The following is a 144,179-nucleotide window of genomic DNA, read 5'->3' on the forward strand; positions in this document are numbered from 1 at the left end:
AATTCTTGTCACACATCAGTTCAGAGTGATGGAAGGTTTGTTTTGCAAACCACTCCAATAGAAACGGGTCATAGGGTAAGAATTAAAATCCACCGCATGATGGCCCTTTGTCCAATAAAGTAAAGAATAATTTTCTTAACCCGCTGAGGAAATAAAGGGTGGATACTAATACAAGCTACTGTTACAACATTGGGCCCTTGTCTCCAGGCATACCAATACAGGTTAGGGGTACCAGCTTGACACCAAATGAACTAGCCCCACCTTATAACATCTCCAGTGGACCTTATTTATTTGGCCCTCCACTGATAGTTCAACATGATAACACAAAGGGGAAGTCAACGAGGAAGTGTTCTATGTAGCCCCACTAGTCTAAATATGGCATTCTGGTTAATATTGCGTTAGTGGAATATGAGTTAAGCAGCAAAATCCAGCCGTTTAAAAAAAAATCTATTTCAGGGAGCTGCCATTTTGCCACTTGCTGTCAACTAAAAATGACGTCAATGATGCTCAGGTCTCAGGTAGCAACTAGTCACAGCTCAGCTTCAGAAAACAGGTGAGCTGTGATTGATGTCATCTTCAGTCGACAGCATATTCCACAAATTTAATATTAGTCAGAATGTCATGTTTAGACTAGTGAGGTCACATATAACATATTATTGTCAAGAAATGTTTAAGGTTGATTTATCCTTTAAAAACGGACCCAAGATCACTGAGAGCACATAAATCATGTTGTTTTATATATAATCATATAGCCTAAGTGTTTTTGTTAATTTTAACTTGCTATAGGAGTTGCTCTCAGATAAAGCTCAATTCAGAGGTGAGCTGATAAGTGTAAGTTGTGTTCTCTCTTGAGTGGTCAATCCTTGTGTCATCCAAAAGAGGGCGCTGTGTCGTTTTCCAAGTCAGACCAAGAAGCGCGGCCTGCAATCAGAATGCAAACAGTGCTCGCTCGCTCTGCTTGGGAATGTTGTGACATTCAGTAGGCCTCCAAATAAGCTCCCTTGAAAAGACTGAAAAAGCACAAACAAGACATCATGCTCTCTTTCAGCTCCATCCGCGGGATGAACCCGGACTCTCGCACCCGTGGCTTCAAAGCATGCGTCCTGTGAATGAAGGGGAGTTGACAAATATTTTCTTCACTTTCCAAATCCCATTCAGAAGGTTGCCTTCTGTGAGTCCTAATCCTTTTTGCAAAACGCCGGCAACACGTTCCACTCCAGAATACAGCACTGATAGTCTTGATAGTTTCAAAAATATCATCCAAAAATGAGACTGCAACACTCACTTCAGTGGTGGCATGCTCAGCAAGCTCTAACCTCAGGTGGCCGCGGTACGAATTTCTACTTCTCTGCCATAGTGTCATCATTACTGGGAAGAGACAGCAAGTGGAAGACTGCTTTGATTCCAATATTTATGTCAGTGCCAATTATTTCCCCCTCCAGTTTGGCCTTATGCATTACACATCAAATATGCTCAGTTAGAGGATTTCAAAGCTGTTGCACATTATGTGGTGATGATTCTGACTGGGAATAAAATGTTTGCTGCAAAGCTGTTCAACTGTGAAAAATGTGAAGGAATACAGAATACAAGTACCTTTAGTATCACATAATTTATCCATTAGTTTTTTTACCATTTAAAACAGGGTTTTGATGATTTTGCCATCCCACCACAAAGCATTACAACCCAAAAGGTTAGTTGCTCAGGGCTGAGGTAATGACCAATCACGGCTCTGCTTGTGAATGTGAATGAGCTGTGATTGGTCGTTACTCCTTAAGCAACTTTGATGTAATTTCATTCGACAGCAAGTGACAAAATGGCCTCCCCATGAGACGGATGAAAATGGGTGGATTTTGCTGCTTCATTCATAGTCTGTGTCCAAATTCACAAGACTGGGTCACTCCCGGCGCGACTCGACAGCACGCACGGATTTATGACTGATTTACACATAAATGGATTGTCAGTCAATGTGCTACTAACAAGCAGTATTGACAATCCATTCATTTATAAGTCCGTGCCTAAGGGCTCAGGGTGATGGAGTGGTACTGTCACTTTCCTCCAATGCAGATTGGCGTGGGTTCGCCTCCTTGCCTGGGAGACCATGTTTGTATGTGTGCGTGTTTGTGTGACTTAATGCAAAAAAAAGAAAGAAAAAAAGGTCCGTCCGTACTGTCGAGTCGCGTCGGGAGTGACGTCATGCATCCGAGAAATTCGGCCTTCCGAGGACCCAGCCTTTTGAATTTGGACACAGGCATAGTCTATTTCACAAACACAATATTAAGGAAAAATTTTTGTTTACACTAGTGGAGGTGCATAGAACATATTATTGACCTTTAATTTTTATTCATTTAAAAAAAGTAACATAAGTCAACATTGTCATGATAAAGACAAACTGTAACAAGCTAGCACACAATTTCTGTTTTGCAGACACATTAATCACTTCAAATTTGTATGAGTGCCAAATGTAGAGTAGTTATAGCTTAATTATATATTAAATTATCAACATGAAATATAACCATTGGTCAGGTTGTAATGTTTACCACACACTAATGAATTACAATTATTCATTTTACTCAACATGATGCAAGTGCTGGACCCTCCGCCTCCCCCCAACCACTCAGTGTAATGGCACTGAAGGGCCTTGTTTACAGCAGCCTGATGCTTTTAGAGGCCATTAGGAAGGATATGATCTGGTCTTTGCACTGCGTTGTAAAAAGTGTGAACGTGAGACTAATAAAGGTGCAATTACCCCAACTGAGTGCGCGTGTGTTCATATTGCTGAATGTTGAGTGGCTTTATGATGATCTTAATGGATTGTTTGGCCACACCACAGAGGAACACAGAAAATGTGGCTCTGTCGGAGCTGCTATTTACTGTTAATCAGGCAAAAGGCCAAAATACAGTATCTCCGATCATATAAAAAAAAAACGTAAAATACATACCTGCTGTAGCGTTATGTTTTTAATACAACGCAATATCAATAAAACAAGCCCATTGAAAATACATTTCAATTCCCAAATGTGCCCTGAATCCTCTTAACGTAATTGTGAAGTCGACTGGTGGTCATCTTTGGCGACTTTTGATTTCACAACAAACACTCATGTAAGGATAAAAAATAACAATGAAATGCAGCACCAATATGCATTGATTAACAATTGCGCTCGTTTATTTTAGATAGCAATGAATGAATGACGTTTTCCTTAGTCATGCTACACATCTGCTTACTCTCCCTTTGGACCAAATGCAATAGTGGTTTATCGAGTAGTTTGTGTTCATTAATCAAAAACAGCAGTGTGCCAAGCTTCTCCCCTTTTGTAAAATGTACTGGATTGATGAGGTGCCTTCAATCTCTTTGGTGAAATAGCATCCCAGTCAGCAGCAGCAGATTATCCAGCTTCTTATCTGGTAATGGATGAGTCGGCTGCAATGCAGACAGTTCTCACGCTGACTTTTAAAGAGATTGTCAAACAGGAGTTCATATAAATGTTCCTGTTCCACAAATAATACAGAAATATTTTTTTTTTGTAAATTTAGTTCTTTACTTCTGACATCTGTCATCAGTCCTCATCATCTTTCTGTCCTAATGAGATAATTTCTTTATTATTATTATTATTATTTTTATTTTTTATTATTATTTTTATTTTTATTTTTTTATTTTATTTAATTGTATTTATTTTTTTAATTTAATTATATTTTTTAAGAGAGAACTTTAACATCTCTGCCATCTCCAACTCTGCCTCCATTTAGCTGAGTTGTACATCAAACCCTTTCCAGCAGAATCGCTTCTGTCAGTTCCATCTGAACTTCTGCTGGCTATTTTGTCTTTAACCCTCTCTAACGCCAAACGTATCATATTAGATACATGACATTTTGAGCCCTCTATATCATGAATATATTTTTTTCCCCATTAAAACCCTGACGTATATTATCTGACAAATGCATTGCACGGATAATCTATTAGAGGGCAGTATCACCCATCTGATGGCTTTTCCAGCGACCTTGCAAGATCGCCCCGATGGGAGATAGGTAGTGATGGCAAAATGAAGCTTCATGAAGCATTTGCGATATTTTTTGACTCCTCTAGATGGCACTCATGATTCAAAGATGCAATGCAAATGTAATCCATTTTCATTGCACTTGACTTTATCTTTAAACCAAGAGCACCATCTAGAGGAGTCAAAAAATACCGCAAATGCTTCATGAAGGAGAGACACCTATACTATGCTTATTATTAGTGGGAAATGGTCTTTCAGATTTTTGGACATGCTAATATGTTTGATATGTCAGTTTTTTTATTAGATTTATGACATTTATAAATATAAACATTTAAAGCATTGTGACCTGATGTATCAAATATGACACGTCATATGGGGAAGTTTATTTCCCCCCTCCAAAAAAACTTGTGTTTGTTTGTTCAGAAGGACCAATAAATACTCTATTTACAAATAATCCGATTTTTTTCTCATGGTTCAGTCTTTAATGCTCTACTAGGAATGACCAGACTGTGATTCAAAGTCTAAGATTTTTAACGCAAGATAGATACCAGAAGGATACCAGAAAGATCGCCACATGGCCCTTATTAACCACGCAGATGCGGAGAGAAGATGAATGGATCAAAAGAGACGGCATTGTACACGCTACTCTGTAAAAAGCCAGAGGGTGTACTACACGAGTATATTGTGAGTGAAAAAGATAGCAGTATGCATTGTTCACATTTTTATATCCCGTCTCTGTAAAGAGCTTCCCGGTTGCCTTTTTCTAAAAGTGACAAGAAACTTCCACTGCCGAAGGTACTTAATAGTCGGCGTCGGTGTCTGTTTGCTGCGGTGTGTATTTCTGTTGGCCGATTTTGGATTGGTGTATAGAGGCCATTAGTCACGCCCACTTTAGATTAAGTCATCTACTGAAAGCCTTGACAAATTCTACACAACAGAAGGCTGTGACAGTACTGTAATACAAAATTCAGGAAATTTTGAAAATTCGAACTAACTCGTATACAGTAGCCTATATAAAGTATGTTCTTTGTGAATAATTAGACATTACAAGTCAATTATTATTACTCACGAGTAATAGGTAATTCAAGGTGGCGTCTCACTCTAAGCTACACGTTTCACAGCCAGCAATTTAGCAAAATTGTTAAATATTGATGAGGTTGTATTAAAAATTGCAGTCTAACTACATGACAAAAGCTTTGAACACTCATTAATTTGGTTGTTTGAAGGGAAATGAAGTAACCAATGTCATTGTTGTCAGTAAAGAGGCACGGCGCTGCTAATTAAAGACTCCGTGGGATTGAGGGTCAAAGGTCCTTCACACTGATGGGATTCAGATAAAGAAGCCATTAGCTATTAATCATTAGGCAATGCAATAAAGTGTAAAATAAGATTTCAAATTATAGTACGTATAGTACTGTATAAATGAATTCTAGTCTTACTCTTCTCATATATACTGTATATATTAGCGATAGACCGATATGGTTTTCTTAAGGCCGATAAAAGAGAAAATCTTCGTGTAAAAAACAAACAAACCTGTGTTGATATGCCATTAAACATGATTGTTAAATTTTTTTTTAATTTTTTTACATTTTGAAGGTTTGTCTTTTAATTTAAAACATGTAAGGAATAGACAGTTTTGTTTAAAACTTCCAAGGTCATCACCATGTGTTAAGCTAAATCAAATTAAAAACTAATCAAGTAAATAGCTCCGTAAAGTTTTCTACTGTGAATAGCATTTTCCAAAGTTTAAACATAATTTCTTAATTTTATTATTATTATTATTATTATATATATTTTTAAAAATAAAAAGTGTAGGGAGTTCCTAGTGTTAGCATCATCTATTCTAAAGTGGAAATTAAAATAAATACATAAATGAAAAGTTACCTTGAGCGACAAATACATGCGAATGTAGCTAATTTGGGATTTTCATCAGGGATCATAAAATGTTTCAAAAGATCTTTGCAGAGGGTGAAAAGTCGTCTGAACATGTTCAAAATTTATTTTCAACAAGTAAAAACTGTCTGTGAACATCTTACAAATCCTGATGAAAACTTGAAATTCGTGACGTTCGCAAGCACTCAGTGAGAGATCAGCTCAGATACGTAAAAAGGCTAATGGCAATATTTGGCATTTTGACAAATATCAACACCGATAATCGGCCGGGGGTCTATCCCTGTACATATTTATATATTAAGTCCATTGTGTTTTATTTTTGTTCTTACCAGACATACCCCACACTTCTAACAAACAATTCCAACCAAGTGTGCTCATCACATATAAAACAATAATTTATTTCTGTCATTTTACAGGATGTCAAATTTTGCGTCTAACTAAGGATTTATGATGCTGTTATTGACTTCAGTATATAAAAGCCTAAGAAAGCAAAAGTGACTATAAATTGTGCTTAAACACAAACACAAAGTCAATAATGATATGAAATACCTTTTTTTTCTTCTAAACATAGGCACATAAATGTTATGATGATCTACAGTATGTTGCTGATGGTAATAACTTTTGGAAATCAACACCATTATAGGAAAATGACTTTTTTTTTTACATTCAAACATTTTTATTTTATTTACCAAAGACCTTGTAAAAAGGATTATGAGTTATACTTTGTGGGAAAAACAAACATTTGTTTCCATAAAAGAAGAGTATGCAAAGCAGAAGAATACTGACAAAAGATATACAATATAGTAAGAACAAAATATCGTAAAATAGTGTTAATGCTGGCTGTTTATGTATGGCACATTTCATACATCCAATAAAAAGTACGCTTCCAAGATTATTCAAAAGAGCAAGCACAAAGGTAGAAAAAGTATGTGTATTAATTTGCAAAAAAGTTTCCTACAGTCCAGCCCGTAACCAAATGTAGTCCAATTAAGCAACCATTGAATCAAATTCGTGGAAACTGTCCATAAAAGTGTTTTTTTTCCTTCCTATGTACAACAATTTAGCAGAAATCTGTGTCCTATTTACAGTTCACCACCCTCCAATCTGGTGAAATCCAGAGCACTTAGAACTTAGACCGTAGTCACAGACAGGAGTGAGGTGTAAACTTTAGTGCCATCTGGTGACTTGGTACCATGAGTCAGCAGTTCCTGGATGGTCATCCAGTTGTCAAATATTTTCTTATTTCTCTTTTTCATCATCTTTTTGTTGCTGAGTTCAATGATATTGGGCTCCTTTTTGTCCTCCGGGCTGACCTGCTCCTTCAGGCAATCGGCTCGGCTCTGCTTCATGAACTGGCGCCGTTGCCTCTGCTCCTTGGAACGGACGGCGTGCTGCTTCCTCTCTTCCTTGCTCCAGTAGCGGCCCATCTTCAGCTCGCTGATGGCGTCGTCGTCCGTGGTCATGCCGCTGCGCTCCTCGTGGATGCGCAGGGCGCGCTCCCTCAGCAACTTGTCCCGAATCGGCCGCTTGGTGATATATCGGGTACCGTCGCTGCGGACTTTCACCTTCCACTCCATCTTGTGGCCCGGCTCGCTTGGATCCCGACACATGCTGACCAGGCTCATTTGACTTTGGGCGTACTCCACAGCGGATTTCTGCTGGATCAGCTGCATGTAGCTCTGGTAGTGCTGCGCATGGGCAGGGATGTGCGCGTGTTTATAAAGCGAGCGTGGCTGAGCAAAGCTTCTCCCGGCTTGGCTGGACTCTCCTAGTTTCCCCTCCTTGCTTTCTACTTGCTCCGGATCCTTTGAAAGGGTTTTGCTCAGACTGGAACCTTCTTGAAGAGATTTGAGCATCTTCCCGTCAGCTTGGTTCTCTGGCCCACGACGCAGAGAGTTGTCTGGAGACAGCTCCAACGTAAGAGGTGTGCTGCGGCAGCTCTCGCCAGTATTGTAAGCGCTGGAGCTGTCTTTGTCAGATTTCTCCGGCGTCTCTGTAATGTCTGATAGCTCATGGCGACGCGCATCTATGCTCGTATTGTAGTTGCGGAAGCCGCTGTTGTGGAGCATCCAGGATTCACGACATTGCTCCCGAAGCTGCTGCATCTTGTGGGCGCGGACGATGTGAAGGCACTCCAGCTCGATGTTGCGCAGCTCCTCGTTGAGCAGCTCCAGCTCTTTGTCCACAACTTCCTGGTCTTGGCCTTCCGCGCCAGCACCGTGGCTATACAAGCCGTGAATTCCTCCGTTCCTCATTTGGCACTTGAGCTCCAGGAGTTCTCGGAAGCGCTCGCATTCATCGGCGGGGATGCCAAGAAAGTCGGTGTCGACGTAGTCGGCGGAGATGAACGACTCGCTGCTGAAAGGCAGGTCAGCACTCCCGAGGGTGTCCTGGCTGTAGGTGAGTTTTCTGCAGCTGCTCAGTGTGTTGGATGCGGTTGTGTGGTCGTCAGCGATGTTCTCCTGTTCGGAACTCTCATCGTTTCGTGTGCTCTCGTCGGTACGGCCAACTCCGCTGTCTTTTTCGTGGTGATTGGAGAGAAGTGTGGCCGTGTCAGTGGTGCCGCCATCTTCCTCATGCTTCTTCTGCCCAAAAAAAGACAACTCAGATGAGATGAACTCAAAGATGTAAAACTTCTTCCACATACACAATGTCACAATTTCTCTCAAATATTTTTCACAAACCAGTCTAAATCTGTGATGGTGAGCATTTCTCCTTTGCCAAGATAATCCATCACACCTTAAAAGGTGTTCCATATCAAGATACTGATTTGACTTAGGCTGCCCACAATAAAAGGCCACTGAAAGGTGCAGTTTTGTTTTATTGTGGGTAGGGGGGGTTCTTGGGACTCGGAAAACCAGTCAGTACTAATTAGCTTTCTGTTGGGGAGTGGTGTCTAATCAGCATCTTGATATGGCACACCTGTGAGGTGGGATGGATTATCTCGACAAAGGAGAAGTGCTCACTATCACACATTTATGGTGCATTTCCACCGGACCGGTTCCACACCGAAGTGGCATTTTTTGTCCCCGGTTGTTTGCGTCTCCATGGGACTTTTTCGGGGCAGAGCGGTTCCGTTGCAACCGCTGTTTAGAACCATCTCGGAGGTGGTTCTGCAGCGGCGGTCGTCTCGGGCCGAGTGGGGTCGTGTCGTCACCTGTTATCTGATTGGCTGATAGCAATGCAGCAATGCCGTGGCAAACGGCCATTTTCTGGTTTTACGCGAGAAAGGCAGAGGCACTCGCCAGTCTTCTCTAAAGTCACAAAAGTACAGTATATAGAATAAATATATATAACTATATTTACAATTTACAAAGTACTTGTGGATGGATTTGTAATGATTGTGGTTTAAAAAAAAATTGCGAGTGCACAACGCTCCCCTGTGTTCCCATTTACTTGAATGAGAGCTTGAGCCACAGTTAAATGAATGAGTTTTCCCATTCAGAAATAGCGCAGGCAGCAAGCTTCGCGAGCCGGTCGTGAAATCAAGATCGCAATATTTCATCCATGGTGGTCCATATAAAATTGTGAATACGGTTCAATGTTGGCGCAACTTGTCACTCATGAAATGTTATGGCAAAGCCGCACGCACTGCGAGAGTGCAAGCTTGGCTTGGACAGTTCAAATGATCCCGCCCCCTTCCCGCCGCGCGCCTGTTGTAATGGAAATGCAATGGCGGCCGTGTAGTGTCGTTCCGTGAGGTGTGGTGTGGAGTGTTAGCGTGCTGTGCGGGGCTAATGAAAAAGCGACATTAGTTTGTAGGGCTGTAACGAGAACGGCAATATTGTGATATTGCAATATTAAAACTGCCACAATATATCATCGTCGTCATGTCGCAATATTAAAAGCAGCACATCTGTTATAAAGGTTGGGTTGATTTCCATTTGTATAGTTTTAGTACCCACTTGTGGTTAGTTTTTTTTAGTGCAGTTTAATTTTCACAAGGCATGTTTTGGCCCTTCTATGTTTAAAATCCACGCTAATCGTCAGATGAAGGGGAATGTAATATGCTTTTGAATCGAGTCAATACGTGTAGGAACTCAATGTGTGCTTGCATTAGCAAGTAAGTGCTGTGTAAGGGACTGTGTCAGAGTTAATGCCATCTAGTGGTGAACTAATAGATTGCAACAATTTTGAAGCACGCACACAACTGTGCCTTGGAGAGACCACACTTCGCAAGTCTACCACCACTTACCTCCAAATATTATTTGAAGTGAGTGAGCAACCCGGTAAGCAGGAGCTAGGTCGAGCGGCGAGCAAGAGTGGCTAGCAAGAACTAGCTGGATTGGCTAACAAGAGCGGCTAGCGGGAGAAGCTAGCAAAAGCTAACGAGAGCAAAGCGGCGGGAGACCAAACCACAGGACTCAACGACGACCACCTGCTAACTACGTTCGCAAAGTTGTTCGCCTTCGGATATCCGTAGCAGAAAGATTGAGGCGAAATATGTCAGCCTCTTGTAAGGCGTGGCGCGACCTATCTAATAAAATTAACGACTACTAGACCTATGATTATTTTGAAAAAATTACATTGATATGATAGAACATATTCTTTTGAATATTATTGAAATTAATAATAAGTAGTTCACCACTAGATGGCATTAAAGTCTACACACTGTCACTTTAAGATAAGCACATTTTTCTTTGCTTGTCACATCCATGTCTTTGTCTGTAGTGTGTGTGCGTCAAAAGTACCTGCTGCAGCATGCTGGCAGTGAACTGCATCGCTTGATGATGCTGCTGCTCCAACATGTCCATGTGAAGGTCATCGAGGAAGTCATTCCTGTCGTCATCCATCCAGCCCTCATCCAGCTGAGTCACGGTAAAGAGAAGGAATCGGAGTCACAACATTGTGATGAAGTTGTCGTCAAACACAAAAAAGTGACTTATGCTTTACTGAATTAGCTTCTGTAATGACCCTGGTTACCTGCATTTGTGGTCTGGCAACCAATAGAGAGATATTCGGATTCCCTTCACTGGTCAGCAGCACAACTGCATCTTCACGGTTTTGGATCTCGATGCCATTGATCTTCATGGACATGAAGAAAATACTTATTTAAAAGCATCTGCTAGGTGGTCATAACAAACAGACATGTATAAGCCAAGAATATCAGCTCTCACCTGGACAATTTTGTCACCTTCGCGAATTCTGCCATCTTTAGCGGCAATGCTGTTTGGATCAACCTAAAGAGAGATTAAAACAGTTAGTGACAAGATGGAATCATTTTGATTTACCAGTCTGTTTTGATGGAGGACTACAAAAAAAAAAGAAAAAAAGTAGCAGCAACTAGTGATGGCAAAATGAAGCTTCATGAAGCATTTGCGATATTTTTTGACTCCTCTAGATGGCACTCATGATTCAAAGATGCAATGCAAATGTAATCCATTTTCATTGCACTTGCCTTTATCTTTAAACCAAGAGCACCATCTAGAGGAGTCAAAAAATATCGCAAATGCTTCATGAAGCTTCATTTTGCCATCACTAGCAGCAACCACCACGGCACCATCCATCCATTCTCTCAATGAAGCGTACCTCACTAATGTAGATCCCAGCTTCATCCTCATCATCAGTCCTGTAACAGATCGTCAAGCCGAGCTTGTCTTGGATGTTGGCCCTGTACAGATCTACTTCCTGTTGAGATACATACATCGCATATTTGTGTCAAATATCTACATAACAATGTTTTTTTTGTGAAAACATACAAATAAAAACGTTGCATTGGAATAGTGGTCGAATCTGAAATTAAATCACTGAGGACGAATGATGTATCAATCACTCATTAATCTTGCAGCCACATGCTGGGTAGCTATTGGCCTTTCTAAGAGGCCATGACAGAATGAGAAACGATGCCGTGAACAGCAGGCAAACGCGGCCTCGCCTGTCAACACCTGCAATCTCACACTTAATTGTAGTTTCGTTATCCGGGACAGGCCACACATCTGTGAAGGTTCAACCCCCAAAAGTGGGTTGAAGGTATAAGATGTCCTCGCTTCAAGACACAGATTTGGAAAATGCTACATATGTATTTATTTACAAGAAAATAATTGTCTAAATGTTTTGGTAAACTATGAAAAAAAGGAGTGAGGGCCCTGACTGGTGAATTAAGTTGTGCGTCCCAAGAAGACTTTAGGGTGGGTCCGCTTGCAGAAAAGTCCCAACAATTTAAGATTACGGGAGGACCAGTTTCAGTTTCAGGCTCGGACATTTCTGTAATTAGAAAGATGCAAACGGATGACTGAATGACTGAATTGAGTGACATCCTACAATTATGGGACTGATCCTGACATAACTGAGGCTAATTAATTCAGATTTTTTGGTCAAATCCGATTTTTTACGTTTTGTGTAAATGTACATTTAATTGCAACCTCAGTCTGTTTATTGTGTGAACCAAAGCGACCCACATGTGAAGAAGAAGAGACGACGTCACTCACAACGTATTGTTTAAGGAAGTAAACACAGTATAACAAGTATACGGTATTTTTATCATCTCACATCTATGGAGGAGCGATGCAGGAGGATGGAGAAATATTTTGCGTAAATAAGGCAAGGCATTTTGATCATCTAATTTATTTCACATCATTGCCGCGCACGTAATAAATGAACCGCCTGCGGAGCTAAATTACTAATATCACTACAAATGTCCACTTTATACTTCATGTCTCAAGTGGGGGTAAATTCAAGTCCAATATAAAGTCAACACTGTTACTCAAAGCAACTTTGCAGATTCATGAATGATTGTCAGTAGTCTCCCTCGCAAATACTCACCGCCGCCCGTGTGGTGAACATATTGGGCTTTTGATAACGTATAGGTCGGATACATGCGACCTGTCCGTTCAGAGTGAGGTCGCATTGAAAAAAATCTGAAAGTAATCCGATCTAGAGGACCACATATGAAAGTGACCCAAGTCGGATATGCAAAAATCGGAATTGAGCCGTTCATACTACCATGAATTTGGATCACATTTGACTGGAGAGTGAACGTAACCTACAGGAGGGCTCCATTATTGCTGGTGACCTTTCTATGATGGAGCCTAAACAAAAGACGCTCCGGTTTTGACCGGGTGGCAGCGTGACGGGGAACGGGGTGGATAGAGGTCAAGATGTCTCGGAGTCCGTGACCTTGCAGCTACATCATGGCCTCATCCTGGGATTGTTAACGGACATCAACAGATTCATCACGACTGATCTATTAGCTGTTCTATCTAATTATCTGACATCCACTCATCTCTACGACACGGGGCTTAGGAAAGACTTATTAAGCCTTATCGCAAGTGAGTAATGACCCCTGTCTGGCTTTCACATCAGTGTCTGTATGTAGCGAGAGAGCTAATCAATATCAACTCGGATATATTAGTACTGTGCACACTTGAAAGGGCATTGACTGGAGACACAAAGGCGAGGCCAAGTCAGCTTATTGAACAAATAACGCATTTGTTCATGTTATGCGCAGTTAAGATGAAAATTATTCAGAAGATGGAGTTTAATTTGTACATTTTGAGCGAATATTTTCCATCAGAGATTTCAATTATTAGATTACATCATCATCAGACATGCCTCTAAAGCGAAATTCTATTTTTGTACACTGAACATTTTACATAAAAATGTAAAATAATAATGGAAACAGTGATTGTTTCAATCGATATATTTTACCATCGCCGACCACTTTGTAATTGCATTCAAAGGATACACATTCAATAAAAATAAAAGGCACTTTAACTAACAAATTGGCCAGTTTCAGAATAATTTAATAATTAAACTGTTGATCAACATTCAAAACAGAAGAAAACGCTTACTTCATATTCTAGCTCTTCACGTTCGATGTCCTGATTAATCCCATCCAGGAAATCATTGGGGTCAAAATATTCATGTCCAGGAGGATGCCTGAAAAAGACAGAATGCAGGACAAACTCAAAAAGGGGATACTAGGCTGGTAAAATGAACTTCAAGTAGATACCCCACTACAGTTATTAACAGCAGAGCTACCCAGAGGCCCATCCCAAATTAACACAGTATGCTCTGTGATTTGATGAGGATATCAATTAAAGAAATGAAAATTATTCATTTTAGCTGATGGTTTCTGCTCAGGAGAGCAAAATGCAGCCACACTCTCCAATCTTTAACGCCTGCCACAGAAAGAAACAAAGAGAATATGCAAATCTCCACTAACACGACTCTCTGTTTAATTTGCCCGTGTGCCCCGTGGGAAGTTGTCGGATCCTGTGACAGGTACGTGTTCCCATCTGTGATCACAGCATTGCGATAAGGTGCCATGCTCCCAATTAATTGCCGGCGTGAAAGGTCTGTCTGTATTTGAGTGATTTTGAATCTACCCAGTACGCACAGTTGTTTTACCAAAATAGAGAAACAATGTGGATGATCAAGTAAAATACCACTGATTACTTAAAACGGGGTTGGGAGAGCACTTAGATCATGCTTGCAGTAGTTTTAGTTTGGTTATTTAACATTACATACAGTACATAGATTAAGGTATGTGTACGTACTTATTTGGTAGCAGGTACTCTTCAAGCACTGGGGGTGACGGTGGTGGCAACTTGGCAAGGGGCATAATGTGTTGGAGGGTGATTTCCGTCTGGGTGCTGCTATCTGACAGTTGGGTGTCAGCGCTGGGGGAGACCAGTTTGGGCAGAGGGGCCCGACGCAAAACCTGGACCATGATGGGATCCTTGGCAGTACGGAAAGCCTCCACTGCTTGGTCATGGGTCGCTTTTGAGAGGTCTTTGCCATTAACCTGAAGACAGAGAGGCGAGGACAAAATACTTCACTAATAGATGAGAGTTGAACAACAAGAAACCATCCATCAATAAATCCATTCATTCATCTAATAACACATATCTTGCTCATGTTCACAGGCCTATCCGAGTTGACTTTGGGTAAGACGCATGGTATACGATGGACTCATTAACAGAAGCGGATATTTTATAAAATTTGACATACCCGCCCAAAAGAAGTGATAGCCAGACTGGAGTGACAGCGTCCGTCTCTGATTTATCACAATAATTCTTCTAAATACTAGGGATAGACCGCCGATTATAGAGGTCTATCCCTAATATTGGGCATTATGACGAATATCGGCATCTGCCTTTTTTTAAATCTGACGGCCGATATAGGTAAATCTAAAACAATTTTAATCTCAGTGAGCTATTTATTTAAAATTGCAGTTAACTTTACAAGAGATGCTACTGACCCTGGGAACCTTCTGAATCATGTGTTTTTGTTTGACATTCAAACAAAGAAATGTGAAAGTTTAAGATTTCAGGTATTTTTTTATTTTGGGGAAAAACTATTTACTGTAGAAAACTATAGAGAGCTAAGGCATTTACCTGTTTACGTTTCCAATTAACTTTTTAAGACGTATCAATAACTTCTACATTTTGAAAAGTCAGAAAAAGTGTTCAATAAACAGGCTTTAAAACATTACAACAGAGACAAGATTGGCATTTGCATTTAAAAAAATGTTGATGCTAATATCCTCCCCCCCGTTTTTTTTTAATACTGAAAATGAATATTGGCTTCAAATATCGGTTATCAGCCTCCTTGACTACTAATCATCGGCGTCGGTATCTGCCCTGAAAAAAATACATCGATTGATCTCTACTTAATACTGAGACAACATTCCTGCCTTAAATAGGATGGGTAATCTCTCCTATGGTCCCTCCTCCTGCCACATAACTGAACATACTAAAAGCTTCCTTAGAAATAAGTTACTTTTGAGCGAAGCATATGCTTCTGCGTGTCATTCGGTATACCATAAATCTTTAATCTTTTGTTTTTGAAGACTAAGCATTTCTGAAATAATATCAGAATTTCTTTCTGTGAAGCAGGGCAAATACAAACCAGAGGCAAGTGTGCTTTTGAGGATGTCTAAGCCTGAAGAGGAATGATGAATATAACGGGGAAAATACGTAACCCTCATGCAGCAATCAGGGAGAGGATATGTGCCAACTAACAAGCAGCACGGATTAATGTTAATCCTGAGCTTCAAGGATAATTGGATCATCTCAGCAGACTTAAACCTTAACATCAAAACAATGCCAACATTTTGTTAGTAACGTGTGCATCGAGTGAGTTTTCACACCACTGAACACAAATCTAACAAAAAATAAATCTCATCATTGGTGAACCACAACCATCACATTATCATAAATGTAAAAAAAAATAAACCGAACAGTTGCTGTTTTGCAATAAATCGGTAATAAACCATCCCCAAATCAGACAACTTTTCTGATATTCATTTATGCCCCACAGCGAGCACCGATGTTGCACATCATCTGAGAAATACAAGCTCCTTTGTGTTTCCTTCATGCTGCATGTCGTCTCCAGCAGGCAACCTGGTTGCCAGGAATCCCGGGGCTACTTGAAGGCAGTGAACCAGAGACAAAGCCTTTAGCCCCCTTCTTCTGTTGAGCCTAGCACATTCTGCTCCAGTGCTCCCAATGGGAGGAGCCTCCTCCCAGCTGTGGAGGGGGTCCCACAGCCTCTATTTACTACTCTCACCTCTGACACTGAATGGCCCGTTGCGGAACACTGGGGAGAAAAACACACAACACTTTCCTGACACAATAACGTTGCTTCATCACTCAGAAGATCTCAGACTATGCTATCATAACCTTGTACTTTAACAGTTTGAAAAAATATAGTTGCAACTAAAACATGCTGGAATGATGCAAAGTAAAATGTTTTGTGTCACAGATTGCCCTCTGTTAATCTAGGGTCACATTTGCCTTTGCAGATGAACTTGAGTCATTGTCCATGTTGACATAACGAACCGTGACTGTCATGCAGAAGTGACTCTGACAACCCCCGGTGAATCCTCTGAGAAAGGTCTCTGTTAAATCCATTTAATGACAAGAGAAAAGCAGCACTTAAAGGAATACTAATTAGTTCTAAATCACGTCTGTTTTGTTAGTGGTCGGTGAGGAATTCACACAGCTGTGGTTTCTGGAATTCACTGCTGAAGCACTGTGTAACAGACCTCAACGCTTTTTCATCAGACTGGTAATCCATGTAACACACTTGTGTAACCAGATAAAATAACTTTAATCATCTACAACATTCCTGTTCTCTTACACAAGCTCGTTTATCGTCGGTTGAGTAGAAGCACCTGTGGCTAACGCCAAACTGTGGCAGGGTTTTTACTTTCTGGTAGTGTTGCCGTCCTCGAGATCGCCTAGGTCTCGAGACTGCTCTCAAGTTTAAGATCACTTTTTGAGGGTCTCGGTTTCGTCTCGGAATTCAAGGAACTGTATTTTTACTTGGACTTGTCTCAGTCTTGGGCAGGGCTATATATATATTGGTCTTGTCTTGGTCTCGATACTCTCTAGTCTCAATAACGTCTTGGTCTCAGTTGGTGTGGTCTTCACTACAGAAAAAAAATGGCAAGAGATTTTCTGAGTTGCACTGAGTAAATTTGACTCAGATATTGATTACAAGCAGATGTAGATACAGTGACTTGGCAACCTAAATTTATATCACTATACACTCCAGGATCTTCCGGATCTTTGCTTAAAAAAAGCGTCTTTTTCTGTGCCTTTTTCAATTTTAGCTGAATACTCCTGACCTAAACAACCAAAAAAGAACAACAACTTCATCAAGTCTTCTCATACAAATAAAGTGACAAGCTGTTGTACCTGAGCATCTGAACCTGGAGAGACAAACTCAACTGTAAAGAAATACCATTCGCTGTGCTCTGATAGAGGAGGTAAACAACAGAGTGAAAGGTGGTGTTTACAGAGTATTGTAATATCAACCAGCAGCTACGCGACCTAGAGACATGTCACGTTTCATTAGCACCGTTATCCTTTACTGCTGCCCAGGCCCTCTCAGCTCCACATACATGATGCTAACTAGCTTACTAAGGTAGCTACTGGGCTCATTCAGTGAAGTCACTGCTCAAACTGTGTCTTAATATGTACAGTGTGCAAATTGTAGTTATCTATTTACTACAGGTTTGTTAGATTTTTTTCTGATTTATAGATAATTGTATGTCTCTGTTGGGACTGTAATTCTTTATTCCATTTGCGTTGGACTACCAGAGTATATGCAGTTCCATGAGCACTCCCCAGTGGCAACAGCCACCTGCTCCAGTGTCGAACAGATGTGAGAGCACAACGGGGATGATCCGAGCTGTTATTAAGAACCTTCCGTGTCAGGCTTCAGTAGCACAGTGGTTTGTGGGGCTTGCGATCCCTTCTTTGTCACTCGACACCGTTGGTGTCAAGCCTCATTATAGAGTCGTGTGTGTTTTGGTAACCACTTTGATGGCGGTGGTGTTTGATGGTGGGGAAGGGCAGATGGCTGACTGTGACTTAAACAAATGTCTCCATCTCAGTTTGCCAAGCTCGCTGTTCAGCAGAAGTCACACTGAGATCATCTGGCAAAGTGACTACTTGGTTTCTTGAGCTGAGTAAGATATATTTGCAAACTTCACTCAGAAGTATGGATAATTAACCCCTGGCAACTGGGAAGCCGCAAAGATCAGGCTTATTTTGCTAGGCAGATTAATTGTTTCTGGTCAAAACGATGTTCCTAGGCGGGGAAGTGGGGTGGTGGGAGTCGGCTGAGTAGATTTGAGAAAAAAGCAAAGGACTTAGCAGACAAACAATAGTCTGACTCAGTTCAGTGTGGATCACAGCCTCAATAGCCATCTTGTACTGAGGGCTCTAATTAAGCTCTGGGTCCTCAGCATGGCGCCTCGGCCAATATAAGGCGCTTTTGGATAAATTAAGCGCACTTGGACTGTCAGACTGAGTTTTCAAGACCTGTACCGCAAAGTCCCTGACAAAGCAGCTATACTTACATCGCCGCATGGCACTTACCTTGTGCTTTGAAGAGAGGACAGAAGGCTACCCCACTGCCAGAAGGGTCAAGTTTAAAAAGGAACCCCGCGGCACAATAAGGCTCAGGTTTTGTATGGTCATCATTATGAAAAGGGAAAACAATTCTGTTGAACACTGTCAACACTGTTTAATAGAGCTTGATAATATTTCGACTGTAGACGGTCTACATAAAAATCAAAAGAAGTTGTATTCACAAAAATAAAATGTTTGCTTGTTTGTAGCTTTAAAGAGACAAAGAGGTCTTATTAACTAATAAGAGAGTCAAGAGTTGTTCAGAGAATATTAAACAGACTTCATAATTCGTTCAACATCAAACATACTTTGTGTGTCAAGTCTGTAATTTCAGTGGATTTTGATCCCAAAATCGATGCAATCCAAATCTTGTTGTGATTTGATCACAATTTACCATCAACAACTCTAAGAGGGGATGATTTGAGCTGATCACCACTATTGTTGCAACACTGCGACAAAATCTAAAGGAATGTTTACACAAGAATGCTTTTATAAAAACGGGAGAATTTCTTCCTGTACATTTTTGCATTTTGGAAAAAAATGTTCATACAGAAGATGACAAGATTGTCAATATGAGACGTTGAAGACACTGTATTTCTTTTACTATACTTTTTCTCGCATGCACTTATCTTCCTGGTGTTATCCACCAGTGTATATTTGATACTACAATGTGTGCGTGTTTGTGTTGAGAATTTCACTTACAGGAGTATTGTGCCTCTGCTCGATGCAGTACATTTATACGTCCCTGGAGACGTGTTTTCAATCTCATTATCTTGAGTGGCACGTGTAACAACAGCCCTGTGTTCTGCCATTAATGAATTAATTTGACAAACGGGTATTTACATAATATGTTTACCGTTTATATAACATGTGTTTCAGTGTTTAGACAAGAGGATAGCACGGCTGCTTTCAGGAATGTCCATTTTGTGACCATCAATTCATTTTTCATACCGCTTACTCTGTCACCAGTAAGCTGGAGCCTAACAGACTGACTTTGGGTGAAAAACGAACTACATGGTCACCGATAGAAAAGGACACTCACTCACTGTTACTGAGGTTGGAACAGAGTCTCTGCTAGATCCATTGAAGCCAACCGAGTGAACTAGTACGCTATCAGAGCCTCACTTAAGACCTGATTTCAAAATAAAGTAGCCTATTTTCTGTCCTCCATCAAATGAACAAACTGTCTAAACATTTTTGTCAACTTACAACCTACATTTTAAATCAAGCTGCAATCAAAAATCAATGAAAGTAAGAAGGTAAAAATACTCACACAGTACATATACAGGTGCCAAGAGACAAAGGCTGAGCTGATTAAAACCAATGAATGCCAATGGTCTTTTTTATGGCGGGTCACTTAGCTTTTCCATAGCGCAAGGATGTCTTCCTCGATCATTTTTGGTGTTGTTGGCTATTGGCTCTTTCTAAAGGTCAACGTAGATTGCCCATTCATTGAGTCACACTCAACAATTACATATTGACACTGTTGGGTGAAAACCTATGTCCAAATTTGGTTCATTAAATTTTTTTTTCTCGCAAATCAATATTATTGGTTAGTTATTTTTACAATATGTTGACCAATCTAAAGTGTTGAAAATGGCTATTTGATTGCAATGTTAATAGTTCAACAAACATGCAACCTCCCAGCCCCTCCCTGTTTCCTGAAAAGTGATGGTTTTAAAGATGCGAGGATTCAGCAATATTCTATCTGTTGCCTGGGCAACAAGGTCAACACTAATAAACATTTTCAGGACACATCTTTGGACAGCCAAGTCAAACCTCAGTGGATTTTGAGTCAGGTCACAAATATGTATGTTGCTTAGGCCATATTCAAGTCAAACCTACAATTGCTAGCATTGTCCCTTATTTAAACGTTGTTGCCCTTAACTCATTGTATTAAAACAACAACATACAACAACACCAAACTGCACATCTAGGACAATACAGTGCACCAGGTGGAATATTTAAGCAGGATTTTTAATGTATATAAAACCTCTTACATACAGTGCCTGTAAACTATGAGATAATTAATACAGACTGCTCTAAGACATGAACAGTGATCCAATCCAGGGTTGTTGGCAAGGAAGATGAAACCAACCCAACCCTATATGAGGCACAGCTAAGTAAATGACAGTCATGATCCACACATCTGCAGGAATTAGCACTCAATTGTGTGTGGAGGATTATGGGCCTCTAATATTATTGCCCATAATCCTTGGTGGCATGGCGCAGGTGCTAGAGTGGGTGTCTCCCTTGCTGAACATTCTGGGATTGATCCTTGTGACCATGTTGAAGTGTCATTGAGCAAGATAGTAAACCTCAATTTGATGACTGAGCAGACTGGGTGAAAGCGCTACACAAGTGAAATCCCCAAACCCATTTGTTATACATAGGGTCTCCATATTTCTATTTCCAAAAATTGAGGACACTCGGCTCGGCCTTGAGATATTTAAATGATATTCAAAGTTTACTCAAAGATGCCATATACAATAACTATACGTATGCCTCCTCTCTGTATGGGTAGAACATTAAACAAAAAAACAAATTCTCTTTTGAAGTCTTTCTTGACAAATTAATAAATAATGACACAATGTTATAAGGCCAACTTTTTTTGCTCCATCAATCTATTTATTATCCCCCCCATTGGGGCAAATGGGGATCGTACCTGTGTCCACTAGTTTGGCAGGGCATATCTTCACCATTGTGCTAAAGTTCTAAACTAAAATACTGTAGGTAAAATCTGAATTAAAATATTGATATTTTCACTGGGGACTGATTTTATTCTGGATGTCTTAGTTTCGGAAGAAAAGAGTAGTGGACTAAAATCCTGTGATTCCTTCAAGGTAGTCGAGGAAAGGTTGAAGCAAAGTCAGTTCCAGGTATTTTAATGACTAGCTACAAAGAAAGGACTGAATCGACAGAATTCTCCATAGGATGTAATTTTCAAAAAGATAATAAAACAACAAATTAGTAGTTGTCTTAATATTACAAATAAATACACTGAGAATGAAGTGTTTGAGGGACCTTATGTTAAAGATGCAACAACAAGATCCCCGCTTCATTTTAGTTTCAGGCAACAACAAAAAAGTGCAAAACAAGCAGCCCAGTGTTAAATATAAACTTTGGTAAAGTCAAACCGGGGTTAAAGGCAGAACGCACAGAGTCAGCATTGGAGTGACAATGAGGAGGTGGGCACAGGTCGGCACACACTAGCAGGCACATTGAGAGAGCTGTCACCTCTTCATCATCCTCTCCCTTTAAGCCAAGCGCGCCACCTCACAATGACCCCTGTGGCCAGAGTTCAGGCTGCTCAGCTGCGGTCGGGAACAACTCTCGCTTCAGTTTTACTCCCACGTCGCAAGTGAGACATTTAACAAGCACCAGCGTTAGCTAAAACTAAAACTAAAACTAAACAAACAAAAAACAACTCTTGAGACCTCTCAGGCCCATACTGAAGACGCTTGGTTACAGTACCTGGCAGACTTCATAGAGCAGTTTATAATGTTCCTCAGGCTTCTGCAGGGTACAGAGACTGCATCCCATAGTGGAGGAGGTCACACCATGCAGGCTCCCCCTGCGGCCACTTAGGCAGCAAGAGACGCGAAGCAGATATCTTCCTCTTTGGAATGATTCCCTCTGTTTTTTCTGTCTTTGACTGACAAGATTGTACTCCCCCAGCTTGTGGCTGTCTCACCCCCTTCTGTCTCTCACACACTGCCCCCTTCGCTCCTCACCTCACATGCTCCCTCTCTGCTCAACTCCCTGCAACCCCTCTGCTCAACTACTGGTGGCCAGAGCCAGCGTTGGGTTATATACACCCCCTCATGTTTATTAAACAGATGCTCATTGTAAATTCATGACGAAGGTTAACTCATGAATTGTATTACCGTGGGGCAAATATCCAATCATTCAAGCGGATGGCTGCCCAATTAATGCAGAGCATAAAACAAGCAAGTGACGGGGAGTTTATGGATATTATGACATGACCATTTTGCCCTTTTGCAACTGAAGCTATTTGTTATAGGCAGGGCAACTTTATTTATGAAGCGCATTTCATACACAAGGCAACTCAATGTTCTTCACCCAACCAAAAGCATAATACCTAAAAGCATTTAAAAGTAGAACAGAGCAAAGGGAACAAACATAGATGATTGAAAGAGCATGTATTGGCGAGCTGGATGGATGGATTTAAAGAAAGAAAATAAAAAGCAAAGGAAATAAATAAATGATCAAATAGTGAAATTGATTTTATGCAGGCTTAAAAGGTGTGTGAAAAAAATGTTTTAACCTGGATTTTAAAACATTTATGGATCGTGACTTTACTTGTCAACTTATTGCATTGGCATGCAGCATAACAGCTAAACGCTGCTTCACCATGTTTGCCTTTAACTCTGGGCTCCACGAATTAACCCAAGTCTGCAAACCTCAGAGCCCTACAGGGTTTGTATTCAATTAGAATTTCCTTAATGGATTCAGGACACAGACCATTCAGTGATTTATAGACCAAAGATTTATGGCTACACTTACGTTTAACCTCATGTTTGACTTAGGAAAAACTGAAAAGCTTCTAAATGTGTGTGTGTGTGTGTGTGTGTGTGTGTATATATATATATATATATACACACACACACTTTATTTTATTTGCACAACTTCACTGAATTAAACTGACAGTTTGTTTCTAATATAATAAGCTATATGGGAGGAATAAAATGTTCTACAACAACAAAAAATACAATTCTAAAATTCTACAACACTGCAGTGTTGTTTTATTGAGACCTCTCAGTATTAGGCAAAATGTGACCTTATAAGTACAGCCACATTTTGGTATTGAACCCCTTGGTTTGTTAGCGTACACTTCATAACTCTGCCAATGGGGTGGAAAACATGCAGGGACCACTTTGCCTTTGGTGGTTCTCTGTCTGTGGGTACTTGGAAAGTAAAATGGCAGTATTCAGTGGTTTGATACTTGTCCAAACTGTGGATTCCAGAAAACTAATCCATTAAAAGCAAACAATTCATTCACAGAGCATTTTCTATAAACATGAATCCAAAGCCAGGGGAAACAAATAAATCTGATAAATATTGCTGCTCGAGCTCTTTGGCTTAGCCAGACGAACTTCACCCAGTGGAGCATCCAATGTGTTGTGACACGCTGTTCTTCACACTGCCCGACGCCGTGTGTGTTGACAACTAGTCTGGCTGCATAAGCCAAACCTGGCATCAATCCTGCACTTTCCCCGTGGTGCCATTTTGCCAGCCAAAGATAAATGCGCAGTAGGGACAGTCACAGCAATTGATATTCATGTTTGAATTAATAGGAATTGGGGATATAAACCTTGAATATTTCAACAAGGTTAATGTATGCTAGTACCCCTGCAATATTTGATTATATTCTAGGAATGGCAGTTTTAATGTATTCTTTGGCCATATACTGTATCAGTGGGATATGCCTGATTTCTGGTGATCGTGGCATATCATCTAGCCAGCCATATCCACTGACCATCCGACGAGACTAGATTCCAATCACTCAATGGGGTTGAAGTCACACAGAATTTAAGACATCAACAAACCTTGTTCACACTTTCTCCAAAGGTCCCGTTTGCATGTGCTGGTTGTACATTAGCCTATTGTCAAACATATGTGCCTCCACAATACTCCCACTTTTAGAGAGGTGATGACCATCATATTAAAGAGTTCAGATGTAATGCATTAAGAAAAAAAAATCTGGTTTATATTAGATTAACACAGTACAATTATATATAAATGAAGTACCATTTACCAATTGTTCATCTTCCATTAGTTATAGTATATGCAGTATTTTACATACATTCCTTCCTCGTAGCATCACCTGCACTGTGGTGCGCTGCTAGTTCAACCGTCTTTTGTCATGAACCCCCAATCCATCCAGCCTGTCTCCTACATGTACAAGTCTTGAGATTTGTTGTAATGTCTGTATGTGCGATTTTGTTTTTTCCAGGCATACACTATGCTCCCCCTTTTGGAGCATGGCCCCAGCCTTGTCCGTTTTGTCCTCTCACTACGTTATGTCTTGTCTTCCCTCTCGGGGCGCTGTGAAGCGAATATCGACAGTCCTTTCCGTCCTGTCTCCCTCTATTGGCTGTTGTTTTTCATGTGTCTTGGACGGGTTCGGGCCTGTTAAGTCAATTTGGTTGCTCTGTGCTGTGCAATGTGCAATGGCAATAAAGAGCCATTCATTCATATTTCAATGTTTGCTGTCACTTCATTTCTGTTCAGCATTATGACACTAAATAACCTTATACAGTTAGTCCACTAGTTACGAACATCCAACTTACGAACATTCGCAGATACAAACAAAGGCTGACTAATGTCCATAAATGGCATATTTTGCTCGCAAGGTAATATTTCTAAGTGCGCGCCACATCATACATTACGGTACAGTACCTTACTGTAGATCCCCTCTCTGCCACAACCGCCATGTTGACTTGTCACACGCGCCAATTCGCATTCATGTGCACTTCACGGACAGTTGAAAAACAATTTCTTGAGAACGTTACACATTTCAGCAGCCTCACATTAACTCAACTCAATGACTCCTCCACCATCAGAAAGCAAATATATGTTGTTTTTATGGCAGTGTACTGCGTAAAAATTTAATTAAATGTACTGTGAGGAAAAGTAGTTCAGATAATGGATGGTATTTTTTAATTTAAGTTACATACTTTATAGAAAGTATATATATACTGTAAATAATTTAATTTGTTTCATTTAAAAAAATGCTTTACACACTTTTATTGTTTTTTTAAAAATAATTTCATAAAATTTGATGTCATTTGACTTACAAACAAATTCGACTTACAAACAACCTGTCGGAACCCAAGTTTGGCAGCTGCATTGTTGCTTTGTTTGGACAAATAGATTTAATAGATGGGATCTTTTCATTCAATGTGCTGATGATTCCTATTTTTCTGTGGTTGGCTTTCTGTCCCGCATTGCAAAAAGCTGCCTTTCAATAAACCCCCCTCTGCCCACAGCCAACAAAGTACTGGACAACACCACCAACAGAAATCCTACAATAATACACCTAAGGCACAAATCATGCTGACAAAAAGTTGCCTAGGGCAAACTAAAAGGTATCTGTGTGAATTTAGCAATCATTTTTAATTAGTGCAGGACTTGGTTGTCTGGGTGCAGTGCTAAAACTTTCATCAAGTGCACCATGAAAACCAATTGTATGCTCACATTAGTCGTACAGTTGCGCCCGGGGCTGGGATCAGTGGAGAGTTGTAGCTGGCGCTCTCGTCCCACTAATCTTTCTTTCACATTGAGATTATCCCATTTGGAGCGGAGACAACGCTCTGATATGAACAAGTGCGCTAAGGGTGTTATGCTACAACTGCACAAAAATGTGCATATTAAAGAATAATCTGCAGCAATACAGGACGAAGAAAGAAAGTCAAGTTGAGGGCCTTTTCAAGTGCAAACAGCAGGTGACTCAACTGCACACATTGTGTTCGGATATTTAATTTGGACGCTGCTTATATTTACTGATTTTTCTGGTGACAAGACCTTTTTGGTCCATGCTGTGTGGATTGATCTACAAGTTAAACAAACACACACACATGCATGCTGCTCATTCTCTGCAGATTTTATTCATTACTGGTCTAGACACAGACTCAGTATCAAAGAGGATTTGATCTCAGCAGAACAAACAATAATAAAACAACGTAGCATGGCTAGTTATTAGAAACATTTACGATTCACACTTGAGTTCACTGCAACTCTTCTTTATCATTGTTGTGGTTCTCTTGTGCATTTGAATGAGATCATTCATATTCATGCAGGCTGTTGGGTCCCCATGGGGCCTGGTTTAATAGCTATGGTTTTACTTTGCCGGTGGGATCAGGTGGCCTTTGCTGTAGCATCTTTGTTGGTTTAATAATTTTTTTTTGTCTTGGTTGAAAATCTGGTGCTTTATGTTACACATGACCTAAACCTTTATAATCCAATTTTATAGCAGGAAATTCTCAGTCAACATGATCAGTACTGGTGATTGATAAGATATACTATGATGTAATTTCTGATTGCATATTGGATCTCTCATCCATGTCAACTTCATGTTAAAACCCTTGTTGATCTGGCATGTTAAAAAAAGAGAGTCAAAAACAGTCAAGCAACATTATTTGACTAATAGCTATATATACTGATTGTCACCTCATGCAATTATCTGTAATTTGAGATTTTAAACTTTATATGGCTTGCTTTTTAAAACAAACAAACAAACAAACAATATGCTTATTGTGGTGCTAAACTGGCATTTGTGCTTTGATAAAAAAAAAAGAACATAAAAACATGAGTGCAAATGCCCTGCCTTAAATGCTTTAGATTAATTAGAATTAAGATTGAGTTGTTTTTTTTATACAGGCATTACATGCAACAATAACTGGTACATTTGGCTTGACAATAGCACAAAACCAACAAACATTCCATCCATCCACATCCATATAATTTAAAACAAATTCAAACCAATAGGGTAAGCATGGTGTCGTGCACTATTTTGCCTCACAATTTACTAACGGTGAGTGCTGAGGGGTCACGTAAAATGATCATTTTTGTCCACAAATGAAATGATTAACGACTTCACATCTGTGGAATTTGCATAACCTGACCTCAGTAATTCAGTCAGCCTTGTGGTAAACCCAATAGCTCCACATTGCTGAACTTAGATATTAGTGATCACAGCAGAGATAAGATTTTTTTTAAATGTAGACTTTACAGGATGTGGTGAGAAAGTATGCTTATGGGGTTGAGGTGGTAGAAATAGGACACTGATGGCTGTAACTGATAAAAAAAAGAAGAAGAAGGAATTACTTCCCTTTCATCCCACCCTTTACTTAATACACTGTCCAGACAGCAGGATAAGGGAACGGAGCAAATGAAGGGTTAAATGATTGGACAATGATACATTGAATGGAAAAGGGAAACTAAAACTGGCTCCATATTAAATATCCATAAAGACGACGAGCTCTAATTTTGTAGACGGCACACGTGTGCTCGGGCGTAAAAAATAGCGTATATCTCGATTTTCGTGCCGGCGCAAGCCCCTGTAAAGCCCGTATTCCACTGAGGAACAAACATTTACAACGCTAATGAATTTTGATTTCACGTTAGGGTTCATTAAGTCTGGATTACCAGTGTTTAAAGAACATTTAGGAAACGCTGCAATCTTCGAACGAACCCTGACGTGAAATCTAACGTCGCAAAAATTAATCCCTCAGTGGGATATGGGCTTTAGCGTCTTTAGGAATTTGGAAGACCGCACTGCACCATGCTTGAAATTAGGGTAGACTGAGGGACCTTTCTTACACCTGACAATTTGGTGGCTGAAAGTAGACTAAACATTAGACTGGCTGAAAGCAGTTCTAAATTGTGACGCAGGTGGTGTAACGTGATTTTTGGTGGATTTGATCAAAGTGAAGACAGACAGATTTAGAGCTCCGTGGTCGTGTGTGCTGGATGTCATCGTATTTCATTCATAAATATGATTACAATATGTACATTTCATCACTGTTGGCAGTTGCCAGGACTTCTTATGTCCAAATTTGGTATTGACTAATCTAAAGGGTTGAAAATGGCTTGCTCTTTTTGACGATACAATGTCAGTGGCCAGTGTTTTTTTTTTGGAGATGCAAGGATTCTGCCCTTTGCCTAAATAATCCTTAGGGCACAATCCAAAGTATGCGGATCCATAAAGACGAGAGTATTTTATAAAAACAAATTATCCTATATTTTATTAATTTCGTTTCAAATTAGTTGAACAACAAAACATATCTAAATGTCCATCCCTCCTGTCAAAGGTTCACTTCTGTGGGGTGATACCCAAGACCAAATATTTTGGTGTCTTATGAGCCAAATGATACATTACATAAAAAAAGTGTTGTTTGAATATTAGAAACCACAATTTAGTCAGCACAATTTGTAATGCGAGGAACGTGACCACTGATTACTGCGCCTGATGACAAAATTGCCCATTTGAACCTAAAACTAGGAAATGCTTGGCAGGTGTCTGTATCGACATGTACTGTACTTTGTGAATTCAAAAGGAAATTAATAATTAGTGCCGTACTTAGAGAAGTAATCATTAAAATGTTCTCAATGCAATGAGCAGCTTTTCCACAACAATTGGAATCAGGCATGGGTTACCATTTTCAAGGTGTACTGCGGTTATATATAGTGATGGTTTTAAAACTGTTGAAACTTTCCATAAGCAGGATGTGGCGTTTTTCCTTTTTTCCATTTCATCAATTCCGGCAAAGTGACACGAACCGCTCAAAGTAATACATTTTACAGCTGCGATTGCAATACTGTGATGCTGTGAAATTTTTGTCACCGTTATCATCATACCATCAGAAACTGATACCGGCCCTTGTCTACATGTACTGTACTTGGTAAGCAATAGGTTTGCTCTGTGAACAGGGAAGGAAGTATCGTCATAAAAGGCTCGATTGGAAGACTCCCTCTAAGTTGATTCTGGTCATGCAGTATTTTAGCTACCTTCCATTTGGCAGACGTGGTAAGACCATTAGCTTTTTAATCTGTAGAGGATATGAGAGGAAAAGAGAATTTACACTGCGAGCACTAATGGAAATGCCAGGATAGGAGAGAGATTAGGATCAGTGCAGGGTATACTTTAAGGAACACATGCGATACTAAATATATGAAGTTGTTAAATAAGCGAGTTCCTCTCAACTGCACCACTGGGATATACGCGTGTGCGCGTGTGTAGGCCGTGTGTGTATCGTCATCTCTGAAACACTGAACTGTGCATAATTCATCAGACAGCTGTCAGCTTTGTACTCATGTTTAGACTATGAGCCAAATCTTGCGCCAGTAGGGACTGTGGCCAGTCGCAGTGACAGTCACTGAAACAACTTCATTGAATACTACAAGAAGTGATCATGACAGAACTATTATGACCGAATATTGTATTTACTGAAGACCGTTTAGCTACAGTACAATGCCCTTTGAAACTGTTATGTTTCTGCTCCCCGTTCAGTTTTTGTTTTCTCTTTTACTAGTGTTTGTGGGCGGAGCGTCTTCGCTGCACCTGTTCGCAGTCATTGGCTTTACTATTTAACAGAACAACGAACAATGAATTTTATAACAATTCTTACCCACCTAATTTCTAAAACATGTTTGAATGAAAGGTGGCATTTCGTGACATCACAGTGCTTCCACCAAATGAACTTGTCCGGTTGAGTGACGGACGTTATGGTTAACATCAGTCAAATGTCTCATTACCGAGAGTCTAACTTAACTGCTTAAAGAATTGTGATGAATGAAATCAAACTTGAGTGAATTTGGATTTTTTTCTATATCTATGCCTTTCTTTAGTCTGACACAAGACTTGAATTAAAGTGCTTTGAAAGAGAGATGCTGCTGTACTGTCGCTCGTGATCCAGAAGATGTCAGACAGTCACTCTTGGATGTCATGATAACAGATTTGAGATCATCTTTAATCTTAGCCAGACACACAGGAAGTTAGTAGAATTGCAAAATTCCAGTCTTTTATATATGTATATATATATATATATACAATTTTGATTTTGCTCATGAACAACCTATTTCCTATGACACATTTGCATTTACATGATCCCTAAGGGAGCCAAGCACTAAAAAGAATAAAACATTGTTACCGTTCTGTATGCAGTATGATTGAGAATTATAAATGTAAATTGCCATTCATGTATTTACTAAGTGTTCAGAGGCTTAATGAAATAAAGAACAATCATTTCTATTTTTATATAAAATCTTTGAACATATGGTAGCACAACAAGGAAAATAATTATATATATTTATTTCAGCTGGTGGGCTCAAATTTAAGCAAATATTGAGAGTGCCTTCAAAGCGAAGGTTTCTTGATACTTTGAGCGTCGTTATCAAAGCCCCTTTACAAATCATTCCCTTCCAACTGGGATGGGAGCTTTTAACAAATACGGAGCGCCGTTGTACAATACTACACATTTCACTCGCACTGAAAATGGGCCTTTTAATGGAGGAAAATGCCGTAGTTATGGTAAAAAGGAGCTTTTGTACGTGGCTCGCTCTCCAAAAATGAGAAACAGTAAGAGGGGAAAGACACAACAAACAAACACAGGGGAGCGCAGATGAAGGGCTGCTTGGATTATTTGTACATCTGAAATCCACGGAAAAAGAGGCAGATAAGTAAAAGATGTAGACGAGAAGAGCTTAATGAGGATGCAATGATTTTAGGGGTGAGCTGGGGGATGGTTTGATCTCTGACCTCTCAGATCCTTTGGTGCATGTGACAGGCTCGAGTTCAGACAGGGGATTAAGATAATCAGGGAAAGTAATGAGCACAGAGAACACATTCATGAGGCCAGACACGCTCTGAAAGAAACAATTACTCACCTTAACCTCTTTTAAGAAAGTGTCTCAACCTAAACATTTTCTTTAACTGTGGCCTTTCACTTCAGTATGACAGCCAGATTAGACCGATAAAGGTGAGGACAATAATGTCCCACGGTGACCCCAGCCACAATAAATAGGAAATAGTTTGTACCGTTCTATAAAGATACATTTCTTTTTTTTTCTTTTGATTTGTTTACGTTTCTTTGGGCTGATAGAGCAATTATTTGTATTTAAGGCTCGAGTTACCAGGAAGTGAATGTGAGCTTTAAAATGTGAAAACAATGATTTCACGCTGGATGACTAAAGCATCATGTGTCACCGTCTCCAACGTAGAATGAAAGTTTTTTTTTGCCTCATCTAAATGCCTCCTGTTTGCCCAAATCAAATTACCTTGCATGCTGACTTTGGGTGTGCACGTGAGAGGCACAAGATCACACGGAAATAATTAAATCACAAGATTAAAGGAGATTACAGGCATCTCACTGGAAACAGTATCACAGTCCTTCAACATTTTGTACAAATTGTTGCCCATATATTTGAAACATTAAAAGAATCAAAGGTGTTTTTGAGTTATAATTTCTGTGTACATTGATGCTAGTAACGCGTTGCTACACAATGTGCACATTTTAAAAGAATGAATAATGTGTTACATTTTCCAGTCAAGTACTCAGACTACAGTTACTCTTCAAATTACATGTCGAATATTTTCACTTTTACTTGAAGGTCAATCAGTCAGTTCATCAATATTTCGTAGAGTAGCACCTTTCACGACCAAAGTCAGTTGCCGTTCACCACCTCTAGGTTACAGCAGCGAGAAAGATTTAAATCAACAGCACATACTTCTCAGCCACGGTGGCACCCTCACACTCGCACTATTGTGCATTCAACAAAACTAATATTGCAGTTATTGAAAAATAACACTATTTGTCAAAAACAAAAAATGAAGAGGAACACAAAAGAAGTTAAAGTTCCACTAGATTGTGTGACTGCAGGAGGTCCACAAATTTAGAATATACATTATAAATGTTGAGCTTTCCCATTACACCATTAATAGTAAAATAAGACTAGTAAAAACAATTATTGCAATTATTCTAGATTTTATTTAAAAATGTGTTTATGTTAAGTGAAGTCTAGAAAGACTTTCTAAGTGTGAACGAGTGTTAAATTTGACAATAAATTTTATTTTATTTTTATTTTTAGTCATAATTTAATCATCTGATTGTATTTTAGTTTTAATACAATATTAGTCGACGTAATAAAAAGCAATTTTAGTCGACTAAATTGACAATTTAGTTGATGTTTTCCTTCAGCATACATTTGAACTTTAATCCAGAAAAACACACCTACTTGTAACTGTAGTTTAGCACGTAAGACACATTTAACAACTGTGTCTTTATTTTACAACTTAGTTTTCACTAAAATAAAAAATAAAAAGTGCATAATTGCTTGAGATTAATTCTTACAGCTGCATAATGAATGCAAACATGTTTGAACATTAAATAAAGTGCAGTAAACACTGAACAGTTTCTGAGCGGTTCTTTTCTCCTACCCGCGTTTCATTCCTTCTGATTGGATTTTGTGAATTTTTCATTTTCGCTTTAGTCATTGACGAAATTGTCAGTCAATTTTAGTTACCGTCTCAATGAATGGCTTCTATTTTAGTTTTTGTTTGATTTTCGTCTGAATTTTTTTTTTCGTGACAAAAATATGATGAACATTTTTCTGCAATGAAATGATCACTGGTGTGAACCACAGTCACAAATATAGTACAGTACCTCAATACACTACTGTTGCCAGCATAAATGCAAAACAAGCAAATGTTAAAGTTACTATTGCTTAGTGTAGAAGCACGCAGAAATCAGTACACCCCAAGAGCACAAAGAAGGGCCTACGTTGTCGAGAGCGGCATGCCGGAACGTCACTTAATTTGGCACAAATGTCTCAATCATCTAAAGTCGTCTATGCTCTCAGCACCTACATTGCAATTGTTTCAGTCCTTATAATGACGCTGCCACATGCCGATATCATCTTTCACAGGACCCATCTGACCGTTGCTCCTGTCAGCTGGAGTCATGTTCACTGGTGCGCATTCCTGCCTCTCTTTAATCCCACATTTTCAATTACTCAAGAGAGTGCAGCCACCCAACATGTGTTGCAATTCAATAAAGACAAGACAGTCTGATCCACTGGGTGCAACAATGCTGCATTGTTCTGGGACAGATGAGTGACAGGGGGCGTCTCGAACCCCAAAACACATTGTGGCTACTTTGTACCTGTCAATCAAGCAGTGTGTGTCATAGCTGGCAGGTTGTCCGAATGCTGGTGGGATGCTTCAAAAAGCAAGTGAGGTGAGAGGTCCTTGACCACAAGGCAGTCTCGTTCTACGCTGCTGTGACCCAACAGCAGAATGAAGATGAATAGCAGCGCACGGTGGGTCGTGTACATTGTAGCAAATTTTAAAGAACCACTAGCCCACCAAACTAACAAACACTTGTTCTCCCTGCCGTCTTTTGAGTCCCCTCTGACCCCATATACAGTTTGTGATCAGTGCGTGAAGACTTTTGTCTCACAACTGGAAACAATAACATTATTATGTTATACTCACGGATATTCATTTTGTGCAACAAATAGAAATGGCATTGCTTGCGTTGGTCTCAAATAAGTGCTTTTCCCCACATAACTGCAGAAGTTATGTTAAACGTCATCCAGATAATCACATATTTAATTGATGTGGCTAAGAAGGTTCCAATGACTGTTTTAACAAATCATTCACACACTGACAATCTATCAAACAAGCTCTTAGGAATTATGGGTATAGGGTTCAAGATCAATTGTATTACATTTACATGATTTTATATATATAGTATATCAACATACAAAAGCTTAGTAAAATACCAATACTAAGAGAGGCCCCGATACTGTATTAAAATAGTGGTATTGGTATCGGCAAGTACTAACAAGTCACATGCTGATACTATTATTTCCGACGCTAATATAGGACTTTGGATGCAGCATCTTGTGTCTTGCTTGTGCACGACATTCACTGATGTGTGACGTGTTCACTGCATGCCGAGCCAAGATATCCTACTGGCACTTGAATGCTCTGAACCAATGGCAGGGCAGCTTTTTCATGTTGAGAAAAAACACGGTATCGGGCGATACTGCAAAAAAAAAACGTATCGGAACAACACTACTAATTATGAATAAGTATATAATATATGCCAAGGAAGTCCAAACTTTTTGGTTTAAGGGCCGCATAAAGAAAAATGCAGGGGGTACTTAATTTTTTTTTTAATTTATTAAAGGCAAGTGCATATTTTTTTTTGATTTTTCAATGTTCATTAAACCCACTATTAATTTTAATAAAAAAAAAAAAGTTCTATCACATCAACATACTTTATTTTGTTTTATAATCAAAGGTCTGCAATTATACAATTTACAGGAGGCGGAGATGTTTCGTTGCCATCTTTCTGCTACGGTAGGTCTCGCTGAGGCAACGTAGTGCGCTTGCTTCAAAATGCACACGCTTCGAACTTAAATCATTGCATTCTATTAGTTCACCACTAGATGGCACTAAATTCTATACACTATGGGCCAAATCCACGAAAGGTTTGCGTAGCTTTTGCGCAGCGCTAACCGCTTTAAATGGAGCAATCCAGGAGCGTGTAATCCACTAAACCCGCGCAGAGGGTGAAATCAAACTCTAATAGCGCTGCCAACCAGATTGCGCCCTGGTGCGCTGGTGTTTTTTGCGCGTACGTAAATTAGGTCATTTGCATACATTTGGCGGAGGCCCATTGAGTGACGCATACAACGTTTATGGAAGGTTGGCGTAAAATTGGCGCTTCGTCGATCCTGTGGATCATGGCAGCAGTGGTTGTGGCACGGAGAAGGAAGTGACCGTCCCCCTCGTAAGGTGAGAGAGAGGAGTGGCGGGGGAGTGGGGGGCATTTTGCGATCATATTCGCATATTGACAGATGCGTACTGTATTCCCACGTCAACCTCTCAAAATATTTTTAAAATGATCGCACCAATAATTTATATTTTAAGGACATTAAATGAATAAATGACTTTGTCATCGTCCTCTCCGCTCACTACAGCTTATTAATGGCGCTAAATGAGAGAGACGGACCTCCTCGTTCGGTCCAACTTGAGACTGTCCAAGCTCGCTTTGTGACAATTTCATCTTTCTCGCAATTGTTACTAAACTGCCGTGTTCTTGGCACAAATCCATTGCCCTGTGTGGTAAATCTGCCAAACTTTGTGGGCGTGTTCGCGCTGGTATATCATTAGAGCAATATCCTTAGTGACTAGGATGTAAACAGGGCGCAAGCTGCGGGTGCAGATGTTGAGCAATTTAAAAAACATTTTTTTTATTCTTAGTGGATTTGCCCCTATCTCTTTAAACAGGGTCAAATCAATTTCACAATCAATTTCAACTTTAGTTCTAGTTATTTCTGATTAAGTGCTACATAACAGGTTTTTGTTGAAGGTGATAAGGCAATTCGTTTTGGGGAATCAAAGGCTCTGTGTCTCACTAGACTACATCCATCCATGCACTGAACAGCAGCCACATTCAAAACCAAAACAATATGAAACTAAAGTAAGATGGCCATTTTAAAAACACTACTTACTTGAGGATCATTAATGAGATATTGCCATAAATGGGACCTTGACATAAAGCAGAACGTGTAAGAAACTGCTTTTGCTTCTAAAATGGAATTACCTTATGAAGAGAAATTGTCATATTATTTTATTCAAAAATAATTTATTGTATCTTTTGCATTTTTAGAAAAGCTCCCTTCTCTTCTCATTTTTACAACTGCTCTTGTGAAATGCCATTTCTAATATATGCTACAGGCCGCTAAAAACGGATGAAGGGCCACAAATGGCCCCTGGGCCATAGTTTGGATATTGATGGCAGATACAGCCCTTGTGGTTTAGTCCTTATAATATAAAACCATATTAGAAATAGAAGCCCAATTCATCAGCTTCATCTACGGCTCCTTCCTGAATACAAGATGCCTATTAATGATCACTTTATCATTCAAGTTGTTTTCAAGCCAGTAGAAGAAACGTATCAAAAATATAAATATATGTTGTTGTTGTTTTACCGCTAAGAGTAGAGGCACTGAAAACAAAAGGCTACATGACATGTATGCCTGGCTCATTTCATGTCGGTATTGGTATAATATGAAATATTATAGTGCTGATATACTAGCCTTGTTTCCACTTTTGAGAAAGCTCTAGAGCAGGACACCCCTGACTCCTTAATTAAGCAGAAGACAGTGAGATCAATATGAGCTTACTGTATGAAAGGTGTGAGTGTGTTTGTGTGTGTGTGTGTGTGTGTGTGGGGGGGGGGGGGGTCTGTCGGCAACACAGCATTCAAGAAGATAGCATGCTCAAATGTATACAGTACTGGACAGAATCCCAGTCGTCAAGGAAACACAACCTATTCCTGACAGTCACTATGGCAACGTAAAAGTGGGGGCACCCTACTAGATAGAGGTGAGGTGCTGTTATTGAGTTTTCTCTCATAGTTAAGTTTTAACTGAAGTGCATGCACAAAACAACATTTAGCATTTAGAAGAAATAACTAAATTTACGAGAAGATGCAAAAATTTGGGCTTTGAACATGGAGTATGTCAATACGTCATCTGAAGCAACACAATAATCTATAACAACAAAATAGAATTCAGATGTTGAAATTCCGCTCAAAAAGTTCGAGTGTGTGAAATGGATGAACACAGGCTGCTGAGTCCATGGTGGAACTCAACAGCTCAACTTCACACAGTCCTGTTATGCAACCTGAGCCGGGCCGGGAATGTTATTACTCCATCTAGTGTGTTCTAATACTGCTCTTTATACGATTATTTCCTTTTCACTGAACTCACTTTGGTAACAAGATTATGAATAAATGCACACTGGAGGCAGTACTACTAATGTGCGGATTTCGTGTTTGTGTGTGTATGTATTGGGTGTGAAAATATGTTATTGAAAGTGAGGTTTACATGCACAGGCTGACTGCCCCCAGTGTCTGATTAGTAAGCACTGGAGCAGAGATTAACCCCCGATTACATCACAAATCGGCCCTAAACTGACAATACACGCAGCACTGAGAATTCTATTGTTGACTCCACTTTCAATGGCATTCAAACAAAACACACAAACAAACCAATAGGAAAACGAACAGAGAAAACAGTTCCTTGAAGGGAAGACTATTTACTACAGAGGGGTGACATGACTAAGGCGCACAAACTTGAGCGTAGTGGTAATTTCATCAATGAAAACTAAACAAAAATTATTTTGTCATCAAATTTTTTAAACTAAACTAAAACTAGACTAGACTAAAACCTTCATTAATAAACAATAACTGGGACTACATCAGTATGCATTTTCGTCGACTAATGAAGACGAGACAAAAATGTACTTCACTTATTAGAAACTGGACTAAAATCTTAGGACATTTTAGTTCATGAACAAAAACGACGAAAATTAGATGATTTTGTAAAATCTTGTCTCTGCTAGACTGTCACTAGTTGGGTTTCCATCCACCCATTTTAATTCAAATTTTCAAGAAGTGCAAAAATAAAACTGAATGGAAACGCTAGAAATTCGAAAAAGAGCCTAAAATTCGCACACAAAAAATTACGCTTCGAGGGGGTGGATTTTGAAGCGTACTGGAAAAAGGAAAATGCTGATTTTGGCAATGGAAACAGGTTTTGCAAATAACTGCTGGCAAGACCGGATAAACATCGCACGTTTTGAAGGGATATTACGTCACACGTACGTTTGTGGTCCCGAAGCAATGTCGGTTGATAAAGTAGGGTATGTTTGGGGGCCACGACAAAACAGAAATCTTTTTGCAATTAATTAAAGAAGCAAATTTTAATGCAATTTTAGATAGAAAACAGCATAAATTGATAAACACTAAGGTTAATTAATAATTACAAAAGCAAAGGCATATGACATCATCGCACGGCGTAGTCAGTTCCTCCTCTTCTTCTTCTTCTTTTAAATTACTTACATCTCTATGGTGAACACCGCCACCTACAGCGGCGGAGTCCCCTCTCAATATTTGCAAAAGAAGAACAGATGGAAACGGGCATAAAAATCTGTCTGTTTTGCGCATTTTCAGTAAATTCGCTTAAAAAATTCAAAACAATTGAATGGAAACCTGACTACTGTAAAACTGTCATGTGACACACCCCCTTTCAAATCTGCGGCTAGCAAGTGCAACATACACAAACACATGGGACAGACAGGACGTAGATTCACGGTGAAAGGTTAAAAAAAGTAAATTATAGTAATAACGTAACATTAATCCAACAGCTATAACGTTCTAACAAAAATGTTAATCCGACCGCTAATTTATGATGGCTAATTTATTAGCTCATAGCATGGAGCTATAGTAGCCACTTGCTGATATACTGTAATTGTGTGTGAAGTTGTTTTTCATCAAAAAGATGAGAGAACATTTTATGTGAAATAGTTTCAACATAATCTGCTGATAAAATAAAATTAAAAAAATACAAGGGTTAAATGATTGTCCTGACTAAAACTACATAAAGGAAATTATGTTTTCTTGGACTAAGATAAAGACTAAAATGCTAGATTTATAGTGGACTAAAAACGGACAAAATAAAAACGGGATGAGGTAGACTAATTATGATAAAAACTGATTGTGATTGAAACTGGACTAAAACTGAGACTACATTTAAACATGGCGGATACAATTAACACTACTTGAGCGCAGTGACAGTTTATTTACTGACAATGATGATTTTATTTTTTAGATGAGAGCAATGACCAAAGATTTAGCAATGACAAAATATACATGAGGAATAACAATATAGAATGTTTATATGTAAGAGTTTTAGCACTTTAATAAAATGTAGTACTATATTTGACTGTTTGAAGTTTATTTTTATTTTGATCTGACACGTTATTACAAGCATACTTGATGTTATCATTTATTTAAGTATTTATTTGTGTATTTTTTTTTAAATAATATTATTATATTAATAATATTGTTTTACTGACAGAATTGGGCTCTAGCAAATAGGAGATTGGTGCAGGTAATTATTAAATAGACTGCATCGTAATCTTGTGTTGGGTCACATCGCCATCTACTGGTGATGTTAAAAAGTCTGATGTTATCAAACTGAAGCTGAGCTGGAATGGATTATTTTTATTTTTGAAACAACTATTAAGCATTATGAAGAAGGAAATAAAAATGTGTGTGTGTGTGTGTGGGGGGGGGGGCTGTGTAATTGGGGTGGGGGTAGGGAGGGAGTACTATGAACTACATTCCCAGTGCAGCGTCCTTTGGGGGAAAAGGGACCACAGTGGTGTTTACATGCTAGATTCTACATCTTCTGGCATTTTATTATCATCCCCTCTATCCTTCCTGAGTGTGTGCATGTGTGTGTACAGTTTCAGGCGTTCGGCTTGTTCAGTCTGCAGTGGAAGGAGAGAAGAAGAAATTGGGAAAGAAGCATAAGGAGTTAGAGTCAAGGCTCCAGCCTAGCATGACTCTAAGAGTTTAAGAGTGTCCATGCCCCAGGGGAAAACATACAAAACATACTGCTGCTCCCCCTTCTCAAGCCTTTGTAATCAGCACATCCAGATACTTACTTTCCTCCTTTAACAAGCATCTTAGCGTTTCTTGGCGCATCTGCTCATAGCAATAAAAACAGCAATGATAGGCGGGCGACTGAAAAAGCATTAGTGTAGAGTCTGTTTGCTATTCTCGCGCGCTAGCCACGCTGTGCAGTCATAATACATACATACGTAGGCCCAGCTGCACTGCGGGCTGGAGAACAACCAAGAGCGACAGCCGACTGGAAAAGCCGTCATATTTACAGCACTGGCTTGGACGGCCCACCTGTTCAAAAAGTCTAGCTCGGCCCAATAAAATGAAAAAGCAGATCAGGCACACGAAACCCCTTTCACTCCCTCACGGAATCTCTCTTCTGCTTCTTCTTTTTATTTTTTTTGCCAAGTCGTACATTTAGACATTCAACAGAACCAAAGGAAGAAGGTGAAGCAAATATGTGTTCTGCAGTGTGTCACAAACAAGTACATTAACGTTATGGAATGCAGGCCAACTTGAAAATGAGTTACAGTTACCGGGCCCGGTCTAGACATAATCATTCACAGCTTGTTTCTACTGAAGGTTCTATTGAGTGAACTGAACCGGCTGAACCTTGCTGTCCACAAAATGTCAACGTACAAAAAAAAAAAAAAAGTGCCATGGATGGCTGGAAGATGAGCGTGAACTGTGACGAGGCCTTGGCAAACTAGACCCTTCCAAGAAGGACCCACAAATCAAACTGGGTGGGATAATTCTGACCTCAAAAGTTCTGTTTGGAACGCCACAACTACAGACATGCCTGCACAATCCCAATTCAAAACCTAAATTGCCTTTATAATGATAATATTTGTTAGTTTTGGTTGAAACTACACTCTAAAAACTGATGGGTCCATTTTCTACCCATAAGTAGGTTATACTTATGGGTAGAAAATGGACCAATCCACTTTATGGGCTGATTTGACCCAACTTTCTGGGTTGTTTTACACAAAATTACCCATTTTTTGACCCAAGTAAAGGATGTGACCATTATTTATAAGTTATTTTACACTAAAAGACCCATTTTTTGACTTAAAGTTTAGTCAAATTGTCCAAAGTAGAGGATGGTCCATTTTTGAGCCATAGTTGGGTTATTTTTGACCCAACTGTTTTTTTTAGAGTGTATAAGAAATATACTAATTTCATAATATGGGAGTACAGTTTACAGTGGTGTGTAGTATTTTGAATATTTTGACACTCCTATGTAGCTAAATAAATGTAGCATAACATACACAAAGCGTGACATAACCTATCCTCCGTTATTCACTGATAATGTTATCCATTTGCTGTTTTTGTGCTCGGGCCAACGCAACAAATGTACTACTTTCGTGTCACCTTGTGGAATCTTGGTGTTAGGTTTAATTTTTGCGGCTGACTTTGAGATTCCCTGATTAGTTGAATTTACCTCATGCACAGAGAAAAGAGAAAATGTGTTGCTGCCTCTCTCCCGATGTGCTAGCGTGCTATTTTGGCTAGCTAATGCTGTTGATGAGTATTGATATGTAGAAAATCGCTGTAAATTTAATGCCATTTAGGACAAATGCTACATTGGAATATTTAGTTTTTTTTATTTTATTTTATCCCTCGTAATATTCTGTCAAAACCCAGGAAGATTTTTTTTTAAATATACCTATATTAGATCTCATTGATTGTGCTTGTACATGAACTTGTACTTACGGCCGCACTACCATGAAAACGCCCGATGTCGTCTGATCTCAAAGTGGCTATGAAGTGAATAAGGAGCCAATGGTGGACAAAAAGATAAATGATGGTGATTTAGTCTGCTGTTTCTACCTCAATACATTTCAGACAGCTGGAGGGAGATTGGAATGAACTGATTCAACTCCTTCTGCTTTGCTGCTTAAAGCTTCTATTGCGCAACTTTACCCTAAAGCATAAGCAAAGGAGCCCCAGACTATTAACCTTGAATTCCTGTCTCCTTACAGTCAGTTTCGGTCTTATCAGCAGACACACAATCTTGGCGTCAGACCGGGCTGACTGCTGTACCTGTAGGTAAACACCACATCAGCTATCGTCATGGAGACATTGGGGATGGGGGAAGGGAGGGGGGGGGGGGGGCTTTTGGGGCCTGGGCAATCACATGCATGACAATGAAAGAACAGCCTACCAAGCAAATGCTGTGCATTGCTTATGCATATAAGCGAGTATGCACTCACAAGACTCTTCTGATGACTCATGCTATAAGGAGGGGATTAGATTTTTTTTTTTATTGTAGTCCATCAATTCACCATTTGATTACATGGCTTGAATGTCTTTCCCTGTATGTGCGTGTGTCTGCATACATGTGATTTTTGCATCCTAGACAGCGGCAAGTATTGAATTAAACCTAAGATAAGAATGTTTTTTGTCAGGCATAAAACTGAAGACTTTGACAGGTGATGAAAAGCAAGCCAGCTATTAAAATGATGACAAAATGTTACTTATGACTCAAAATTCACAACAACCACCAGTGAGCATACTCTTCGTACAAAGTCATTATTTATAACCTGCTTGGAAAACTTAAGTGGTACTGTAGGTACATGCTTGGGCCACCAGGGGTTGCCCTATCCCTCCTGTCTAGCATTTTCCGGGTGGTGGTGAGGTGGGGGGGAGGGACTGGCTGGAGATGAGAGGGGGGGTCGGTTAGAACTAAAAAATGAGCCTCATAGCAGAAAGAAAAACCAGCCTGCAAGCAGCAGGCAGATCTTGAACACTGACTCATGCTATTTTACCAGACAACTCTTCAGCTGTATAATATGCATAGTTTGAGAAGCATATAAATGCTTTATGGAATTGCCACAGCTGGAACTAAAACCTGTAAAGTCTCTCTCTCTCTCTCTCTCTCTCTCTCTCTCTCTCTCTCTCTCTCTCTCTCTCTCTCTCTCTCTCTCTCTATATTATTGTACGGCTCTGGATTGCAACTTCAGTGATTCTGTATCCAAACGTGAAAAACAGTACAGACGTCTTATTGCCAAGTGAAATTAGCATTCAAAAGAAACTGCATGTTTTCCAGAGCACAAGGCCACACCTGAGAAGAGATCAATTCAGGTGCTACGATGAACTCTGCTCGCTGTTTTGTTACAGAAAAAAGAGTAGGTGGTGAAAAACTACACCGAGGATAAATACAAGGATGTTAAAAGGTCCGTTGCTGCTTCTGCAGTTCCAAGGTTCATGTTTGACTGCCTGAAGGGAAAGTGCAAGTGCATCTATTATGTGTCGACAGGAAGCACCTGGTTCTAAAGGCCAAAGAACACGAAGGGTTGCATGCAGCCCCAAAGTTAACACATCATCAGCTCACCTAGAAGGATCCTGGGGACCCTGGAACTCCAAATAGTACTTGCTGACTGCCTATGATGCAAGAATAACAAAGAGAAATATTCTCCGTAGAAGGTACCAGCTCTCAGTAGCAGAGGTGGGCATTTTACAACATTTTGGAAGACCGTGCTGTTCTCATTATTTGTGAGCAAAAACAGGCGTCTGTCAATGACACACTGATGGAATGCTCACATCTGCTCAATGCGCAAATGCGATCCCAAACACAGTAGACTGTAGGGGTGCAACGGTTTCAGATTTTAGTCAGATCTGAGATTATAGTCTGAGAAAAAAAATGCGGTTTAACGGTTATTCTTAGAGACATACAAAAATCACATCAGCATTCTTTGAAAATGTTTATTTTTTAACAACAAGAAATAACTGAAAATAAAAAAATCCTGTCTTTTAAAACAAATACTGTCATGTCTGGGAAGATCTGGTTTTGGTTGAGGGTCCTGAGTGGGTTCCAGCCCTTCCGCGGGTTGACCAATCCGGGCCCTCAGCCACTTGTGCCTGGCCCCAGGTGTGGCTAGTTACCCAATTAGTGTGGGTGTATTTAGTTCCCGGGTGGTGATCAGTCGGCATGGGATCATTGTCACGGTCAACCCCGGAGTTCTGCCTGTCATTTTGATTTTGTATCTTTTCAGTTTGTTGTTTAGTTAGCATTAACCAGTACCCTGGTTAGTGTTTTCTGTAAAATAAAGCACGCCAGTCTCGCCCGCACTCCTGCTGTGGTTCTCCTGCCTCCCTACATTTTGGGTCCGCCACTTCACACGCCGACAGACACCACGCCGCCCCGTGACCACACCGTAACAAATACAGTACACAAATAAGTAAAAAAATGCAAAGCTCAAATTGGTTTTAACTTTAGGTTTATTTTAACAAAGTGAAAATAAATAACTGAATAATAAACCATATTTTGCTTTCATATAAAAAAAAGTATCTTTTTCTTTCATCTTTCCATTTCAATAATTTTTACAGGTGTTCGTCCACAGCCTTTAAACTGGCGATTTGTGCCGTTTACCGCTACACATGTAGGCATTTTGCAGCCAAATGCGTATGCCGAGATACGTTTCTTGGGAGTCCTAAAATGGCGGCCCCGCAGCTTCAAAAATCTTGGCCTTATGGCCTATCCAGTAAGGCTGAGCCCTGTGTTGTTGTGCGCCCGCTAAATGGGCCGTGTGGAAACGGAAGAGCTATGAAATACGCCGCAAGGCACATTTTGCACCGCACGTGACTTTAAACTGACCGACTGTTGTGAGCGGAAATAACCGGTGTTATTGAACGGCTGCGGTTTTATAATCCTAACACGGTTAATCGTAAAACCGGTTAATAGCTGCACCCCTAGTAGACTGTCCTTCCTCCGGCACGGAAATTGAGATGTGCCTGTTGTTACGCCAAACGCAAAATAGGGCCCTAAAACCTTTGAATGGCGTTTCCTTGGCTGTTTCCAGGGAAATCCAAACTGCATTAAGCATCCGCTACAAAGAAGACTGGCAAAGCTTGGTGAGGTTTTGGGTGGAGCACACGACACAGCTGGGTGGGAGTCCGGGTCAGCTGGGCCTCAAGGGCATTGGGTCAGTCAGGGAGGGTTACTGTACATTCTGGTGACTGTGGGACTGCTCTTTTGTACGGCTCAGTGGGGTATGACAGTCTGGCCGCAGCTGCCAGAGGCAAGCGGCCCAATGTAAACAGCTCATTCTGGTGGCGAAGCTGAGGAGCTGCTGTAATTACTGTTGGGCATGAAAGGATGACTAGAGACTTAGAGGAGGAAACGTAGCAGATGAGGAGGAGGAGGAGGAAAGAAGGAAAATACAGGGAATGAGTGATGGAGCAAAAGGTTGGTGCACAGGGTGGGCTAGCATGGTTCCAACCCTCACATCGATCTTTATATCTTTCACAAATTCCCAGGGAAAGAATTACATCGAGAATCGGCCTGAGGCAGAGAAAGAAGTTCACACCAGAGCAGTACTGTGTATCCAAACACGTCTTTTGTTTTTTTCCTTTGCTCGAGAGGCCCTTGGCATATCAAGTAATAGGCTACTGAAAGCATTTGAGCAGATTGCAAGAAAATGAAGTTAGTTGAAACGTATTCCCTGTTTCCCTGCTACGTTAGACTGGGAAATAAAACAAATTGTGAACTGGAAATGTCTTAAATAAAGCCCGCTGAGCTTACATCTTGCAGAATTTCCTTAACTGCGGAAAGGAAGATAAACCTTGAAGGGAACAGATGCAAACCTGACAGTACTGTATTGTTTGCCATTTTTGTTGCATGCAGACCTTTATCTAAAGTGGGAAAGAAGTGAAACGATCACAGAGGGATACATTAAGGGTTACTATTTAACTCTGAGCCACAAAGTGCAACTTGTGTTTAATGACACGAGAGGCATTTTGTCAAACATTTCTCTGGGAACCTAATATTTGGAGTTATTTTGAACTGACAAAATGTCCACTAATCAAACTCAATAAATAATAAAAAAAAAAAAAGGGCTGAAAATAATGCATCTGTATTTTGTTGGTCCATGACTATTACAATAAAAATAGCACCAACATACAAACATACAGTATAATAATATTTAACTGTATCTTGTGCTCCCCTAATTAAAGGTGCATTGTGCTGTTGAAAAAAGTAATGTTAAAGCATCATGCATGCTCCACCAATGCCCAGATGACTACCAAGAGCCCTGACTGTTTAATACAGCTTTTATTTTCCCTTTATAGTAGAGTGTGTGGACCCTGCACACTCCACAGTTCCTTTGGGGAGGGGAGGGTCAGAGTTTTTCGTGCCTCATTTGAAGTCATGTCTTGGTGTGTGGCTGTCACTTTAAGATCGTGCACATACTCACACACGAGCCTGACACAGATTCTGCAGTTACGCTTTGGGCCAGAGGCAGCAGTCGCGAATAAAAAAGTCACAAACTGCACAAAGATCCTTTAAGGTTAGTCAAGATTTTAAGAAAGTGTGAGGACCAGCCGCGAGAAATTCAATACTGTATCTGTGTGAGCAAATGTTATCTAGTCAAGTAAGAATCCACATACTGTCTTTAGCCAATGTGTCATGGATGATGACGGCCTGCACAATCGGTAGGCCTACTGTAAAACCACACCTAAAACCTATTAAAAATAAGCAGATTGTGTTTTGGTTTCGATAGGTGCTGGTGTGGTGGATCTGGTATGCATGGAAATCTCCACCAAAGAGGGGAGCCGTCAACCCCTGCCAGGACAGAGAAAGCGCAACACCTCAGGGCCCCCCAGGCCACGGCAGCGCCAAGGGACAACCCCCGGGCCCCGCAGGGGCCACCGGCCGGAGAGCAAACCTAGGAGCCAGGAGCGCCCCCCACCCCAACACTGCCTGCCCCCCCAACCCAACGCAGCAGGACGGGGCACGGCAGGCCCGCCAGGCACCCCACCGGTCCACAGCCCCCGCTCCCCCCACGGCCCCCCGGATACTGGGGCCCGACCAAGGTGCCAGGAGGCCTACTGGAGCGGGGCAGGCACAACACACCTACCGCCCGCCCGGCCCCCGGAGCCCCGAGACACGGGCCATGGACGGAGCCCCCGACCCAGGGGAGGGGGAGGAAGGCGGACAGGGGAGGGGGAAGGGACGGGGGAAGGAGACGACAAGAAGGGCTAGGGGCAGCACTCTTATTACTTACTACTATTACAATACCAGTCTTTATTATTAATCAGCAGACAATAATTTGTTAAGGACTGTCTCTAAATGAGCAAAGGTATTGTGTTGAAACACTCCAAAAGCCTTTCAGCGCTACCATAACCACAAGAGTCAAGGATGATCGCCTTTGTACAAAAAAAATACTTCAGAGCTGTATCCTTTTTATAACTTGGCCAGTACCAGAAACTAGCACCTAGTGAAAATATCATCACATTAAACAGCTCTTCCTTGTTGGAGGTGAATTGAGAATCATTGCCACTCATAGCACTCAGAGGCTGTGTTTAGGGCAGAGCAGAGTTGGGCCAAAGGTCAAATTAAAACCGGTGCATGTATTCTGAAACTTCACAGAGAAGCGTGGAAAAAGGCAGAGACTGGACTACAGTATGTCAGTAACCTGATTAATGTGAATATGTACTGCAAACGTGTGGCGTGAGGAAGGACTGCACTCAATCCAACTTTAAAGGATGAAGAGTTCTTTATACAGCATTTAACATTACTGCCAGTGGCAGATAGAATAGAGGGGGTTGCATTTCAGTGGTGGAAGTGGAAAATGGTGTCAGGTGCGCCATAAGAAGCTGTTTTCACACTGCAGTCCTTGTAAATTGGCGCATCAAGGCGCAGAAGTGGAGATTTATTTTCCTGCTGTACCTTTCAGACAGATCATTCTGAGGCGGGGTCTCCAAATTCTGTTTCTCATACAGCAGTTGCGGTTTGCCTCTATGCCATCATGAGATGTGTGTCGTGACTGTTATAGCTGCTTTAAGCACAAAGGGCAGCTTGGAAATTTTCCGTTTATTTCAACCCACCCAAAATGCAGAGGTGGCAAGGCAAATCCAGGTCCAGAAAGCTTCTGCCAAAAGCTAATATGTAACTCATACACAGGACAGCGAGCTAGGAAAAATCTAGGAAAACACTGGCTGATAAGGGGAAAATTATGAAGATCTCTTGAGTCCCTCTAAGTTCTTCTGTCATTCGACCCAATAATTTTTCTCACATTTGGAAGAAGTTAAACAAGCCAGGCTTGTGATTTCATAAAACAGCTAAGAATGCCAGAATGTCTGTTGTGAACCAAATTAGCTCACAAAGTAGGAAGAAAAAAAAGAAAGTGGGACATAATGTGTTTTATTTTTTTAATCACAATGAAAACAGGAAGTCTGAGAACACGAGCTAAAACTGAGGTTTGGAATTAAAAGAGAGAGGCGAAATGTGAATCAGCACCATGCGTGAGGAACGTCTCACTCTGAACTAACAAGGAGCCTATTGAAAGCACAGCACACACACATCGGGATCTATTTTCTTTCTTGGCGCAGTCAAACTGTATGCGTGGTTCGAGTTTTCTTTCTTTTGGTATTTTCGTAGACTTTGCGCTTTTAGAACAGGACGTAATGGGTGTTTGCACCATTGTAGTGCTGTCACTATCGAATATTTTTTAGAATCGATTCATCAATTGATTATCCAATCGATTAATCGACTAATCGGATTCATTAGAATTTTGCATTAAAGTGTGTTACAAAAGTTTTTTCCCCCCTGATTACTATTTATTAACCAGGGATTGGTGGTTATTTCTTACTTGGTATTCAAATAGTAATACGGTCATTGTTTTCCAAAATGAATTGTTATTTTGATTAAACACAGAAGATAATCAGTCTTCTTTCATTAAAGACTACAGAAATCAGTCAACAATTACTGTTGATAGTCTAAAATTAGAGGATTTGGACAATTTTAAATAAAAAATGTCTACAAATGATTATTTGATTATTAAAATAGTTCTCGATTAATTTGATAATCGATTACTTGTCGATTAATTGATCAATTTTGACAGCTCTACACCATTGTGTGCCTTTGTGGGATGGAACAAAGCATTTTTGCAGCAAATAGTAGTGGGTAGTGATGGCAAAATGAAGCTTCATGAAGCATTTGCGATATTTTTTGACTCCTCTAGATGACACTCATGATTCAAAGATGCAATGCAAATGTAATCCATTTTCATTGCACTTGCCTTTATCTTTAAACCAAGAGCATCATCTAGAGGAGTCAAAAAATATCGCAAATGCTTCATGAAGCTTCATTTTGCCATCACTCGTAGTGGGGTCTCTCATTTGCAGGAGGGGGCCTTGGAGTGCAGTCAAGCCAACAAGTACGCCGGGCTTGACATTGCAGAAATAGAAACAGACTCGCAGTGCTCCGTGCATGAAATCGGCAGATTAACTTCAAGTTCTCCCCATGCGAAAGATGCAACTGTAATCATATTTCTTGATGAAGTATCACTTCATTTGTTTGATCCTTCTTACATTAATTACGAATCCTCAGCTCATCAGCAAAGGCCACATTTGATTTGATCACTCGTATGAGTGGCTCATGAAGACGAATTGGCGGAGGAAAAAAATAACAGTTTTTGTAGTTGCTTTCGTCTGTTCACAAAAACAACCCAGATTGTTATTGGAAGTGCAGATGAAGCCCAGTAAGAGCAACAGATGGTGGCGTGTTTGTAGTGTTTGGCAGGGTAAGACAAGGCTTATTATCACCTCTCTCTGCATCACCACACTCATCTGTCATCCCATCCAATACCACCCTGATCCTATCTCAGAAAACTGCCCCGCACTCCACAATGAACTCTCTCCAGTAGGAAGTAGCTCATCCACTCAACCCTATTGGGACAGCTAATATCCAAAATCACCATTTTGACTGATCAGCAGATACGTACAGAGTAGGGCTTGGTTTAAAAAAAAAATGGCATAATCAATATCGAATCGATTTTTATTTTCGAGCCTGATATCAATTCATAAAACCATGAATCGATTATTTTAATATATCTTTTTCCCATAACTTTATAAGAAAGTAGATTTTTTTGTATCTTACTGTTTTTTGTCATTTACTGTTCACATGAATTTAAAACCCTCTTAAGGATTTTTTTTAAAAAGTGTGATATTTAAGTAATTTCTGAATATTTTTTACTTGCGAACACTCAAAATGTCAGTGGCATCAGACTTACAGTATTTATACATATATAGTTTTTATTTATTTGTTTTTGATGCCCTTTATGAACAATAAAAGCAATATTGCCTAAGAGCACAACTAACTATCATCTGTATATATACAAAACACATTCAAATTGCACACACACTCATCACACACATGTGCACGTCACTGTTACTGCGTCCACACACGCTCACAGGCCTGAGCTCTCGATCCCAACTGTGCTTTCTTTTTTTGGTATAAATATGGGGACATAGGGAGCACATAAGTCAGCTCAACCAAAAATGATAATTAGCTTTCTAGCGCCATATGGTGTATTATGGCTTTTATGACTCTAAACTCGTTTTTTCCCCCTACGTTTAGTTGATGACCCAGTGAAGGGATAAATTGGGTAATTGCGGGAAATGCACTATAACAAATCAGGTGTACAGTGCTTTTGATTATTATGATTTATAATGGGAGTCAATGGGCCAAAATTTGGACATTTTAACTCATGCATGCTATAAAAATTTGTTTACCATAAATAATAATGACAATAATAATTTAGAAAATTTGGACGGTGCCATTTTGAACTTCAACATTTTTTGGACAATTGGGTGCAATTTCAGCTCACTCAGTGATTTTTTTCATATGCTTTATATTTGATATTAACATTAATAAAAAAACAAAAAGGCAAAAATTTGACATTTTCCAAACGAGGGTAAAGTATTTTCTTACATTTATGATATACCTGACTTATTCTACTTTAAGACAATTCCGATCTTTTTCATTTATATTTACAATTATTGAATTAGAATTTAAGAAAATATTTTCATCTCATCCTTGCTGATGCCAATGTTTGTGTAACATAAAAGTGATTAAACCACTAATTCATTTAACCAGTTACTTCCTCCTCAAAATTTAATTAGGAATTTAATTTTTGTGGAGTTTTTAATCATGTCCTTGATATTTAAGAAGACTTGATGTTCCATAAGTAATTGATATCAGATTGAAATGAATGGAAATTGAATCGAAAAATAAATAAATAAAATAATCAAAATCATATCGAACTGAACTCAAAATCGAATCGATTGAGGAAATTAGAATCGATAGCCAGCCCTAGTACAGTGATTGCAAAACAGACCTCTTAAAAGTGCACCATTTCTCTATCAACAGATGCAAAATCCGACCTTGTTAAGCACCTGGTGACTTTTTACAACACCTCCAACCAGGCTCGAACGCACTGAGCTCGAGGAGCAGTCAATGTGTTTTTACCAGCTGCCGCTGATGTTTTATTGCTCTGTTGGAGCCATTTGTAACCTCGTACTCAAGTCATTATGCATTTTTACAGGCATCCCAGACAACACTCAACCACAACTATGTCATTTCCGCACATATTGAATTGATTTGAACACGTATGTTGCTATTAACCTTCAAAATAAAGACAATTTCAGATTATATCATTCAGCAAATGTGGTGATCACTGTTTATAAAGACTGAGGGATACCTCAAACGCTGCGAAGCTGTAACCCTAAATGTAATTGAGGGTAGTTAGCAGTGAAGCAGGCCTGAATATGAGCCCAATCTGAGGTCGCAACTGCATGGTTGTGTGCGAGGCTGAACAGGAGCAGGCCAGCAGAACTATCGGCAGTTAAGGATGTGTGGTCTGGCCAAAGTGGATGACGGTTTGGAAAGAAAATGAGCTTGAACGTGAGACCGTACAGCATGCTCCGTTCCCCAAAACTGACAGATGGGCTGGTTGGCCAAATCAAGTAGTGAGTTGAAATGTGTGTATTTAAGCAAGGGCCCTAAATACACCATGAGCATGATCCTTGAGTGATGTTGCTGAGAGGCAAAGCTATAGACGGACCAGCCATGATGTCAAGCAGGGTAGTATTTTCACGCCAGAATGGCTCTGGGCTTTAAATGTGGTAAGATTTATGGTCAGAATTATTGAATATTAAGCTCAGATTCCTCTAATAGGCACCTCTGCCTTCAAAAAAACATGCCGTGGTAAACTGTAAATTTTGCTTATGCTCTTGCGGTTACATATAGATGGGAACAGCACGTCTCACTTTATTACATGTGGCACACCACTTTGTCTTCATGTTAGATGGAGCACAAAAAAGAATCTACTACTTATCGACACAAAATTAGCACATTTGACTTCAGGTGTAAATATTTTTTACTGTGTTTATAATACATCAATATAGGGCTGTGCAATTAATCGAAATTCAATTACAATTTCAATTATTACACTCGACAATTACAAAATCAGCATAGTTGTTAACAAAAATAAAAGATTATTAATACTAATTTTAAGTTGTTTAAATTTATATATTTGCACCTTTTTTATTTTAAAATGACTAATTTAATCAATCTTGTTTGGTTTAAAAGAAACTTGCATAATTATTGTGTTTCAAATAAGTTTATTTGACTTAATATTTTTTTTTACATTTAAACATTTTCTTGTTTTGTACCATAAAAACAAATGATCGTCCTAATCGTGATTGCAATTATTACCAAATCAATTGTGATTAATCTTTTCTTCATAATCGAGCAGCCCTAGATCAATACATTTTTAAACTTAATTCCTCGCTATTTATGATGAATAAGGATTGTGCCTTGCTGCGAAGAAAATCAACAAATGAAGTTGCACCAAAAAGAATTACCATTTTTACGCCATGTTTATAATTACCATTAATAATTTCAACCGTAAGTATACTCAAAACTAGTGATTTTTAAACGTGGTTAGATATCCCCCTGGGAGTATGTGAAGGGACTCCAGTGCCAAGATTTTAAAATAAATTTAAAAAGCATCATCCAAGCAAAAAAAATCCTTAATGATTATTAAATTATGTAAATATTTCAGGAAAATCTAAGTTAATATAAAACATTTCAATTTAATAGTACTAAAAACCCAGTCTCCTCAAACCAGAATGGTTCCACCCAAACTGTCATATGCTACCTAAGATTACCTCAATCAATCATTTCAAAATTTTATTCAAATTAAGTTATGATTTCTTTTTCACAATAGATCTTTACTATGATCCCAAAGGAGGACACTTTAATGGTGATCCTTTTTAGTGCACAAATCTTTTTTTGTAATTAAGTTAATTATTTCCTTTTTTAACTCAAACCCCAAAATGTATAAATATGTTTTTAGTACTTTGTCCTGCACTACCAAAAACTTATTTATACGTTTTTCTGTTTTGTTTTTAAATGTTTTTTCATGCTATAGCAGACAGAAGGCTTTGATGCAGGTTCTGACCTGAAGAAAGCAATGGTAGTTATTACAAAAACGGCCAGCAGGTGGCAGCAGAGTATAAGAGATCAACCAGGGCCATGTTGCAAAAAGCTCTTTTCCCCACAGTTTAAAAAAAAAATTAAATGATGATGAAACTTAGCTATATTCTAATGCTAATTGCTGCAAAACGGAAAAAGATAGAAATATACTTTTTTTTCCTGATGAAAGAAGAGTCTCTAATCGTTCTTTTGGTAGGTTCCATGTTTTTATAGCAATAGAACACAATATTCCGTGGGCCTTGCAGAAGCAGTCAAAATCCAGTAAAACAGCCGGGAGCAAAGGGGGTTGCTTCAGTGGAAATGTCTGGGAGTGAATGTGTTAAGTAATTTTTAGTCTTTTGATTTCCAAATACTGTGGTTCGAGAGACCACTATACAAATGAAGTTTCAAAGTTTAATAAATCAGACAATGATGGCACAGCACTCTGTTTTTTTTTGTTTTTGTTTTGCACTGGTTAAGTGACCCCCTTTGAAAAAAATATTTCACCGGGGGTACTGGTAAATCACTGAAAAAAAGGGTGAGAACCACTGATCTAAATGATAATCCCAAAACATCGTTTAGATGACTTGACTTTGTGTAAATGCTTAGAAAGTGTGCATGCATGTACATGCACATTGTCTGCTGCAAAGACTCTCCACAACTTACACTAACAACCCAAGCTAAACTTAGCTCCTCCCTGACATATAAAGATTTCCCTCAGTCGGTATGCATCACTTAAACAATGTTTCCTTGACACCAATTACTCCTTTCCAGTTAACCAGGAGTTGGTGCCATCTTGTAGCATCTTGATACAGAAGGAGCACAAAAAAAGAAAAAGTTCCACAGAGAATAAAAATAAGAGTACGTAATTTGTGAAAAGTAAAGTAGGCAGGAGTGCGAAATTATTGAACAAATATACATGTCTTGCTGTATTGGAGTTGACGTGTTTGTCTTTTATAGTCCTTTGTCATTCATTCAACCTCAATTTCCTTTCCCTTTAATTTAAAGTGAAGGCAAGAAATGAAATCCTCATTGGTAACGTAAGCAAGATTTGCGGCAAGTCTGTCAATGTTTCTGCATGAGAAGGTGGTGACGCGGGCGTATTCACAGCGGTCTTTCCAAAACCAACTATTTCAAATTAGTCGGCATCCATGTTTCCTCTGGGCATCAGCCCAAAACTAAATCTCAATATCAAATGTTCAGCAAAACAAACTTTTGGAATTGAATCAAAATTAAATCATACAACTTTAAAGTCTGCCCTGCAATTGTCTGGTAAACCAGGCCAGGGCGGAGCCCACCCTCGGGGAATACAATCCAGCACAACCACAACCCTAGTGAGAATAAGGGCCTTTTTTTTTTTTAAGTTGTAACATTGTGTGCAAAAGATGTTGAAGTATAAAACTGTGCATTTTTGGAGTAGAACGAAGTGGCCAGTGGGTTAACTGACTGCAAGTTACTCTTCAGCACAAGTTGAACAATTCGGGTTACGTCTGTTAACACAGCCAGTATTCCCCTCCTGCCACCTTATTGTCTCCGGTAAGTGGTTCCCTTTATGGTATTTGGACAAGAGACGAAGGAAAGACAGCATCGGCTTGTGTGTCCAATCAGTGTCAATGTGTGATTGACAGGCAGCATTCTTAGCATGTCATAAGCTACGGAATGGGAACTCCCAGATAACAACTCGGGCTACATATCTTCCAATGCCGCTCAAGTGAAGCACCTGTCACAACAAAAGGTACCTCGGGGATAACACACACATATGTGCACACACTCATGTGAACACACAGAAAAGTCCAAGGAAGGAAAAAGGAGAGGAGGAAAGCGTTGCACTTATCTTTGATGACAGTTCATAGATGCATACTGGAAATCTCTCTTACCTGCAGGAACAAATGAGAAAAAGACATCATGGGTTAACTTTTTATTTTATTTTTTATTTTATTTTTTTTAATCAAGATCACTTGCCACCTCTTTGGCTGATGTTCACTTTTGCCTGTCTCAGAAAGACAAAGAACTCATGACCATATTTAGCCATGAGGACGCTCCTCAAAATGCTTTCCATTTTAAACCACGCTGACTAAGCTGATGAAGACAATGAGAATATCTCCCAGTACTAAAGTGATAACTGGTTTCCACGTCAACATGCAAAATAATATTAAAGCCTGTATGTAGACACTTAGACATTCCCATGAGAGCCGGATCAAACATTCTGCCTTAAACAAAGCTTTTTTATAGATATTCATTTTAAATAGCTGTTTACAGTGTTGTACACAGCAAATTATGTCGAGTAAATTTGATTCTATTTGGAGTGGGACCAAATAGACTCAGTTTTAGAGTAGGTTCTAGTAGAAATAAAGAATTGGAAAAACAAATAATAGTCACTCAAGGGTTGAGGAACAAACTCATGACCTTCAGCTTGGGAGACTGCCACACTACCACCTGACCTATGGCCCTCCTTTTGTTTGCTTATCTATGCCCCTCCTACTGTTGCTTAAAACATCGTTTTTGGTCTCTTGGAGTTCGTTCCTCAACCCTTGAGTAACTTTTATTTCTTTATTTTCCCCCAACCCAATTATTTATTTTACTCTCTTCCGAGTGTAAATATTACTCTAAAACTAAGTCTATTTGGTCCCACTCTAAATAGAGTCAAATTTACTCTACAGAATTTACTGTGTACGAGTCTAATTTTACTACAGATGGGGCAAAATATTAGAATCATCTCTCTTTATGATGCAGTGCAGTTCTACAGCTATAGTAGCAAACAAAACCAGCTTTATGATGATATACAAGCAAATGTATAATGTATTGTACATGTACACCCTCCAATCTCTGTTCCTTCCTCTACTTTGGCACACCTGTAGATGGGAGGTGCAAAGTCAGGCCTCTCTGTAATTGATCCCCTCGACACTTCCCGGTTCCCACCCCACTTCCACGTGCTGGTTTGTATGTACTGTATTAATGTGTGCCTGTTTGCTGTACTGTGCTCTCCTTACAGGAGCTCAGTTTGGGATTTTCCCCCCTCCCTTAGGTTTTTCTTTTCATTGTGAAAACATAAGAAGGCAATCTTCCAGAAATGTAAACAACTTCTATGCTCCAGCTGTCCATTCATCTGACCTAAACCTGCGAGTTGAGCTCAGCTGTCGCCTGTCACATGCTTGCAACACTTCAGCACAGATTAAATCGTTTCCACATATTTCTTCTAACCAATGTGGCAGGATTAAAAAAATTATTTAAAAAAAGCTAAATACTGCTATTTTTTCCTGTGCTCAGCATAAATGAGTACACCCCAACAGAACACCTTTAGTTTCCTTACATAATCAAAATGTTCTATGGGATACAAAAAATCCTCCCACAAGTGTGGGCTATTGATTGCAAACAAGATTTGCTAATTAGTACTCACAAAACGGAGTTTTCTTATTAATGAAAATGTTGCACAAATACGTAGATCCCGAGAAAACCCCCGGATAACTTGTTAATTCCAGTTCTGGCAGACATATTGCTATCCATAGAAGTCAAGGAGGTCATAGAAAATACTAGATGTAGTCACTTTGTTGTGGGATGCATTAATTTTTCTCATTAGTTAATTTGATTAAACTAAGGAATTTGTAATCTATTATCAACTTTACTTTCATGTTGTGAGTTAAGCACATATTCTACAGAAAGCATTTTGTCAAAATTTTGGAAATTGTTCTTGTTCATTGAGATATTGAATAAAATCTTAATATTTTTTCGAAGGGATTTACTCATATACGCTGAGCACTGTAAGTTTTAAATCAGTGTTACTTTTTTTTTTCTCTCAAAATATTTATAATAATCTTCAAAAATTTAATTTCTAATAGAAAAAGACACATTCGGGTGGCCGGAGAACCTGTGCTGCGGAGTAATCGTGTACAACATTTTGTTGGTATTGTATTTACATTCTTGACTATTAGTTGCTTTCTAATGTTCAGCTTTTCTGATCGTATATCAAAGAGTACGACAGCGTACAAGAGGGAGTGAGAAGGACTTTGCCTCTTAATTCCGCGTCTAATTACTCATCCTCCGGCTCCCCCCAGGTCAAAGACCCTGCAGGTCCCACTCTAATCTTCCATGACGGCTCGCTTCAAAGAATCCTGATTACAGAGAGCAGAAGAATGAAGAAAGAGCAGGAAGACAGAGTTTTGGAAGGAAGGACTGATACAAGGAAGTGGGAAGGAAGGCGGATGGGGCCACAATGGAAACATCTCGACTGTCTCTGAGCAGTCTGGCCTGTGGGTCTCTTCAGCCCTCTTTTTAGTAAGAAGGCTCAAAAGAAAATAGGGTTCAAATTTGCTGCAATTAAGGAAAGACTCTGAGGCAATTGAGCGCAATCAATCTTTTTCCATTGCCAAATGATGACAGACTCATTTTTGGTGCAGCGATAGAAAAGGAGAAATGTCATGTGATTTGAGGAGTCAAATTATTTAGTGGCTAGATATGGGAAGGCACCACGACAGGGGGAGGTTGAGTCAACATTTTCCAGAACAGCCTCTATTATTCTAACCTCAAACAAGATGATCCAGTACGATCTGCAGGTCAGCCTCAGCTGAATCACCGCAAGTACAAGATTTAATGAATTCACTCATTGGAACATATTTTGTGAATCTAATCATGTCTGCTTTTTATTATCTCCTGCACAGGTCAGCGGGGTGACACTTCCCATTGTTTAAGCTTCATATTTGTTTTAATGCCTTTCTAAACAAACCAATGAAAAACCGAGGCATTTTATGAGTTTCTTTATGGAAAACATCCTCCCAGATGCCCGTAGCACCAAATGAAAACAGCTGTTGTGTTAATTGAGTCATTGTTGTCTTGGAGCCACGTGCAGGGAAAGAGGTCGGACATACAGTATTTATTGGGAAATATATTCAAAACGATGACACCCAAAATCTAATAGAAACATCTTAGAAAGCTGAATTGTGAATCACAATGATGCATTATGATAACTATTTAGCGCTTTTCTCCCGAGTCTGAAGACTCGTAAAACCTGCCAGAACCCTTTGTAGATTATTTATCCTTTTGTAATAGGCGTTTAAAGAAGACGCAATGGAGAAAACAGATGATGAAGGTGAAAAAGCAGAGGCGGTAGTGTGAGGAGGAAGCTTTTAAAGCCTCGGGCTCTCTCTCTCTCTCTCTCTCTCTTTCAATCTGTCTCTCTCTCTCTCCTTCTCCAGAGACTGGAAAGAGGATGGGCGCTGGCGAGACTCGTCTGTCCACAGGTTTAAATTTAGGCTGGAACAGACCCTTTCAGACCTCAGTCACTTGGTGAGTTACTTGTGGTGACCACGTCACACCGAACCATCATTTCTCCTGTCCTCTCAGTGACAGGCCACCCAATGTTCATTTGAAATGGGACACACAGCATGATCATAATTGGTTGCAGCAATAACTTCAAAGAAAAATGATGGATCATGAAGATTTTTTTATTTATAGGTTTACAGATGTCTCGTTTGTGATATTGCACAACAATCAATTTTTTTTCCCAAGTGTATTTAGTACTCATTTGTGGGGATATAGCAATAAACTTTGTGACCAGTTCAGTTGTCCTGATTTTTATATATATACATATATATATATATATATAGATAGATAGATAGAGAGATAGAGAGAGAGAGAGAGAGAGAGAGAGAGAGAGAGAGAGAGAGAGAGAGAGAGAGAGAGAGAGAGAGAGAGAGAGAGGCTGAGGGCTAGCATGGCCACTTTGCTGGAGCTTGTCAGCCATGAATGTGTATGTGTCAAGCAGAGAAAGATGGAAGAGAGAATATGGGGATTTAATAGGGGAACTTGACAATCAGCCTGTGAATCGGAGCTTCACGGAGTTTGCGCCTCATTTTTGCAGTGAGGAAAAAGACCCGCGATGAGCCAGTGGGATATATTCCAGTCAACAAACACGATATATTTACACAGCTCAAACATGTAGTTATGTGTAGGCATGAGAAAGATGCTGGATGAAGTGGAATCTATTTTTCAAGGACTAGTAATTTCTCAAGATGAACATGCAGCCGTAAATATTCCCCCCCTACAGAAAAAAAAATCGATAACAGTTGTTTTTTTCCCTCTGTATTCATTTATTTTTGTTCCCTGATTTACTGGTATCCATACTCAAAAGTATCATCCCAACAATAATTTGATTGATTGATTCTTGTACACAATATTTTTGTGTAAATAGAAGTTAAAAAGAAATTGAGAATTTTTGATTGATTTGATTTTTTATCTGAATTTAGAAATGTTGTTTTCTTACCATGCCGTCACGCTGTTCCTGGCTCTTGCGTGATTAAACGTCATCTCACAAAACCCAACAAGAGCAGAATGTCCCGGATGTGCCGATGTTTGCAGAGCGACAAGAGCATTGTGAAATGGTGATGTGGCTAAAACGACTTCAGAAAATTATTCTGGCCGTCTGGGGAACCTACTTTTATACAAAAAAAAAACCCATCACACTATTACTAATTAACTAAGATATTAATATTAGTATTAGTATACTATATAGTATCTATTATAGTTTGTATTTAGGTAAGTTTCCCTGTTCCTCACTCTGACCCATTTCGGGACAAATCCACTCGTGAGGCAGTCATGACTCTTAGTGATCAGTCAAAATTATGTTATTGTACAAACATTTATAAAATTACACATTGCCCGTCATCAGCCGAACCAAACTCTAATCGTCATTTTACTTTAACCACACTTCCGTCATCACTTCATCACCCCTATTTTAGGACCGACAGACAGAGGTGGGCATTCCATCAACAGAGTCCGTCATTTGTCAGTCGTCAACAAAATAGGTGTCCGTCAGTAACGGGTTGAGTGGTCTGTTGTTGTTACTAACAGAATGTCCACCTCGGAATTACGGTGAAAGTTGACAGCTGAGCAGTGCATGGGTTCAGCACATCCAGTGGACACGCCCACAGAGTGTTGGAGCGGAGAGAATTGCTTGATTTTTGATGATTGTGAAGCCTCCTTTCATATTATGGACAATATTTTTAATCATTGAACTTTTGCAAAGTTGCGAACTGCACTTTTCTCTGTGGTCTGCCAAATTTTGAATTCATATACTATCACCATCCTGCCTGCACACGTCATGGTGGGAACACAAGTCAGACCAGGGTTTACTGTTCCAAAACGAACCTGGTGTACAACGTGGAAAAGTTCTCTCTATAGTTCATTTCAGCACATCTACATTTCCATCAAGGGGGCTTCTTCATTTGCGTTAGCCATAGCAGAGCTGAGGCATGATCGGACTTGCATTACAGAAGGCAGAATGCTGATAGCTCCGTCTGCTATGGAAATAGCGTGACAAGCTTGCAGCCAGTACATAACTTGCGAATGAATTAAATAACAAAAAATGTGACACCGAGCAGTGCTGACATGACCACGAAAAAGTGTGAATTCCCCTCTCCATTGTTATTCAGTAAGTTTATTTTTCGTTTTCTTTCTGTTCTCATACTGAAATGCTGTATGCGGTATATTTTGGATATTTTAGGACTCTTATCAATAGCAGCACAGACATGGCGGCCGTGGCTCAGGGTGTAGAGATGGTCGTCTAGTAACCAGAATGTCGGCTGTTTGATTCCCGCTCTCTCCAAGTCTTCTGTCGTTTTGTCCTTGGGCAAGGCACTTCACACACATTGCCTCCAGTGCTACTCACACTGGTGTATGGAAGGTGCGAATGTTTAGTGGTGGTCGGAGGGGCCGTAGGCGCACACTGTCAGCCTGCCCCATGGCAGCTTTTATATAACTCTTCATCTGACTTGGTAGTGTTTAAAAAAGAGCCCAAGCGAAAGTCATGAAAATAATATGATATGATGAAGGAAGAATGTTTGAGCAGCAGTCAAATAAGCAGATACAGAAACATATTTTTCCTATCAAAGAATTTTTAACGTGATTACTGACTTCCATCTCCAGTTGTCTTATTGTCCATATTGTATTATCTTTTCTGCAATTGCGCCTTATTATGCTGGCGTGATAAGGCTTTGAGGAAACGGGCCTCTCAAGTAAACATATGGTTGCTTTTTTGGCTGAATTGTCTTCGCTGTTCTCTCCCAAGTGTGTGTTTTCGTTGACTGTGTGTGAACGTTGTGTGCACATCAGGTTGAGGAGGGTTGTAAAAGTCTGACATGAGCCGAGCTCGTCTCTCTGAGGCACAACGCCGACAACAACTGAGAACAGACAGCATGGAGTCTGCGCAGCTGTTTCTCCACGGCCGAAAAGGAGACCTTTCAACTCACTGTGAACGCGACTTGCAAAGGCTTTTAATTTGGCCTTGGCTGGAAAGATACACACTTGAGGTGGGGTAAAAAGCACCGCCTACAAGCCCCCTTTGGCTCACACATCATACAGCTAATTGGTAGCTCTGGGAAAGCTGGGAACACAACAAGATTTCACAAGAACAACAAAAGATTATGATGTGCAAAGACTAACATCCGCTGAAGCTGACATCAAATCGGGGGGTGCAGACAAAGGACGAGCTGTATTCTTGCGAAACGAGCAGGGAGGTGGACAGTGACGGCTGTGTGATTGGAAGGTGGGGAGGAGTCTGTCGTCAGTGCTTGTCGGCTACTTCACACGGGCCTTCTATATATTTGAACAGCTGTATTGTGTGATGTCCACTGGGTGGGGGTTGGCGATGAGAAGTCATACTTTTGCTCTCAACCCTTCCCCAATGTAGAGCACTAGGACCTCAAAAAGATACAAAGGAAGCGTAACCTAATTTGGTCATTCTGTAATACAATGGACAGACTGGCCCTTCATCTTAGTCTCATATTGTGCTCAAAAGCATCTATGTAAGGAATATTAGACAGTGGAAATTGGTATAATGTTTTCAATCTATGAAATTTGGGGCGCTTACACGTTCACCGCCAGGCTTCCTGTTCTGTCTCCCTCTATTGGTCATTAGTTCTCGTGTTTTTCTGACGGGTTGCGACTGAGAAGACATTTTTGTGTGTGTTTTTACATACTTGGCCAATAAACCTGATTTAGATTCTGATTAGGGATGTGCAATTAATATAAATTCAATGACATTTTCAATTATTACACTCCACAATTACAAAATCAGCATAATCAAATATAAAAAGATTAATACTAATTTGTGAGTTGTTTAACTCTTAGACTGCCAGACGTTTTCAGAAAAGGGATTTAAGCATTTTGACTGATCTTTCAAGGTCCACAGAAAATGTTTTGTTTGGACTATGGAAACACACATACTACCAAATGAAAGATTGGACTTTCATCTTGCATCAGAAAAAAAAGTTTGTTTCTACCTTATTCCGTTCTTTAGTAATCAACAATAGAAAATGGTTAGTTTCATCCGATTTCGCTTGTTTTGGACTCAAATACGGAGAAATCAAGCTTTTAGTGAAACGATATTATTTCATGCATTCTAGTGAATTTTACACTTCTTTTTGTCCATGAATGATGCCACAAACATCTAAATAGTGCTTTACTTCTATAAAACACTACCACCAAGAATGAAAAAGTGGTTTTTGATAGCAAAATACGTTTATTTACATTCAACAGTGTAACAATTTGACAACAATTTGGCAAACTATTTACAAATGTGTGCAACTGTGGTGCTATTTACAAATATGTGGATGTTTCAACGACAGTTTTTCTTTTTGTTTTTTCTCCCCTGCGTGCAAGGAGACGCAACAGCATTTGCACAACAGATTGCCTCTTCGCGTGCAAAAGCTCCACTTTCTTGCAGGCCGTTTTTTCCGGGGAATAGCAAGTATATACTGCAGTGTGTGTTGCCATCAAGCCTAATATCAGGATCATGCTACGGTTACGTTACGGTGGTGTTACGTCTGGCTTCCTCATGTCCTTCAGTTGCTATACCGGGTGGTAAAAGATGTTCTGATCCATTTTATCCACTCCATTCATGGTGGCATCGTAGTCCAGAAACAGTGTCTTCTCCGTGATCAGACTGTACCCGCTCCTCCGATGAATATGCATTGGACTCGGGGTACTGTTCATTGTCCGACAAAATGTCCGCATGTGCAGCTCCGGCGTTAGCAGAGCTAGCCGGTGATGCTTTATGACGTGAGAATAAAGGCCGCGTCCAACTGTGGCGTCCAACTGTGGCGTCAACCTCGGGATTCACCATCATCATCATCATCATCATCATCAATGCATTGGTCGATGCTTTTCGACAACTCTTCATCGCCCGATCGAATGTCCGATTGTGTAGAAGTACCCGGTCGGTTATTGTGCGCGTTTTCCGGCGTTAGCAGCGCTAGCCGCGCTTAGCCGGTGAGGCTTACTACGTGATCATAACGGTCGCGTCAAGGCTTCCAACTTTGGCGTCAAGCTCGGAGTCATCATCATCGTCGACATCAATGCGCTTTTTAGTATTGATCGATGCTTTCCGTCTTTGAAAAAAATGCTCAAGCGTGAGCTGCTTGCAACCGGTTGCCATTGTGGCTTCATCAGCCATTGTCCCCTCAACACTCTAGCTCCGCCTCACGTCTTCTACAGACGCCCACGGTGGGCGGCCCATCCAACCTTGTGCAAAGAGAGTCATCGCTGCCATCTAGGGGCCAAAACGAGTCATTATACTAACCAGATCTGCCTGATACTTTCAGCACAGCTGCCCAAGGCTTTCCTCCACCCGTTTCCAAAAAAAAAAATAAAAAAAAACTTAGTGAACCTCTTTTAACGTCCTTGGCGCCCTTCCGTAGGTTTATGCTAAACGTTTTATAACGTTTATGGCGGTCAAAGAGTTAAATTTGCACCCTTTTAAAGTTTTAAAATAACTAATTTAATACATTTTGTTTCATCCAAAAATAACTTACTTAACAAAGAATTTAGTTTGTCTTAATATTTTTTATTAGTTAAAAAAATAAAAATAAAATATAAAATATATATATATATATAAATGATCGTCCTCGTGCACAGTTATTATTATTATTATTATTATTATTATTATTATTATAAATTCTGTTTGGTCCAAAAGGAACTTACATAATTATAGTGTTTCTATTTATTTTTAATAGGTCTTAATATTCTTTAATGCTTCATTTTCTTGTTTTGTACCAAAAAATAAACAATCGTTTGAATAATCGTGATTTCAATTATTGCCAAAATAATCGCGATTAATATTTTTCATATATTATGATTTTTATTTATTTATTATTGAGCAGCCCTAATTCTGATTCAAAGGTGCTGCCTTCAAGTACTAGTGCCACACAGGCAGATAAATTGAGACCTGAAATATGGAACTGTTTAGTGTTGCTGATGAGCTTGATTTTTAGTAGCACTCCTGAGATATATGTGCACACACCAAACCACACAATTACAATCAGAAGGACAGAGGGAATGCAAGCCTTGGGTGTCCAGCCATGACAAGCACACTGCTCCTTCATACCACTGGGACCAGACACAGAGCAGCTTTTCAGCACACAGCACAAAAGCATGACTATGTAGTTAAAGAGCTTTAGGCCATGGCAGTGGTGCAACAGCCAAAGGCATGTAAACACCATACGACAATGAGCAGACAGACCAGAGTGCACACTTCTGCCGTTGAAGCCATCTTTATAACCATCTTCCCACAATCCGCAGAATCACACTGGAAAACAATATGCTTTTTTGCCTCCAATTCAGATTAAGTGAGTCTCCACTTAGGTCAATACAAGAGGATAGTACGGTTTTAAATGCGCTGGAGAAAAAAAAATCTGAGCCTTAACTCATTCTAGCCCAAAACCACATAAATACGTTTTTTAATACTTTGCCCTTCACTCCCCAAAACGTATTTATAAGTTGTTGTTTTTTTATGCTAGAGCATACAGAAGTCTTTGGTGCAGCTTCTGACCTGAAGAGGTCACTTAAAGCAATGGTAATTATTACAACAAATGGCCAGACGGTGGCAGCAGTATAAGAGATGAGCTAGGGCCATGTTGCAACAAGCTCTTATTCCCAGTCTTTTCAACAGGTTTATGAATAATGATGACACCTAGCTATATTTGAATGCTAATTCCTGCAAAATGGAAAAATATACAAATATACTTGATGATACCTGATAAAAGAAGAGACTCTAATCTTTATTTTGGTCTTTTTATAGCAATAGAACACAATGTTCTGTAGGCCTTGCAAAATCAGTCAAAATGCAGTAAAACAGCCAAGAGCAAAGGGGGTTGCTAAAGTAAAAATGGCTGGGAGGAAGTTAATTAATGCAATGTTGCTGTATTCAACAAAGACAGACCGTTGGTGTCATAAAAATATGATGCATTTGTCTTTTCGAGATAAAAAATTGTATCTTAAAAGTCACATGAGCCATTTATTTGTAAATATTTAAAATGACATCTACAAATACAATTGTGCGCTGGTTGAATGGCTCAAATAACAGCCTTGAAATGGAGAACGAAACATGCAAGCTTAACATCTCAAACAGAGAGTTACGTCCTAAATGAGTTCTTGTAAATTTATAAAGAAAAGGGAAGAGTTGGAGCAGAGGGAGTTTGGGATCGGGGGGAAACAGAGGTAGTGATGGTGGGTGGAAATGGTCAGGAGCCTCAGCTCCATGTGAGTGTCTGTGTGCGGTCCTTGCCAAGAAAAACAAGGCCTTCGCATCGTTGGGATCTGATTTCAGCATAGAGGCATGGCAGGAAACGGGTTCTCTGGGGGCGGGGTGGGGTGTTATATTCATGTCTTGCCAGAGAGTAGAAAATAGATCTCAAGACAGAACAACCATTTTCTGGACGTCGACTGTAAGATGTACGCTACGTCATCAGTGTTGTGGCTGCCAGCCACACTTCCACAGTAAACAGAGTTGGCCAGAGCTTGGGCAGAACACCAAGGTCATATGAGTTCAGAGCCTTGTATTGATATTTGGGCCACCAGTTTTACTGCTAGAGTACCAGAGGGACACTACTCGCACCATGTGTAAGGCATTAGCTCTTGCAACATTGTATACAAAGGTTTAAAAACAATTGAGTCCTTCTATTATTACTACGTGCACAGCAAGCAGTCTTGTACTAGTTTGTCATTGCAGTTATAATTGCCTCATGGGCATTTTAGAAGGAAAGAACACATGCCCCATAAGTAGCATCACTACACGGGTCGGCTATAATTGCAAATGACATAAGAGAGAGCTAATGAAATTGTGAAACAAAGAGGAAAACTTGTAATTTGTTAAGGTTCCAGAAAACTACCTCATGTAAAGATATTGCAAAGGTTCTATAATTCAAGTAGTCCCAGTTATATATTATAATTAGGGATGGGCGTCGGGCGAGTACCGATACCTGACCTTATTACAAGATATTGGTTCTCGCGACACCAGCCGATATTGCTGCCCTCTTGTGGCCATTTTGCAATCAGGAACTAGACACTGAGACAAATCGAACATTGCCATTAATGTCATGCCGTTTTAAGTGAAAATGTTATATTGTGATATATAAGTCTTTCTTTAAAATCACCTGATCAAAAGATCCCAAGAGCAGAAGGGTATACATGAGGCGGGGCCCAGCCAACAAACACAAACAAAGCTTTGCTGCTTTCAGCCAAAGCTTTAATATCCAGCCTCCCCGGTGCAACGCCAGCTCACCAACATCAATACCTTGTGCCGCCCCCCCCAACCCCCACCAAGGTAGAATAACGGCAGATGTGACCAATCAGCCTGATAAAGAGCGAGTCTGCTGTGGACTGACGCACAGCTGTGGGCGCAGCTGTGTGCTGTTGTCACGACAGAGAACCGTAGACAGATAGCACAGAAGAAAAACAACGGATGAGACCACGAGGGAGGAGAAGATCCGGCCACATTCTCCTGAGATAATCTAATGAGATCAAAGCGTCGACATCTCAGAGACGCACTCTCTCAAACAACATCACAAACTTGGACTATTTCTCAAGCTGCCTTGAAAAATCATGTTCTCCTTTCTTTTTTGCTCTCACGCCAAGAGGGTCTGCGCAACACATTAGGAAGATATCCTTTCTGATGGCAGCTTTAGCCTAAATCCAACCATCATGAAAAGTTACAGTATATATGGCTGCATCAAGCAGTAGATTTTGGCAATGTAATCCAAATCAAACCAAGAGGGACAAGGAAGGGAGGAAGGCTATGAAAAAACGATCTAGTAAAAACAACGTCGTAAAGATGACCACATTTTATCCCACCGCACACCTTTCAATTGTCGAAAAAAATAAAGATTGAGGATTTTTTCCTGCCGCTTGTACTTGACTACTCGTTTATTTGGTGTGCTTGATCCAACAAGCCCAACATAAGGCAGTTTAATAGGCAAAAATAACTACATATTTTGATAGTGACAATCTGACAAAGTTGCAGCTTATATTGATCTTTTTTTTTTAAGCAAATGGCTGATGTCACTTCCTCTCATAGCCAACAACCAATAGGTTGTTCATTATGAAGTGTAGTATGTTATTTTTGCTTGTGTATTTATAATTGTTCTTTAAGCACGCAAGACTGTATTTTATCCGAACACTCGATTATTATGCCTCATATATGTCTTAATAATTGTTCAACAAAACTGATGCCTTAATACATACATACAAGGCAAGTTTATTTCTGTAGCACATTTCATACACAAGGCAACAATGTGCTTTACGCAAGGAAAAACAACATCTATAAGCATCACCAAACACAGCAGTTGACAACATTCAGAAGCAAAGCAGAGAAAACAAAAGTCGCTTACAAAATTTGCTTGAAGAACGTACATTGACAACGTTAAAACATTAGACAGCAAACTTTAAAAACATTTAGAGTAAAGAGGTTTTCTAAGATAATTAAAAGAAAGAAACATGATTTAAAACTGTTTATAATACATACATAGTCACATCTATTAAAAAGCTGTGTATAAATCTTGCCTTTATAAAGACAAACGGAAAAATACATTCCTTTACGTTTCTACTATTTCCCTATTTTCATGGATTTGGCCCATACATTTGTTTGAGCCTCAGGGCTATTAACAAGTACACGTATATATGCATGTATATCGGTTGAGTGACATTCTTGAAATATGTTTGCAATGTGGGATTTCTCAAGAATGTCAGACTTCATACTTGGAGCTATTTCTCCTGTGTTCACATCTTTCTTTGGCTTTAAATGGAAAGTAACAAGCAGGGCTTGTTTTCTTTTCCGCCACTGTTTATTTTCATCTAACTTGCAACAAGCGGCACCTCCTGCTTTGACTTCCTCGCCTCACAGTTCAGTCATTTTAGCAACAAAACGACCATATTAAGATGTAGCGGACTGGCATAGAGGCTTGTGCTGCTTTGTAATAAATCATTCTCTTCATGTGGATTAGACTGTTTTCACAGAGCTTCTTTGTAAGAGGTTCCATTATTTTAATGGTGATTTGGGTGGTGTTCACAAACTGGGTTATTCTGGGAATTGTTTCTGCAAGTGATTGTGATTTGTTATGTATGGGAATTGGATGAGCAAAGCATTATAGATTAGAATAAATCAAAACCTCTCTGGAAAATAGATCTAACAAGATGAGAGATTCATTTGAACACTCCCTTAAGAACAAATCGACTCTCTGTGTACTCTGTAATAAATGAAGTGTGTGTTTTGAGGATGCCTGATGTATTTTCATCTCAAATTGGCAAGACTTTGGAGAATTCAGTGCTTTTATGTCTCCGAATGAGATTAGTTCAGATTACTAAAGGGGTCCGTTTAGAAAATTGATGGCAGGATGTAGGGAGAGGTCTAATAGTTGCAACGTTGACATCAGGCTAGTCTGGACACTCATACCTGAAATTGAGAATTGGTCTTTCATTGTTACAACAATCCGGACTTTGTGAGGACTGATACTTGCATGCAGAAATCAATTTAATGACGCACACTCAAAGAAGCTGACACAGCTTAAGTCCTGTCTACACAACAGACGCTCTGTTGTACGCTCGGCAAGCTTCTGGCTAACACTGGGCCTCACTGGATGAATGTGTACCTTCAAGAGAAACCAAACAACATGTCTCCCAATGTACGGGACACAAAATACCGCTGCCATTTACACAGAGCTCTCTTACACTTTCAGCTGGCTGCTAAAAGCAGGCCTCCGAACCTTTACGGACACAAATGACCTAATGCAGAATAAACAGAGTTGGGCATTGGAAGAGAGGGTTTATATGTCAGCAGCAAGTATGGAGTGAACAGCATACCAGGATGTTATGTTATGGAGACAAACTACTTGTTTCTCAATGCGAAAATGGGACTTCTAAAGGCTTGTGTTATTAATAAAGACTGTTTACGGGTCTTCACCCTGCTGCTTTGATTTGATTAACACTCAGCAGTAGTATATGCAGTTATCAGTACATTGCATTCGCATGACAGGAACGTGGCCAGAGATGAGGTTCCATAGTTGTGTGCTCATCAGCACTATTTGTTTCACCCTGCCCTCCAACAATGACTGCTTGACACGTTGTGCTGTTTCTGCACAAAGATGGAAAAAAAATCCATTATACTCCTGCCAATCAAAACACTGATACCAAGCTCCTATTTCTATTCCAGCTATATCGATGCCAAGAGAGATATGAACCAGCTGCGATATCACAATCAGAGGACAAAAACACACCCAGACACAGATCAAGTGCTCTGTTATAACTTTCAAGACTAATTGTGATGGAGCACAATGCAGAGAATAAGAGTGACGTCTTGTGTAAAGGTGAAAAATGATAAAGTGGTCCATCAGGGTTTGGACAAGAATCAGACGTCAAATACAAAAGAAAAAGGAAAGAAAGCAAAAGAAAAAAGTGCATTTATATAGCAATCAGTGCAATCTTGCAATAGCTTTTGCAGTCATTCACGTCATAATATTTTCAATTAACTTCCATAAAATAACAACTAAAACAACTAGGATAATGTAGTTGCACAAGTGTACACACGCTATCATAAATGGAGACGTGGCTGTATTCAGATTTAACTAATCACTTTCAAACTTAACACTCAGCACATACCTTTCACCATTTAATGCACCTTTGATTCACCCCAAATAACGTTTAGATAAACCAAAGGACGTATATTTGGAAAAATTCATAATTCAAAAATATGATGCTGCCAACAGTATGCTTCACTCTTAGTTTGTTTCCTTTTTCAAGAGACGATGTACCAGTTCCAGACGATGGACAACGTGCGGACAAAGAGACTGGATGTGGTCCACTAATGAACTGAGAATAGCTCGTTTCTATGAAGAAAAAAAACCCACACACAAAGCCACAGTGAACAGAGCTCAGAAGCTGCCTGTTCTTTGACTGTGCCGGCTTAAAGGAGATTTATGATTGTCCGGAGGAAGGGGGGGGGGGGGCAGGAGAATTTTTTTTCCAGACCTTAATCACGACTGAAATTAAGAGCTGGTGATTGGGAGAGCAGTTGAGCAGTGGTTTAAGAGTTGTGTGGTTTAAAGGAGTTCCACCACCACTGAGCATTGTGCAATGTGCTTTACATGGCAATGTGAAGTGTCCATGCTGAGCTTTCAACTCAAGTGCTGAGGTATGTCACGACATGTTAGATTATAGCTCTAACCTGAGAGCTCAAAATTACATTGTTCTCAAAATATTCTGGCATTTAGGATCAATATTCAATACACGTTTGAGTTTTTTCTGGAGACGTTTTTGCATATGTTGTTCCTCTAATCTATTAATATGACGGGTAGTGCATCTCAGATGGGTGTAATAAGTTTTCCAGGCGAGCATCATTAAAAGAACATTAAAAAAACACACACAAAAAACAACGAATGCCATTGGACTTTATCTTGTCCACAAAGATGGAAGTTTACATGGCTGGTGGATGACCACAATGCCCTAAAAGGGCTCTAACTTCAAGCAAGGAGGTGCAATCTTTCGGCCTTTTAGGGTGTCTAAAGTTGTCAAAATTACCTCTTCAAATTCCATAGGTGGTGTGTCCATTTCCTGTTATGACATAAAATAGAAAATCTGGCCTTTCCGCAGCAAAATAATTACCATGCAAGACAACGCGCCATTGCACAATGCAAAAGATACCATTGAAGATTACTGGTGTGGTCACCATCATCTCCTAACCTCAACTATTTTGAGAGCATTCGTAGAAGGAAGATTTGTGAGGGTGGACGACAACTCTGGGAGGCGATTCCTACATCCTGAAATGATATACAGGCAGAAACTATTTAAGGACTTGAAATTTCAAAGGATGGGAAAGTTGTTAAGGTCATATAAAAGAGGGCTGGGAAAATCTTTTTTCTTTTTTCTCTTTTCATTTTTCAAAATGAGTATGGAATGGCAGCAATATGACAAAATTTTAACTGGAATAAAGTATTTTGAGTAATTTAGAAAAAAAAAACAGTTGTCACCATGGTGGCTAATTGGCTACACAGTAAATTCTGTAGAGTAAATTTGACCCTAGTTAGAGTAAATTTGACTCTATTTAGAGTGGGACCAAATAGACTCAGTTTTATTAGTAATAGTAATATTTAATATTTAATATTAGTAATATTTAACACTTGTAAGGGAGTTCAAAAAAAGAACTGAAAAAAAAAGGCACTCAATGTTTGAGGAACAAACTCACTAACTTCAGCTTGGAAGACTGTCACACTACCACCTGAGCTGAGCCCCTCCTACTGTTTGCTTATATCCAAAAGACCAAAAACATAATTTTTGCTCTCTTGTAGTTAGGAAGATTCCAGCTGACACGAGCGATATACCAACACACCACGGGAGTTGCGTGGCGCAGGGAGTAGATTGGCTGCCTCCCAAGCTGAAGATCCTGAGTTTGTGACTTTTTTACTCTCGTCCAAGTGTAAATATTACTCTAAAACTAAGTCTATTTGGTCCCACTCTAAATAGGGTCAAATTTATTCTACAGAATTTACTGTGTAGATTCAATAAAATCTCCGTCATTTAAGCAGGACATGTATTTGTTGAACAATGATTGTATATTGCGTAGACAATTTAAGAAAATGAACAAAAAAGCATATGCCTTCAAGTTTGGAACATTGTAGTGCAGCACATCTCAGCATAAAGTTAATTGTGGTCTGCACTGTGAGGCAGATCTTGCAAAATGACTTTCAAAACCGCAAATTTTCTGAGGTAATCAATTACCCTTCAAGCTAATTTATAACACTGGCAGCACAACAGTGAATGACAAGCTTGAACAGTTTAAGCAATAAAACACAAATATAAATATTGATTGCATGCCAGCACCTTATATTCGTCCAACTCTGCACCACACCCGAAGCAAAATAGACACCATGTGTTGGTAATTTGAATGACGTTAAGGATTTGACTGATGAGACCTCAGCTGTATTCAAGCACACACTTTGGAGAATTAACCCAGTGGTGTTTAACGATGAGGCTTTAGGACTATAGGGGTTATGTGCAAAGGATTTACTCAGATACTTGAACACATCCACAGAGCCAGCTCATGATGTGCTCAGCATATTGTGCTCTTTCCAAAAGAGGCAGAAATGCTACAACTAAGTCCCATTGACATAAAATAGGAACGCGACAACAGAATTGCTGGAAGTATGACACCAAGTGAAGAGATAAAAACAATGTTCATGCTACAGAAATATGATTAGTTCTATGGCCTCTCATATATTGTGTTGTGTATAATGTTATCTATGGCTTGAAAGAAAAGGTTTTTTTAAATTAACTTAATAAAATATCTGAGGCATACATGAATCATGATGTAATACCGCCAATAATCCCTGAAGTTTGCACTATAGTAACGGAATGTGCCAATTGTCTGGTTTGTGACTAAATAATGCCAACGCAAAGACTTTTCTAATCTGTGATTTGGATAACACCAATACCATTTCAGTGTGAACATACACATGACATTGGCATGCAGTCGGCTTTCAAGACCCAAACATAATCAGAAACACAGGCCTACATTTACATCACACATGAAATGGTAATAATTTATTTCTAACAGTCTTTTGTATTCATTTGTGATTTTTTTTTGTCCAGTCAGATTTCAGCGGCTTTGTGATGTCATGTAAATGTAATATGCCCAGCGCCTTAAGAAACTCAAGTGCTGGCGTTGAACATACAGAATCAGTTGAAACAGCTGCATTTTATTTTAATGTGTCAGATTTTAGATTTACCACTCTGCACCACAAAGGCTCAGAGTGACGTCATCATTTTCTGGTTGTCTCAGCTAAATAGTTTAGCCCTCTGATTGGTCGAACTTGGTATGATAAAAAAAAAAAAAGGTCTGCATCAGAAACTCTCGTGATTTGAATGTATTTTATTATATTGATACATATTGATTGTGAAGTGTAGAGTTTTGGTGCTGTTTGGAGGTGATGCATTTAAAGATAAAGGTAATTGTACTCATCCTGAAATACATAAATGGTAAATGGACTGCTTTTTATATAGCGCATTAACCCCTTCAGACACACATTTTTTTCTGCTGGGCAAAATTATTATTATTTTTTGTGCTGATTTTGACTCTTTTCCCACATAAGAACATTTCTGGGGTTGTCTCGTGTTTTTATTTGTTATAGGGGACGCCAGGATAGTATGGCTGTAATGTGTTGTAAACTTACCAAGTTTATATGTAACATTTTTAACATGAACATCATGCAAATCAACTTGCGATTGTGATTGGTTAGCTAGGATCCAATCATGACCCAGAAGTGTTGACATCATCCAAATTATGCATTTAATTGGTTTATACATGCAAACATGTCATGTCCACTGCGATCATCTATGGGTCTGAAGGGGTTTTAACAACACCATATGGAGCCTCACATTCACTCATTCACACACCGATGGCCGACTGCTGGCACACAGGGCGTTGCCAGGTCAATTGGGAGCAAATTAGGGTTCAGTGTATGGCTCAAGGACACTTCGACATGGTCAGTAGGGGTGAGGATCAAACCCAAAATCTTAAGGATGGGAGACAATCACCTTACCACAGAGCCATGCCGCCTCATAAAATACCTCTGTCTATTCTTTAATGACACACAGTTCTGTTTTTTTGTACATTATTTTGTGACATGATTGTGTAATAAAGAGATGGATTAGGTCACATGGATTAGAGTCCCCACTGAAGGCCCATTTGTTAAACTCAGCACCTGCCACTACAAATTTCGCTGCACTCATTTTCACTTTTCAGTTTACATACTATATGCCATCATTTCTAATTCAACACTGACTTGCAGTATTCCTAGTTCTGTTCATTTTGGCAGTTGCCAATAATACATGCCTTACATCCATAGTCAATCTGACAGTCCAATACAGAGGCCCGCATACATGTCAGACCATGGGAAAATCATCTGTGGACGACTCCATGTTGGATACTCCTGCCCTAGTATAAATCATCGCAATTTTTTTTTATTTCCGCCTATCATTATATCTGGTCAGGCACACAGTTTATGCAGTGAATGTGCAGCAGCACACAAGAGCCAGTCATCACATCACACTTGAGATTAAACCTCAAATTCAAAGCCAGTAGCTGGCCTCACCACCTCCATCCACATCCAAATTGCTGAGACAGTAACACATCTGTGGCTTGTCTATTGGACAAATACAATTTTGAATTCTAAAAAGAGGGAATAACTTATTTGAGTCAACTTGACATTTGAAAAATACCAAAGTGCAAACCTAAAAATGACAGTAGCCAAGTTTCTTCTCCAGTCTGATGTGATTCTGCATTTACAGGGCCACTAAAACCCCCTATCATCATCATCAATCATCCTTGCAACTTTAATATAACTGTGATGTCATACACGTCGTCATAGTTTATCTAGCAGTCTGGGTTGCTGTGCAGGCTTACTTAATCTTATTTAATAGTCTCGAGTATCCATAGTTACAGTACCTATAGCGCAGACTTTCCCACTCCAAAACCAGCTCAAGCTGGCTGTCAGTTAGCGATTCATGACCACATACGGATCCAAACCACACATATAAAGCATTAACATAAAAACTGAGAGACAAAATAACACGGAGTTTTCGTCACTAACCGGCAATCAAGATCAGTCATTGGCCGTGTGTATGTTGAGGCAAGTGGGTATGTGTGCGTGTGTAAACCAGCTGCCTATTTAGACTAGGGTGGAAGGACTTACCAAGGAAACACCCACACAGATCTTACACACAATTCATTGTGGGAATGCTGACAGAATTCCCACTATTATTTCAGGTCCTTTTTATTCGCCACACTTTTTTGCCGTGCAAAAACTCCCACATAATACATCCGATTTACACTGTTCAACTTCCACTTTGCTTAAAAAATTCACGCCTTCCTGGGAATATATTGTCTGATTCCACAATACTTACAGTATCCACACAATTTAACGTTAAGTATCAACTTTTCCCCATTCATTTTCAATGGGACAGACTTTGAAATGTTTGACCGTTAAACAGGAGACAATGGTTCAAATCCCACCTTAGACAGATTGCAGTTCAAGTTTTCTTTTTATTCATTTATCATTCAACCACAATTAATAATTTGTAATTTTCACATAATAAGCACTTTGCATACATTCAAATCTTAGCATTCAACTCTTTCAGCATTCCCACACAATTTCTCTAGAAATTTCCCTTTGTCTAATTAAATATGAGACCCCAGAATATGATCAAAGTTTCCATGACAGAGTGGTGCCATCGTGACATTGGACTCAAGAACTGGAATTTTCTACCACCTTCTTACTCCTCCACTTTGTTCTCTCCCCAGCAGACAAGCTCTGATGGAGAGATAAGTTGAAGGTCATGCTAAAAGAACATAGATTCCACTCAGGAATGTGTGGAATGACACGCTTGTTACCTGCACAAAAAGCATATTGCATGCTATTGGCATGGACTAATGTGGGCCATGTCATCACAGGGTCAATGTGATCTGAGGAATGACAGCTTGCTGGAGAAGAGCATGGAAGCTGAAGTGGCCACTCAGCAGCTAAATAACAGCCCCAATTGTATAATGTGATTCTCTTTTATCGCGTCTTCTGTAAAGCTTTAATGAAACAAAATAATGTGTCCCATTTTGAGGTATTGATGGGGAAACGGAGCAATATTGTAGAGTTTGATAAATATCTGGTGTTCCCATTTTTGTGTCTCGTCTTGTATTTGTCAAAATACTTTCGCTGGTGAATTTAAATGCTCGTCGCCATGTTGGGGCAGAAGTGACGTCAACAAGTTGATGGATGTAAATCAGTCATCTAGACGCCACCATTTGTTTATTATTATTTAAACTGAAAATATATAACCTGACCTGACTGACAGCTTCCGATTTGCATCCAGCCGGGGGATTATTTACATGCGCGTACAGCGCCTCGTCTGCCGCGTCTCATCTGTCAGCAAACAGGCATCGTCAGTGACGGATTGACGGAACTTCCGTCAGTATTGACTCTGGAGAGTTGCAAGAATGACTCCGATTCATCAAAAAAGGCGGAGACTGCTAAGCCAAGAAGGCTTTCAACGTGGTGACGTTGTCAGTACCAGATGTGATTGGGCTGCCAGATCGTATCGGGGTCGCCTACCGATGACGTCACGCTACAGGATTGGCTGGAAATTATCCCGTTGGCGTCAAAACATTGGAAACTTTGACATTGATTAAATAATAAAATAGATGGAACAAATAATAAATTAGATCAAATACAAATAAATAAATTAATTAATATTAAAGAATGGCGATAAAATAGCACATAAATACATCTTTAATATTTACTTTCCAATGTTTCGACCTCAACGGGATATTTTCCAGTCAATCCTGTAGCGTGACATCATTGGTAGGCGACCCCGATACAACCTGGGAGCCCGATCACATCTGTTACCGACACCGTCACGGCTTTGCTTCTTGTAGACAAGTGTGGTTGCAAACACTATTTGTCATGGCGTACTGACAAATACGTTCCAGGAGCTATTGTTCAAGCAAGCGTTCCCGACATGATTTGCATTTCCACACACGAACCTCTGCAAGCTGCATCCCGGAGGCTGAGCGCGACTTAGCGAGCCAATCGATCAATAAGATCGCTCCAGGTCCCTGGCCTCTGTAACTTTCATTTTAATTTCTCTGCATATAACAAAATGATGATCTTTGTGCAAATAAAACAGTTCAGTTCCAGCCCTTGACTCGCTCATTCTGTCTCTACATGATTATAAGCTTGCTTTAATAATGTACAACTAGTATGACAATAAACATGCAGTTTTTGGATGCAGTTTTTCTTGATATTGTAGATATTTCTCCTTCTGAGTACCACAGTTACACTTGAAGCCCGTATTTCACTGAGGAAGCGAATGTTTGGGAGTGTTGGCGAAGGTAGCGAGCAATGTTCAAAATGTCCTTGCGTCAAAAAAAACTGCCGTCGACCATTAAAACTGTTGGTCAATATTTGGTGAACGTCTTTGCCACCTTGATTGAACGCTGACGAAAACTCAATAACCGCGACCCTTGCAAACGTTCGCCAACCAAACCCACGATCAGTTAAGGTTTGCCCCTCAGTGAGATACGAGCTTTACTGAAGGAGCCAGTACAGGTTTATGAAGATAATTATTTAACCATAAACAATTATCCTTAATTTCCAATCTCCCTTTAGTCTCTATTCTTACCGTTCTGCGGCTCTCTTTCTGTTTTCCAAACGTAATGGTTCCCTGTTCCCATTTTGTTTTACAAGATGAAAAGCTTTTTTTCCACTACCTCAATACAATGTTTTTTTTTGTAGTCTGCCACACTTACTACTTGCTTATTTGGCAAATCCCATCGGAAATGTCATACTTTCAGATACACAACCAATATCATGAACCAGGACGCTGAATAAAAACACAAGTATTTTAACAAAGTCATGGAAGGGCTCTGAGCAGCACACTGAGCAATAAATATTGAGTTAATTAATTAAGTTAATTATGTAATGAAACAGATAGGCTATATATTTACATACTGTATATCCATCCATTTTCTATCAAGCTTGGTGTTATTAGGGTCACAGTTAAGATGGAGCCTACGCCCTGGACTGATTGTCAGTAAATTTAATTACAGAATATAATATAATATAATATAATATAATATAATATAAATCAGGCAGGGTTAGAAAACAACCGATCCGAACGGCGTCCCCAAGTGCCGCTTCTGTAACAGCAGGTCCCAGTGGTATGCTTTGGGCTCCATGTGGAGGTTGAAGGTAAATACACTGCTGTTAAGTGATTGGATGAGAATTCTTACTGTGTTGACAATGGAACGTAAGACTGGAATGGCAAGAAAACAAAAAGCGACACTTAAATCAATACTATGGATTACGATGGAAGGTGGTTATAGAGGCTGTATTTCTTGTTTACTGTTCATGTCAGCACACTGTACTGTTTATTTTCTGTGTTTAATTAAGTGGTAAATTACTTTTACATTGTTTGGTTTACGTAAGTGAAGTAGCTCCTGCTGTCCTGCACTTTACACCCCATAGTGAAAATGCAAACTTGACCAGGATTTGCTGATCTGACCAGTACATTGGTGTAATGAAATTCAATGTACTGCTTAAAGGTTATGTCTGCACATGATCACTACCTGTTGACATATCCCTCACCTCATCCTTATTTTAAAATCAGCTTGTTTGTAAATTAAAAATAACATTTTCATATCAACGTTGCAAAGATGAGATCCATTTGATAGACGAGAGATGTGACTAAAATTAATCCAGCGTTTATGGGAGTGAGTTCCTCCTCAGGTTCCAACTGAATGACTACTGTTCTCGTGATGAGGGGAGGGTCATTTCACTCTTCGTGTTGACTTTTGCTTTCTGAATAGGAGCTGGACAAACAACTCAGTCAGCTGTGAAAGCCTGTGCGTGATGGTTCCTTGGGAGGATCCGGGAGGCACGACGAGGTGATTCTAGACTTCCTTAATCCTTCTCAGTGAAGTATATTATATCCACTCAAGTGGCGTTCCTTCATTACTCACAAACACATGCTCCATTTCACCATCAAATCAAATATATTGTATTCTTTGAATTTCATGTCATGTCTGAGTGAAGGTTTAGTATAGCCTAGTAAGTGTTGACATCTCCAAAAGTCCAGCCTCAATATTTACCTCCAAACATTCCATATTTGGTCATAGAGGCAAGCAATGAAGCATCAAAACCACAAAGCTACATTTTTTCCTTGCAGAGTCATACTTGATTAATCAGGACTTGGAGAGCAAGAGTGAATACATGTGGGATCAAGATGAGGAGAAGAGAGACAGTGAGAAATGAGAGTGTGCCATGCTTTCAACATCGAGAGCGACTACTAGTAATTTCAGCAATCTTCCCGGGAAAAGCAAAGCGGCAGAGTTCTGTCAAGCGTCCCACGTCAACGACAGTGGAGTCTTTAGTCTGCCCCCCCCCCCCCCCGACTTTCTGCATGGCACAACATAATTCATGGGTGGCCAAACATAGCCAAGTGTGGCTGAAACTGAATGAAGACATATAACCACAGCAGCCATTTATGAATGATGCTGATTGTGTGTGTGTTTTTCTGCCGCAAAAAAAAAAATTATATGTGGGAAAAGCTTTTAAAAAAAAAGAAAGAGTTAAGTTAATCCATTCTTCTACTCTGACTCTAATACTCAAATCTCAGCTTGCTTCGAGAATTTTAAGTGAGCATATTGGTGCCAGTGGTGGCAGTTTAATAGCCATTGACAATCGTGTGCACAGAGGTGAATTTATTTTTCTGACTGGCCCAAGTCTTAGCAAGCTTCTTTACGACACTTCATGGTTGCATAAATGGATTGTTTCATTTTAAGAAGCACAAAAAGAATTTAAACTGCAGAGACACGCCACATTTAGACGACGCATGCAAGGAAAATACAATTCCATTGACTCATTGATTTGGAAACTTCACGGTCATTCCCCTCAAAAAAAGAAAGAAAAAAAAGAGCACACTACAAAGGATATATGCTTTGTTAATTGAATGTCACATCCTCCATCACATGTTTGTTTTTCATTCCTTGTTTGGTGTTGCACTTACGGAGGAATTTAAATTCTGTCACTGTGAGGTGTCAGGGTAATGCGGAATGTCTCGGTCAGACAGACAGAAGCACCATGCCAAAGACTCACTGACCTCGATGCAAGACACGGAGCTCAATTCCATAGCTAACACCCGGTCTGAAGTGGTGGGCAACCCCCACCTTAACCTGATAGTCTGGACTGCTGTGAGAGTCAAGTCAGACAAAGGTCATAGATGAAAGAGACCGGTTGGCATGTCCGTAATGTAAATAGCTACATACAGTAAATATTGACCTCATTCAGAGGGCTGTGTTAAGTGTTCACTGGTAGGAACACAGTAAAGATCCAGTCGTTGAAGCTCACTTGATGTAGTCCTTTTGGCTTTGAAGCTGCTGAGTTAACACTTGATGATTCATTTTCCTTACACAAATTCTAATTCAAGGTATACATGAATGGAAATATCAACACGTACAAGAGCACTGTGTTACCCATTTTCAAACCCCAATATCTGGTCATATAAACGCGATCTTGTTAACTCCGTTGAACGGAATGAGTACAGGAACCACTTTATGTGCGGCGGCCATCTTTGCCACTCGTTAAGCAAGCCTAACTTGAATACATTGGATTTTTCCACAGCTTTTTCACGTTACAGGTAGTCCTCAACTTACGAACACATTGGGAAGCAACAAACATGGTGACGCAGCACAGCAGGAGCAAGGAAAAAAAACAACCAGCGAGGAAGAATCCATTGTTTATTATTGTGGTGGTGAGTGACATGAATATAATGTCTGTTATTGATAGGGATGGGTACCTTTCATGTTTGAACCGGTACTGTTCCAATTCTCGGTATCTGGGAATCAATACCGGTACCAATTTTCAGTACTTTTGTACTCTCTCACACACTTTTTTAAATTGTATCTATTTATTTATTTGGGTGGTAACAATAAATGTTCATCATTATTTATTTAACAGTAAAATCTTTTTAAAAATCAATTTAACAATTACTTTTCAATCTATAAAACTTGACAAATTACAAAGCAAGTGAGCCAGATAGGAATAGTAAAAATAAAGGTATAACAGTTTACAATTACTAAAGTATAATAAATACACATAAATTAATATTACAAAAAAAACAAAGTTTGAAGCAAAGGTCTGTGCAATGAACAACACAAGCAACGAAGTTAAACAGTAAGTATATAAATGAATAATTGATGTTATCTTCGTTTCTTGTCCAGTTGTTTTTCAAGAACGTAAAGCCTGCCGCGTGCTGAGTTCGAAGTTCAAACCCATGTTAGACTTTATAGCAAAAAACAAACAAAATAACTCAGTTTTAATGCAGGCGACGTGCACGGGGTGTAGCGAGGGAGGACGCCGCCAACATCTCCCTGTTGGTCTCAGCCGTGCACTCATTGCAGGGGACCAGGCATTTTCCAGCCTGCACTTGACGCAGAGGCTTTCATACTTCACAAACTGTATTTGTTTGGCTTGGAGCCGCAAAAATCTCGCTCGTTGGCAAACCCGGAAATGTATTCTTAGCGTGTGATCCTGCGCGATTGGGCGACGTCAGTAATTAGGTGTTCGTACAGGTTGCGTTCAAGTACGCCTTGGAAAATCGGCAACTGTTCTACTCCCGCACAATCACAATTTAGAAAGACGTGAATCGGTGTTCGGAGGTACAGACCCAAATCGGTCCATACCAAAAAAAGTATCGTCTTCGGTACCCATCCCTAGTTATTGACCATAGAAAGTGTGAAGCGGAAATGAAATTTATTTGCATAATGACGTCCATGCATAGCGGTTTAAATCGGGATATGTAAATGGAAGTAATTCTGTCCGTTCACGCATGTCAACGGGTTATTCAGAATATTTCAGAAACCAGAATTTTGACCTTAGCCTTAATATTGACAGCATGTAAACGTAGTCACTGATGTTTGCCATCTTTATATGTGAGGAGAGAAAAAAAGGAATCAACAGATTGTGTTTTGATATAATCTTACTTTCTTTGGGCAAATTCACTTAACATCCAAGATACATAGCTTGATAAAAAGACAGATATCTGCATTGGGTTTGGGAATTTCAATCCAGCTCTCTCAGAACCAAGTCATTACAGATTCAGCTATCGCTGCCACTAAGTTGAAATGGACAGCGAGAGAAAAAGAGGATGCTGCCAGCCTGCCACTGCCAGAAGGTGGGTTCACGTAAGTTTTTGTATATTTCTTTAAGACATTGTCTCCTGAATCATTGACAAACGAGGATGGATAAATGAACTCCTCGGATGATGAACCAAGGCTGTTTCTTACTGATGTAACTTTGTGGAAGAGTGTAAAAACACATTCAATTCAGCATTTGTGCTCTTTAGGGTTCAGCATAAAGGTTGCAATGTCCAGTGCATTTGGTTCAAATTAGGAAGGTTGTTCACCTCCGATGGGCACCAGGGGTTGATATTCGGATTCACGGCATGCCAGTGGGTTAATTCTGTGGGTGCTGTCCCCCCTGGCGGGGAGTGGGCGGGTCTCCCCCTCTGTTGGCTGCTGGGTGGCGGCTGCGTCTTGGCCGTTCCCTGGGTCTCTTGGGGGGTGCTGCGTTGCGGGGCTTTCCCTGGTGTCGGGGGCGGCGCCGTTCCGGCGCGGTCCGTCGCTCTGGGCCCGGCGACGCGGTTCGGGGCCTGTGGGCCGCCGGGGTGCCCGGTGGTTCCCTCTCCCCTCCCCCTTCCTCCCCCTTGCTGCCTCTCCCTCCTCGCCTCTCCCCGCCCGTCCTCCGCCTCCCTGTCCCCTCTCCCTCGTCGCCCTTCCTCCTCCTCTCCCCCTCTCCTTGCGTCCCTGCCGCTGCCCCCTGCCCTTCTTGTCGTCCCCTTCCCTCCTCCCTTCCCCTTCCCCGGTACGCCTTCCTTCCCCTCCCCTGGGCCGGGGGCTCCATCCATGGCCCGGGTCTCGGTGCTATGGGGGCCGGCGGGGGTGGCTGGGGTTTGGTGTCGTGCCCGCCCCGCTCCGGTGGGCGTCCTGACACCTCGGGCGGGACCCAGTATCCGGGGGGCGAGCCCTATCGCCCCGCCGGACGGGTCCCATATGCCCGCCGGGGTCCTGGTGGGGTGGGTGGGGGCTTGGTGGGCCGGTGCGCCTCCTGCCCCCGCCCGGTTGGGGGGGGCCCCGCTGGTCACACCTCTTAACTCACTACACTAGGTTTGCACAATACACTTTTATAGACATATAGGGCACATAACACACTTTGGGGGGTGGGGTAGGGTGGAAACACCGTCTTCACCCTACAACTCCCCTCCAATTTTAATACACCACACAACTTGTGGGTGGGGGGGGGGCTTGGGGGCTTGTGGGGGTGCCATCGGTTGGGGGCCGCAGTATAGAGCAGTGCTGCGGTCCCCTGTCCGTGTCGCCCCCCGCCCCCCCCGCCCTATCTATTTTTTTTAATGCACCACATACACTCAGCAACATGCTTGGGTGGCGGGTGGATCGGAGCGTGGGAATATCATTTCCATCGGCTCCGGTTCACCTGCTCCTAATTTTAATGCACCACACACACACACTTGTATATACACTGGGTGGGGTCACATTCACGGTTTAGGGGTAGAGTTCGCCAGTCCGCGAGCTGGCGGACTCAGTAACAGGGGTTAATTTTCACAAAGAACGCTGGGGTGACGACCGGGGCCTTCCCCCGCTGGGCCTGGGGTTCGGGGGTGTCGGCCGCCCTCCGGTGCCCCCATCTCCCCCTTCTGCCCCCGGTGTTCCGTCCTTCCACACGGCGGGGGGTGGGGTGGGCGCGGCTGCCCTCTCCGCTCCGCTGTCCGGCCCCTCTTCGGCGCCGGTGCCTGGGTGCGGGTGGTCCCCGGGGGCTGGGGGTCGGGGGTTGGGGGGCTGCCGGTTGGTCGGGGGTTGGGGGGCTGCCGGTTGGTCGGGGTGGGGTCGGGGGGGGGCGGCTTTGTTGGGGGGGGCGGTGGTGGGGGTTGCGGGGTGGGGGGTGCTGGGGGTGGGGGGTGTCTGGGGGATTGGGGGCATGGGGGCGGCTGGGGCTGGGTTGGGGTGGGTGGCGGGGGGTGGATGGGGGGCGGGGGTGGTGGGGGGGGCGGGGGTTGGGGGCCGGTGGGGTGCCTGGTGGGCCTGCAGTGCCCCGTCCTGCTGCGTTGGGCCGGGGGCGCGGGCCGTGTTGGGGCGGGGGGCGCTCCTGCTCCTGGGTTTGCTCTCTGGCCGGTGGCCCTGGTGGGGCCCGGGGGTCGTCCTTTGGCGCTGCCGCGGCCTGGGGGGCCCTGAGGTGTTGCGCTTGCTCTGTTCCGGCGGGGGTCGACGGCTCCCCTCTTTGGTGGAGATTTTCATGCATGCCAGATCCACCACACCAGCATCTACCGAAACTCAGACACAATCTGTTTCCTCCTCAGGTTATTGAATCGGTGGAGGCTGGTGTCTCGGATCTCACGCGGCTTCGTCTGTCCTTCCTTCCTTTTCTCGGTCTCTCCGTTGGTCTCTTGAGGCCTCCCTGACTTTATGTTTTTTGGATTTGTTGGGGTCTGGATGTTTCTTGGGCTGGGGAGGAGTTCTGGTGGGGGGTGTCTGGTCGGTGCTGGATTTCACCTTCCTTGGTTTTCTTCGGTCCCCTCGGGTCTCCTGGTGTTCGATTTAGGTGAACGGTATAAGATTTTTTTTTCTAATAGGTTTTCTGGTGAGCTAACAAACACACGCACGCACGCACGCACACACACATACTCACCCACACACACAAAAAAAAAAAAAAAAAAGTATGTATGTATGTATGTATATATGTATGTATATATGTGTATATATATATATATATATATTTAAAAAAAAAAAAAAAAAAAAAAAAAAAAGAGCAATGATGATGACATTTCCGAATGAACAATACTGAGCTCTTAAAAAAAAAAGAAAAAAAAAAAAAAGGAAGGTTGTGCCCCACACTGGGTTTATTTGGACCTCAACACCAAAATAATCACTGGACTCTGCCTGCCGAGTGACAAATATGACTAGTCTGGAACAACTTCTCATTGTAGCCTAACTGAAAAACGAACTCAAGTCCATTTCCTATTGTATGAACTGTGTGACTTCTGGAAGTGGAGATTTGGCATGTAGGATGTGAAATGCTTTTTAGTTTCTGAGGGCAGGACAGTGTGTCGGGATTATGTGCTACATTTGTGGTTTGTGTGCAGAAGCAAGCCAGCCTCTTGGAGGTAAAGAACTGGGAGGGGGTCCAGATGAGACAGAGAGGCTTTCATTTTGCTTAACCTCTACATGCAAAGAAATGCCAGGCAGGGTTCCTGTTTTCATAGCGAGTATAAAAATGTGGTGAAAACGTTGAAAACGTTATTGTAACCAACAAATATGTGAGCTGCTAAGACATGCAGGCATATCATAGCATGCCAACAAAAAGAAAGAAAACAGAGGGCACCAAACGTTGACAGGCCTAACCAAAACCAGCTCGTAGATGGTATGACAGATGTTTGAGTTTGTATTGGGCGCCTGTCCCGAATTTGTTCTTTAAGGAGGTCGTTGACGGAGGAGCAGTCGCGCTACTCGAACAGAACCAAACCCACAATCAGTTAAATCACATAAAGGCCTTGTTTTGATCTGCTCAATCGCTTGCTTCAGTTCAAGGAATGTCAGTCAATGGAAAAAAACACACACAAAAAACAGTGTTGTTTCGTAAGACAGCTGCAAAGTACCAAAATCACCAACAAATGACACAAAAAGGGACAACAGACATATAACATGGTGTTTATGTATTACAGAGATAAAATAGAGGGGTGTATTTCTTTATTTTCAAAGCCGAAATCCCAAAAATAAAGGACCATGGGTTAGATCAAGTGTGTGAAAGTCAGCATGCTTAAGCTGAGAGGTAGCAGCTGTTGGCCTGATATAGAAGTTCTGGAGTGCAAAGAAACACAGCCTTGTTGTTGCACTGACTGACTCCCTTTCCAGAAAAGACCACAGAGTATATGGATAATTACATTCATATTTTCACTTATGCCATTAGAAAATAAATCACAGCTTCTGCAATTGAAATTCAATAATGGTGTCAAATATCCGACGGAATATTAAAGTTGGTTGTGGCTTTATCTACTTTGAACATCGGTACTGCTTTAGGTGGATTCCTGAGCTCACGTGCTTTCATATTTTCCATGTTTTGCATGCTCTTATCAGCAAAAAAGTGAGTCCTGGTAGGATAATGCTGGATGATGCCATACAATATGAAATCAAAAGGGAAGCAGATATCAGTTTGAAATCTCCTGTTGTTCATGTTGAAAGTTCATGCCATTGTTGGTGACCTTGTGATTAGGAAAGTCAGTTAACGTGTAAAAAAGGAAGACTTATCACTTGGAAAAAATAGCCAAATAAAGGCTGCCTTGCTGCCTCCCTTGATCATTTTCCATCGCCCCACTGACATAGAAGAGGGTGTGTGAAAACTACAGTGACAAAAGGTTTAATTTTGTGGAGTTTAACAGTCTGCCCAAGGCTGCTGGGCGGATGGCGCAGCACTAAAGAGCCTATTGTCCAGTCAGAATAGGCATGACGTTGGAGACATTAGATGTTATATTACATTTCTTGTTCTTTTCATGGCCTGCTTCAGCTTTGTGCTTTGAGGCTACTGTTTTCATAAGACGGCAATGAGAGAAAAATATTCAGTTTCAACTGAGCTGGGAACACTTTCTCAGAAAGATACTTTACCACCTGCACGTATCAATCAACCATTTGGCCTTTGCAATATGGAGGGAAACTGGGGAAATATTTGCTTGCATCTTACTCCAAGATGGAGACAAATGGCTGCCTCAGCACGTCAGGCCGTGTATTTGTACTACTAAATGCTACATACAGTATTCTGTACATTCTGCATATGAGCAAGCGATGAAGATATCTATCTTGACACCTTGGCGTTGATCTTGGCGCAGGTCTCTGCATGCTCAGTTGGTGGTCCCGAGCATCCCCTTAACTTGACAGTTATTTTCTATACTAAAGCACTATCGGATGACAGAATCGAAAGCAATTAGAGGGCTCAAACGTTTCTGCCTCAGGTACAAGATGCACTGATAAAAGAACGCAACAAAGGGTATGTTTCCATGAATACAAATAAAAGCAACATTTTTTAAATACATTTGGTGTTGTGTAAATGTTCCTAAAGCACAGTATGCAATAAATAACGGTTAATAAAATATGTCATGTGGCTGTTTTATGATCAGTATTAGAAAGGATTTTGCGGCGAACGAGTAGCCCAGCGGCTGTTTGTGCTTTTCTCAATAGTGCACGGGCGTAAAAACACCCCCTCTCCTCCCTACTTTTTACGCAGGACGAAGGGAGGATTCAGCCCGACGGGTTCTTTGGGATCTTCGACATATTCTTACAGTTTTACGCAGTCTTTATGCAGAAAATGTAACGTCAATAAACAAACCGTTGAGCTGCTTTGACGCTGGTGTCATTATACAACTTAAGATGTTTAAGTAAAGTATAGTTCTTACTCAAAAAGTAAACTGAAGTTACCTGCCCAGCAGAAACTTAGCGAGTCGACCAAAGCATCCATCTTCAGACCTCTCTGCTGCTTTAGCGCACGCCATCGCTGAAAAGACTCGCCCAAAATAACTTTTGTTTGGCTTTGCTCTTTCAGTCCTTAAGTTCTTGGTTATTTTTCATTTCAATTAAATTCCATTAAATTCTATTAAATTCAATATAACTTTATTCATCCCCTAAGGGAAATTGAGAAATAGCAGAAACTGAGCAGCATTACATTTAAACGACAACATATACGCAAAGCGCTAGGAAGAAGCTATGCAAGCTACGTACTCGGGGCTTAGAATCTAAAATTTCCCGCCATGTCACATCCACAGTTAATGAATTTTTTTGTTTGTTTGTTAACTAAGTACAAGTCTGTTACAGGTAGATAAAGCGATTTTTAAGTGAATCAGACAACTTCATTTGTAGTAAAATCCTTTCTAAAACCTTTAAAGGCATGTAAAGCCGACAGCTGCCTTTTAAGATGCAATTCCAGTACGTATATGTAACACAATCACACATATTTGACAACCTTTTTATAATTAATCTAAATCAGTAATTAAAATATATTGCGCCACGCAATGCATTCTGGGAACCCAGTGGCTTTACCGTCATCATAGATTTTAATAGATACATAGATATCACACCAGTCCTCGCGATGTGAAAGCTCAAACAGGCAGTGTTGCCGCATTACATGTTCGTAGATGTCACTAAAACCATCCATCCATCCATCCATCCATCCATCCATCCACACTTTGGAATTGACAAAAAAGTAAGCTTCATTACTTAGTTGGGCTGCTCCTGCGTGTCATGTAACAGCAGTTAACAAAAGTTTGACATAATAGTATAGAAAAATTGTATATAAAAAAAGTTTGACATTATAATATAGATAGATAGCATTAGCATCTAGCTTTCAATCAGTGCTTCAAAGTTTTATACTATGGCTGTCTGTGTCTGTACCAGACATTCGTGATTGGTCCATGTTGTAATTGTCAACAACCAGTTTCGTATTTCTCTTTTTTCCCCACGTTTTCCAACCTCTCTTATTTTCTCAGCTATGCTATGAATGATGTCAGATTAGTTCTTCTTCATGTACGTCATTACATGGCTGCCACCTACTGGTCAGACTGAGACACCACAGTTGAACTAAACAGTACTTGCAGATCCAAAAGGCGCTCCATATGAAATCTCAACCACCATGAATGTGAAGGAGAACTCTTAAGGTGGCAAAGTATGCTCTTGCAAACGGATGGACCACTTGTGTATTTGGGGGGGGGGGGGGGGGGCATTGAGAAAGAGCACACTGTAGCGGTAGTTTTCCAACTAGGAGAGGAAGACGGGAAAAAAAAGATACAACATGAGCCATTTGCTAGCTGCAGGCAGTTCGTCAAAAAGGAAAGAGGAAGTCTTGAGTGAAAACTTAAAAAGGAACATCTCTCTTGAGGGAACAAGAGAAAGGCCAATGCAAAGCGGGAAGGCGGAGGCGTAGAACCACCCTGACAGACAGCGTTCTCTATCTATTTGCACAAATTTGCATGAGAAAAGGCAGCGCAGCGGACACCAGTTCCACTAGTTGGCGGGTAAATGGAAGTGACCCTCCCCACCTCCTCGAGAGAGTCTTGGAAGAATTCGAGTGGTGGCAGCTTTGCCACATTTATCACTGAAAAAGGAGTTGATGTAGTCCAATTAGCGCAGATATTGCTGAACATCTGTCTTGTACAGGAGGGGCAATTATGTTCAGTGATTCTTTACATCTGTGAAGTCCTAGAGGAGTCTTACAAAAAGAAACCCAACATCTGTTAGTGGCAGTGTTGGCCATTGCCCCAGTACAACACGTATGAAGTAGTGAACCAGTTCAATGCATTAACATACTGCTCCTATTCACTTTTCATATGGAATATGTCCAAACTTTGAGTGCACAGCAGGGATATAATAGTTTTCTATTTTCCATTATAGTTGTTTTTTTAATTTCATTTTGACTTTTTTTTCTTCCAATTATGATTAATATTATTATACATTTAGTTTTAATTAGTTTTCATAGTAGGTTTGTCAGTTTTTTTAGGTTTGTCATTTATTTTATTTTATTAATATGGAGTAGTGATGTTCAATATCACTTTTTTTTCAAATTGATACCAATACGAGTACTGTACTCAACCCTTGAGTAGTCACTAATAACTGACACTACTAGTACTTAAGAAAAAAAATGTCCCTACCAAAAAATCACAGATTATTTTAAAGAAGGACCTATATATCCCAATATAGCATTTTCCATCAAATTGCATAAAATTTATACCAATTTTCTATTAATTTTTTTTTCTCTATTCTTTAATTTTTTGTTTTTTGTAATTCATGCTTACTATTTTCCGGACTATAAGTCGCACTAGGCCAAAAATGCATAATTGGATAGAAAAAAAAGATACATAAGTCGCACTGGAGTATAAGTCGCATTAAGTATATATAGTTTATAATAGTATAAGTCTAGAGTGGTCTCTTGTGGCTGTCTGTGATAAGTCGTGTGTAAGTCGTGTGTAAGTCGTGCCGGGGTAAGTCGCAGGAAAAGCCAACCTATGCAAAACAAGTGTGATCTGGAAAATACGGTATTACACGGCTACAATCAGGAGACCGATACTGGTATCGTCCACAGTCATGAATACCTTGAAACAAGACCAGTTATCCGATACCTCATATCAATACTTTTCCATCGCTAATATGGAGTATTTGTCAAGTGCAAGAGGAAAAAAAGGTCTCAAAGTGTTGTGTAATAAAATAAACTACAATTTTCAAACGACTGTTGAAGCTATACTGAAATAATTACATTTAAAATCAACTCAAAGGTTTGTGTGTTAAATTAATTGACAACAGTGAAAATAAAGATTTGTTTTCTTTAATAATAGTTTTAAAGAGGTTTATAAATGTAAAACTAACATTAAGTATTTTCATTTTTGTTTATGTAGTTAGTTTTTGTTATCTATAATAACTTTGGTGTCCAGGTACTTACTTTTTTTTTTAATTAACGTGTGTTACAAATGTGGACAAAAAATTACAGTAGGTGTTAAGTGCAACAGAACTCATGCAGCAGGGGACCGAGCTTTACTTTCTAACTTGGTAGGAAGTCAACAGATTAATACGAATCTATAAATTGATTATTGCAATTTTTTTAACTCAAATTTAGAAAATTCTAATCAGTAAACTTGTACATGTACACACACATATATATATATGGTCGAACTAACAGATGAAGGACAAGCAGTGATTAAAGTCATACTGCAGTGGGAGATGAAGCAACTTCATCATCACACCCGAGCAAAACTCCATAAAAATGGAAACTATTTTTTTTATACTGTTTTGACTGATGTGGAAAATAGTGTGTGGTTAAAGCCCAACTGTTGAACGGAAACATATTTAATTCACTATCAGCCTGTATCTTCATTTTAATTTAATTAAACTCATTGGAGTGTTGGAGATGTTATCTGTGTAGGGTATATACACCCATCTATCTGTACTGTACTGTCAAGGTGTGAAGCGCAGTCAATTTTGATAGGAAATATCCAATTTCGGCCTTGAATCAGGAATTGAATGCTTCAAATATTTTGATATATTTTTAACATAATCTCTGAGGTTTGGCAGCTCACATCTTCATTTAATAGATAGCCCACCACTGTGCAGGTCGGCCATTGCCAATCCACATTCATTTTCTGTGCTTGGCATGAATTTGTTTTAAGTGGAATAAGGCATAAAAATAACAATACAGCATAATGAAGAACATTACCATACTAACTTTCTTTTCTTTTTTTTTTATAAAAAAAAATGCTACCCTGCTGTAGTAAGAAGATTATCAAGCATACTTGATTTTATAAGAGAGCTGAAATAATTTTTTTTTTGTTGGACTGAGATGAATCAACCATAAATTAGATGAGATGAGAATTCAAGTGCTGTAGTCAAAACTATTTGCATCATAAAATGCCTTTGAACCCACAGGAATTCTACAGGATGAGAATACGTTTGTACCCGCTCCGTGCGAAACCCATCTTGGCCCAGATAGCGCCCGAGATAAGGGGAGGTAGAAAGAGCGATCGAGCAGGGTGGTGGTTTCAGAAGAGCGCCGCAAGGGAAGGAAACAGACATTACAGCCAGTCTGTTAATCAGCCTATTAGGGTTTAATTGAGGGTAGTTAATTAGGAGTCAGTAGGCAGTCTGTGCTCGGGGGTCAGGGGCCGACATGAGAAGCAGCTGGCTGAGCAACCTGAGCCGATTGTTGCAGATCCGTTTGCACAAGGCCAGTGGCTGACAGGCAGCAAAATTAGCTTTAATTACACTTGTCTTTAAGGCTTTTAGGTGTCATAAATTTTTAACCCACTAGCTCCTAAAAAGCAGGAGCCAGCCAAAGCGGTGTCACGGCCGAGCAAACACATTTACAGTAGACCCAGACTGGATGTCTCCACAGAAATCAAGCGCCGGCTTGCGTTTGAGCACTCGGCCGGTTTAAAGTAAGTGGAAAATACGATATTGTGTGTGCGGTGCGGGACACAGACAAAAAAAACTGCTTTCTGGCTGGAGAGAGGCATAAGCTCACCTCACACCATCTCCAGAATGAAACGACTACACATCTTATAAATCCCCCTCTCCCCCACTAGAAAACAAACATGTGCTTGTCCTCGCTCCTTAAAACTAGCTCTGCATAGAGCCACTAACACCAAAAGCCGAGTATACACTCTTTAAAGTGTGATTTGATTGAATGCCCTGTTCCTGCCTCATCTGGACCACGGGACACTGGAATGTGATGTGGCTACCGACAAGGCAGTCTGGGTCCGGAGAGGAGCAAGGCCGCATTCAGGTTGCCCATCAGGGGAGTAAACACATTGCATGCGAAGGGCTTAAAATCCAATAAAGGGTTCGACAAAGAACTGCCTCTTGCCTCCGAATACCAAACAACATGTGATCCTCCTTAGGGAAATAACTTGCTTGTCTGTTCGGCTTAGCCCCACAGGTTCAAAAATAATGGAGGAACGTCCTGCTGAGGATGCCGTGTGCTGCGTCAAATTATGTCAAGTTCATATGCCAAAGGAATGCTAAATAGACTAAATGCAGCACTTGAACTTGCATTTATTTCTGCAGCAGTTTTACACCTCAAAGAATTAAAAACAGATCAACAGTGAGCTTTTTGTGCCGTGCTCAAGCATGGTATGCAAACAAATGAAAAATAAAGCCATAGGGGCATGTGTGCCTGAGACAAAGCTCAATTTACATTTCTGTCAATAACTGCTAAGTGCTGGCTGGCTGGCTGGCTGGCTTTAAAAGCTGTCTCCTGTATGGTGACTTGATACTTAAGGAAATGCAGGAAGGTTTGGGGTGTTTAGTGGCTCACTGTGAGTAAGCTCGGAACTCAGAACATAAGTGACAAGTAAGAAAGTGCAGCTGTGGGCTGTTTAAAAATTGGAGTCTATAATAGAGACATCATTTATTTTCTAACGCGAGGTAATGCCTGACTATTTTACTTTTTATAACATTGTGTTATGTACCAGGCCTAAGCATTTTCTTTCATTTCACCCCACTACCATCTGATGATGGGAAAATGTTATGTCAAATCATGATGTCATATTCTATAGTTTAGCTGATTTGATTTGTGTTTTAGCTAGAAAGAGGACTGCTATTTATATGTATATAGCACTTTTTTTTCTTTTTTTCTTAGCCATAGTGCGCAAAGCGCTTGACATAGCCTCCCATTCACACACCAGAGGTTGGCTGCTGCCACGCCGGGTTCAGTGTCTTGCTCAAGGACACTTCAACATGGTCATTGGCCTCATGGCCTTGTTGCGACTGAATGAAAAGGTTCTTTTGTGGAATTTTTGCCCTTCCATTCTGCACTCAGCAGTTCAGAAGTGTATACATTTATATAAATATTGTTGTAGCTGGAACACATTCCTGCTGGCTAGCCCACTCCTTCTCCTCTAAAAGACATACACACGCACATAAAGTCCTACACCGGCCATATTAGAATTGGCATTTCCCTCAGTTTATTTTAAAGTGCTTGTTGCTGTTTGCCCTTTGCGACCCAAGAATGTTTGCTGAGGATTTACAAGGTGACATTTACAATGGCTGTCCAGGGTGTCACCATTCTCTTCTTATTTTCACACTCTTTCAAACGCTTTGCCACATTAAAATCTTCTCCATCATGACGAGTTCAGGCACAAACACACGCTGCTCATTTTATATTTGCAAAAAAATAAAAAGGCCATTTTAATGACAAAAAATTTGCTTTCTTATGAAAACATTAAGCTCCACTTTCAATTTTGACTTTTTAATGTGTATTCTGCATACGGTAATTAAAGATGAAAACATTTTCTTTCCTAGAGTTGGAAATTGCATCCTAACTTGCAATACCAACCAGTTCCATGTGATTCAAAAAGTCGAGTTTCAAAAGTTGTATTCTTCCAGGACTTATACAACATATGTTTGATAATAAAAATACAAATAAAGACTATATTTCGCTTTCTTTCGTAACCATCATTACATGTTGCAAGTTCCAAGTTATATCATGCTTAAGTGGACTTAAGTAGAGTCTACAAAGACTTGAAAACCTGCAAAGTTGTATGTTTTGGGTACTAAAACGATGTACTGTACATCGGTCCCCATTTACAATGTTTGTGAATATGCAAAGCAGTACAAAGTAAAACTTACCTACACAGTTAAGAGAATATCAAATTGGTCTCTCAACTGCACTTCTTTTTATAAACCAAATACCAACAAATGTGAATATTGATCAAAGAGATGACTGACAATTGAGGCTGAGTAATTTGACTTGTCTAAGTGATGCACAGTAAATAGAAAACAATTGGGTGGCTAAATAATCCATTAGCATTATGCTGATTTCAATGTAAAACATGAATGCAATACTTATTATTAAAAGCCTTATTTTATCTGGCAAACAATTAACCAAAGTAAAAAAGAAAAAACACGACCTCACAGCTAATATTTTTCAGGTTGTGAGGGTCTCTAGAAAAAAAATGTGAACATAACTGAACAAGGGCGTATTCATGTGCTGATTCATAACAGCACAGTTAGAGGAAAGCCATCTGCTATCGCACCCGAGCCTATTGAAGAAGTACGAGCCGTTTCTGATCATGTACATGTCACGTCCATATTGACTTACTGGAATTAACACTTCTAAGTGCCGTAGTTTCTGCCTCAACAGCACGTACACCTGTCCGTGCTGTTGGCTGATTCTTCTTGTTTTACGCGACACTTAACACATTGTTTTATCTCTAGACACATAGGTTATGATAATTACTGTGACGAGAAAGCATTAAGGAAAGCCTACCAGTATACCGTATACAAAATACAACAGGGCCACGAGGAGATGTTTTCAACATATGAACATGCAGCTGCTTTGGGCAAAATGGTTTCAGTGTCTTCAATAAAGCTGAAATAGCAAAGCAGAGTTCACCTGAGGTCAAACGTGCAACCAATACAATTGCAAGCTTGTCACGATGACTTGCGTGTTTGAAGTGAAATTTTAAAGTACAAGTCTTGCTCAAGCCAGCCAACAAAAAGGGAGCACTCGAAATATGATCCAGCACTATTATCAGGTTACCCATGGGAGAGAAAAAAAAAGCTATAATGTGGAACAACAACCCTCAACTGAAGTGTTTAAACTTCAGCATTTTGATGACGGAATCATTCGTTATAGTCGCTTGCAGTACATGCTGCTGCCTTGCAGTAACCTGCCACCATTGCAGGACAAATGGCACTCCCTCAGGGAGAGCATCTGGCGGGAAAACTGTGCCAAATGAATCATGCAAGCGGTTCGCTGTGGTGACCCCTGACGGGAGGAGACAAACGCTTACGAAGTCCTTAGCCTCTCAAAGAGGTGACACTTTGCCACATCCTCAGGCTCAAGTCTTTTACCTTCATATTTTATTTTCTTTACGAAGACTTTCCTCCACATTGAGTTAAAGCAAAATAACACGTTTAAATTGTAATGCTTTTCATAAAGTTGGTAAAGAATATTATCTTCAAGATTTTCCACCAGAAGCAACCAACAACCGAAACATTTGGCTTGTTTACTTGCTCTCACACCCAACCAAGCAAATGCACAATGTATTCAAGCACGAAGCAAACAAGCCTCAGTGTCATGCAAACTTCAATTTAATTGCACAGCGGACAGAATTTAACATCAGTTATGCCCAACAACACCCTAGAAAACGTAACATTCTCTGCCCCATGATTTGCGTCCTGCGACCTCCATGCCAGCATGGAGCTTTCAAGCACAGGAATGACAGAGAGGGGAGTATTTCCTTCTAAACATTTAGCCACAAACATCTTTGTTAGAAGAGCATTGGTCAAAAAGCTTGTGGCAATTTGATTGAGGTTTGACAGTCAAGTGTGCGACAAACCATATTTGTCATCCTGCGGCGTGCGGTAATCCACACTTGTAATCTACAGAAACTTCTTTGTTTAGGATTGGCATTGTGTAAGATTCTGACTGACAACCCTTCCATAAAAGCAACCTTTGTGAAGTGCAGTTTTTGAACACATCCCACGAGTTGACCTTAGGGATGGCGGGCCTTTTCATACAAGATTTTGTTCAAAAGTAGGATCCTATTATGTCAATCTTTCAAAAGCATAAATGCAGTAAAAGGGATGACGCTGTTTCTCTTTCTCACTGAGAACCCAGACGTGGGTAGAGTAGCCAAAAAACAATTTCACTCAAGAGCACTGTTATTTTAAAATGTGACACGAGTGAAAGTAAAAGGTAGCCCCGCCGTCCTCCCAAAAATGACTTAATAATTCGGCTAATTTAATTATTTAGTAAGTATCCATTGAAAATATTACTAAAGTACTAAATAGCGAGCCACTTCTAATGTATTAATTTTCTAAATCAGTGCATGAGTGCCTAATTGATAAAAATATACAATAGGAACAAGCAAATTTAGAAATTGGCAAACAATATCACATCAACTAAAACTATAAAGAAATCTTTATAAAATAACATAAATTAAAAGGGAAGTCAACATCCTAAATTTTCTTCAAAATATATTCTATGCCCCATAGCCTACACACAGCATTCCGATTAATATTGTGTATGTGGAATATGAGTTTTAAGCAGCAAAATCCACCCATTAATATCAACCTCAGGTGGTGGCCATTTTGTCACTTGCTGTTGACTGAACATTACATCAAAGTTGCCCAAGTAATGACCAATTACGGCTCAGCTTCAGAAAACAGGTGAGCTGTGATTGGTCATTACCTGAACCATGTGCAACTGTGATGTCATCTTAAGCTGACAGCAAGTGAAAAAATGCCCACCGACTGAGATAGATTTAAACGGGTGGATTTTGCTGCTTAACTCATATTCCACAAACACAATATATTCAGAATGTTGTGTTTAGACTAGTGGGGGCACACACAACATATTATTGTAAAGACAATTTTTGGGTTAACTTCACTTTTAAGGCAAATAAAACTCCTCTGTCAAGAGCAACTTACTTCAAAAGGTACAAATTTAAGAGAGTAAATGTGGCGCATTACTACCCACCTCTGGTTTTGCCTTAGGTTAATCTCCAGCAGCAATGAAGTCTCACTTAACAATGGTTCGAGTGTTGAACTAAAGAACTCAGTGTTGCAACATTTTGCCATCGCAGACTGGACTCATATTCTTGGTTACAGCTAAATCCCAAAATGCTGATTTGAGATGTCATGTTGTCATCTGGAGGTGATTTGTGCAGTCGCTGAGACATAAATATTCCGTGTGTGTTGATAGGCATGATACATCATCCAACTTCCCATCTGCAATATCATTTCAAAATTTCCCCCTTTGCATGACTGGACCGCGAGACACATACCTCAATAATCCGGTCGTGGATTTGAAGACCATCCTCCTTATCGGCTGGTCCACTCTCAGTGATTTTGGACACAAAAATCCCCTCATTCGAAGTGCTGTCATTATCATCCTATGGACGAAATTAAACACATCACACTCAAAAGTTGACATGTAGAAAGTGTCAAATTTACTGCTGGTAGGCTAGGCTATGTTTTAGGAGGTTGATAGAAACATACCATTAAAACTACTGTGCAAGCATTAAAATAGGCCCACATCAAACAATCTCATTTGCAAAGACTACTAGACACAAATTACGATTTTAATTACTAGTGGATTATTGTTAAAAATACAATTTATGAATGAAAATTACAAATGACAAGAAAGGAAGCATAAATCCTTTAACTCATTGACTCCCAGCCATTTTCACTGAAGTAACCCCCTTCGCTCCCGGCTGTTTTACTGGATTTTGACTGATTTTGCATAGCCCACAGAATAGTGTGTTCTATTGCTATAAAAACATGGAACATACCAAAAGGATGATTAGAGTTTATTTTTTTCATCTGTTTCCGTTTTGCAGCAATTGGCATTAGAATATAGCTAAGTTTCATCATTTTTCACAAATCTGTTTAAAACACTGGGGAAAAGAGTTTGCTGCAACATGGCCCTGGTTGATCTCTTATACTCTGCTGGCACCTGCTGACCGTTTTTTGTAATAACTACCATTGCTTTAAGCGACCTATTTAAGTCAGAGGCTGCATCTAAGCCTTTTGTATGCTCTGGCATAAAAAACATAAAAAAACGTATAAATGGCAATATTTAAAATAGAACGTTTTTATACGTTTTTAAGGCAAATTCGTTAATTAGCCATGCATTTAAGTTTTTGAAATAACACATTCACGCTGTGGCATGATTAGGCATGATTATCGGCACAACATGACACACATGAGAAAACTCAGAAAGAATGCATTTTTTTCAGTTTTTTAACTACAAATCTTATTTATGCCCTCAGTTGTACATTAACCGCGTGGGCAATGATATTGTTGTGGGGGGTGGAGTTAAATTAATAAAATATGTGTTTTTGAACCTGCCTGGACATACGCCAGTCTGCTCTGGCCACCACTCGAGTAGGACTGACTTGAACAAATTTAAAAGCATTTTGCAAAACAGTGCAAGTACAGTGTAATTGATCGAATTAATTAAACATTTTAAATTACAACTAACAATTTTGGATCTGCTTCCTTCCTTTTTCAAAGACAGCATACAGTAGCAGTTTTGACACAGCTTTCCTGCAAATAATTCTCCAAGACCCCCGCTCTTTGCCCTACAATTAACCCTTGACATTTGCAGACAAACAAGGTCTAGTGGAGACCACAAAATCTGGCATCTGATTGCTGGTAGCAGCCATTCCTAAAGGACAACCACATGAAAAACGTATGTCAGAAGCTAAATGGACATTAGCTCTCCCGATCTTAATTAATAGCCTCTTCCACAGACTGTTGGTTTTTGAGGTTAGTAGAAAAGCAAAGGCCATGTATAATGTCAGTTCTTTCATGAGCGTGGGCCTTGCATGACAGCAAGCAAGCAGCGTTGGCAATACTGAGACGTGTATACTTCGATTTCTTTATAGTTTCCTGCCATAAAAAGTTTCAATGTCAGAATCGATGTTGCTACAGAGAATGGTGTCACTGTGCCTGTGGAAAACTTGTTAAGACTTGAGTGCAGTCTGAATGAAACAGATACCGATAGCACCCTTTTACAACCACAGCAACAAGAACACTCTCCTTGTTTACTAGTGTGTGGCATTATATTCAAATTCAGACTTGGATTAGAATACCTACATAACAGCTTGGGAAAGTAAAAGCCAGACGAAACAACCTTTGGTGATGACCTCACCACCAAAATTTCCTCAATTAGAGACACAAGTCAGGTCACAGACATGACCCCATATTTAACGCTCATAAAAGTAATTATAGTATTTTTTTATCTGTAATGTGCCAAAACCACAAGCAAAATGAATACAACCACAATGAAATGTAATCGTAATTGCAGTCCCATTCATCCACAGACAGAAAATATACTGGACCATCTAAACTCAGTCTTTCAGGGAAGGATTGTGGTGCTGTAAGTGTGTGCTTTACATTCCTGAGTTGGTATATGACACTTGTCTGATCACTAGCGGGGAGATGAAATCTCCGAAGATGGTCTGCTTTTAACTTACCGCACATGGCTTTCCTCCCATGATGTTAAACCCAAGAGATCCGCCCTCACGTAGAAGGACAACTGCCACACTTTTAGTATCTCTTTCCTGCGGGCATATAGAGAGACACGCAGCATTGTGAATAGTCCAGCATTGACTCACATTCATTTATAGAATACATCTACAGATGAGTTACAGTAGTAGAACAATATTATAATCTGGGACTTCAGCTCAGTTAGCATCTGGAAAGGTTAAATCCACAAAAGCGTTGTGTGTGTTTTTGTGTTTTTGTTTAGTTTTATGTTTTCCTGCTATGCCATTACAAAAGACAAAGAGGTAAAATATGACCATGAAACTTGAAATGGAACTTACTACAACATAGGAAAGTGGTTTGCATGTCTGTGTCCTGGCTAGTTAGTACAATAAGGAAAGTCAACATTAAATTGACTACAATTACCAAAAACGAAGAATAGAAAGTACGCTGTATCGAGATCTCTATTCATTGTCCCTCTTTCGAAAACATCAGAATCTGATTTATTGGCTAAGGATGTAAAAGCACACAAGGAATTTGTCTTTACAGGCTGAAATCTAAATCTGATCCCAGGCAGGGTACTCATAGTCTTGAAAAGGATATTGAAGGTTAAATTTGAAGTGAAGCCACAATTAGCTATATTATAACATCATACTCTACATAAAGCATTTCATTGACAAAGTTTCAAGGTGATCATGTCCAAACAGTAGGCCTATAGACCGTTTTCTAAGACCTTTTCAGACATTTTAAGGATCAACAGACACCCTGAAAAGAAATGGAACACGGGGAAAAATCTGACTGCCATGTTTTATGATCATTGAGGGGACAATATCTCTTCTTCTTGGTTGGTGGTCTGACAAGGCCCCAAAAGTAACTGGCACTGTCACAAAAGATAAAAACAACAACAATGGCACAAGTGGAAAACTATTGATTACAATATGTTATCAATTGTAGCTTTCCAATCTGACAATTACTGAGAATGAATTCTGATTTCATTTTAACATCTGAATGTGGACGTCACTGAATGTTTAATAAAACCAGACACTGTTGTATAATTGAGTACTAAGAGTTAATAAGGTAATCTTTAGAGATAAGCTGCCTGGGTTGTTTCCAAGCTAACACTTCATACATGTTCCACTGACTAAATATAGACATTATCGGCATGTATAGCATCCGGACTGCCATAGACTAAAAAAAAAAGTGCATGTCAGGCCGTTGAGGAATTTGCAGCCCTGCATTGTGTCAGGCCACCATTAGCAACACATGCTTTCACATCAGCAAGGCACGTCAGCAAACCAAGACGACAATTTCAAAAAAAATAATAAGAACCCTTATGTGCAACTGAGCTATGACAATCTGCCAAAAGCCCTGAAACAAATTGGATGGATTTTGTAGGTGTTTTTAATGTTTAGTCAGAGATTAGACATTAGAATGAACTCAGAGTAATTAAGGAGCATTTTCTCACACATCTGCAAACACTTTCACAAAGCTTGCATCCCTAAATGAGAAGAATCTCTTCAGGAGGTTGTACATTTCCTAAAGCATCAGGTATGTCCAGGTGGTAAAAATAAAAGTCCTGCCAGTGAGACCCTTTCTCACTGATGACTTGGCATAACAATAGCGAGCAACAGCTACACTTTCTAGACGTCATCCAAATTCTGTCTGCCTTGCAACCATTGCAAAAGACTTATTATACTGCAACACAAAAACATCTTTCACACAATTCAAGAATTGTGCAAGACAACATGGAAGACACTTAAGCAATTTGGTGTCACATGGAAGTAATCTAGTGTACCGTAAAGTTTTCAAGTGCAATTTGGTTGACCAATGTGAGTGTTTCATACTGTGCTCAAGACTCAAGAGCGGAGCATTTTGCTGACCACAGCATGGTTGAAAGCACGTAGACTTTGGACTTGTACAGTTTTCAAATGCATGCAGTGGGTACGCAACAAAGACGTGACGTATAGTCGAAGGAAATGGGTCTGAATGCAGGCAAGTGGGGATTAGGGAGGTGTGGGCAACTGAATTTAAACACACGGCAGAACAACTGTCACGTTAAGCCAGTGACCATCCAGGCCAATTTGAACAGATTTGTTGAAAAAATGTTTTCATGGTTCAGTCCAACTGAAACCTTTGTCATACTGTACACGTAAACAGTCTGGCAAAAATTATTTCATACTCTGACTAACACATGGCTAATTTGGACCAGACTAAGATGATCTGCACATGCTTCATAGTTCCATCCCCCAACCTTTTGACTAAGTAATTGAATACATGAAGCCAGTAGAAAAGCAAGAGCATACCAAATATGGTGCAGTGTAGTCTAACTTTTTACCACATTTTAATTAATTGTTATAGGGGGGAAAAGCACATAAAACATACTGCCCTGTAATGCTGTTTGCTGCTGCTACTTAGTTTTGGGAGACTCTGTAATAGGTCAACTGGAAAAAGGTTGATAGAAAAAGAAAAAGAAAAAGAAAAAAAGAGACTACTGAACCATATTGTGCAAACACTCCAGTCCAGAGCAACTAAGGATGACCGTGGCAGATTTGGCTATATAATCACCCTCCCTTGAAAACATAGAGCAACACGCACACCACACCTCCGCTTATCTGCACCTACACCACTCATATTTTGAATACTACTAATATTAATAGTCCTAATAATAGAGGTAAAACACTAAAACAATCACATGTGGCTCAGCCGTAGACAGGCTTGGGGAGTAACAGAATACATGTACCGCCTTTACGTAATCAGATTACAAAAACATTTTAACTGTATTCCCTTACATGTAATCAGATACAGGTACATTTATTAAAAGTGGGGATTACTTCGAGGATTACAATGTACACGAGAGAGAGAGAGAGAGAGAGAGAGCACGCGCAATTGGGACCGTTGCTACATGTCGGGGAGGTGGGGACAAACGAATTGACTAGTCGTGCCCTCCACACGCGGGCGGTTTGAAAAAGCTTCACGGCCGGGAGGAGGAAATGGCGATCGGTATTCACTGGAACTTACTCGGAACGAAAGTTTGAGCTGATAGTCCAGCGGCATGCTACGCGCTGTAGCTTCTTGCTAGCTAGCCCGCTAGCCTACAACCATAATGTGAGTTACACCCTCCAAATAAATCCTCCTCCCACCAATTCACTATTTAAACATCATACACAACATATATACGGCTAAACTTGTGACTGGGATAAAAGTTCATTTTGCAGTTGATGTCTCACGTTGTCATTCTCATTGGATGTCTATCTATCTATCTATCTATCTATCTATCTATCTATCTATCTATCTATCTATCTATCTATCTATCTATCTATCTATCTATCTATCTATCTATCTATCTATCTATCTATCTATCTATCTATCTATCTATCTATCTATCTATCTATCTATCCATCTATGCTTTCAGTGACAGTTCAAAAACAGCACATGGACATTAATCAATCAATCAATCAATCAATCTATAGCCTACATGCTTTTTAATTACACAAGGATTTTTGCTATTTGTAGGCTGCCCGAGTCCCTATCACCCCCACAAATAGCATGGGCACATTGTATAGAATATATATTGTGGTGATATTTATTTTTATCTTGTCTCTGTTATCTTATCATGAGCATACTCGGTATTGGAGTAATCCAAAAGTAAACCAAAGTAATCAAGTTACATTACATTAATATTATGGTACTTGGATTACGTTACTAACTAAATTTTTTAGCTGGTAACTTGTAATTGTAACGGAATACATTTTAAAAGTAACCCTCCCAACCCTGGTGGTAGAGTGGTCGTCTCCTAAACCAGAGGTTGTGGGATTGACCCTCAACCCTGGTAACCAAAAAATCGAAGTGTCCCTGAGCAAAACACTGAACCCTAACTTGGTACCAGTGGGACGCTGCATGGCGGCACTCGACCACTGGTGTATGAATGGTTGAATGTGGTGTAGAAAGCACAACACAAATTCAGTCCATTTACCATTCACTATAATCGATCGATACTTTATCCTGATCAGTGACGTCACAAAAACGACATTGTGTTCTGAGACTGGTCTCAGCTTTACTGTTCCCTATAAAAAAAAACAATTAAGAAGGAGAAAAAAAAAGAAATCGCATGTCTCTTTTGTGTCTCACTTCCAGAAACATTTGCCGCTTCTTTTATGCTTGTTCAAGGCCTGCCAAAACAGAGGACTACACTGGGAATTATGTGATGAATGTGTATCTCAGTGGGACTGTGACATGCTGTCAAAGAAAGGATAACAAGCAGCTTTGCTACCCGGCAAGTTGTCTTATACCACCGTGAGCAATTTCATCCATGCCTTACATCAGTGCATCTGATGTTCAATTTACTAGACGGCTAGAACACATCTACATCTACACCCATACTGCATAAATAAAAACCTCAAGTAAAAAGGGAGATGAATGGGTGGTTGGACAAACTTATTTGGGAACATAAAGGAAGTCATTGAGGTTGTCAATTTTCCTTTGGAATAACACGGCAAAGAAGAACAATTGTTTCTCAATATGATTCTGAGAGTTATGACAAAACCTGTCATACATAAAAAAAAGTCTAATTTATATTAAAGATAATAAATTGATCAAAATGTACATGCTTAAAAAGTTTAAGTTGAAGGAATTGTGTATTTGAATATGATTTTTAGCAGTCATTTTTAACTCTCTCTTTTTTTAAATGTGAATTTCAATTTGTTTGCTTGTCTGGTCTGCAGTTAGGAGGTCTCTTAATCAACCTGTCCTCTGCAAGAAGTGTCTCTCGATTCTCTGGCAAGTTTTACTTTTTTTTTTTTTTTTTTTTTTTTTTTTAGATAAAAAATGTTTATATTTATTACAGTCTCAGCTGGAACATGTCAACCCTGTCTTCCCTTTAAAAAAAAAATAATAATTTTAAGCAGCACTGAATTGAATTTAGACTTTTTTGTGAAGTCATTGGGACGGCTCACAATTGGGTAAAATCAAGCTAGCTACAGTGTACAATATATGTTTTGGTGAAAATATACACTGACACTCCATTTTGTCAACTCTGTCAGTTTTTAGTACTGACGGAGTTGACAATACCACATTTAACCTCTAAATGTGAAAACATGATATTCTATGGACATAATAAAGGATTAAAATATTATTTCATGGTTATATTAACAGACAATGAATGACGAGTCTCTGAACAATAAAAGTAACCACTGTTGGCAACCTGAATAATGGTGATTGTCTAGCAGCAGTGTGAAGACCATTGCTGTGCATACTGAGCACCAAGACGTGAAAGTGGAGTTTCTACATCTCCATGGTCCAACAGCAACGTTAGCAGAAGGGATGTTTCTTTACTGTCCAGGTGAAGACATAATCATAAAACTATTGGAAAATGTAACACCACTCCAGTCAAGAATGAGAGAATTTTCAGTGTAGATCCTGATGTGATGTCATAGAATGTCAGCATCTTGGTCGCAGATTAAGGAAGAGTGGGGAAGATTGAAGGTGTGGAGGAGTGAAGGAGGGGAGAGGAACATAAAAGTAAAGAAGGGGAAGTACAGGTAGCTGATAAGGAGGAGAAGAACAAGTGGTTAAGTTGTATAAGTTTTTTTAAAACATTTTAATAGTTGTAAATGATTACATTTACAATATGTATACTTTTAGATGTATGTTCAGTATATAAGACTCATCATAGTTCATCCATTGCCAGTGGCCGCCTATGTCTGTTAATATATATATATATATATATATATATATTATTCTTTTATATGTTTTTTGTCCACACCGTTAGTTTTTGTCAACTCTGTCATGTACAGCTATTGTATGTTTTTGTTGTTGTTTTTTTTTAAACAGATTCATGTAATAAAGGAGTGTTTCATCTACACCCCTATATGTGAGATTTATTGAAGAAAATGCTTTTTCTCATACTAAAAAAAAAAAATCATGACATTTCAAACTTTTGAAAATGTGGCTTTTCGGAATAGAATAAAACAAGTTCATATACTATTATGTAGACATATGACATATCAGAGTAACTAAATACTATTGCAATGTATTTCAGACTTTGGATTCTTCTTAGACCTCTGACTAAAATTGTATACTTTTTAATGTGACAGTTGACACAAATCAAGTCCTAAACTGAAACATTATTTTTGGTAAAAGTGATTAAAAAAAAATTTTTTTGTAGAACCTGTTCTTTTTCATGGTTAATTACCCAAGATTCTATGCAAATATATGAAAATACTGTACAAATAAAATCATAAGCATTAACAATAAATAAATAAATAAATAAATAAAGCTTGTTTGTCCCTTATATCATGGGTGAATTAATGTATTCAATTGAGTATGGTTTCTTTAATTCCGCATACAAATCTCTTGAGGGAATATTGTACCCTTGCCCTTTAATAGTAATTCCCAACTACATCGGTGTGTTGTGAGAGATTATGAGGTGTGCTGTGGGAAAATTATGAACATGTTCAAATGTCTTGGCTACAAGAATGTTTACAAGAATGTGTGTTAGGACTAGTAAAAAAAACAAATTTAGTGACAAGTAAACCTGTTTGAAAACACCTTTTGCAACCTTTAACAAACAAACAACATTCACAAACATTTACAAGCATTCGCCACACTGTGAGATGGGGGGGGGGGGGGCTTCAAACTATCCCAAAGACTCCAACTGCAGCTGAAAGTGGTGTTCGTAGATTCATTCTTTTAGTTTGTTATGACTGTCTGAATGAAAGGTGACCCTCAGATGACAGAACACCCCTAAACAAGTGTGCGGCCAGGAGCCAACATAAGTGGAACCCGGCTCTTGTTGTGTACAAGACTGCAGTAAATATTTGGCCCTCCCCCCTTGACTGCCAGCTGGCCAGAGGCACAGCTGACATCCATGTCTCAAACAAGACAGCCCTGAGCCTAAGTGGAGAGCTCCTGTAAACTCTGACCTCTAACCAAGTAACTCTGAATCGGGTTCGGTTGTTGGATACAATAGTTACTCCACACTTTGTTTTGGGAGACTTAACTCAAGTATGCACTATGCACACACATTGTTAAAACAGAGCTGCGCTTGTTACCTTGCAGGAGAAAGTAACCGTTCTGGTGAGAGAGTCGATCCTCTCGCTATACTCTGCGAATTTCTTCTGGTACTTCACCGCCGTCATCTGCAGCTCCCCGTGAGCGGCGGAAAGTTGCGCCAGCAGTGCTTTCTCCCTCTGGTTGGCTTCGATCGTCTGCTTCTTGAACTCGCTATCCAGGCACATCATTTTGTATTGCAGCACACTGTTGTGCGCCTTCAGGGCTCTCACGCAGCAGTGCTCGTTTAGTCGCCGCTCTTTCAGCGTGAGCGTCAAGCCGCAACCGCTCTCGCAGATCCCCGCCGCTCGAAAGTCGCACGTCTCCCGCATGTGAGCATCCACGTCCCGCAGGCTGAGCACCTCGTTGCATCCTTTATTCCTGCACTTGACCGGAGAGTAGTCACACATGCCGGCGTGCTCGGCCAGATTCTGCAGCTTCACCACCGCATCGCAGCCTCGCACATGGTTGTCACATTTGATCTCCAGCTTCAGGATGAGGTTTTTCAAAGGCAGGACGTGGTTCAGTTCTTTGGAGGAGATCCTCTGGCATTTGACGGGGCAGCTGCTCTGCCGGACGACCCAAGGAAGAACGCAGCCGGAGCAGAAGACGTGGCCGCACGGAGTAGTCAGCGGGTCTTCCAGAACTTTATTGCACAGATTGCATTTCAAATCCGGATCTACTGTTCCATTGAAGCGGTCCAACTCGAATCCCATTTTTTTTACCGAGGCCGAATCCAAACTTCTGGGCTCCCCACCCCCGCAGCGTGAAACGGAGCAGTGGGGCGTTCTTAGCTGGTCATTGGAGGAGCGCTCACACACCAACTAGTGCGTCGAGGGTCCTCTCGGTCTTAACTCAACTCCAGTAATTGGCAAGACTTTTTGGTGCGTTTATGTGCAGCTCGGAAATTCCCAAGTCAATCAAATAATCTTTGTTTTGGATTTAAGTTTACTTTCAGAACTGATATCAATAAATCAAAAGAAAAGAAAAAAAAGTTGTTAAATATGCATTTGCTAGCATTATTGTCAATGTCATTCTGTTTTTCAAAATTATACATTGTTGTTGATTATGTTTTTCGTTTTAAAGCTGATTTAAAAGTTTAAAACTGGAGTCTGTACAGATACTTGTGTATAATTAGAGTAGTAAAAGTAGGCTACTGACTGAACTAAAAGTAAATAAGTAACAAACCCTGAATTGTACAGGTAAAAAATTAAAACAAAGAAAGCAAGCTATAATCAATGCCCATAATATTAGTTGTCACCACTGCCAACAATATTATTTAAAAAAACATAATTTATTGTGGTTCTCATTATGCCATATGTGGCCGGTGAGTATGACTTGGCCATATGTTGTTGTGCAACGTACTAATGTAAATTTATGCATGTAACTGGTGAGTAGTATGAGTAGTGTTAATTGTATCCACCATTTTTAAATTTAGTTTCAGTTTTAGTTCAGTTTCAATTACGCTTGTTAGTTTTTATCAAAGTTAGTCAACCTCATCCCGTTTTTATTTAGTCCATTTTTAGTCGACTACAAATCTAGCAGTTCAGTCTATATTTTAGTCCAAGATAACATAATTTTATTCGTCTACTTTTAGTCAACAAAAACTGTCAACGTTTCAGTCTAGTTTTTGTCAGGGTATACATTTAACCGCTGTATTTTTTTGTCAGCAGATTATGTTGAAGATTTCATTCCACATACATTTTTCTCTCATCTTTTTCTTCCACGTGTTTGTGTATGTTGCACTTTCTAGCTGCAGATTTGAAAGGGTGCGTGTCACATGACATAATGTCATAGTGACAGATTAGTAGAGACGAAATCATACCATTTTTGTCGAGTTTTTGTTCATGAACTAAAATGTCCACATAGATTTTAGTCATGCAGTTTTTTGTTAAGGGAAGTACATTTTCGTCCCGTCTTCATTAGTCAACAAAAAGGCATACTGATTTAGTCCCAGTTATTATTTATTAATGAGAGTTTTAGTCTAGACTATTTTTTTCCCGGTAAAAAATGTGTATTGATGAAATTAGTTTTTTCTTGTTTTCGTTGACAAAATTAACCCATTGCATATAAAAGAGATTTCAGTGTTTTCCTGAAAAATACAAGCATGTGCAAGGCCAAAGTACATGTCACATGTTTAGCTAAACAGACAATCATATCAGGCTGTTAAAAAAAAAAACTGCCAATTTTCACTAATTAAAGGTTTGAGAAAATGACATGACCGTTTTACATGGTGAGTGTTCAGACTTGCACAACATGAACACAAGCTACTTTTGAAGGACACAGAGAGCCATCAGAAACAGGACTTTCAAGTTTCAACAAATTGTGCTTCAGGAGAAATGCAAGTAAAAGCAGAAACCATTTACTTGCATTATGTTTACTGTGAACATGACATAACACCAACGTTTCTGTGTAAGAACATCTAATATAAAGAGAGCATGTTTCACTGAATGTGTTGATAAAACTAAAATATAAATGGGGTTCAGATGCGAGTCGTGTGGGAAATTATCCAATTTCACTTAATTTGTCATCAAATTATTTTTTTATTATATGATGTCTTTGTTCATCTCGTTATGACAGCAATGTATAATGACAGGTAGAATGAATTATTTCATTCAGTGGCAGAAAAAGGTACAATAAATCTCAGATCTGCATATGCAACTGTTGCCATTCATATGACAGAGTAAATCAGAGTATAGCTTGGTGTTTCATTAATTAGGTCCAGTTTTCACACTTAGGGCTCTAATTTTTGTGCCCAGCACAAGCCAAGGTGTTGTCTATATCTGTGTGGGGTGGACTAGACTGATTTTATTTTATTTTTTTAAGTTGGTGCAGCGTGGCACTTTTTTTTTTTAAGGGTGTATTTGCATATTTATTTTCCTTTAGACCATCACATAGTACAATATGTTTATATTTTGGGAAGGTGTGTAAGATTGAACAACTTTCAAGATTGAGTTTACAAATCGCATGTTTGCAGAGGTTATGATGGCGATCATAAGCAAGCAACATACAAAGCTTTACGAATGTAGTAGCCCACCAAGGCTGAAAGGTTTACTCCACAGCTGCCTCAATTTAACAGCATTGGTAATTGCTAAATTATATGCTTCTGTAAAAGTTGAAAGAAAAACAATAGTAAGATTCATTTGTTTTTTATGATGCCAATTTGTATTTACTTGTTCTTCAACTGGGAAGCCTACAGTTGTGAGCTGGCTCAAAATTGTGAATGCAAGGGGGATTTTTTAAATTCCTCATACCTGTTCAAAATGGCAAAATGTCGAGAGCTTACTGAAAATGTACAAGTGTGTGTGTACCCTTAACAATAAATAAATAAATACATGTACTGTAAATGCCAAAAGAATGATGGCTCCGTTAGATATGGCTGATTTTAATTGCTATCATTGAACTTGTACCAGACACTTTTGTTGCAATGAAAAGGACAGATCTTTGCATCAGTAATGCGGGTACTTTGTAAGGCTTTGGAGTTGGGCCATCTCCTAAGCATCACCTTTTTGAGATATGACAAATGCATGAGGGTCCTGTGGGAAACTGCCAGATAAGTTATTGCCGTGAGAAATGCCGTTTCATGTTGTAAAGAAGCGTGATGGACTCCAGAAAACACCACATTTGATGTCACCGTGTGCTTTCTCTTGCACCTGTAACAACACTGCATCATTTATAATAATGTATGCCATATTTTACAAAGTCATAGTTATATTTTTTTTATTTATTTTAGGGGTGTCAAAATTAGTGCGTTAATTTTGAGTTAATTTAAAGTTCCTTTAACACCACTCATGGGGGAATTCCAGTCGCAACGCAGCAGACACATCCACGTCAAAATTTAGCAGTAATACATTTAATAATAATGCATATATTTGTGGAGACTGGGGTTAAGTTGAATTTTTAGTTACCTCAGGTTTAAGATTAGATAGCTCTTAATATGAAAAGAAAAATGCACTGAGCTGTCACCAATGTCTTACAAATGCAATTATGCCATCTAGTGGCAGAAAAATGACACAAATCACTATCACACTCGTTTTTTACAGTACAGTACATCTTTTCAATTTTAACTAAATTTTATGAATTATTATGAAATTACCGTATCAATGATTAAAATAAGCAGCCATATTTGCATTGGTTTAACCTTTTCCCCCACTTTTATGTTAGCAAGAGTATGAAAACTTAGAGAAATAAATTATTGTACATTTATTCTACATTTAGAACAGATATACAATTTGCAATTAATCATGACTTAACTATTGAAGTCATGCAATTAATTATAATTAAAAAAATAATAATCACCTGACACCCCTAATTTATTTATTTGTATATTTAATCACCATTGTTAGTGATTTTAAGCTACTTTTGGTGCTAGTGGAAATTGTCGTTTTGTGGCTCCGGTGCTTAAAGCGAATGAGTTAACTTGCTGTTTGGAAAAGTCTCACAGGAACCAACAAGCTTCAATGAGCTCAACGAGTACGTTGACAGATGGTGCGGACTAAATACTCGAGCTGCGAGTCGGAGCTGTCAGTTTTTACAGGAAGAGTGAATTGCATAAACATAATCACTGCATTGCCGGATCAAAACTGTAGCATGACACAATCACATCAACATATTAGTTACCAAACGCAGTAGATTATTATTGTTACAATCTGCTGTGTGATGAAGAAAAAGTTGGCTTCTCACAGCAGACTGTCATGAGATCTCGCTGGGAGGAGAGTAACAGGATGTGGGTCAGCGATTCGATGACCTACCCAAAAAGCAACAGTTCCTAAGTACAGAAAACACCGTTTAATGGGAAGTAAGTCAAAAGTGTAAAGAACGAAATCTGACCTAGATCTGAAGTCAGATACTGAAGCTAATTAGATCTTCATGGAAGAAAAGGACAAATGGCTGATACTGCACCTTGGCAAGATTAAATGGTTAAATGGCATTTTTATTGTTGTTATACCTTTGAATTCTTCTTCTACGGCTTGTGATGCTACTGCTGCAACTAATTGTTTTCACAGAAATGAAGGAAAAGATCAAACAGACAAACGAAAAACAATTTCCTAGAACCAATTGCAGCACATAATGTATATTATCACAACACAAACAAACACAATATGTATTGTAATGAGTTTCAATGCTTAAAATACATGAGTTGAATGTATAAAACTGACACAAACCATACAGTGTCAAACTTTATATTCTAATGCTTAGGATATTTCTTGCACCTGAGGGATCTGTCTTGAAAAAGTCTTGGTATTTTATGCTGGACTAGCACACTGTAATGCATTAGTTACACAGCTTTCAAAGGCACAAGTGTGTAATATTAGGAACAGATGAGTGTCCCACTCCCACCATAGGAGGGGGTAGCTGCTGCGTTGGGGGTCACTTGAGAATCTCCAATCATAAGTTCCTTTCTACAGCCTATGAAGTACTGCTGATTTTCTGGAAGCTCTGTTCCCACTGGGTCTATAAATAACATACACAGTGCAATGGGCTCCCTTTATCTCAGAGGCTTACTTAAGTAAAGAAAGAAGAAACGAGCATTCCAAAGTTTGCTTTCATGTTGATACGAAGCACATTTGATTATACACTGATGTGATTACACACATTGGTTCTACCAATTGACCAGCGCGCCATGCTTGTCATTAAATGTCCTTCAGCACACCCCTGAGAGTCAGATCAATTTGGCCTTGTCTAATAGGAAAATGTAACTTACTGAAGCAAAACTCTATTTCCTTTCTAATCCACGATGAAGCCAAATTCTGATTGGCCAAATACAGTAACAGAATCCTACTGAGGATATCAGTGGCAGGATTAAAAATAAAGCTTAAAAAGTCTTGAAGATCAATGTCATAAAAGGGAAAAATACAGTATATAATTCATCAAATTTAAAAGGTGCTCAAAGACTGGCAAAACTCTTCTTGTTCAAGCCTGCCACCTGAAGTAGAGCGACAGAAGGAGTGGCGCGCCAGATAAAAGTTGCTCTGCTGAAAGCTTGCTGAAAATGAGAACCGCCACCGTGAACCAGCAAGCTGTGACATCGATGTTGACAGGTAGTGCAACAAGCGTAGTTCACACTTGCACATACTCCCACCAGCTTCTTACGCATGGCTGGTGAGCATGGACATGATATCAGCAAGACCTGATTAGCTTTATTCTTTGGAATACAACTGAACAGCTGCTGGTTTCTCGACACAGCAACAGATGTCCGAGGTCGTAAAGGAGGATAAATGTCAACAGCGTTAGTTGGACTAGATTGAATGTTTTTCACTAGTTGAATCACGATGTGCAATCGATCACGTAGAAGACTTCCGTGCAGTTAGATTGGGCTCAGTTGAGTTTTGTGTTTATCCTGACATCTTTCAATCCGGCCAAACGGAATGAAAATGCTCCACATAAACACCTCAATTGGAATGAAAAGGCCAAATCTGTCATGTCTGGGAAGATCTGGTTTTGGTTGAGGGTACCGATCCGGTCCTGAGTGGGTTCCAGCCCTTCCGCGGGTTGACCAATCCGGGCCCTCAGCCACTTGTGCCTGGCCCCAGGTGTGGCTAGTTACCCAATTAGTGTGGGTGTATTTAGTTCCCGGGTGGTGATCAGTCGGCGTGGGATCATTGCTGCTGGTCACGGTAACAACCGACGTTCTGTCTGTCATTTTGATTTGGTATCGTTTCAGTTTGTTGTTTAGTTAGCATTAACCAGTACCCTGGTTAGTTTTTTTCTGTAAAATAAAGCATGCCAGTCTCACCCGCACTCCTGCTGGGGTTCTCCTGCCTACCTGCATTTTGGGTCCTCCACTTCACTCGCCGACAGACACCACGCCGCCCCGTGACCACACTGTAACAAAATCAGAATTGAATTTCATTCAAATTCAAAGGGGTGGTAAATTATTCCTTTTGCTAAACCGAATGAGCGGAATGTAAACAGTTCAATCAGAATATAGCAAGGATGCGTCCGGTCTGTGTATGCTCTGTCCTGGCGTACATGCATCAGGACATCATAATTTACACACTTTAAAATGGCAGTGTCGTTGTAAAGTTCCAATGGGAACTTTCACCGGTTCTTGTATCTTAATGCTCTACATAAGACTACATAACTCAATTGAACCATTGAACCAACTGGATGCCAGAAAGATCGAGCTGTTGAGCACTCTTCTCTTAGTATGCGGAAGAAGGTCTAATCTATTCAAAATGGTCTCTACTTTTATACTGTCTTGGCCGCCCACCCACATGGGGGACGGCTCAGCCTAGCCCATGTGAAATGGTGTGACCTGATGGACTTAACTGCTTTCAAACTGGGTAAAAGCGCCAGAATGCAGATAGATAGGAAGACGCCAAGCCAGGACAGGTCACAGCGACACAACAGCCTAGCTCAAGTCACCTATCATACCAAGGCCTAATCTTACCAGGAGCCCTTCTGGAACGGAAGACCTTGTTTCACAGTACTTGGAACTTGTTTTTATCAAGATATTGCTTTAATAAAAGTGTTAAATCAAAACTATCGTGCTAAATAGATGACTGAACTCCGTCTTGATAAATCATGTGATGTTTACGTCAATCTCCACGTGTCCCACAGCTGTAACACGGCTGATCTGATTCACGTAGTGGAGCATGTGAACCGCAGATTGGAACAGATCACGTCACATGTTAACATGTAAACCCAGCTATAAATCGGCAAGATTGGAAGGTGTCAGGCCTTGACATTATTCATGGCTAAGTGAGAAAACCTTGGAATTGCATTTTACGTGGACCGGGAGCCATTGCAAGTAGGCCAGTATTTGGGAATTTGATCAAACTCTCTTGTCCGGAGTACAGCACGTTACAATAGTTGAGGTGAGGCGCTTGAACTATGATCTTTGTATCACTTGCGAATATAAAATACAATGTCACATACATTATCTTGCATATATCGTGGAGATGGAAAAAATGTAGTCCTGGTAATATTCTTGATGTGCATTTGAAAGGCTAGTGTAGAGTCAAATGTAACGCTGAGATTTTTTGCTGCGTTACTTTGGGATATATATATATATATATATATATATATATATATATAACTGAATGAGACACCTCCAGATTACAGCAAATCAACACCTTCTCAAAATATTCGCCTAAACCAGATTTTTCAGGAAACACAAACAATTTAACTATTTGCATCATGAGGAGATGATTAAGGCAAAAAAAATATTTTTTTTTGCAAAAAATGACAGGCAATTATTTTAAGACGGTGATAAATTGTGCGGGCTAATTAGTTTGAAAGGAATATTTAATTGGGTATTGTTGGCATATAAGTGAAAGCCGATGTTATATTTGCGAATGATTGCGCCAAGTGGAAGTAAATATTGAATAGAGGACCACATACTGATCCCTGAGGGACTCCACAATTGATCTTACAATACTTCAGAGGTCTCATTGCTTTGACTGACTTCCATGGCACATCCTCTCTAAGAAATAATCAATACTGATCTTGAGTAATAATCATATTGATGAAGTGATACAAGGATAACCATTCCAAGGTGTAGTTCTGAATATTAGTTGATGAAGTTTGAATTAATTTCTGTATACAAGGTGGTGGGATTCTACTTTTTCTTTCTCTCTTTAGATCAAAGTCAGCATTGTGTTAAGATCATTTTTTTCTTCCACGGCAATTGACACTATTCTCTCAAACAATCTTAAATCAAATTAAACATTCAAAATACAAAGCCTTGACAGGTTTTGACTTTACCACAAGACGTTTTGTTGGGATCGTTTTGCAAGGCTGTGACAAAGACAAATGATGTGCCAGATTTGAAAATGTTCACCCAGTCGATGTGACCACAGTCACAACTGCGCAGACTCATTAAAATCCTTCATCCACGTCCTGTTTATAAAGTCTGTCAACTGGGACTTCCTCAAGACAGTCACAGAAACGTTCCGTGGGGAAAAAGGTAGTAACATGGCCATTATTTTGTATTTGATCAAAAAGAAAAGCAACCAGCCTGATTAGTAACGGCAGTGATTCCAGCAGAGCAACAGTGAGGTTGGGTTCACTGAGGGATAACTCAATATACACGGAAACAAGGCAGCGGTCTGTGTAAGTAACATTAGGAACTAATCGGAAACAAGTCCCTTCTAATTAGCCATTACCAAAATAACAGACTGAGGTCATAGTTGTTGCTTTCCCATCAGGGGAACCCAAAACTGGATTTGACGGTAGCTAATCTTTTAATAAAAGGAGATAACAGAGAAAACGTTGTATTAAAGCTATTGTCAATTGCCTTTTATATATATGAGATTGGGTCCTGTTTATCCATGAAACGCACAGATGATTGCAAGGTTGCTTACCTATACACACACATCTCCCACTTCAGATGCCTGAGAGGCAAATACCTTAACGCGACTTTGTCCAAAAGAGCCTTTGCCTGACTGCTCTACCTGGCCAGATCAGATGGGAATGGAGATAGCCTTTTTGCTTATATTCTTTAGTGTAGTGTGAAAATAAACACACTTCCACTCCATGGTTTCCTGTAAACATCATCCAAAAGGGGAGAAGGAAAAAAGCCCACCCTCTTTTATTTGTGCTATTTTAGATGCCGGTTGTTCTTCTGCTGATTGCAATGCAAGATTAAATCCCACAAAGGAACAGTGTGTGGGCTAAATAGCATTCTGAGGCTTTGGTTAAAAATATTGTGTGCAAAAGTATGTTAATTCTTTGCAGACAGAACAACTATCTTATTAGCATTTCATTTCCTGGCCTACTTGTAAGAAACAAATGTGCAATGAATGAACAACTTCTAAAAACACAGGAAAAGATTGACCTCGAAGCAATCCTTGGTTTAGTTTCAGAATCTTTTGTGGATCTTTGTTGTCGATAAAATTAGCATTTTATGCTACTACAACAGTAATAAGGCAAGCAAAGTTTGAACAAATGATCAGCTCATCAGCAAGCCTAGCAGAAATCCGATAATGATCCTGATCAGTTAAATCAGGTGTGTTGGAGGAGGGAAACCTCTAAAACAGGTTGGATGGAGTTCGAGGACTCGACTCGGGCAAAACTGCTCTCAGCAATGTACTCCGATAAAAGTTGTGTTCTTATACAATCGCTCGAGTCGTGCGACCGATAGAGTGAAGACTCAGAAGTTACCATTAATTATAATGATGAATGGTGAACTTCAAGTGGATTACTGTGTACTGGGAGATAAGTCTCTTCCAGACACATGCTGATTTATAGTAAGCTATATGTTCCATTTTTTTTTTTTTTTGTATTTTTTTACTATTGACCTCAGGCTGTCAATTTCGCCCGTGGGTGTCCAAACTTTTTTGTTTTTTAGGGCCGCATTCATAAAAATGGAAGAATGCAAGGGCCACTTTTAAAATTATTCAACTTTCTGTGTCCTTGGCCCTGTATGCCACTTGACTAGATCCACCCCTGCAATGGATGGCTGTCGAATCACATTTCAACATTCAGAACAAAAAAAAGGGCAAACTGTAGTAAGATGACAATTGTGTGGGGGTTGCTGTGTGTGTACCAGACGTTCATGATCAATCCGTGTTGTAATTGTCAACAACTAGTTTCGTATTTTTCTTCCCCCCCCACATTTTCCGACCTCTCTTCTTTTCAGCTCAGCTATGCTATGCTATGAATGATGTCAGATTTGTTGTTCTTCTTCTTCTTCGAGTATGTCATTACGTGGCTACGTGATCTACGTCGTTGCGTGACTAACCCTAACCCACAGTTGAATTAAATGGTGGCAAATTTATATTGCCACTCTGGTAAATGGTAGCTATTCCTAAATGCTACTTGAAGCACTATTGTATTCAATTAAATTTTTTGCACTTCATTCTATTCCTTAAAAATAAATTGACAACGACATATTTTGATTTGGACTTCTTCTTTTTCTGGACACTGGATTATTATTATTATTATTATATTTATTATTTTATGATTGATTCATTTTTTATTCATTTTATTGTGTAATCTATATAAAATATATATTTTATGAACAAATGGGAAAGATAATAGAACATTTCCATTAATTTCTAATTTCATACAATTTTAAGGAAGGATATATAGGTCCTTCTTTAAATTATCTGTCATTGTTTGTTTTTTTTGTGTGTGGAAATTTTATGTATCAAGAGTACTAGTTTTATCGGCACTTGGTATCGGTATCGGCGAGTATTGAAGAGTTGAGTATTCGTATCTATCTCAAGAAAGTGGTATCAAACATCCCTAGAATTTAAGTAACATTCCATTCCTAATCCTTAGGATTCAAGATGATGTCAGTCTACCCTGTGCAGCTTTAACAACTTCAATACTTCTGGGAAGGTTGTTCACAATGTTTTAGGAGTGTGTTTATTGGAATTTTTGACCATTCTTTCAGAAGCGCATTTGTGATGTCACACACAAATGTTGGGCAAGAAAGCCTGCCTCTCAGTCTCTGTTCTAATTGCTTCCAAATGTGTTCGATTGGGTTGAGGTCTGGCCTCTGTGCAAGCCAGACTTTCATGTCTTTATGGACCTTGCTTTTTGCACTGCTGCGCAATCAGGTTGGAAGAGGAGAGGGCCAGCCCCAACGTGTTCCCACAAAATTGGGAGCATGGAATTGCCCAAAACATTTTGGTATGCTGAACATGCTGACAGCTGAAGCATTCAGTCCAATGTCCAAATGTCCATTGCCGACAGAAGATTGAGTGAGAAATGTATTTCCTAACTTGTATTCCCCCCCCCCCCCCACAAAATGAGAAAGAAAATCAAATGGCAAGAGGAGCGTCAATGTTTACTTCAGAGGTGAGATTAAGTGGCACTCATCTCAAGCAGAACAACACTCCCCAAAACAATACATCAGATGTTCATAAAGTGTGAGAATGACAGCTGTGATCAACACTTTGTGTGTGCGTGTTAAATATATTTTGGTGTAATGAAATGGAATGTATTAAAAGTCACAGAACTGCAATTAGCAAGATAATGATCACTTTGTAAACAAATTTTATATCATAACCCTCAGTGCTTGAAATTAAAGTTCTATCTGACTTCTTTCTTCTCTTCTAATATAAACAAACGTATCTGCACTAAAGTATTTATATATTTTTCTTCTAAAAAAAACCCTTGGTGATGGTAGCATGGAGATGTACAATGTAAAAATAGTCTGTTAGCACCATTGAATGAACCTCAGGGTCAGGACATTTAGTATACAGCTTTCAAATCATTCAGGATCATGTTAACTACACTGTACAATTTCTTCTGCCATCTAGTGGAAGAGCAGTTAATTGTGGCGGTCAAAACAAGATAATACCATAGTGGTATACGTTGCTGGCATGGACAAATACAAGATACGTTCGATACATTATTTGTAGTAAAACAGATCTTCCTCTCCATCTGTCTAATATAACCTGTATGCATATTGAAGAGATCACCTTTCCTCCATTTTCTGTCACCACTACATGCTAATTACAGTTTATTTATTTATTTATTTTACGATTGCTTAAGCACAAAACACAAAACAGGGCTCGGATGTTAAAAACACTACACACAATTAGCACACCATGCACACGAGATGCAGAACATCTCACATCCTGTGCAAAAGGAATCACTCTTGTCAAAATTTCAAACACATGTATATAAACCATCTTATGTTACCATATGACATACACACGTGACATAAAGTTTAACTCTGTTTGAATCAGTTACACACTGCAAAGTTTAGAAGAAGAAATGAAATTAAATCGAAAATGCTTTGTAAAAAAACAAAAACGAATCAATACCACATCTTACGTTTATAAAACTAAATAAGACTAAGTATAATTATAGCGTAAAAGTCCTTCATGTTCATCTGTCTTTTAATATTATATTGTACATGAGCTTTTGTTTTAAATGTACAGTATATATTTTTGATATTGCATTTGATGTTGCGTACTTATACTGTATATACTTTGTGCCATTTTAAAATCTTGCACTTAACAAATACTCCATATATTTTATAAAACGAATGCTGAAACTAATAAAAAGAAGGGAAAAAAACTATAACGAAGCATTTTCACCTAGTGATGGCAAAATGAAGCTTCATGAAGCATTTGCGATATTTTTTGACTCCTCTAGATGGCACTCATGATTCAAAGATGCAATGCAAATGTCATCCATTTTCATTGCACTTGACTTTATCTTTAAACCAAGAGCACCATCTAGAGGAGTCAAAAAATATCGCACATGCTTCATGATAGTGATGGCAAAATGAAGCTTCATGAAGCATTTGCGATATTTTTTGACTCCTCTAGATGGCACTCATGATTCAAAGATGCAATGCAAATGTAATCCATTTTCATTGCACTTGCCTTTATCTTTAAACAAAGAGCACCATCTAGAGGAGTCAAAAAATATCGCAAATGCTTCATGAAGCTTCATTTTGCCATCACTATTTTCACCTACTTTAGTGCAGCAGGTAGTTCACCTGCTTTCAACCAAAACGGAAGAAGTCAGAGCAAGAACAATGAGTGTGAAAGGGGGAATCTGCGGAGGTCGAGCAAGTGGTAGAAGATGAGGAAGAACTGAGGTATTAAGATTCATGAGTGTAATGCCTGAGTGTCAAACAAGGGAGGAAAATAGATCCCATTTTTAAAGTATTTGGTATGACCCGGCCAGGGATTTAACCCACGACCTCACAGTCTCAAGGCGGACACTCTACCACTAGGTCACTGAACTATTTGCCAACCATTGCAGGGCACGTACAGACAAACAACTATTCACACTCATATTGAATCATGCAGATAATTTAGAGTGTTCAATTAACCTAAGAACCATGTTTTTGGAATGTGGGAGGAAGCCGTTAATGTGAGGTGGTTACATGTTATATTGGCGGTCATATGGCAATTATATGTTTCTCTGCATATAATTTGTAACAGGTTGAATTTTGAATTTTATAAGGACATGTGCCAGACAGTGTGGACAACATATCATTATGGATTCTCTCTAGGTTGCTCTCATGTGGTCAAAGCTCGTTTATCATTTTGAGATATTATAAGACTCACTTTCCTGAAACCAGCAGAACTTATAAAATAAAATAATCAGTATGGTACACTTATTCATCACAATTGGGCATTTTTGTCTTTTCTGGTTGAACCTTTTAGATAGATAGATAGATAGATAGATAGATTTGAGTAAAACACGGGAACAGTTTGAATGTAACCTGTGACACTGATGAAAAGACCCTCACAAAACTGAACTGCAGGCATTTTCTGAAAACACACTTTCAAAATAATTTCCAACATCTGGAACACAACTGTGCAATACATAAACAAAGCACTAGGCTGGGTGTAGGGTCTGTTGCCATTATCACGATGAACTCAAAGGAGCGGAAAGCGGCAAGAGAATGAGTTGAAAGTGGAATGTAAACAGGACTGACAGATGAACCCGAGGAGGTCTTCTGAATAGCTTCATGACCCCTTGCTAACAGGCCCAGATTACCAGCGAATGGGATTTCTTCTCCAGGGGTGAAATTCCACTGCTCTCGCTGTGTCCTTACAGTGAATCAAAGTCACATTCTGCTTGTTTTCTTGCCTGACTTTGTGACCTGTGGGCTGCTGCTATGATGTACCAGTAGTGTTCAAACAGAGCATTTATTTTTGCAAAGTCAATTTCAAAGCGTAACTCACTTGGCCTTGCAAAGAGGAAGCACCAGGGGACTTGAGCAAGACAACTGAGTAAAGAGACATTTGAACTGTGTGCCAAGTCAGAATATAATGTGGTATTGAAGAACAGCAGAGCTTTGAATTCAAATGTAACTCATGCAATTAAAAAAAAAGAATGCATTAGGCGGTCTTCATCGTGCATTGTTCAGTGTTTTCTGAACACTACTACTGCCAAGGCAATTATATGATTTTTCGGTGAATTTGTTTTGGACCAAAACTTCTGATCTGGATTTTGTACTGACTGTTCAAATTTAGACTTTATGAATACATTTGAAGATTTGAATTGAGTTAAATTGAGTTGTCACATTTGCACTACTTTTGGATTTTGCTCTCTGGATCTGCTGTTTCTTTTTGCTTTTGCAGGGCCAGCATTTGGATTACTCTCGAGCATGAGTACAGTGGGGATGCTTGGATCAATGCACATGCATGGACCATATCCTGACGTGAACCCTCAAATGTCGTAGAAATGGAACCGCATGTGTATCTGTTGTTCATGTGCATTCGAAAGAGGCCTGCGGATGTACAATGCAGAAATTAATCTTCTCTCTTCCTCAACCAACCAATGTTGCCTGCAACTTGCATTTTGTTGTGCAGTTGGATCCACTTTGGAATTGCTGAGCGTGACACTTAGACGCTAAAGCCTGACTGCTGATTTGGCTCAGATGGGAGGAATCGGGTTCACAATTGGACAGATTGTCTTGTCTTTGTATACAACTTTTTCCACATACACAATATCACTATGCTACTCTGAAATCTCAGACACCCACTTTCTCCACCCAATAGAAAACCAATCAGTACTGACTAGTTTTCTGAGGGCCCAGAGCCCCCCACCCACCCAATAAAACAAAAATGCACCTTTCAGAGTGGCCTTTTATTGTGGGCAGTCTAAGGCACACCTGTGCACTAATCATGGTGTCGAATCAGCATCTTGATATGGCACACCTTTGAGGTGGGATGGATTATCTCGGCAAAGGAGAAGTGCTCACTATCACAGATTTAGACTGGATTGTGAACAATATTTGAAAGCAATGGTGATATTGTGTATGAGGAAAACGTTTTAGATCTTTGAGTTCATCTAATAAAATTTTTTTGGCAAAAACAAAAGTGTTGCATTTATATTTTTGTTGAGTATACATATAGCACATTTCATACACAAGGCTGAGTGTTCGTCACTCATGCAAAGACAAAACCTAGAAGCAATTATGAACACAGCAGCTAACTGAAAATTAACATATGAATCACATATGATCACTTTGACAACTGTGTGATTGACATACACATGACAAAAAAACTAAACAAAAAAACAATGAGGTTGGCGAAGGCTAAAAAAACGGGACTGTACATGGTTAAAGCGGGACATCCGGACATCCGGAGGACACTATTTAAACACATTAACAGAAGATTAAAAAAACAAAACATTTAAAGGTAAATTAAAGAAACATTTTTAACCTGGATTTAACCCTACAAAGCCTAAACCATGAAATATGGGACAGAAAATTCAGATTTTTTGTAAATAGAGTATTTATTGGTGGTTTTGAACAAACAATATATATATATATATATATATATATATATTTTTTGAAAATCAACTTCCACATCTGACTTGTGATTTGTGTCATATTTCATACATCCGGTCACAATGGTTTAAATTTGTGCATTTATAACTGTAACTATAACAAAAATATAATAATAAACAGTCATATCAAACATATTAGTATTTCCAAAAATCAGAAAGAACAGTTCCCACTATTAATAAGTATATGTGTCTTTCCTTTCAATTGTGGCGATCTTGCAAAGCTGGTAAAGCTGGATACTGCCCTCTAATGGATTATCCGTGCAATGCATGTGTCAGATCATATACGACAGGGTTACAATGGCAAAAAAACATATACTATAGTCATGAAATAGAGGGCTCAAAATGTCTTGTATTTAATATGATAAGTTTGGCTTTATAGGGTTAAAAGCCTTTACAATTCTGTTAGCTTATTCCATTTGTGTGCGGCATAACAGCTAAATGCCGCTTCAAAATGCTGCTTGAACACTGGGCTACACTAATTGAGTCTGCAGACATCAGAGTCCTACTGGGTTTATATTCAATTAGCATAAGCCTTTTGATTTACCATCCATCGTGCTCAACCTACTAAATTCTTGATATTTAGTCACAAAACCTTGGTGTAAAGTTAGATTCACAATTTATGTTGAATGGAATTTGTTTGTTTGTGCCTTGCTATATGCTGGCAAGCATTCGACGGTATACCTTTGCCCTTTTGCCCAAAGTCAGGTGGGATAAACTCGAGCTCACCCACAAACCTGATGAGGATAAGTGCTATCAAAAATGAATGGATGGAAATATTTTTTGATTCTTTGAGTATAAATTGTACATACCCAGAAATATTTTTGACCTAATTTCCATTCCGAATAATAATCACGTTTTATACGTAAAATGGATGTATTTTTTTATTTGTTCATGTCCTTATCATGGCCAAGAGTTTGAGATACAACAAAACTTATGTTTGTATTTTTGTACGGTAGATGGCTTATCACTTGAGCGAACTGCATGGTAGCCACAGACGATTGCTTGTTGGACTCTCATGAGGGAGCACCCGCTCCTGCTGCCTGAATGCTGCCGCTAATCTTATACAATGAGAAGCAATTGGTCAGGCTCTAACCTGTCTAATGGGGCATGGCTGCTGGGCCAAGCTGTCACTCAGATGAATGATGAATTTTGCTTAGCGTCACTGCCCTGCATGCCTGGCCTTATCATAAAAATGCATAACTATGTGTCAAAGGAGAATCACATTTTCTCCTGAATGATTTCTAACGGGTTTTTCTGCACATCATGAGGCTCATCTTTTCGACATTATGGAGGTTCTGGATGAAGAAGTAGTTTGTAAATGACTGAAAATACATTTGCAGTACATTACATGCCCAAGTGCCCAATGGAAAAGTACTTCAACATATGCAGTCAAACCACTTATAGTATACTAATGCCATTGCTTCTTTCTGCGCAAGATCCCACACATGCAGTTTTCACTTAAATACAACATCGAACTTGTATGTTATCTGTTAAAAAAAAAGTGATAAGTTACATGCATTACATGCAGTTTCAAACAAAAATATCACATTTCAGCAGGATTGAAGTGACTAAAAAAGTGACAAAAGGCGGAATGAAAATAGCTTTCCATCATTTGTCCTGAGAAAATCCACACACAGTGTCTACACATGTTAAATATAGACACACTTTCTTTGGGATTGCGTTTGATCATCAACTTGATTGTAGGAACACATCATGTCATGAGCAACACCCTGAAGGGAGAAATCGCTTGCAGATGTTTTCCAAGATGTGTTTTTGAAGCCAGTTGAATGCTGGAATGACTTGACTTGATAATGTCACTTCTTTATTGGTTTCGGGTTTTTAGAAATGTTTTTGTTTGATGCTAAGATAAATCGGTGTTTCGTTTTTTACTTTGTCTTACTATCTTTTGATGATTAAAGACTTGTCTGTTAACATAAATTAAAGTTGTTTGAGAAAAAAATAAATTTTCAATAACAAATATTGCTTTTTCATTATTTTATTGAGCTTTTTTTTTTTCACTTCCTCCTTCAAAGTGTCTCAAAGTAGAAGATCTGTCCGAAACTTAAAGGCGATTTCAAATGTGATTTTCAGTGAAGGCAGACAAAGACAAGTACTTAAATGTATTGGTCTATTTAAACAATTTTCAAAAACATGTTCTTTTTCAACACAGGGAAACTTCCACAATCTGTGATGATGCTAATTTCCATTTTGATTAAATTTTAAATCAATTATTTCCATATTAAGCAAATTATACAGTGGGAAATAATTTGATCCCCTGCTGAACTAAGTCTCTAATGATTATGTTTGTTTACTGACTATGGTAATAAACAGAATATAATAATAATAATAATAACATGGAAAAAATATGTTCTATCACATCAACGTACATTTTTTATATACTCATAGGTCTAGTAATTGCAATTTTTTTTACATATATTTTGCCGCCATCTTTCAGCTACAAATACCCGGAGGACAACTTTGCAAACGCAGTTAGCCTCTGTTGGTGCTTGTAGCCGCTCACCTTCCACAGCATGGGCCTGATCATTTGCTCTCTCACAATCTTTTACTAGCTTCACCCACTAGCTGGTCTTGTTAGCCACTCCGGCCGATGGCGCCAGCTAACTCCGGGGCTAGCCGCTCTTGTTAGCCGCTCGGGCTAAGTCCTGCTCGCTTGGTCTTTCGTCATCGCTTGCCGAGAGGTTCGTTTGCTGGTCTCTATAGTGTGACTTTTTCAAAATGCACGAGCTTCAGCTGCATAGCAATATCGAGTGGTGAAGTTGTACACACTGTTCCTTTAATTAATAATGTCGATTCATTGTTGCAGAACTATACTTGAGCTGACATTATATTTTGTTGAGCATCTGCACAAGGATGCAGCTACAAAGAATGTACGTTATTGTCATTAAAGTCATTTATTGAAAACGTCCATCATCCAGAATCATAAAGACAGACAAATAAAAGTATGGCACGTTGAATTCTTTTTATTTAATTAAAATGTTAGCCCTGGTAAAGGGATGCAACACTCTACTTAATGGCATTCTATTTATTTGTGACCTTCAATTTTGAATGGTGTCCAAAATAAATAAATGAATAAATAAAATGCACAGAACTGTATATATTTCTTCTTTTCAAAAAAAAGAAAAGAAAAAAAATGTCACAATTCTTTGATGGCAATAGGATGTGTGCGCTCACAGCCTGGTCCTCAGGGGTATGGCTATAACATAACATAACATGGCCTCTTGAGTTTCTCGTGAAGACTTTGACGTTGAAGTGTCAAAAGACTGGCAGAATATTTGTGAGATTAGCTATGGCATGATGAAATATGCTGTATGTGCTGAAGAGTGTATTTTTACTGAATACAAATTTAGCAGCGTTCAACTTTGCGCATTACATCGTAGATAAAATGATTCTCAATTTTCCTCTTTTTCTCTCGGTGAAAAATAAAAACATTGATCTTATTTAGCATCAGAGATGGGAAAGCCAGATTCAGGAATTAAAAACCTGCCACAGTTTGGCTTTTTAGCCTCAGGTGCTTCTACTCAACTGGCAAGTAAACAACTGTTTACCTGCCGGTTATTTTTTTAGATCTGGAATTCCCATCTCTGCTTATCAATGCGCTCTCTTAAACATTACAACCCAGATGCTGAAGTTGGGGATGCTATTCAGTTAGGGGTTCAAATCAGAATGCGCCTGCTTCCTGTTGCTATATTTAAGGGTATTCTACACATTTTTTTTTCTATACTTCTACTTTTCATCCCAAAACAAAGCATGTGAAGTTTGACACATACTAATTGGGTACGTTTTTTTTGTTTTGCAATAAAAAAAGAAAGAACTGTACTAATTTGAAAGATTGAAGTGAAAATGTAGGTTCACTGAAGGCCATGCTACTATTTACCCAAAGTCAACTTAAACATAATCGAGAGACAAAGAACAGAGTTAAAAAATTCCTCCTCCTGACGTCGGGTAGGCTTGCCAGCGATGATTCATTTTGTTATTCAAACTTCCTCCATGATGTCAATGCCAAAAGAATTGTGAGACTGCTTCTCTTCCCCAGAATCCACCTGTCTTTCTGACCACAAATAGCCTGTTGCAGCTGTGTTGTTGTGTACATAAAGAATATTGTAACATAATTAGAGACATTAGGAGGCTGGCAAAATTCTTCATGAGCTAAAAGAGACCTATGAAGAATGTTAACCCCAAAAACCTTTGTAGGGATTTGGAAAAGAAATGAGGCTTAAACAAAGACGATTTACTGCTGTTACTTCAGCAAAGCTTGTACACAGTCAACCAGGTCAAATCATTCCAACGTCAAATTCTATCCTCCTCCCCTGAGCTGCTCACGTGTGAGCAGGAGATGGAGAAGAAAGATGAAGGGACTTTCCTTTCAGGAGAAGCAAGAAAATGAAGACCAGAAGAATCAGATGGAGTACATTAGCAGACCAGAAAGCTAGTGTGGCCAAGGGAAAATTGGCTTGTGATGATGATGATGATGATGATGATTCTAACAGGACATACCCTCAGCCGCACTCTATCGCCTTATGATATTACAAGCTACTGACTAGGACAGGCTGCCGCCAAGACTAAACTACAGGAGTCATGTTGTCGCTGCTACACGCATTGAAATCGTTCTGACAGACAGTCAAGCTCAAGCTTCATTCTGGCATACCAATGTGATGCTGACCACATTGTTTAACACATTTGCAAGTTTCCAGTCCAGTTGGGATTGGCGACAGACACAATGCAATTGTTCTTTTTTTTTTTTCTTTTTTTTTTACAAACATGATTCAAGTGTACCCAAGCTCCCTTTCTCCTGTCATAGAAAATTTTCAAAAGTCAACATCGACTGACCTCAAAGGCCTCATTCTGCCGTCTACGACATCACATGACTCAACCAAAGAGGAATCCACAAACCACTAAATTACATAGAGAATATTCCATCTGGTGGACCGTTGAAAGACAATTTGTAGTATTGACAACTTTAGGAAAAATGTTGCAGGCACAACATAAGTGAATGTCACAACTCAATTAAATTATGCAGTAAAGCGAATGCTGATGTTTAAAGAAGAAATATCATTTATATTATTTGGAGAATTAATTTTAGCTGCTAACCTCATGCTACAGTTCCAGTGCTCTTTTGTAACTCCCTGGCCTTGGCAGTTCCTTATAAATGTAGTTTGCACGTTTTGATTTCCTGCATGGACACCAACAAATCAGTCAGTGAGCCTAGGGTCTGTTCAAAGTTTTTCCTTGCCTCTGTCACAAAGTGCTTGCTCGTTTCTTAAAGTGTGAGAAGCATGGTTCTAAACCGACTCCATATGTAAAGTGCCTTGCTACAACTTCTGTTGTGAATTGGTGCTCTATAAATGAAATTGACTTGACAAGGGAGCACAAATTATGGCCCAATAAAGACTGTTTTATTGCATGAACAAATTACAGCACAATGTAAATGGAAGGATTAGTGCAATTATACTTAGTACACAAAATAATTTTCTCTGAGCTGAAATCTGGGCTAAAACACATGGAACACATGGAAACAAGATGGCAGAATGCATAGAAGTGGAGGACGGAAAAATGAGAATTACGAGGAATGCTGGAATTCCATAATACACACGTGTGGAGTCGGAAAGTGGGGACGTGTCTGAACAGCCATTCAAGAAATCATAGGTTAAGCTTTAAACACCTTCACCATCTCGCTCATCTCGCAGTAGGGATTTAAATAATGTTTTTTTGTCCTCCAATGCATCTGCTTCAAGACTTACTTCGGAGTCAACAAACATGTTTTCTATCTAACTGTGTCATGTTAGTGGACTAGCTGCCTTTTTTTCATAGGAGGAAATGGAAGTATTAGTGGCATATAGCCAACATTATCTTGTTCTATTTTGCCCCTTTTGTTTCTTCCAATTAAAATAAAACAATATTTCCATGTAATTGATTGAAATGGAAAATTATGTTCTTCTAGCCATTTGTTCACTTAGCTTGGAAGCAAGTCTAGGAAGTGGATGCTGCTGATGCTAATGATGAATGTGATATGATTCGGTATTAAAGAGAGAATGCACAGATAGTGACATGAGTGGCGATTAGTCCTAGAAATGAGGGTTGAATGATCACAACAATCAGCTTGCAAATTGCAAGAATAATTCGACAAAAGTACCAAAGCGAATGAAAAAAACCCTGTAAGGTGTCATTCTCGTGCTCCTCTGAATCATGAATCATGATAACTGTTTTTCCCTTCTTAACCCTCCCAAGCTGAGGCATTTAAGCTCATGTGAATCCCTTCCAAGTTCAAAGGATGGAAAAGTGAAAGGAAATGTGAACACGTGACCCTCTTAAAAGATACGCCTCAAATGATCTTTTGTGGTGGCTTCGCTCAAGAGACACCAGGTGCATAAAGAAATTGACTTTGCTGGGGGTGAAAAACTCCACCAGAAGACTATAAAGTGACTTGAGTTGGGTTTAGCTGTTGAAAAGATGACATCATGTGGACGGCACCAATATTAAAAAACAGCTGCTATTTTAGACAGAAAATAAATAAATAAGTACATAAGTAAATAAGTAAATAAGTAAATAAGTAAATAAGTAAATAAGTAAATAAGTAAATAAGTAAATAAGTAAATTAATAAATTAATACATAAATAAATAATACATTATTGCTGGCTGACTAGCTTCATATAGATAGACAGACAGACAGACAGACAGACTGACTGACTGACTGACAAATGTGTGCATTCAATGGTTTCTGGCATATCGGAGAGGTGTTCTCTTCTCAGGTGACAACCAGAGGTGGGCATCGTCATTGACTGGAATTGATGATTGATGGAAGTGCCCACCTTTTGGCGTGTGCTTCAGCACTTTCAGCAAATGCTTGATAATGCTAAACCTTGAAAAATGCACAGACTGAGCACCAAGTGAAGCAGGATTACTTTTGTCTATCGTGTTGAGTACACATGGTCTTTCTCAGTCTGTAGATTTTTGTGAGGCTTCGCATTATCAAACATTCGCTGAAAGTGCTGAAGCACACGCCAAAAGGTGGGCGCTTCCATCAATCATCAATTACAGTCAATGAAGAAGCCCACTTCTGGTGACAAAAACCTCGTCAACTCTATTTGAAGATGGTCACAATAATGGTCACACCACATACTGACCTTACCTTCCCCCACACCCAAGACCTCCACAATAAAGCAAAACTGCACATTTCAGAGTGGCCTTTTACTGTGGTCAGGGTTTGAAAAAAAACAACAATCCAAAAAACAGGTGTGGGAGGCTCATTAAAGACACTGAGTTGTCTATGGCTGCAAATGTGTGAATGGTTGTTTGTTGACATATGCCCTGCAATTGGTCGGCGACCAGTACAGGGTGCACCCTGCCTCTTGTATAAAGTCAGCTGGGTTATACTCCACAGTTCCCCTTGTAAAACCTAACAGTACTTTTAAGATGACAATGAGAGAAACTGGAAGAAAAAATGTGGATTAAAATGCAATGTGTGCAGTGCAGTTTTGGAAAAGGCATATTTGAAGTTGAGTTCAGTATTTTGCCACACAGTGACATGACAGTGACCTTTTGAAAGCTACCGTCTGCACTATAATGATATAAAAATGTTTTCAAAGAGACCTTTAGCCATGACTAGGCCAAATAAATAAATAAATCACCTAACGTTTTACAGACACCCATACATGCAGCTCTAATCGGAGATAATGATTTTTGGGTCAACATCTGTTAATTCGTACATTTGTGACAAGCCTGGACATTTTCCAGAAAGTGCCATACAACAACGGCAATACGAAGAAGGTCAACTGAACTTCAAAATGAACCAGACTTATGGGACTGAATCGAGTGTATTACAAAATAAAATAGAACAAATAATGATGTTTTTGATTAAACATTCTGCATCAACTTCATTTTGCATGCCTGAATGTCTCCCTGTCTTCAAACATGATTAATAAATTGCACACGTTGGTTTTCTTTGCTATTTGCAGAGGATATGGTTAATTTTAAAGGAACAATTCCTTGTTTTCCATAGCAAAAATGAGCATGGAAGAATTTCTTTGTAGAATAAACTAAGATCTCAGTGAAATTACGATGGCACATTAGAACAAATTTGAATGGACAGAGCCATTCATTGGTTGCAGTGTACTGTTACTGTGATTACTTAATCTTAATAGTCAGTGATACAGGAGAGGGCAATGGTCGCAGGCAACCATGTGGTTTGACCTCAAGTCTAGAAACACAATACCGCCCCCTGCTGTCTGACTGGATGCCCCCCTCCAACATCCCAGCATGGTTCATTTGATGTGGTGTGTGACCATCCGACCCGTCGTCCATGTACACCTATTGCATGACCGTGGACCGTTTGACCACTTGACTTTCTCCTTGACATACAAGTGCTCACAAAATCCTTGCCAGAGCTATGCATTCCTCACAGTTTGGCATGCAGAAAGGGAAAGAGTGAGAAAAAAAAATCTAACATTCAACAACATCTGGTTTTGCTTTGCTGCTGGGATCTCGTCGTACATTCAACCCGGTCTGAACAATTACAGTAGGTTCTGCGCGATAAAGGGTGGGGTATTGCTTATTTGTATGTTAGTGCTGGATGATTATGGAAAAAAATGAATCACAATTATTTTTGATTGAGATTGAAATCATGATTAATAAAACAATTATTCATTGATTACTACTCATAGCTACGATCATACCCTTACGCCCATTCATCTCTTCATGTTGAACACTTTATTCTTGAACACTATTCTTTTTTTTGTGAAGTATAAAATAGCTTTGTAAATATGTGAAATTCAAGCCTCTTGCATTTTCATTCTTCATTTTCAAATTTAAGCATTACATTGCCCTCTTTATCATTTTTATTTTATCTTATGGTTTATTTTCCCACAAGTCTGAGGACTTAGTCGGCTAACCTGGGACCTCAGGGATTGTATTTTGTGCTATGTCATGTGTGTGTGTGTGTGGGGGGGGAGTATTCTATTAGTATTGCAATATAAACATGGAACATTCCAAAATAAAGATTAGACTCTCTTCTTTCATCAGAAAAAATAAGTCTATTTCTATCTTTTTCCATTCTTTAGTTATCAACGTTAGAATATAGCCAAGTTTTGCCCAAATTTCAATTCCTGAGAAAAAAAATGTAGAAAAGGAACTTTTTGTAAAACATAAACAATTGGCGGGTCTGACTGCAGCTCTGCCGCAGCATCAAGTATTCCAGGGGTCGGTAAAACGAGGCGTTAACCCCGCGGATCATCGTTCGACGGTTGCTTGTTGCATTTGCTCAACGAACGAAGCGTCATTCTTAGACGTGCAGCAACTCGATCGCCACCATCATGCTTTAATGAGCCGATGAGGATGCTTTTTTTAAAGCCAAAAAGCAATCCTGTTTTGTTATGCCGATCACTTATTTTCTTCTTCCACTCCGCGGCTCTCTGCTGCTCTCAGCGCGCCTACACCACACTAGTGAAAGACGACAGGCTCACTCCCAAACTACACTTCCTTCTTCTCTTCTTCTGCAAAAAGATCCTTGCGTGATACTGGCTGATCTTATACTTGCTGCCACCTGGTGGTCGATTATTTTAAATAACATTGCAGTCAAGCCAAATCCTTCAGTCAGAAGCTGTGCCTGACCCTCCTGTACACTCTTGCAAAAAAAGAAGAAGCTTATGACGTATATAGACGTCATATGTACGCAGCGACTATGACACTTATGACGTATTGATACGTCATATGTTTTGAAAGAGTTAACATGCAGTGGATGTAATTCTTCTTGTCGCGTGTTTAGTTTTACAGTTAGCTCCAATTGATGTGTCATTAAACAGCTTAAATATACATTGGAACCTCGGAGTTTGAACGACTCGGAACTCGTACAATTCGGACTCGGAGTTTAAACTCATTTTCGGAGTTTGAACACTCAAGCAAAGCAAGCTAAGCAGAACATACCTTGAAAACGGTTAAATGAGTGAAGCCGAGCAATGCCGAATGCTCACGTTGCGGTAGTTGAGACGATGCACTGCTCATTTCCAGTCAGATCGTGAAGACTCCCGGAGGTGCTCCATACTCGGGAGTGCGATTTGACTGAAAGACAACAGGGCCAGTGGCAGCAAAGAAAAACATACAGTGCTACAAACCACAGTGGAATTAGGAAGGAGATTATCGCGCTGTTGTAACTACTGTCACTACTTCTGCAAATACTGGCACGAGGACCCCCCTTAGCTGTTCAACAACGTGCCTGACGTCAAACAACGCACTCAAGGTCCGCTTCGTAGTCTAACACTATGCCCAATGCAAAATACACAAATTCAGCACTGAACTAAAGCTAACATTAACATAGCATTTATCATCCACTGATGCCATCACACCACAACAGGTAATTTAAGGTATTTTTATTGTTTGAATACTGTACTGTACTGTAAATGTAAAAAACATAAATAGAAATTGGAATAGGAATTTTCTGTTTTTGGAGCTTGGGAACGGATTAATTGCATTTACATTATTTCCTATGGGAAAAAATGTTTAGGAGGTTGAACAATTCGGACTTTCAACACTTAGCAAGAACGAATTATGTTCAAACTCCGAGAAACCACTGTATAGTCTATATATATAGTCTATATAGTCTCGCCAGTCAGTACTGATGTATTTTGGAACACCCACGTCAATTGCGTGCAGTAACCCGAAGGAGCATTCGCGCTCTGCTGCCCCGTCCCACAACATGGTGACAGCAGCGTGGCTAAACAGAATACGGAGGATTATGAAAGAATTTAGCACAATACTAACAGGCAATATTATAGATTATTTTTCTACACGGGGAGTGGAGGAAATATTTGGTTTAAAAAAAATACCCTGCTACATGTGTACAAAGCCTGCGGCCGTTGCGGCCCAGAGTTACAAAACTGAAATTATACTTTGCGGCCCAAGGCCCAATGATTAAGAATCACTGGTCCAAGGCACTCATCATGGTGTCTAATCAGCATTTTGATATGACACACCTGTGGGGTGGGAAGGATTATATTGGAAAAAGAGAAGTCTGGTTTGTGAACAATATTTGAGAGAAATGGTGATATGGTGTATGTGGTAAAAGTTTTAGATCTTTGAGTTTATCTCATAAAAAATGGGAGCAAAAACACAAGTGTTGCTTTATATTTTTGTTGAGTATTTGTTTGCTCCAAGGTAAGAGCCTGTAAAGTTGCTATAATGGGCTAGGCTAAAGCCGCTAAATTAGCAACCAAAGAAGCTAAAAGCCAGATTTGATCTATGTTGTCAAATTCACTTTAGCTCTTAGAGGCAAGATCATCCACAAAACTGGACAAAGTTAAACTTGCAATTGTTTAATAAGTAAAATATCAGAATATCATTATCATCGGCCATTCATCATTGAAATCAGCGAGTGCTTCTCCATTTTTGGCGAGTTCTTTATGACATAATGCCTTGTAAAAATTATTCTTTACTTAGCCCGACGACGGACGTAAACCTGCTTTAGTCTGTGCTCAGTTCATGTGGTTTTTTTTTACGAATCTTTGCGTCATACATAACTCGCTAAGTTTGGCTTTATCTTCTTTTTATTAATGTTAGCTGGGTAACTTGATGTCCTAGTGGGTAGTATTAGGTACATTTATTTATTAAAAATGGGAATTATTTTGCGGAATTACAATTTTCATGCTCACAGAGAGATTGTTGTGTACTTCGGACTTATCTTGAGATAGTTGTGAAGTCCACTTTTCTGCATGTTTTAATATTATGACACACACTTTTACTTTGATCTGGAAAACAACACGCTTGTATTCATTGTAAGTGTCCGGAAAGATGTCGGACCCGGAAGTGTCAATTAAGGGGTGCAGGGTTTTTGCAAAAGATCACCTGGTTACTTTCGTGATTGCGCTGAAAGAAATGTTTTTTGAAATGCCTTAAGGTCACAAAATGAAGGGAAATGATGATACCATTGAATGACTCTTATCTGAGGATTTCAGGTCAGACACAACACAATGTGTATTTGTCAGAGAGAGAGAGAGAGAGAGAGAGAGAGAGAGAGAGAGAGAGAGAGAGAGAGAGAGAGAGAGAGAGAGAGAGAGAGAGAGAGAGAGAGAGAGAGAGAGAGAGAGAGAGAGAGAGAGAGAGAGACTGAACCGTGTTATTATTAGAGGGCCACTGGAGGGCAGTGAAAGAACTGCGTGTGGCAGATAGGATCATGCTTGCTCTTGCTCCACTATGTGCATGTCGCCCAGTAAACAATCATCAGAGTGTGAAAGTGAGGCCGTGACTCATTCTTCTCAAAACATAAACATGGAGCTTGCTTGTCTCTCCCGCTGTGTCCCTCCTTGGCCTCTACTGATGGAAACGTTCCACCTGCTTTCTCCGGTTCAACTTAGTTAATGGATTGTAAACTCGGTACTGAGGATGAAATGGCTTATGGTTTAGCAATAAATTGTGATGACGTGATGATTATTACTACTATACAACACACCCGTTACTATGGGCGGGCCATATGGGGCCCTAACCCTGACTTAATCTTGTAAACCTGCTTCGAAACAGTTTACAATCCTAATTTGAAACTTGTAGCCTAGTTTGAAACAACTCTAGTTTAGAACCCTACTTTGAAAACCAAGCTATACTTTGAAACCCTAACCCTAGTTTAAAACCCTTCTTTGAAACTGTAAACCTAGTTTAAAACCCTACTTTGAAATCATAACCATAGTTTACAATCCTTACAAACCCTTATCCTACTTTAAAACCCTACTTTGAAACACAAGCTATACTTTGAAACCCTAACCCTAATGTAAAACCCTACTTTGAAACTGTAAACCTAATATGAAAAAATACTTTAAAATCCTAACCCAAGTTTAAAACCCTTCTTTGAAACTGTAAACCTAGTTTAAAACCCTACTTTGAAATCATAACCATAGTTTACAATCCTTACAAACCCTTATCCTACTTTAAAACCCTACTTTGAAACACAAGCTATACTTTGAAACCCTAACCCTAATGTAAAACCCTACTTTGAAACTGTAAACCTAATATGAAAAAATACTTTAAAATCCTAACCCAAGTTTAAAACCCTACTTTGAAACTTTAACCGTAGTTTAAAACATTACTTTGAAACGCTAACCCTATTAAAACCCTACTTTGAAAGCCTAACAATAGTTTCAAACCCAACCCCTAGCGCTAAACCATCATTTGAAACCCTAATGTAAAACCTTACTCTGAAACCCGAATATGAAACCCCAACCCTAGTTTAAAACCCTAATTGGAAACTCCAACTCTACTTTAAACCTGTGCGGGTTGCAGTGGCTTTCAGTTTTCCTAAATTGATGACTCTCACTCACAGCTTGATGCCCTTTCTACATGCTGATGTATACACAATCGGGGTACTGTGCTGTGGACGCCACCCTCCAGGTGAATGCCAGGTGCTGCCGCCCCATTTGCTTTACAGCGTGGCACTTTTCCATGTAAATTAACCGATACGAGAATTGCATGACAATGACACAGCGAACTGTGAAAATATGTCATGTAAACAGAAGACAAGCAAAGGTTTTTTTTTTTTCATTAGTACTTTCCGGACTAACAGTTTGTCAGGATGCAAAAGTGTTTCTGGTAACATCAATATTTCTGCTAGACGATATGGAGACTGCAAGTCGCCATGCAAACTATGTGGAATGTTATTATTTGACTTTTGATCCCATTTGAAAGGGATACTAAAGATGCTGCCATGAGTCTTTCACTACTGCTAAAACAATAACAAAATAGTCCTGTACTTTTTTTTAAAAATGTAAAACCAATAATGTCAAGTAAGTAGCCTACAAATGTACCTATTTCTTAATAGTTGTATGATATTGTTTGCACTATTTATGTGAACTATTACAGTGCTAATTATAAATAGTTTTAATGTTTTGTTTGTTTGTTTGTGTTTAATTAAATCTCTTTTTCTCTCCCAATAGAAAGGCAAGCGATGGCTATGCATGTACAGTATTATATACTGTAACTTTATATAAGAAATATTATATAGGAACCAATGACATACTACACATAAAATAAAGCCTTGTTTTGCGCGTGCATTGAAAATCAGCACTATGTTTAGAACATGAGGATGGCTTTTAAGTGCTAGATCACGTTCCATGAAATTGACATTTCTGCTCTCCGAGAGGACAAAGGTTGTGCCACTGTATTAAACATTAAAGGCTTGAAAGATAAAATTGCATTTAGAGGCTCGGTGTTTTGTGACTTGAGAAGCACAGCATTTTGGGTAAACTGAATTCAGACTTTTGCAAAACTTGACTTGAAAGACTTTAAGCCATGTGCCTGCTGCTTCAAAAGGATGTGTTTTTGGTGCAACTCACTACTCTTTGTTTGACAGCCCAGCTCACATGTTTGTTCCCTTTTAAGGTCAAGGATGGAGTGACTCCCAGTTTCACCAAAATCACACTCTTAACTGTGCTTGACAGCATGTCAACTTGACACGTTTGTTTTCCTGCTTTCATTTTGTTTAGTCACATTACATCAGTTGACAAAGCCTTTGGGACTGCATGACAAACTTGACAGGGAGCATCGTTGTTCTCATGCAGCCATTGCTAACCTTGCACATTCTCACCCTGGAACACGATTGGCATTGATTACTTTTGTGGTAACTTGCGAAAAGCGGCCACTCTTCAAAGTAGTGCTCCATCTGGTGTTTTGTTGTTTGTGCCCAGGCAGTCAAAAAATATACGCCCTATACATGTGAGAGGATCTGTTTATGAAGTGACCAATTCAAAAATAAATGATGTGTGTAGTCTCTCAAATAAGTTTAATGTCACTGATATATCCATGTGTGGTTGAAACATTTGTAGCATCCTAACTTCACTGGTCTTGGTAGCTGATTCCATTTGCGTGCAGCATAACAGCTAAATGCTGCTTTAACATGTTTGCTTTCAATTCTGGCCTCCACTAATTGACACTTCAGAACCCTACATACAGTGTATATATATATATTCAATTCAGCATTTCTTTAATGTATTCAGTGATCATTCAATGATTTGTACACCAGTAGCAAAAATTTTGAAATATATATATATATATATATATATATATATTTTTTTTTTTTCTAAAAGAGCTCAGTATTGTTCATTCGGTAATTTTGAAATATATTTTACCGCTGATTGGATGCAGGAGGTAGGCATGCAGACCATTCTAAATACCTTGCACAGCTATTTTAAAAGATAAATTATGGGGCATTTATCTGTAGATAGAAGTACATCTTATTTTTGATTATCAAATTGTGTTATACGTCCATAAACATGTTAACCCTGGCACAGCGAAAGTCACGGGACATTGTGTAGTTTCCCTTTACAAGTTTGAATGGCAAAGTTGTGCTAAACAGTTTTGTGTGTAGCTTCTGCTTTCATGCACGCACAAATTGGATTAGAAGCCTGGGACAGCTGGATATCAATGGGAAGTTGTGACTTGACGACTTAGAAACCCTGCTGGTGAGGAGAGATGATAGCGGTTTACTAATGCAATTTGATCACGCACTATTATTTCGTTATCATGCATCTGCCACATTATTGGTCTCATTTCAAGAGCCACTGAGTGCTTGCAAGATGAACCCGATGAAATAAAACTGGGTAAACATGTTCTGCTTAAGAAGCGTCTTGTCTTGACCCGCGTTCCAAATAGTCGCTAATTTCTATTTTAAGATGCAGCTGACACACATATGAACTGACAGCAATGTCAAAAAATGTCATTCCAAGTATATCGCATGGAGTATTTACATCTCCTGTCTGTTATACAGATGTGTTCATAGCCTGAGTTGAACTGATACCCGTTATCTACAAATCAATTATGCAGATCTAAACTGTTCATTATAAACAGCTTAATGATGGAAGCTCATTTTAATGGTCAATTAAAACATATGGATCCAAAATACCATACAGAATATGAAACACTTCAGGAATTCTGTTAGGAGATTTTCTCATATTTCAATATTAGCTGAGGTCTGCAGACTCAAGTCAATTAGTGGAGCCCAGGTTTCAAAGCAAACATGGTGAAGCGGCATTTAACTGTTATTCTGCACACAATGGAATAAGTTGCAATCAGAAGCAAAGTCAGTCCCTAGAATAAATGCCCCATTCCTTTGATCAATTCCTTTCATCCATGTCTTTTAACCCTCAAACTACGAACTTGTCGTCCCCGACAGGAAAATATGCATGTTTTTCAAATCACTGTAACTCTTGAACTATTAGCATTAGCAACGTAAAAAGCGGAGCGTTGCGTCGACACCACACACATTATGGTAGCTGGCAGAATGTCAAAATACGAACCTTTCGTCCCCTACAGGAAAATGGGCATCACCATAACTCTGGAACCATTAGCGCTAGCAACGTTAATTCTAGCGGATTCTGAAAGCGGAGAAGCAGAGCTTTATGTTGAGAAAAAAACAAACAAAAAAAACAGACGGACTGCTATAATTGTAGCATCCAAAGTTAAGCATGTTTAAAATCCAATTTCTATGGTCTTAAGTGAAAAGCTACGCCTAATGTCTTCCTTTGCTTCCAAATGTCTTTAAGTATGGGTTAGATACCACAGACTTCCGACTTCCGGGTTTCACACATTAGTGCCGTTTCCTAGTGATGGCAAAATGAAGCTTCATGAAGCATTTGCGATATTTTTTGACTCCTCTAGATGGCACTCATGATTCAAAGATGCAATGCAAATGTAATCCATTTTCATTGCACTTGACTTTATCTTTAAACCAAGAGCACCATCTAGAGGAGTCAAAAAATATTGCAAATGCTTCATGAAGCTTCATTTTGCCATCACTACCGTTTCCAGCCGTGTTCCAACACTTGCTCCCCCACCCCTGCGCCCCTCAACCGCGTCTCAGCTCTCTGAAATGCTTCGGACAACTGAGACAGACACGCTACACACTCGCAACCGTCGGTGAGAACGCGGAACCGAGGGGCACAAAGGCGGAAGTGAAAGTACTGGCCCACACGTCGCAAACCGGAAACCGGAAACAAAGCTGATGTGTGAAAACCTTGAAGTCGGAAGTCCCGCCTCCTCCGTGGCATAAACCCCATTGCTGGAGTCAGGCCACAACCTTGTACCTGCAAAATAGTCACTTTTCAGGAGACCCCAAAATGGTATGTTTACTCAACCATTAACATTGCATCATTGAAGAGAGCAAGACACTTTAGATTGGTCAATAATTTGTAAAAACAACACCCACATGTGAAGAACACCAATTGTGTAGAATTAAAAAAAAAAAAAAAAGAAATTTACCAAATTTTGACTTATTTGGTGACGCCAGCAATATTTTGGTTGCAAATGTGCTCAAATGTTCTTTAAGTAATTTTAATAAGCTACTTTTGTTGTCTTTGCTCTGCGAAAGTGTGTATAATGCTAGACATAATTTACTGCCGGGCAATATTGGAAATATGATTTCAGAGAGACAGGGAGGTTATGGTTTGAGGGGAATTCATAACTTAAAGACAAAGTGTTCAAGAACAACACTGAAGAGTTTTTGTACGTCTGTGTGTGGAGTGAACATTTGGAACAGGCTGAACACTGATTTACAACAATGTCCAAACTTAGACCAGTTCAAAAGGAAATATAAAATCAAAATTTTTGGAATGTACAAGGAAGAAGAAGTGCTTTTCAATGAAAAGTAACATTGGTTGATGTTATTATTATTGTATTATTATTAGTAGTGTTGCTATTAACAAGAAAAAATATATATGTATATGTAAAAGTATGACAATATATGCATAAGGCACACTGTTCAATGTGTTCACTATTAATAATTACTATAATCACCTTTGTTACTAATAATCAAAATATATTAGCTGTATACTAGCAGTTTTTTTTTGTTTACTATACATACATTGTGTAGCAGATGTTAAAAGGGGTAGGACCTGATAAGTTTATGCTTCTTCCTACCCCTTTTCGAACATGTAGGTGTAAATGTGTAGCTCATGATTGGATGAAACACTGAAACATTCTTATGTTGCTTGCGTTGCTTTAATGTTGTGTTTGTTGTTTTATATGTTTTGTGTATTTTGTCTCTACACGTGTACTTTTATAGCCAGTCTGTTTTTTTCTTTTTATACATGTACGAAATAAAATTGGAGAAAAAAAAAGTTTTGTAAATGTTTTTAGATGTTGTGCCTTTGGTTGTGTGAAGCATATTGAATGATCTTGCCTTGCCTTTAGATTTTGAAAACCTTATTTACAGGATTAGTGTTTTTCATTCACAGTACAGTTTTGCTGTTGCATCCAGCAAAAATAACCATACCAGAGTCATATGCCAGGAAAGTGAAAGTCTTTATTGACACGCTGGCATGCGCACATAACAAGAGTACGGCTTTTACGCTTGATAAGGCCCACAACAAAATGTAGGGCATAGCATATAACCATTAGACAAGCTGAGGTCATGCACATCAAACAGAATCCATGGATAGAAGAAAAAAATATATACTTTTTCATATTTAAGAAAGAGCCAAATTATGACAAGGTGAGGCGGGAAAAAAGTCTCATTCAACAATAAAGCAAGATTAAAACCTTATATTTGGAGTTTTTACTGCGAAGGAGTCAGCAACTGCTGAGCTCAGGGACTGCATGCGCACTGCGTGGCCTCCTACTCCTTGTCAAGGCAACAGAGCGCTGCAAGCCTTCGTGTCCACACTGCCACGCTGCAAGGCTGAGCGCATGACAGCTGGTCTCCTTGCTTGCCTCCACTCTCCATCACAGTACGCAGATCCTTGGGTCTCTCATCAGTTCCATTGAGCCAAAAAACCCTTTCATCTCTTGACAATTGGCAGCTGATGCACCTCTACAGATACTATTTTCTTTTTCTTTTTCTTTTTTTTCCAAAATGGCTTTCCATTATTTTATGGAAGTTACCTTTTTACTAATTTTCTGTCAGCACATTGGTGGAGTTTGAGGTTCTGGACTAGTTCATTAGTCAAACAGAAGTTCTATGATACAGATATGACACAACGCTCATAATCCTGATGAAGCCTTGGCTCGAAGCAGAGAGGCTCAGGGAGATTGCCTACTGCCGAGTCATGGGGGCTTTGCTAGTTTCCACATGATTACGGCTCAGCTCAACACACTTTGCTTGTCCCTGCAATTTGAAAACTGCAAGGGGAAGAAAATGTAATGAGAAATTCATACGTACAGTATGACGTAATTGACTTGGCTGAAACATCTTGATATTGGAAGGCGTTTGAAAAGTGAAACCTAATCACAGTTTAATTAGAAGGCTTAGACGAGATACTCTGTCCACAGAGGAATATATGCGATGCAGACACAGAAGGAGCTCGAAGACAGTGATGGAGATGTCAGTGTGTTATCATTTCATCTTTCTGCTGCTGTTTTATGTTAGACAAATCTTACCTGGTTTCATTCCCACAACGTGAAAGACGTGATTTGATTGCCCCTATCTTTCAGTGGCGGTGGCGGCGCAAGCTATTTCAATACTAATTAATAGATTCAATTATGATATGTGTTGGATAACTTGTGATGGCTGAAGGACTTCACAATTGTTATTCATATTTTTTATTAATATTTTCAACATTAATATTCTTCTTCCCATTTTTGTATGTGCTACGCCTTCACACATTTTTTTTCATTCAGAATATTTGTAGTTTTCCTACAATCACATGTTTTACCATTCAAAAATTACTCATTCATTTCCAATGGGATGTTCAACGATTCCCTCCCATTCGAAGTTCAAAATGTTCAGCTCATTCAATTCACCTTGGGATACATTTTCAATATTCACCAAATTCCCCACATAGCAAAATTTGAACATATTGCTAATTTTCTAACAGAAACACGTCATACTCATTTCCGAGGATGTGGTTCGGGTTAGGGCTCAAATTCTGTGTTGCTCCTATTCAAAATTAAAGATGTTCAGCTCATTGAATTCACCTTGCGATTCAATCTGATATATTTCTCTCTTACATTGTTGACCCCAAAATTCCCCATTAATTTCCAATGACCCACTCAACAATTTGAACCCTGTCTACATTCAAAATGTTTGACTCATTCAGTTCACCTTGGGAATGATTTCCAACATTCCCACAATTTCCACAAACCATAAATTCCACATTTTTCACCAATATATTTGCACTTAATTCTGTAAAATTAAATACATATCATTCCATTTCATTGCAGTTTTTGAATATCATTCCATATCAAGTTTCCTTCAATGCATTGCACATTCTTACCACTATCATTCAAGATCATTCTATTATTGTTCAGTATAATTCAACATAATTCCATATATTTCAACAACATTACAATTCATTCAATATCATTCCACATTTTCTATATTTTTTCATTCCGCCTCTCAGCCCTCATGCACAATATCTCCAGAGCTCATAGAGCTATGGTTGTTTCATTGGCAAGCAGTAGATTTATGCTAATCATATGACATGGTCAGGAAATGTATTTTGCTGATCTGAGTTGCTGCATCTGATTGATAGCTAACATTTTATTATATTTGAAAAAAAAATGCACTGGCTGAGACAAAAACAAAACAACAACTTAAAATACTATTTATTACCTGTTTGTTTGAAACACTAGCTTTTTTATCATAAGGAAAATGTTTAATTAAAAAAAACCACAAAATTGTTTTTCCTTCTCCTTTTAAAGTAAGGTGAGCTCAGGTGAGCTCCGCGGGTGACATGTAATAATAGTCTTTTGTTGGGTTCTTGTGCAGAAGTGTGCATTTCCTTGGCCGTAGGGATTTGAACATGTTACTGTAACCGTGCACAGCAAGCTCTTTCAGCGGGGGCCGACTCTGCTTTGGGATGGTTTTGTAAATTGATTTTCCCAATATTTTGGACTTGTGCATTTATTTAATGTGTCAGCCTCTTTTTCATTCAAAACATGAGAATGCAAATCACTGCAAGAATGTGTTTTTGTTTTGTTTTGTTTTTTGGTGTGATCACACTATGCTTATTTGAAAAACGAGTGTGCTGCTGCTATGCCGCTAACAAGATTATTGATTTTGGAATTCAGCATGTAAGCATGGTCACCCCTCAGAAAGCAAACTAATTGCTCTTTATTCCAAAGTTTCGATGTGGAGTATTGACAGCTTTCTCCCAATAGGTCTTGCAACACTAATTTAAACGTGAAACAATTCAACATGAAAACTGAAAGTGGAGGATGGTGCAGTTTAATAAAAATAAAAAAACCTCACACACAATTCTTTCTTAACTCTCGGGCCATCCATGCCTTTGGAGGATGAGCAATGAGGAGTGGAATTTCCCAGTGATGGGAAACTCCCTTGTGTGCTTCGCCGCTGAATTTGATCAAGCCCATCTTACAAATGTTGGCTAATTTGTTGGTATCCTTCCATCAAAGGAAAGAAAAACCCACAAAGGTCACTGAAATAACCTAAAACTATTTTCCTTCAGCTATTTGTGGTCATCATCTTCATTGGAGGGTGGGCACGGTGTTATGAGTTCGATTCCAGGCTCAGGCCTTCCTTGGTGGAGTTTGCATGTTCTCCCAGTGCCT

At 39.5% G+C, this 144,179-nt stretch overlaps 1 protein-coding gene across 1 annotated transcript; it reads right to left on the reverse strand.

Annotated features, from left to right (window-relative positions):
* Positions 1–6,262: 6,262 nt before the first annotated feature.
* On the reverse strand, positions 6,263–107,322 carry pdzrn3b (PDZ domain containing RING finger 3b). The gene is made up of 10 exons (XM_086087768.1): positions 106,469–107,322; positions 99,410–99,496; positions 97,214–97,321; positions 14,384–14,631; positions 13,676–13,763; positions 11,415–11,513; positions 11,003–11,065; positions 10,809–10,910; positions 10,577–10,693; positions 6,263–8,470 (listed from the first exon to the last, which is right to left on the reverse strand). Exons 1-10 carry the CDS (start codon positions 107,180–107,182, stop codon positions 7,016–7,018), a joined length of 3,081 nt encoding a protein of 1,026 aa, XP_085943894.1. The 5' UTR covers positions 107,183–107,322; the 3' UTR covers positions 6,263–7,015.
* Between the last annotated feature and the right edge of the window lie 36,857 nt (positions 107,323–144,179).

This window comes from Leptonotus elevatus, chromosome 10, assembly GCF_054856555.1.
Source record: "Leptonotus elevatus isolate MCC_2025b chromosome 10, RoL_Lele_1.0, whole genome shotgun sequence".
NCBI lineage: Eukaryota > Metazoa > Chordata > Actinopteri > Syngnathiformes > Syngnathidae > Leptonotus > Leptonotus elevatus.

Bases quoted from the DNA above. Each gene is read 5' to 3' on its own strand.
- pdzrn3b (XM_086087768.1), bottom strand. From the start codon at position 107,182: ATGGGATTCGAGTTGGACCGCTTCAATGGAACAGTAGATCCGGATTTG. The intron at 11,066-11,414 runs GTACGCTTCATT...ATCTCTCTTTAG, and splicing joins CTGGGATCTACATTAGTGAG to GTTGATCCAAACAGCATTGC. The intron at 10,694-10,808 runs GTAACCAGGGTC...ACCGTGACTCAG, and splicing joins TTGCCAGACCACAAATGCAG to CTGGATGAGGGCTGGATGGA.